The sequence below is a fragment of the Tiliqua scincoides genome, chromosome 7 (assembly GCF_035046505.1).
Source record: "Tiliqua scincoides isolate rTilSci1 chromosome 7, rTilSci1.hap2, whole genome shotgun sequence".
NCBI classification, from domain to species: domain Eukaryota; kingdom Metazoa; phylum Chordata; class Lepidosauria; order Squamata; family Scincidae; genus Tiliqua; species Tiliqua scincoides.
This window is the reverse complement of record NC_089827.1, coordinates 56,378,838-56,489,993: the sequence shown is the minus strand read 5'-3', so window position 1 is coordinate 56,489,993 and position 111,156 is coordinate 56,378,838. Positions and strand designations below refer to the sequence as shown.

The window sequence follows — 111,156 nt, the reverse complement described above, 5'->3', positions numbered from 1 at the left end:
AAGGAGCAGATGTCATTTGATGATCTGCTTAACAGCCCAAGCCTATGCATGTCTACTCAGAAGTAAGTCCCATTAGATTCAATGGGGCTTACTCCCAGGAAACTGTGGATAGGATTGGGCTTTTTAGGCAGCAAAATGCCACCGGTCAACAGATATTATGCATTACAGAAAGGAACATTGCCTCCGCAGTTTATTGTTGACTAGCAAGCGTTAGAGAGCATTAATTCAAAGAAATATCTGCAGTGCATTGGGAAATCTCTGGTTCTGCCACAACATCAGAAATACAGTATAACAAATCAGGCTCTGAAATGAATACTGACTGCTTGTTACTATGAAGGCTGGGTCTGATTCCTCTGCTTTTACCTCTCCAGTGTTGTGTCTTCACCATCCCAAATCCAAAAGTTGATTCAAGCCCTGTTGATACTACAGCACATGTTATTGGTTAGATCCGGGGTGTCAAACTCATTTCATATAGTGGGCTGAATGGCGTTCATGGCACCTGCTGGTGGCTGGAAGTGACATCATTAAGCAGGAAGTGACAGCATTAAGCAGATGATGGCCAGAAATAAGCACTTTGTCCTCAGATGGCTGACATAGCTCACATTAGCTGTAAATGACAGAATAGAAAATGCGCACATCTATTCATAGCTTCAAGATATGAGAGAGCCCAATTATCACACTGGGAAAGCCCAATTATAATGGAGGCTTGAGAAATTGCTTCCAGGACTTATGTTTGACACCCTTGGATTAAATGTGCATTAATGCACATGGGTGTTTTAGCCATAGTCAACTATTTTGATTGCTATGCCATCATCATCATAAGCAGGGCATCAGACATAGTACCACTCCATTCTTATTACTGATTTAGATGTTACATTTTTAAAGGGGTTAAACAATGGAAAAACTGACTAAAAAGTCAGTTAAATAAATAAAAAAACTAAATGCTATGCCACAGACTCTAGATATCCCTGATCAACATGGTTACACCATTTGAATAAATATTTGTAGCAAGAAGACATTTTATCAAAGGTCAACTAGACCCCTGCCCTGGTGCTGAATCACTAGAATTTGTGAAATAAACTTTTTATTTTATCAGCGGTGTACTTTAGATGTACTTTAGGAACATGCAAAGGCTACAAATGCCTTATCAGAAGAATTGGACTTTCTCCCAGCCAGTGTCATTCTGTTGATGCCAGGAGGATGATCAGCCAATTCAGACACAACATGGGATCACTATTGTTCAAAGAAGAAATGGAGCGAGAGAAGCAAATCTTTCTATCCCGTCCATGAGCTTCCCAGAGGCAGTCAGTGGGCCACTGTGGGAAACAGAATGCTGGATTAGGTGGATGTGGTGATCTGCATGTCCCCATGGTACCTCGTAAGCCTCACATTGCCTTGAAGTAATGAAGTAATGATAACATTCCACATGCATCCAGCCCAGGGTTAGGCTGTAACAGGTCAACTGCCAAAAGATGGAACAGGACACCGGGAGGTCTTTTCAAGGAGTACAAGTTTATTTAGCCGGCTAAATGGTCACAGTGGAATTGCTTCCAAAGAACTGCGACCCCAGTGCTTAACAGCCCTGGGGCTAATATACTTTTAGCTTTCTCATTGCGAAGCATTACAAAACATTTGGCAAACTCTGATTGGTGAGCATCAGGATTCAAACTTCCGATACAATAGCGATTGGCGGGCAGAAAACTTCAAGCCTTGGATACATATTTGATTTGCTGACAGCATTAAGGTGAGGGGCTTTCCAGTAAACACACATTTGTGGTGACACCTTATCTAGGGTATACATGCTCGGAGGAAACCACCTGTCTGGAAACCCACCTGGTTTACTGGAAATGGATCTCCCTCCCCTTGTTATCATTAACCATAGCAGCTAGCTTGCATAAGCATTAAACTGTATCTCTTGTACTATACGACCACCTGCCCATTTGCTTTCTAGCTCGCATTTCTGCTGTGGCAAGCAGGAAATTATACGTTTGCGGTCGAGCCAAAGTCTATGACACCTTTTCTTTTGTGTCTGCTTTCGATTCTGACAAGATCAGGGGTCCCTTTCTTGACACAACCAGGTCAGGGCATGTTTTCTGACTTTGGCCTAACATACTTATAAGCTTTCATTAGCCTGTTTTTTTAAGAACCTAACTGCAGCCATGATTAGAAGCAGAGGGTCATGGATATATACTGAGAGTCTGGGGGGTTCTACCCTCAAGGCGACAGCTGCTCATCAGCTGAAACGGGTGGTAACTGGGAGCCAGCATCAGCCCTAGCAAAGGGAGTTAGATGCAGCCAAACAAAGGTGGACAGAGAAGGGAACCAGCACAAGAAGACAGAGAAGGAGTGGAGCGATGAAGCTGACACAGCAACAGGGGAGAAAAAGCAGACTCTAAAGAGGAATGAAAGAAGGAACGGCTGGAGAGAGCTAGGGAGAATGCAGAGAAGAGCAGAGGAAGGCAGGGAAGGTGGGGCAGAGGCAAGATCCCACAGAAGATGAGGGTAGGGGCTGAAAGTCTGGCCACCTACAACACCCTGGGAGCCCTTAGGGGGAAGGAATTTACCCCCAAGTTACCTGGGATCCCAAAGACGGGACAGAATAAAACAACCCCTGTATTTTCTTATCTCCTGGCTGGGAGCCCATTCTGTAGATTGGAGACAGTAGACTGTGGTCTGCTTGCCTCGTGGCAATGTCCTACACCCAGGCACAAGACCTCCCCCCCCCTTGGGAAAAAGGGGAGGGTGGGGCACAATTTTCTTATGTTTTATGAGTGAAGACTTAATAAAGTCTTTATATACAATGGTCTAGCAAAAGGAGGCATTTGTTGTTTCTTTGAACACAAACTAAGCTAACCTAATTAAACACCAAGATAGCATTATTAATAAAGGTGCACAAAGAAGAGTTGGTTATTACACAGTATCAAAGGAAGGAGCTGAGCCACAGTTTTTGGGACAGACTTCAGCTCTATTCAACATGTGGGACTATTAAAATATTAGTAGGTCCATGGCATGATTAGGCAGATGATACAAGGGGATGTTTAATTGCCGAATTATTTCTAGAAGAAAAGTACATTTCCTATATGTTTACTGAAATTAGTAATTTTTCTCATAGAAAAAGACCTCCACATGCAACAGATTTGGGACTTGGAAATACGTATTTCCCTCTAAATCGGATTCAGGACAGAGGAGCTGGCCATATCTTGTTTTCAATCTCAGATGGCAACAACAATGTGTGTTTCAACCCTCTGGAGGCGTAACTAGGGTAGAGCTTGAGAGGGCAACTGCCTGGGGCGCTATGCCAATGGGGGCCCAAACCAGTCACTTCCATCTTCCAGGTTCTCCCTGAAGTAGGAGATGCTGGCATCTCAAAACTGGGTACTATTAAGTTCTGGAGAGACAGTTTGGGAGAGTTGCAGATGCATAACTAGAAGCCCTGGCAGAAGCGGTGATGTCACAGTGATGATGTCACAGGTAGAAGCAGTGATGTCACAGTGATGATGTCACAATATCACACCATGGCCTTGTGCATTCAGAACTGGTCACTGACAGTTCAGTTTGGGAGAGATGCAGAGGCATAACTAGAAGCCCAGGAGTGATGTCATGATGTGGCACTGTGACGTCACTGCTTCCACCTGTGACATCATCACTGTGACGTCACTGCTTCTGGTTATGCCTCTGCACCTCTCCCCAGCTGAATGCACACAAGACCATGATGACGTCACAGCAGCCACCTTTGCTGCGGCTTTGCAGAGCTGGGATGCAACTCCCGTCCTCGTCCCTGCACTGTTTGCCGCCCACCCCAAACTCCTCTTGCGGCTGCTCATCCCGTCAGGCACCTCCTTGGACACCTAAACCCGTGAAGCCCGCAGGCCCCCCTGCATGATCGACAGCACAGGAAGCCAATCCGCTGTTCTCCGCCCTTCGTGGCCGGCCCAATGGTGGAAGGGGGGCGGGACTTCCGGCGTCGGTTGCTAAGGCAAGCACGTTTCTCTCCCTAACAACCGGAGGGAGCTGGTGTTTGGAGTCGAGGTGACGCAGGTGAGCGCGCGCGAAGGGGCCCGCTGCGGTCCCTTCTCCAGCCCGCCAGGGGGGCGCCCGGTGCCTCGCTCGCCGGAGAGCCCGCGACCCGCACTTGGGCAGCCTGGCCCTCGGCAGCGAGCGGGGAGTCCCGTGCCGGCACTCCGCCCGGGAAGGGCCGCTCCTGCCGCCGGCAGCCCTGCGAGCTTCCCCTCCCGCTGGCCGCGTCTGTGCCGCACGCGGGACTGCGGCGTCTCCTGGGAGCCAGAGGGCTGCAGCAGCACTCCGTTCAGGGCTTGGTTGGGCTTACCTGCGAGTAAGCCCCGTTGACTAGAATGGGGTTTACTTCTGAGTAGACATGCAGAGGATGGGGCTCTGAGGCTGTAATCCTGTCCACACTTTCCTGGGAGGAAGTCCCATTGACTGTAATGGAACTTACTTCTGAGTAGACATGCAGAGGATGGGGCTCTGAGGCTGCAGTTCTAGCCACACTTTCCTGGGAGTAAGCACCTTTGACTATAATAGGACTTTCTTCTGAGTAGACATGCATAGGTTTGGGCTCTGAGACTGCAATCCTCTTCACACTTACCTGGGAGTAATCCCCATTGACTGTAATGGGATTTGTTTCTGAGTAGACATGCCTAGGATGGGGCTCTTTATCACCCTATTTTTGACACCATGGAATGGATGGTCCTCTGCCTCTTTTCAGGCTTGGGGTATGAATAACGGTGTGCCCCAGAGGCCCTCTCCCACACCATTAGCCTTGGAATGTGCTCCAAAGAACAGAGTGCCCTCGAACATGTGCAGAGTGCATTTTTCTCAAACCCTGAGTAGCCACAGCAAACTCTCTTGTGTCTGTTGCAGCTTGGAAACAGGCATCCAGGTCAGTGTTTCTCAACCAGCGGTACTCATACCTCCAGTGATACTTGAGCTGTGTACAGTGATATTCACAGACACCCCCCCCCCCATCTCTGCTGTCTGGCAGCAAGACCAGCAATGCAATTAACAGGCAGTGGTAGGAGGCTCAGCTTGGTAGGCAGAGCTGCAGAGTGCACTTTTTATGTGCTCCAAAAAGACCTCCTGTCTGCCCTGAGCCTCTTAACCAGTGTTTGTTGCATCATGTCTGGCCTCCCAGTCCTGAAGTAACTGGCGATGACATTTTCGCCAGTTACTTCCGGTGGTACTTCCAATAAGTGGACCGTGCAAAGTGGTACAGTGCAGGACAAACGTTGAGAAACACTGTAATAGGTTATGAGATGAAACTTCTTAGAAATAAAAAAAAAATCTGGGTATTAGTTCTTTTCTTGCTATTTTGGGTCTTTTCTTCTCTTGCTGATGGCTGGAGTGCTGCAAATGGGAGTCATCAAAAGTTTGTAATATTAGGAGATACTTCTGCGATAAGAGGGTAACCTGATGTCATGTAGTGGCTAAGAAACTGAGCAGTGAATTTGGGACTCCCTTGGTTTGCCATGAAGTCACTAGGTGGCAAGCCACTTCCTCCTAGCCCCAGCTACAATAGGGGGAATTATAATAATATAATACATCACCAGGCCTGAGGAACAATGTAATATTGGGGGTGTACTATCATCCTCCAGACCAGAAACCAGAAGGGGACCTTTAAATGAGGAAACAGGTGGCAAAGAGGGACAGGGTTGTAATCATGGGGGACTTCAATTATCCTCATATTGACTGGGTCAATTTGTGTTCTGGTCACGAAAAGAAGACCGGATTCCTTGACATGCTAAATGACTGTGGCTTAGAGCAGCTAGTCATGGAGCCCACCAGAGGACAGGTGACTCTGGATTTAATATTATGCAGTACCTGGTTAGAGATGTCAGTGTTACTGAGCCGTTGGGGAACAGTGATTATGCTGCGATCCGTTCCGACATGCATGTCGGGGGAAGAATACCGGGCAAATCTCTCACAAAAACCCTTGACTTCCGACAAGCGGACTTCCCTCAAATGAGGAGGCTGGTTAGAAGGAGGTTGAAAGGGAAGGTAAAAAGAGTCCAGTCTCTACAGAGAGCATGGAGGTTGCTCAAATCAACAGTAATAGAGGCCCAGCAGAAGTGTATACTGCAAAGGAAGAAGGGTTCCAGGAGGGTGCCCGCCTGGCTAACCAGCCAAGTAAAGGGCAAGGAAGCTTCCTTCTGTAAATAGAAGTCTTGCCCTAATGAGGAGAATAAAAAGGAACATAAACTGGCAAAAGAAATGTAAGAAAGTGATACGGAAGGCCAAGAGAGACTATGAGGAACACATGGCCAGCAGCATTAAGGGGAATAATAAAAGCTTCTTCAAATATGTTAGAAGCAGGAAACCGGCCAGAGAAGCGGTTGGCCCTCTGGATGGTGAGGGTGGGAAAGGGGAAATAAAAGGAGAGACGGCAGAGAAATTGAATGAGAAATTCTTCACGGTAGAAGACCTTGGGCAGATATCGCTGCCCAAACGGCCCCTCCTGACCAAGGAATTAAGTCAGATAGAGGTTAAAATAGAAGATATTTCAAACCTCATTGATAAATTAAAGATCAATAAGTCAGCGGGCCCTGATGGCATCCAACCAAGAGTTATTAAGGAATTGAAGAATGAAGTTGCTGATCTCTTGACTAAAATATGCAACTTGTCCCTCAAAACGGCCACAGTGACAGAGGATTGGAGGATAGCAAATGCCACGCCGATCTTTAAAAAGGGAAAGAGGGGGGACCCGGGAAACTATAGGCCGGTCAGCCTAACATCTTTACCGGGTAAGATGGTGGAATGCGTCATCAAAGATAGAATCTCAAAACACATAGACGAACAAGCCTTGCTGAGTGAGAATCAGCATGGCTTCTGTAAGGGTAAGTCTTGCCTCACAAACCTTTTAGAATTCTTTGAAAAGGTCAACAGGCATGTGGATGCAGGAGAACCCGTGGACATTATATATCTGGACTTTCAGAAGGCATTCAACACAGTACCTCACCAAAGGCTACTGAAAAAACTCCACAGTCAGGGAAATAGAGGGCAGGTTCTCTCCTGGATTGAGACCTGGTTGAAGACCAGGAAACAGAGAGTGGGTGTCAATGGGCAATTTTCACAATGGAGAGAGGTGAAAAGCGGTGTGCCCCAAGGATCTGCCCTGGGACCAGTGCTTTTCAACCTCTTCATAGATGACCTGGAGACAGGGGTGAGCAGTGAGGTGGCTAAGTTTGCAGACGACACCAAACTTTTCCAAGTGGTGAAGACCAGAAGTGATTGTGAGGAGTTCCAGAAGGATCTCTCCAAACTGGCAGAATGGGCAGCAAAATGGCAGATGCACTTCAATGTCAGTAAGTGTAAAGTCGTGCACATTGGAGCAAAAAAATCAAAACTTTAGATATAGGCTGATGGGTTCTGAGCTGTCTGTGACAGATCAGGATAGAGATCTTGGGGTGGTGGTGGACAACATAAGAACATAAGAAGTTGATGAAAGTGTCGACCTAGTGTGTGGCGGCAGTAAAGAAGGCCAATTCTATGCTTGGGATCATTAGAAAAGCTATTGAGAACAAAACAGCTAATATTATAATGCTGTTGTACAAATCTATGAAAGGCCACACCTGGAGTATTGTGTCCAGTTCTGGTCGCCACATCTCAAAAAGGATATAGTGGAAATGGAAAAGGTGCAAAAGAGGGCAACTAAGATGTTTGCTGGGCTGGGGCACCTTCCTTATGAGGAAAGGCTACGGCGTTTGGGCCTCTTCAGCCTAGAAAAGAGACGCCTGAGGGGGGACATGATTGAGGACAACTTCTGGAGGAAAAATCCATTATGGGTTACAAGCCATGATGTGTATGTGCAACCTCCTGATTTTAGAAATGGGCTATGTCCGAATGCCAATGCAAGGGAAGGCACCAGCATGCAGGCCTCTTGTTATCTGGTGTGCTCCCTGGGGGATTTGGTGGGGCCACTGTGAGATACAGGAAGCTGGACTAGATGGGCCTATGGCCTGATCCAGTGGGGCTGTTCTTATGTACTACTCACAGAGTTGTAAGAATATCAGAATAATGCATGTGGTGTGCTTTGCACACTTAGAAAGCGCTATACAAATGCTATTAATGACACTTTTGACATTGCTTTGACAGGATATGGATTGCACATTATGGGTAGATTCAGACCTGGAAGCTGTGGAGTAGACCAACTGAAAGCTTCCTGAGTGTGGTGTCCCTAATTGCATAGCGAGGGAATACCAGTTATGCAGTTAAGCCCAGCAGATTTTAGCTTGTCTGAATCCATCTTTTAGAATATCACGCATAAGAGTTGCAGTAGTCCCAGTTGTGGCCAGGAATCAACCACGCTTGTGTATGCTGATTATCTTTTCCTCTGCACAACTTTCTTGGTATTTCAGTTCCAAGGTAATAACTTTCCTTTGGCTTTGTTCAGATACTGCACAGTCATCTTGGCATAACTGCTTCCCATGGGAAGACATGTGTTGCTATGGTCAGTAGTTACCTTATTTTTTGCACTTTTTCATGTGATCAACTTAACATACAGTGTCTCAAGACTGGGAATAGTAACTGTTTCAGGGGAAACTTCTCAGCTAGGAAGTATGGATTACAAAAATAGAAACTTGTCATATTAGTAGAATTAGGGTGCAATCCTAACCCACTTTCCAGCACCGACACAAGGGCAATGCAGCTTGAAGTAAGGGAACAAACATTCCCTTACTTTGAGGAGGCCTCTGTGAGTGCCACCCAACTACAGGATACAGCACACGTCCCATTGCCACTGCTTTGCCAGTGCTGGAAAGTTGGTTAGGATCTGGGCCTTGTTGTATGATGAAAGATATTGGGTTCTTAAAAATGAAAACTAAAGATATATGCTAATATAAAATTGTAATATCAAAGTATATGCAGAAGTTGCATATTCAAAACAACAAGTTGGATTATTTAAAAGTTCAAAATGGTATATCCTCCATTATTGCCCTCAGCCTCATATTCTGAGGTCCTGTAAAATCACTAGCACTGTTAGTGCGAGACTAGTCCAGCTGCCAATAACAGTTGTAGTCCTAGAAACCATACCCAAATTAGACAGTATGATTTCTCTGTGTGGAATATTGTCCTGTTTCATTATCCAAACTGCCGTTGTTTGAAACACCTAATTATCTAGACTCAATATGTGGATTCCATGTTGTTCTCTTCTGTTGTAGCTCTGTATAAACAGCTGCACCAGTTACCTGGCTATTTAGATAAACAAAGTCACAATACAGATGTTTAGATTTGTGATACTGGGAGGTGGAGAATACTCCAGGTTGTTTGTTTTTTTTTTAATATGTAGGTTTGCACAGTGTAGGCATATTGTACTTTGGTATGCAGCACGGCTGTATCTCTTGATGTGTTATTACTGGAACAGTCATGGGGTGGGGGTTGCAATGTCCATTTTAATTTGGCAGTGACTATGTCAAGCCAACTAGGATCATTGCAGTTACCACAGCTCCAGCTTCCATTGTTGTGTTCTTCCATTGTTGTGTTTCATTGTCCATATTGTGTTGAGGTCATTGCAACAAAGACGTTAATCCAACCTGAAACGGATTCCTACAACTACAGCCATATATATGAGTTACTTGCACTGGGATTTACTTTCCAGTAAACTTGCACAACATTTTTACTGTACTGTAATTCTTTATTTTGTCGCTCTTAAAGGTCTTGGCTGTGTGATATCATCATTTTGTTCTACATAAACAATGTCTGTTAACTGGACAACTTGTGTTTTGTTTTCTTTTCTGTTTTTTTCTAAACAACAGAATATACTCCTTGTTCAAAAACCGTTTGACCTGAATTCTGAAAGTTCTGAGCCTGCAGTTGACTGGTTCCCTTCAAGCTGCCTCACACCTTCCCAGGTCACGGTGGATAGACAATGGCAGACACCGGGGAAGGGAAAAAAGAGGAGGCGGACTATAAAAGGCTTCATATGTTCCCACTGATCAGGGTAAGAATGGAAACAAAAGGGTATGACATGTTTTGGGGTCAGTAGGGATTAGAGTCCAGTGCCAGTGTATTCCATTGAATTTTACCCTAAATCCACATAGAAGTTATACGAACAGTGCCTACTAACCATAGTGGCTAAAGTGTCTGGGTTTATAAAAAGTATGACTGCTTACAGGACACAAAGCAGTCTTGTTCGAAAGGGAAATTCCTGTCTATTGCTCATTTCTCAGCTAGCACCATCTTCTTTCAAGGCTGCTTCATACCATTCCATGCATCTTGTAATGTGTACATGGAGAAACAGGAGTTTTTGCTTCCAGTATGCACATCAACTTGAGAGTTTTGGAACATTTGCCCCAAAAGATAGTAGTGCCCCCCATGTGCCCATTGCATAATCCTGTGGGGTTTTTTCAGACATGGTTCTACTCTCTATGTCAAAGATGAAAAATGAAGAAGTTCTCATCTTACCATGTAAGAACAGAGAAGGACCTGCAGCGTAAATTTGTGAGTTTATTTTAAAATGTTTCTTGCTAGTGCAAGTCAAGAGGCTTACAATAAGTCAATCTTTAAATAATTGCAGAAATAGACACAAAATATACCTAATCATACAAACAATATCACAACAATGAGCAGACCAAAGCACCAATAAATCCCACAAGCTTAAATCCAACTGAACCAAAAACCAGCATTTAAAACATGTTAAAGTCAAGTATTGTCAGCTGCCAGATCACTGTCACCAAACTGGGCGTGATATCAGCCACTTCCTCCTGGCCAGTTAGCAAGAGAACCATGTGCAGGATGAGAAAGGTACAACGAGGCCCCAGGACTTTCAGAGGGTATATACAGCCATGACAGATCATTCGATAGGGCCAAGGTAGGAAAGTAGTGTGGTGCTAACAAGGAGAAAGAACTATAAGTAGGTACTACAGGTAGCAAGAGAAACCGAAGCAATATTTGAGCCATGCAGGAAGGCCTCTTTGAGTTTGGAGCAGTACAGCAGGCCAAACCACCAGGAAGAAATCTATGGGAATAATAGGGATATACTGGAACATTTAATAGCATATAACAAAGACATTCAATGCTTAAGACATTTCATAACGTCCTTTACAAATGAATAATAAAAACACACAAAAATTAAAGTTGTAATTATAGCAGCACAATACAAAGCCATCACCAAATGTAACCAAAGGCTTTATGCAACAGATGGCCCTTGCATAAATGTCTGAAGCTTGTGAGAGAGGAACACAAGCATATCTCTTGAGGGAGATTGGTCTGTGATACTGTGGCATCTACCAGCATTCTCTCTAAGCTGCACAACTGTGCAGCTTGATTCAGAGTTCTGCATAGCTACCACCATGGCATTCCAGAGTTCAGTGATGACAGTGATGCAGACATCATTGCCGAGCACTCTCCCTCTGTGCAGCTCCATTGGGTCTCTGCTCAGTCCTTCTAAAAATTACAGGAAATATTGGCAACTGCTGTTCAAAAGATCTGCCATATGCAGCAAGGTGTTTGAACTTCCTGAAAGGAATCCAGCCTAAGTCCAGTCTTATGCTTCTGTCATCCACCCCACTCTGTTATCCTATTCAGGACCCCACTAATTGTCAGCATGTGCCTTCCCCCATTTCTCAGCCCTCAGGAGACAAGAATTCAAATCAATGTATCTCTAAGAAGTGTTACTGTTTAAAAAATTCAGATCCTTCAGTAGGTGTTATGTTGGTTACTTTAGCATAGGCACATCTGAATGCAGACAGTGGGGCTTTTAATCACTGGTGTTGCTGTTGCTGCCTGATATTCCTATCAGTGAAGATGAAATGGGGAGCATGGAGCAAGAATCCAGTGTACATCAGTTCTGTGTCTGACTTGGAGAGATTTATTGCTCCAGGGTTGTCTTCAGCACAAATTCTTAAGAATTCTTTTATTTAATTGTATAACATTCCAGTGTTCTTCTTACTGGGAGGTCCTTATAGGTCCAGCAGCCAATGTGTATAGACTATTTGGCCATGACAAATAGTCATGTTGGTCACGTTGCCGGGGTTGCACCACGAGGAAGCAAGTCTACACTACACCCCATTATTAAAAAATATTTATATAAAAATAGGCAGTACTCCCTTCTTCTTTCCATTATCTAAAAAACCTGCTTGGTGGCAGAGGAACTTGGTGGTGCAAAAACTCATTCACCTCATGGAGAGCCAGGCTGGTGTAGTGTCTCTGGTGTTGGACTTGGAAGGTCCATGTTCAAATCCCTGCTCAGCCATGAAGCTTCCTGGGTGACGTTGGGCCAGTCACTACCTCTTGGCTTAAACTGTGGTTGTAGTGAGGACAAAAGGAGGGAAGGAACCATCTACAGACCCCCCTGAGCTCCTTGGAGGAAGGGTAGTATAAAAATGTGAAAAATAAAATCACTCTCCTGAAGTTCTTCTAGATGCCTGCTGTCTCTTTCCTGTCCCCAGCCAAAGGGAACAGAAGAGGAGGTGGTAGTAACGTTTGGTCACCTGTTAGCAGATGGTGCTGAAAGAGTGGGTGGTTCTGCTGCCACAGTTGCCAATATCCTTTTTTTGTGTGTGTTTCCTTCCAGCATTCAGACATGCCAGAGGAAATGAGAGTAGAGGCCATGGAATTATGTGTCACTGCATGTGAGAAATATGCCACCAACAATGAGGTATCAGCCAGCCCTGAAAAGTGTATGCTTGATGACATCTTTTCATTTCTTTCACTTATGTCCCTCCTTTACTTACCATGGAACTGAAGGCAGAGTACCTGGTTCCCAGGTGGTCACCATCCATCCAGGCAGTAACCAGACCCCCAGTTTGAAGCTTCAGCAAGGTGACTGTATCATGTGCCCTCAGACCATGCCTTGGATCATACACCCAGTAACCTCCAGTTGTTTTTGACTGCATTTTCTAGGCAAAGGTAACTGCGTTCGTAAGGTGAATGATGTTCTTCCACGTGTTCCTATATGGTGTATGTTATTATAAACCATAGCCATTCTAGCTATGCTAGTGCCTTCTTTTCCCTTTACCTGCTACTGATATTGAATCTCATTCTGTAAAATGGTAGCAGTGGACATTGAGGCACTAAAACATCCTGTGTAAACAGAAGCAAGCAGTGCCTGCCACTTTTTCTTCTAAAATAATAGTGTGAATTATGGTCCCTAAATTGATGATAGGTAAGATCTGTGGCATTAAATTCTCACTTACTTTGTGAGAGAGACTGTTTCTGGGGAAGACAGTTTCCTCTTTTGTTCCAAGTGTCAAGGGAACAGCATGTGTATAACATGAGGACTAGGAAAATGGCTTGAGTTTATGGTTTATTAACACATTTTGCAAACAATACAATCAGCCTTTTGGCCAAATGGCTATTCTACAACAGGGGTCATGGTGTGTCCTGCACAGCTGGAGAAACCCTAGGCTTATTCTCTAGTCACTTCTATCACCTTCAGCAACTTTCTCTTATTCAGGTTTTGAGGTTTTGTTTTGAGAATGGTATGGAAATATCTTTCATTCACCCACTGAGGGAGAATGTTTCAGTGTAAAGGAGAGGGGAATCCCATTCTCTTGTCTTGCTCTTTTTCAGAATATGTCCATTAACTCCTTAAATTCAGGGGTCCTAAATTAAATCATTACAACTATGAGAAGAATTTAGGTATAGCTGTGATGCTTCATTTCTTTGTTGGACTTCCACATACAAGCAACTGAAATATTCATCATAGCTTGTTGTATCTTTCTGCCAGATTATTGATCTTTTTATAGATTCTGCTAAGAGTAGGAGCACATGAGATGCATGAATACATTTCTCTAGTTTTAACTTGCTGCTCCTTCCTTTTCCTTGTTTTCTCTCCCCCCTCCCCCCTTGTTGGATCTTCATTTATCCTTTCAGAGTGCTGCGAAGATGATCAAAGAGACAATGGACAAGAAATTTGGCTCCTCCTGGCATGTAGTGATTGGTGAAGGCTTTGGATTTGAGATCACCCATGAAGTGAAGAATCTACTCTACATGTTTTTTGGAGGCAGCCTAGCTGTCTGTGTTTGGAAGTGCTCCTGACAGAGTTTCTTTCTATCCAAGCTTACCATATGTGGAGACTTTTCAGACTTTTCCTTGGTTTTTTGTACAATTTTAAAGGGCAGCTTTATTTTTAATATTAAAATATTGGGCCTCTTTCTTATTTATACACCAATTTTATGGAAAATATTTAGAGTGTGTATGTGTGTAAATCTTTTGAGCTACCTAATCTAGCTCATAGCTTGTCTGACTGATTTTACAAGTGTGGGTTTTTTGCTTAGAGGTGGGATCGTGCACGAGGGAACAGGGTGGATGAGTTTAGGGAGCACAGTTTATGAAGCCATACATCACAGGTGATGGAAGAGTGGAGTTTTAGTCCAACCCCATTGCCACCTTCTCCTTGTTTTCCTCCAACCCTACCCGCTTTCTGGGAGAAGACCAGAAAAGGCAGCTGATTGCCCTCTGCCAGCTGCCTGGTTTTGAGAAGCATGTGTTCCTGCTTGAGAAACCTAACCCAGTGGACGGTTGCTAGGATAATTGCCCTTCCACCTCCTCACTACACCTACAGAGCACTAATATAACTTGTTAAGCATATGGCACACAAATAAGAGTATTTTACATAGCATGTGGGTGGGGTGGGAGTGTCATGATGCCAATATGGTGTATCTTGTTTAGAGATTGATAGTGGGAAGCAGCTCCTTCTGAACTGCTAATTTCTCAAGCTTTCAAGTACAATTGTTCTTCCATTTTGTAGAACCTAATAATGCTATTGCAAGGGGATTGATTACTGACATAAAATGATCCTAATTGTATTTTGTATATGGCTTAATTGAATTTGGAGTGTGAAAGGGACTTTTTACAATAAAAAACTTTTAAAATTCACCGGCATTGTCTGGAGGGTTTCACTTAGTTATCTTGTATACATATACATTAGAAAAGTATTAAGAGCCGCAGGCTTCTGATGCCATGATATGTTGTTAAAGATGTCTTGTGAATTTAGTTTTGATACATCAAGTTTAGGAAGTGGTTCTTTGTATGACCTCCTTGACCTTCAGGAACTGCCGTACAGTTGCTACAAACGTAAGTGTCCTCAATGGAACATTGCACTAGGTAAGCTCAATAAATTATGTTCAGGGTCTGACTGATTGTCATATTCAGGATCTGATAAAGAATTTCTGCCTAGGTCAGATAGTGAATGTGAAAAATGTGTGTTTTCTGCTTCTGCATTTTTTCAGTAAACTTAAGGTGATGTACATATGAGTCCCACTTCCAGGTTCATCTTCATCTTGGAGTCACATTGTTGCTTTTTGGTATAGTGCATCATTTACTTGAATAATTGGGAGATACTTGTAATATACTTGTGGCATGCAAGTAGTTTGCTGTGCTTTTGATTATGTATATTGAGCTTTGGTCCTTTCCAATGCTGCCTTCACCCTCATCTGACAAAATATCTGCATGATAAAGTCAGCGTACCGCACCAGACAGTGCCAAATTTGTACCACTGACAGATTCACACAATACTAAAACAGCAGTTTGTGCAACTGAGCCAACAACCACCAACACCCCTCTCTCTTTCAGATTGCAAATCAATATTCCCTGGATATGCTCTCTGGATGAAAAGAAGATCCAAACAACTAATGAATGAATGGATAGCATCACTGATGCAATGTTCAATACCACATCACTTAGAAGAGGTGTGTCAAAACACCCTTAAGGGAGCAATTCCTTGTCCATTTGCTGTGGAATTGTTGCACTAAAATAAATGAGACATCAGTGATTTATCCCTTGGGGAAGGGAAGGATAGTAATTATTTACACATCTTTCCTATTTGTTACTCCTGACCCTTTACCAAATTGCATATTGATATGAGAGAGATGTATCTGTGATTACAGGGCAAGGCATTGTGGAAGAAAGGTAAGAAATCCTCTAATGAATATGGAATTTGTTTCTATCAAATATACCTCTTGCATCTATTTTTGGAAACACCTCCATACATCCAGGGTCACACATTTTATGTTGCTCATTATTTCATGTGCAAGGGTCAGACTGACCCACAGAAATTAGGTTATCAAGGTTGGTACATAGCTCAGCAAACCATCTCATGTTTACTTCTCCCATCTCTTATCAGCATCCAGTAGTCATGTGGGATTCAGCAGGGACTCTGTGACCTGCATGAAATAGCCAAGGTCAGCCTAATATGGTCCACCCCCAGCTCTACAGTTCATACCATCCATTGGGAGATTTTTAAAAGCTTCATCCTTCAGCAAGTGAAGGGGAGCCAAAGTTGCCTTTGACTGTTTCATTTCCTTTGCAGTCCTCAAAGTGAGGAGTGCTCCTACGTGTGTGTTCCCTATAAATCCATCTCTGAAATGGACAGGTGGAGGTTTTTACCTGATCTTACCATGGTGTGTTTTTTTTTGTCTTCAGTTTTCCATAGAACAATGCCTCAGTCACAGATGGGGTGGTGGTCAGTCAAGGAATGAAATCTACTGACATCAAAGTACCGTGAACTCTCATGATTGTGAGGCCCTAGGGCCCTGGGATGCCATTTTAAGGTATGCACCATTCATCATTTGCTTTCCCAGTGTGAGGGCCATGAGATCATGATGTTTGTCACTGGGCTTTATATGTACCCCATGGTAGCAACAGAAAGATCTGCCTGAATGCAATGCCCTCCTTGTGGACTGTGAGTGTGACTGATACGTTGCTATCAAGGGATCAGGGGTTGGTATCTGAGTGTTGCACTGCAGTGATGTCATGGCAACCAAGTGCACTGCCTCATTGCCTGGTGTGAAGGACAGGCTTTGAAGCTTGCTCACTGTCTTGTCATTTTGCTGTAGGCTCAGGCCCAACTCCATGAAGAATCTTGCACTTAATAATTCATGCCAGCATTGAAGTGCTGCAGAGCCCCAGGGTTGCAAGATTGCAGCTTAGGTGCATTTTGGCTTCATGCCGTGGCACAACATCAGTCCTTCTCTACAGGGGGCAGGAAGACAATTTTGGTCAAGTATACTGCCACTTGAAGAAGGTATTGCACACACCACTTGTGGGTTCAGGATCAGTCCCTACCAATGTGATGATAAGATGAAGGAAGACAAGATTCCATTGCTGACAACCCTCTTTAGAGATCTAGCTGTACTATGCAGCAAGAGTGGCAGAAATAGCTACCTGTACATAGAAATGTCTCTCTCCTTAAGCACATTTTCACACATGAAGCTTAATATTGCTTTTGTGCTCAGATCAGTCTGCACTGCTTACCCCAGCTGGTGTATGTTCCATTTCTCTTCTATGGTCTGACTTGCATCAACAATATTCACATATGACACAAATATAACAGGAGTGGCTCAAAGGCACTTTTTAGTATCCCATGCGAAAGATGGATGCCTGCTACCCTTTCCCACAAAAGCCACCCTAAGCAGTTTGTTCCGATGAATCAAAGGAGTGGAAATGCAAGTGAGTTGCTTTTTCTCTTCCCTAAAACTGGATACATTCCGCAAACAAATCATAAATTATGTGGCTGAAAATGCAAAAGGCCTCCAACTTGCACTTTTAAGTCCAACAAATGTTTTTGTACATCACCTGACAGTGTCTTCTTCCAATGTGTTTGTGAGTGTTTCATCATCATTTACCTGGAAGCATCCTGTATGACATGGGTAGACTTACCATAATTGTTAGAGTTAAAACCAGGACCAGTTGGTGTATCACAGGGCACGATATAAATAAAAGGGGAGCTATTCCACCAAGGCTGCAATCCTATCCACATTTACATAAGAGTAAGCCCCATTGACTATAATGGGCTTACTTCTGAGTAGACATGCCTAGGATTGGGCTCCAAGTGTCCTATTTATTTAGCAGGCAGGGTAGAGAGATGGGGAAGACAACCCTGTTCCACCAAGGGAATAAGAGGGGCATAAGAAGGGGTTGTGACTTGGGGGTTGGCATATTTGGGAAGGAAGGGAGCCATCTGCTCCTAGGGCTGTGGTGTGTTTCTCTCAAATTTTGCTGGGAGTTTCTCACAGCCATTTCTACCCGCCCTCCACTTGTTGTCAAGTGTAAAGTGGATGCCAGGCCTAGACTGTCAGCAGGCAGCATGCAGGGAAAGGGAAGAAAGTGGCTGTGTTCCAGGGGTGGAAATGGTCACTCGGATGTGGCACCTGCCTTGCCTCTTGCCACTCAGAAGGGAGGTGCTTGGGTTCTGTGCCAAATGAGAGCAGGCCTGCCTTAGGCAATGCCAAGGTCCAAGCTGTGGTGCTTCCCCCCCCCCCGCACCCCCTGGCCCGCTGGGGGAAGAGACCAGGGTCAGTCAAAGAGGGACCCAAGCTGAAAGAGAGAGAGATGACTCTGGGGGGAGAGATGAACCTAAGGGAATGAGGAGCAGCTCCTGTGTGAGTGGGGGGGGGAAGCAAACAATCTTCTTTATAAAGTGGCACCATTCTCCCTCCTCATCTCCTTGGTGTTCACACTCACCTAACAATGTGTCCATTCCCTCCATTGTGGTTTTGGTGCCCCTTTTTAAACGGTGCCCAGGGCAAACTGGGACAGAGTTTCAAAGCAGGCGGGATGCTGGGACAGTGTTGCTAAACTGGGACCATCTTTGTCAAACCAGGACATATGGTGACCCTAGACACAGGTACTGTAGACTGTCTAGTTCACTAAAACTATACTGGGGTTGCTACAAAAGGTAACAACAGAGTATGATTTTATCAGCATGTCCATAGGTGAGAGCTAGGTAGTACATACTTTTGTTTGTTTTGTTTTGGTGAGAACCCCATGAAAACATATATTGGTAACTTGTCCAGGATTGCAGCCTGTATTGCTTCAGGGTAATGAATCAGATATGTTTTCAGTGTCCATGTGTCATGAGATGAATGTCTGGCCCCTTTGAGCAAGACTTGCCTCAGTTCTGAAATATGGGCAGCAATAATAAAGAATACCACTGAGCACATGCAGAGTGTTTCACCACAGCCATCCCCCTTGGATGTGGGAACAGCAATATGGGGTGCAGCTTTCAGGCAGAGTTTAGGCCCTGCCACCTCTTATTTAGGGAAAACAAGCAACTATTTTCCTTGAGAGAAAACCCACTCGAACCAGCATACACTTGCTTGAGCCATTTGGGCCTCATGGAGTCAGCACAGGTCCCTTAAAGAAAGTGTGTCCTTGCCAAAGCAGGGTTTGAGGCAGCCATCTTGACCAGAAAGCTCTTCTTGTGCCAAGCCTCGAATCCGAGTCCATTGCTTCAGCAGAGGCTCAAGGGAGGAATAGAATTTACTTGGTTTTCCCTGGTCGTGATACTACTGCAGTGCAAAGAAAAAAGAAATACAGTGTTGTCAGAATCTGGGGCGACTGAAAATGTTAGCTGGAGACAGTTACTAAGCAACAGTCACACCATGGGACATGAGCGAGCATAGAAGTCATCGTTCTCTCAGCAGTTCTCTCAGCAGCTCTGGGTGTTTGTATATGTGAGCGAGGAAGTGAATCTGTCACAGTGAATGTGTGGCTGTATGTCATGAATGGCATACAGGAGGTGAGAAAGTGACTTTCTTGCAAAGAATATGAGGCTGTGTGCCCATATGGGCCACATCCATCTCTCTCAGGCAGAGTAAGAATGGTCAATGCAAAGATGAAAAAGGGCTCCCTTTGGACTCAGCCATGAAGCTCAGTGGGCCATCTTGTGCAGGCAAAGTGCTACCTTACTGGGCTGTTGAGAAGCTAAAATGAGATAACTTCACCTAAGCTGCCCCAAGCTCCTTAGGGGAAGAGCCAGCTGCAAATGGAACCACCAACAAATATATGATTCTCAGAACATATCTGATGAAGCTGGTTATGATGGTATTAAATAACATTAAATAATGTGTCTGATCTATAGGAGGCTGAAGGGGGACATGAAAGCCACAAACTTAGGAGCTCCATCTATATCACAGTTCTCATATAACTGAGAGCCATAAAGCAGGCAGCCATCTCACTACATAAATCTGTCTTTCCCTTTATGCTATCCAGTCAAGGTGCAAGGAGAGAACAGCAGCTCTGCATTCCACAAATCTTGAATATTCTTCTACTGCTATTTAGTGGTCTGCCCATGAGTTACATATGCCATCCGGTAACCTGCAGAAGGGTCTAAAGCAGCGTTTCTCAAACTGTGGGTCGGGACCTACCAGTGGGTCACAAGCCAATGGGTCATGTAGCACCAGACTCAGCCACCATTAAAAATGCAGAGCAGAACATACGGGGTACAGAGCTGCTGGACAGGGTGGGCTCCCAGTAGGAGAGAGGCATGGTGCTTTGACCTGAATAGATGGGATGCTGAAAAGGGGAGAGGGCTGTGTGGTTGGAGAAAGAGCCAAGTCTTCATTGTGCTTTGACCTCCAAGCTGGAATGTCTGAATTCTGAGCTATGCAAGATAACAGCATGAGTGTGCTGTGTCATGGAACCTTTGGCTGATCGCAGCTTAGGTTTGAAACCCAAATTGATGATGTCACTTCCTGTCATGACATAGCTTCCAGGTCAATGACATCACTTCTGGTGGGTCCTGACAGACTGTCATTCTAAAAAGCGGCTAAAATGCTAAATGCCTGATCCTAAAAAGTTTGAGAACCATTAATCTAAAGTCTAAATTGGTTCTTAAATGAAGGAATGTAGATGTAATTACACAAATCTGTCTGTTGAGTGGATAGTGTGTGTATAAGTAAAGGGGGCAGTAGGTGTGCGGCCATGCTGGAATGGGAGGAGGTTCCAGGGTTTGTCATGAGAGAAGATCATTTGAAGAGACATTTAGCCTTGACCAATCTGCTATTTGATCTGGAGGCGGAACTGTTCATGTTAACCTTGGCACCATCTGCGCTTCCCTTATCAACACTAATAAATGTACCTTCAGTCTCCTTTCTTGCTTTTTCCCAGCTAAAGGCTTCTCCAGGCAAAAAACCCTTTTTACTGGAATGAGAATCACATGCAACTTTTTTTTAATTCTTTGCCATTATAAGAATGATTAAATGAACACTTGGAGAGGTTTTTTTTTTTAAATGACCATATATTTCATCTGAAAAACATGAATTTCTCCATATTTCCTTTGGATTCTAACACTGAACATCTAACTCCAGAATACTACTCTCCATCACTACATGGAGTAAGACAACTGTCTTTCCATCTTTTGTAGTGGGGATCAAGCTGCAGATCCGTTTTTGTACTCACACTGTATGATCTCACCACATTTTGTCTCACGGACATCCAGAACTCAAGGAGGATGGCACAACACCTGTCTTCTCTGCTCCAAAGGAAGTTTAAAGTCATCCTTTTCTTTGTCCTCCTCTTGGTTGCCTTGTTACACCTGGTGGACTTAATACTCCCTGCTGGGCATGACACTTGTGGCTACACCCCAAAAGTAATGGACCACATGGGCTTTCCATCACCCAACACTGTATTATCAGTCCAGAATAAGCCAAATCTGAGGATCCTTCAGGACTTTAGTGGTAGCAACAGCTCACTGGAGAAAGGATTTCACTTGCCAGAAGGCCTTCCACACGTAGGCAGCGAGAGCAATGTGGCTCTCAAAAGTCATAGCTTCAAACAGCAAGAAGCAGAAGAAAAACCAACAAGGACAGGCAAGTCCAAACTGCTCGCCCTTTTTGATCATCCTCTCTATAAGGTTCCAACACCAAAGATTACGAAGAAAGACAAGCTATTTGTTAAGGAACCCAAGGTGAAGCTCTATGTGAAAAGTAGTGGGCGTGATGAATGGTGAGATACCCTCTTTTTCTTTCAGGAAAGAACTTAGGAACTTTTGCTGGGTCCATCCCATTTGCCGTAGAATACTGAGTGACCCAACCCTATAATACTGTACTACTTCTAGGTGGTGAAACAGTAGTGAAAGCCATGACGGCCATGTTAGTCAGAGGAAAATACACATTTTCTATAGGGAAGTGTAACTTCATGGTAGGAAGCATACTTTGCAAGTGTGTGAAGTAGTTTAACGTTTGGTTCTCTGTGATCTTTTTTAGATTCAATCTGTGAGTTGGGTTTGAGGCTGTTTTGAACTAAAGGGGCCTTGAGGGCCAATTGAAATGAACATTTCTAAATACAGATATATGAAGTTCTAAGAACAGCCCCACTGGATCAGGCCATAGGCCCATCTAGTCCAGCTTCCTGTATCTCACAGCAGCCCACCAAATGCCCCAGGGAGCACACCAGATAACGAGAGACCTCATCCTGGTGCCCTCCCTTGCAGCTGGCATTCTGACATAGCCCATTTCTAAAATCAGGAGGTTGCACATACACATCATGGCTTGTAAAACATAATGGTTTTTCCTCCAGAAACTTGTCCAATCCCCTTTTAAAGGCATCCAGGCCAGATGCCGTCACCACATCCTGTGGCAAGGAGTTCCACAGACCGACCACACGCTGAGTAAAGAAATATTTTCTTTTGTCTGTTCTAACTCTCCCAACACTCAATTTTAGTGGATGTCCCCTGGTTCTGGTGTTATGTGAGAGTGTAAAGAGCATCTCTCTATCCACTCTGTCCATCCCCTGCATAATTTTGTATGTCTCAATCATGTCCCCCCTCAGGCGCCTCTTTTCTAGGCTGAAGAGGCCCAAACGCCGTAGCCTTTCCTCATAAGGAAGGTGCCCCAGCCCAGTAATCATCTTAGTCGCTCTCTTTTGCACCTTTTCCAGCATGGCAAGTATGGCAGCCAGGACTGGGGCACCAGCTGAAATAAGTACTGTACATAGGAAAAGTGTGTGTGTGGGGGGGAATTCATAGTGTTTCTTGCCCCCATGGTAAAAGTGAGGAAGTGAGTCTGGTCCACCTGACAATTTGCATGGCTCAGTGGTTGGGATGGGATGGGGAATATATTTGTATGACATCTCTTAAGTGCTCCTGTTGTGTGTGGTGGGTGTGTTGGGTCTGCAGGTTCCACGGCAGCAGCTCAGCTGATGACATCCCAGCTTTTGACAGGAACCCTGCTTGGCTCCAGTTTCACGCTGGCATCAATCGCTACGAATTGTATTCCCGCCATGACCCCACTCGTCACATTTTGATGAAGGATTTGGCCACACAGAAAATTGTGCAGTCAGGTGCTGTGTGCCACATTCTGATCCCCCCCCATTCCTCTTACGTTTCTCCTCCCTTCTTTCACTCTCTGTCCTCCCCCATTTAGTCCTCACTATTTCCTTGGCCTGTTAAACCATCCTAATAGGAAGGATAAGGGAGCTGTGGGAAGGGCAGGGGGGTGGGTTGTTTGAATTTTGTCCTCCTAATTCTGCTAATCAGTGGAAATTTTGCTAATGTTATAAATGCAAATGAAGATAGCCATGTGTCTTCCCCCTTCCTTCTAACTGGGAGAGGTAGTTACTCATCTTTCCTCATGAGTCCTGATTCTTGTGAATGTTGTTGCAGTCCAGAAGACTGGAGGGACACAACTGAAACTGATCATGACCTTCCCAAATCGTGGCCAGGCCCTCTTCAAACCCATGAAGTGAGTATGGTCAGCGCTTTTGTCATCGTTGTTCTAAATCCAAGCCCCTTCGTATGCTTTGCGACACCTTTTGAGGGACCCTACTTGGAAAACAGAGAATGCCTAGGACATCACACTCTTACGTGTTCATCTGTAGCCAAAGAGTCTTTATGGAGGGTGATGAGGTCAGCCACTTCATTTCTATCTCTTTCCAAAAAAGCAAACCTCTAGCTGTAGTTTGTACAGAGGCCAGTGCAGTAACTCTATCAGATAATCACATCACTGCGAATCATAACCATATCACCAGAGAATCACCTGCCACTTCAGGTGGTCCCTCATTGTGCAGTCCAGATACTGATAGATGAAAGAGGTGTTTTTCTGAGCCTTGCTCGGGTTATTCAGCTCCATCTCCAACCTCCTTCCCACTCCCAGCCTTCAATGACAAGGTAACATCTCTTCCTCCATATCATACAGCCCAAACTAACCTGAATCCCTGCACAGCGATGCAACAGTGCTAGCACAGCTTCCGCTGCATCCTGTGGGAGATTTTTGGTTGCTGGAGGTCTCCTCGGGGTAAACCCCAGCAGCAGGAACAGGTCGGCTTGAACCTGCACCAGCAATATTACTGGTTTAAGACCACATTAATCTGTGCAAGCGGATCAGGCCCAGGAAGGGGATTGGAATTCAGTGCATGCTGCTGCTGCTGAACCCACCCCTCTCCTGGTCCCAATCTGCCCACCCCATCTACTCCCTGTTCTGCCTTCCCCTACCTCGTTCAACACCCTTCCCACCTTCCCCTATCCTGGTCTTGTGCAGGCTTACCTCCTCTGATGGGTCTCCATCGATCCACTGGTGTGTGTAGGAAGGCTCTGGCCTTCCTGCTAACATGCCAGTTCGCTGCACAGCTACAAAGCACTTTATGACAGCAGCCAGTGCTGATGGAGCATGTGTTCCATTGGCATGTCTTTTAGTTAGGATTGGGCCATTAGGGTAGCATGTGATGGAGCCACTCATGTTTAGTATGATGGGAGACAGGTTTCTTCACTTGCTATCCTACCATAAAGGGTGGAATTCCCCAATCCTTCAATTCCTAATTTAAGAGCCTCATTAATTTACAGAAATGTGTGAGAAGCAACCCTGTTTGAAGGTTTGAGTTCTTCTAATCACTGGAAGATGGGATCAGAACATTTATACCCTTCCTGCAGTGACCTGCAGCTGTAGGTCTATAGCTGTCGCAGTGGTGGGGCCTGAAATTCCTGTCCACCATCACTTGCATCTCCATTCATGATCACCGTGAGGTAGATGAGAAACAGACCTTATTGATAAATTAAAGATCAGTAAGTCACCGGGCCAGATGGCATCCACCCAAGAGTTATTAAGGAATTGAAGAATGAAGTTGCTGATCTCTTGACTAAGATATGCAACTTGTCCCTCAAAACGGCCACAGTGACAGAGGATTGAAGGATAGCAAATGTCATACCAATCTTTAAAAAGGGAAAGAGGGGGGACCCGGGAAACTATAGGCCGGTCAGCCTAACATCTATACCAGGTAAGGTGGTGGAATGCCTCATCAAAGATAGAATCTCAGAACACATAGACGAACAAGCCTTGCTGAGGGAGAATCAGCATGGCTTTTGTAAGGGTAAGTCTTGCCTCACGAACCTTTTAGAATTCTTTGAAAAGGTCAACAGGCATGTGGATGCGGGAGAACCCATGGACATTATATATCTGGACTTTCAGAAGGCGTTTGACACGGTCCCTCACCAAAGGCTACTGAAAAAACTCCACAGTCAGGGAATTAGAGGGCAGGTCCTCTTATGGATTGAGAACTGGTTGAAGACCAGGAAACAGAGAGTGCGTGTCAATGGGCAATTTTCACAATGGAGAGAGGTGCAAAGCGGTGTGCCCCAAGGATCTGTCCTGGGACCGGTTCTTTTCAACCTCTTCATAAATGACCTGGAGACAGGGGTGAGCAGTGAGGTGGCTAAGTTTGCAGATGACACCAAACTTTTCCAAGTGGTGAAGACCAGACGTGATTGTGAGGAGCTCCAGAAGGATCTCTCCAAACTGGCAGAATGGGCAGCAAAATGGCAGATGCGTTTCAATGTCAGTAAGTGTAAAGTCGTGCACATTGGGGCAAAAAATCAAAACTTCACATATAGGCTAATGGGTTCTGAGCTGTCTGTGACAGATCAGGAGAGAGATCTTGGGGTGGTAGTGGACAAGTCGATGAAAGTGTTGACCCAGTGTGCGGCAGCAGTAAAGAAGGTCAATTCTATGCTTGGGATCATTAGAAAAGGTATTGAGAACAAAACAGCTAATATTATAATGCCGTTGTACAAATCGATGGCAAGGTCACACCTGGAGTATTGTGTCCAATTCTGGTTGCCGCATCTCAAAAAAGACATAGTGGAAATGGAAAAGGTGCAAAAGAGAGCAACTAAGATGATTACTGGGCTGGGGCACCTTCTTTATGAGGAAAGGCTATGGCGTTTGGGCCTCTTCAGTCTAGAAAAGAGATGCCTGAGGGGGGACATGATTGAGACATACAAAATTATGCATGGGAAGGATAAAGTAGATAGAGAGATGCTCTTTACACTCTCACATAACACCAGAACAAGGGGACATCCACTAAAATTGAGTGTTGGGAGGGTTAGGACAGACAAAAGAAAATATTTCTTTACTCAGTGTGTTGTCGGTCTGTGGAACTCCTGCCTTTAAAAGGGGATTGGACAAGTTTCTGGAGGAAAAATCCATTATGGGTTACAAGACATGATGTGTATGTGCAACCTCCTGATTTTAGAAATGGGCTATGTCAGAATGCCAGCTGCAAGGGAGGGCACCAGGATGAGGTCTCTTGTTATCTGGTGTGCTCCCTGGGGCATTTGATGGGCCGCTGTGAGATACAGGAAGCTGGACTAGGTGGGCCTATGGCCTGATCCAGTGGGGCTGTTCTTATGTTCTTAGAGAAGAGCAGAGTGCTACAGCAGGGAGATAAATTATACCCTCTTATCTGTACCCACATAGTGGGCAATCTCCATAGGGCTGTCATTTGTCCAGAAGAAAAAACAGCCTGACTTGCTTCTGAGCCGCTAAAAGTCAACAGATGACTGCTTTTCATGGCAGATGATCATCTGCTAATTGCCACAGATCAAAACTATCAGCAGAGGTACACAAAAGTTGGCAACCTTAAATTTCAGCCCTGCCATGGGGGTGTGGTAGCTGAACAACAAGGAAGGGTCTTGCAGGATTGGGGCCAGGTTGGAGGGGACCCCATTCCTCACTGGTCAGCATCACCACCATTGTTCCTGGAATAAATACAAAAATCTCTGTATTGGCCATTTAGTCGGGAGTCCCTGAAATTACTGTGGACTTTTCCATGCTACTTTCAGGCCATTTGAACACTGATCTAACATATCTTACAGATGTGACTGTGGTAAGGGCAGCAGTTACTATTGGTGTTTTAGAGTGGTGAGAGACTGCAGTAAATGGCGAAGAAGCAGCAGTCACCTACGTTTGTGGTTTTTGATGGAAAAGTGCGACCTCTGGTGGTAGAAGGTTTAAGCCATGTACAATGTACTGGCTTCATGGATCATTCCATTTAAAAACATTACTTGAGCCTGGACAGCTGAACTAGTCTGTGTGTCCAGTGTGCAGAGTAACCACCAGAGGCTGAATAGATCAGGGATTAAGCTCAGGATAGTTAATTGATAACCCCCTTTCCCCATGTTTTGCTTCCTAGGCAGACCCGAGACCAGGAAACTCCTGAGGATTTCTTTTACTTCTCAGACTTTGAACGACACAATGCAGAAATAGCAGCCTTTCACCTGGACAGGTGAGCCCGGCCAGCCCTCTCCTTCAAAAATGCATCATCTAATCATGCTTTGTTCATCTTCAGAAGGTTTACTGTGTACCCCAATCCACTCTAACAAAAGGGGAAGAAAGCGTTACAGGGTCTTCTCAGTTGCAACCCCCACACTTTGGAACTACTTATCCTGGGAGGACCATATGGCCCCTTCTTTATTTTCAATGCCTGGTTAAGACTTTTTATTTCCCCAGGCATCTGCCCTTGTTTTTGTATTGTTTTATTCCTATTTCTTTTAATTTGTTATTTATATTTTATGTGGGATTGTTGCCTTATCTTACTGTTCTGCAACCTTAGAGACCTTCTGCCAAACAGCATAGACAATACTGACCTAGATGGACCAATGTCCTGATACAGGATAGGTAGCCTAATGTGTCCTCAGATCCTGAGCTTCCCGTCTCAAGCCCCCGAGTGTGACCTAGATCTAATGGTGGCCAATGCAAGGATTAGGCAAAGCTGCATCAAAGCTGAAAAGACTGCATGGTGTAGGATTTCTTTTCAGTATTCCAGATTAAGATCTCTTCAGCTCTGAACATGATTTGTCTGAGTTTCCTGTTTGCTCTTCTTTTCTTGGAAGGATCTTGGATTTCCGAAGAATTCCCCCAGTTTCTGGCCGTTTGGTGAATATGACCAAGGAAATCCGTGACATTACAACTGACAAGAAACTGTTAAAGACCTTCTTCATCTCCCCAGGTGAACATTTTACCCCACCTGTTCACCCTTCACAAAAAGAGCATATTTGGACCATTGTGGGAACAGACTTACGTACTAAGCCTGTGCTGGTCTCATTGAGATCATAGTGATGACTGTGTAAAGTGATCCTGGCAGCTAATAGGTTGTTAGGTTCTATAAGAGAGGTGGTGGTGTTGGCTGAGTTGCTGGTATTGCAGTTTCTTGACCTTTCCTTCCTTTCATTTTGTCTGGGTCACCCCAGCTGGCAACATCTGCTTCTTTGGTGTGTGCTCCTACTACTGCTCCACTGAGCATGCTTTGTGTGGCAAACCTGACCAGCTTGAGGGCTCCATGGCGGCCCTCTTGCCTGACAAGGAGCAGGTTGAACGGCGCCAGTGGAGGAGTCCTTGGAGGCGTTCTTACTCCAAATACAAGAAAGCTGAGTGAGTACATTGGGTGACAGAAGAACAGCACTGCTGAAAAGAGCAGAAAGGGTTAAAAGGGAGTTCTGGATGGATGGGGTCATAGGAGACAATTGGAGAAGCAGGACTTCCTGAGGGCGGGGAGGAGATACATATGGGTAGCCCTAAACACTGAGAATCCTGTATTTGACACTAATGCATTCACCTGCCACCCATTACTAAGGTATCATCACCTTGCCTCACCTCATAACTACAGCACCCCTCTTACCTTGCTCTTTTCCATCATTTCCTACCGCCCAGGTACCCAAAATAGATGCGCCCCCCCAAAAAAAAGCAATAGTGATGAAGGGTGCAGACTAGCAGAGACTTCAGAGTTGCCTTCAGAGCTAGAGCAAATCCCCCATTTGCCCTATGAGTTGGCTATTTCTGTTGATGTACAAGGTAAACTGAGGTTCTACGGAGTGTAGTATGAGTGTCTTTCAGGGATAAAATATGTGCATAAGATTGCTTGAGAAAGTAGGGACATAAGCAGAAAGCACCCATTCCCAGTCTATGGTAATGCTATAGCCAACAGGGTGCTGTTGTGAATGTACTGTAGATCAGGCATGCTTGTATCATGAAGGTTCTTAAGGCTGAAAGTAGGGAAGCTTCTGTACAAGAAAAATTTAAAAGCAGCAGATAAAGCACTAATACATTCAAAGGCAATAGAACCAGCCAGCAAACCCAATTTTAACACAGCCGAAGCCATTAAAAGATACACAAGCTTTCCCTTGAATCTGAAAGATAAGAAGCTGCCAGGCCAGCATGTGTATGGAGGGAGTTCTATAACATCAGCACTTCAGCAGAAAAACATCCTTTCTCCAGTTGCTCCTTGCCTAGCTCTGAAGGTGAATATGCTCTACGTTTACGATAGCTTTTAATGAGACCATCTCTTCTCAGATGGGAGCTGAACCAAAATTACTGCACTCAAGTGCGGCAGACACCACCCTACGACAGTGTTTCCCGTCTCCTCAACCTCCTGGACATGACTGTGCTTGACTTCCTGATGGGTGAGCGGACTTGCAGGGCATGCTATGTATCTGGTGGTGTGTGTATCTGTAGTTTCTGACTGGTGCTTCCTTTTCCTTTGGGAGTCCAAATTCTTAACCTGTACCAAGGAGACATTGGCCGCAATCCTAACCAGCTTTCCAGCACTGACATAAGGGCAATGCAACTCCAAGGTAAGGGAACAAACATTGCTTTACCTTGAGGAGGCCTCCATGGCTGCCCCCCCCCAACTGCAGGATGCAGCATATGTCCCTCTGGCACAGCTATGCCAATGCTGGAAAATTGGTTAGGATTGCGCCCTTTGGCTCAGAACATTTTATTCTCGGAGCATATGATTCACTTGTATTGCGAGATCTTGAAATGCAGATTCACTTTTCCTGTGCATATCTGCCTGCCAGCCAGCCTGCCTGCCCTTCCTCTCCAGAACAGGCCTCTCAGGCAGTGTTTTTGTGCTAGCAGTGGACGTTAACAGAACCACTAATCAGATTGTGTTGTATTCCTGTTATCTTTTGTTCTCGCCCATCTTTCAATGTGGTTTATTCTCTGGTGTATTTCAGCCCATGAGGCCACATTCTTGCACTTTTCTTAGTCCATTTTAACAGAATAGGTGAAGCAGAATGTTCCGGATTGGATGTGCAGATATGAAACCACATCACAATTAAGGTTACTGCTAATACTGTTTTCTTTGTGTAGCTTTTGTAATTTTGGGTAAGGAAGCAAATGAAACATGGCAGATTCTGAGAGCTGTCTTGCCGATGTGAAAGTCGGTGTGGAAAAAACCTGAAGTGCTTGGAAGTCTGGCATGTCCTGAGGCATGGAGAGTGGGCCCGCCATTCTCACATGCAGTGATATCTGCAAAGCTCCATGAATCATCTGGGGCAGGAGTGATCTACAGTGTTCATCCCATCCTTTTAAAATGCTTGTAAATACATGTTGGGTCCTAAATCAAAGTAGGGCAATACCTTTATTAGGACCTACTGAAATATCACAAAATAATCAGCAAATGTTAGAGTTTGCTGACACTAAAGGCTGGATGTTAAGCAAAACCAAAGTGTGTGTGTTGGGGGGAGGAGAGAATGTTGGGAGACCCCAAAGGTCTTGAAACGGAGTCCAGAAGGTTTTTTGCAGACTTCATCTGATTAACCTCTGTTAGGCGAGAAAGAGAATTTGATTTGCACTGAGGGCTGCTGAGACAAAGAAACAAAAATGGTTAAGAACATAAAAACATAACATAAAAATGTAAAAGAGCCCCTCTGGATCAGGCCAAAGGCCCATCTAGTCGAGCTTCCTATATTTCACAGTGGCCCACCAGATGCCTTGTGGGGGAACACAAGAAAACAAGAGGCCTGCATCCTGATTCTCCCCCACTTTTCTTTTTTAAGCTAGAAGTTAGTTGGATCTTTCTCTAACCCTATAGTTTTAGTATGAGGTATCCTATATAAATTTCTTGGGAGTTATTAAAATTCCCTTAAGAGATGTGGCATTTTTGTTAAAAGTGTGACAAATTCCTCCTTTGGAAGCCATTTGGATTTGTGCAAAAACCTACCTGCATGTTCCACATACCGATGTGTGACTGACTGCTCTTCTTCTATGGAAAAGCATTTTCCAGAGGAGACAGTTTGGACTGAAGAAGCAGCCTTGGGTGGGGGAGAAACTGTGGGCAGGGAAAAGGCTAAGTGCACATTTGTGCACACATGGACATACATGTCCACTCCAAATCACATATTCCCTAAAATGCTTTTCCTGAGAAACACAGCAGTCTGGATTATGTGGCCCATGTTCACATCTAATGCGTAATTATGCTCTAAGGCTGCAATCCTATGCACTCTTGCCTAGAAGTAAATTCCACTGACTTCTGGAACTTACTTCTGAGTGAACATGCATAAGAATTGGGCTGTAAGAGTAGTTTTACACTGTATTGAGGTTTCCCTATTTCTGTAATATGTTAATGCTTTACATTTATCTCCTTTAAAGGAGTTTAGAAGTTGAATGATTTATAATGTTGTCAGTCTTTTGACACTTCTGTTTTGTGTGTTATAGCAGAGAGAGATATGACTCACGCATGCTTGTTTTCCCTGGTTTTGCTTAACATGAGAATCAGTTTTCACCTTTCACCAGTGGCGTTGCTTGGGGAGTACGGGGGATGCGAGGCACACCGAGTGATGCACTCGGGGGGGGGGGTGACACCACTACTAGCAAAGATTTTCTAAATCTTGATATTTTTGAATAATACCGTCATGTTAAATAACGTTTGGTGTGTAATTTCATGCAGAGAGTAATGAAAAAATCATGTTAGAATAGAGATATTGTATCAAAAGTTATAGCCAAAAAACCAGTGGGTGGGGGGCGATGGTGCATCACCACACTCACTGCCCAGGGTGTTGCCCCACCCACTGCATATGAGGAGGTCCACCATGGGGTTGATGTGCTGGCCTCCCACACTGGGTGATGCAAGCCCTAGTGATACCACTGCCTTTCATACATTATAAAGACACATATCTCTGACCCTTTCTTTGCTCCATCCCTGGAAGCATTTTCAGCATGTAAGTGGGAGACCCACAGGCAGCCAGGAGGTCTACCCAGAGGTAAGTAAAAAAAACACAACTTATCTCTGGTTGGCCTTCTGGTCACCCCCCCCCCACCATAGTATGCAGTGCACCCACCATTGGTGCAGCTGCCTGTTATTGCATGATGGGGGATAGGATTGTGCTGTAGGTCTACATCTATACAACTTTCAAACTGACTTGAAACTGGATTAACTGTCACAGTTTCCCTAAGGAGCTCTGGGGTTATAGTTTTGCAGGAACGCTATCAAAATTTCAATCTGGTCGAAGATTCACTTGAAAGAATTGCAGTTCCAGGGTTGTTTAGTGGAAACCATGCCGACTGAATCTGTAAACCCAATTCAGATTTGTAGTGTGGAAGTACACCACTCAGAGGAGCAGGAGAAAAATGCTCTTTTGATTAGACCCACAAAAGCTTTAAATCAAATTAGGGCCCATATGGCTTCTATCCCCCCACCTCCCCCGTGCCCACACTTTTTATATTCTGCTAAGGAACACATCATATTATTTTTCCATCCATGCTGTTTACAAGGCTGCTGTCATTCCTGCTTTCTCTCCTTCTTCAGTATGCCAGAAATTCATTGTACCTCTGTGCTATTCATAACATTGTCTTGGGGTTGGGATCTGAAATGATTTGCCTACCATTAGTTCTTTGGCCACAATTCAATTGCTTTAACTAGTTACATAAATTCTCTTCCCCTCATCCTTTTGTGATCAGTGCCAATCATTTTGGCTGGCTTGGTCTTTTCCCCCCTGCCTATGCAATTACTTCTGCCCCACTTAATCTTTCTCAGTTACTTCTGCTCCATCTAATAGCTTTCAGGTTGCTCCTGCTAACTGCATTACAAAAAGCTGGACAACTTCAGTCTCATCTCTGCTGAGGATAGTTCATTGTGTACCAGCCTCTCTGCCTGCAGTGCCATTACATCTGGACACAGCCAGCATAATATCTGGTTTGAGTCATTGCATTGGCAAGGGAAGTTTGTATCCTGCATTTTAAGCACTGACTTGCTGGCTAAGAGTGTCTTAGCATCCAGTCATTGGAAGTCTTGGCTTAACTTTTCTGTCCCATCTTTTCATAGACTCATTTTTTGCTACTGATCTGCCTTGCATTGGACTCAAGCTAAATCAAATCACTCATTGGACAATGAAGGCATGCTATTTAGAGACAACAATGCAGGCATGCATGTACTTCTTGAAATTTCACTTGATGAGCTCTTCTTTGTCTTGAATTTGTTTTCCTTGCCTCACTGCTTTTGTTGATTGCCCTAACTTTCTGGGACTTGTGGGGGAGCCTATGGGGATGGTAGACGATGGGTTAAACAGCCAACTCAGTCAGAAACCACCATCTCCTCTGTTTGTTAACCCCTTCACACAGTCCTTTTGACTCTCACAAGGAGAGTCAAAAACTGCACCTACCTTAATCACAAATAAAAGTGTTTCTTTTTAATGGGGAAAACGCCCTACAAAAATGTCCTCATTCTTCTCCACTAGCATCTCTGTTACTAATCATCCACTGCCACTGAATATTAAAAACTTTTCCCCTGATAGCCGTGGTATGGGGGGGCTTTGGATACAATTTGGATTGATAATCCTACTGTTACTGGCGATTTGATGATCCATTGAGGTTTTACTGTTTGTAAATTGCTGTTTTGCTTTTCCTGTTTGGTGTTTTAGCAGCTGTAAGCCACCTTGGGTGCCCTTGCCAGGAGAAAGGCAGGATAAAAATTCATTAATTTTGCCCGGCCCACAGGGGTACACATTTGGTCTCTGTTGTGTATATGCAATGTTGGGCAGAAATGACTTAAATAAATAAATTGGGTGTAAGGCCAGCCATCCCATGAGGTGGGGTGAAGAGGCTGCTTCAAGCAGGAGGATGAAGGAAGCAACAAACCTTGATCCCAAAACCTGATCACTCTGTGGCCACCACCTCCTTCTTGCACATCTGACTTTGTCACCCTCTTCTGTCATTTCCATCTCTAGGAAACATGGATCGCCACCACTATGAGACCTTTGAAAAGTTTGGTAATGACACCTTTTTCCTGCATCTGGACAATGGCCGAGGGTGAGAGCACAATATGTTTCCCGGCATGGGCAAGAGGACTGTGAAGAACTTGTAAGCCACATCTTAGTATAACTGGCGGCTTTGAAGAAAGGGCTGCGACATGAAGGGCCCAATCCTGTCCAACTTTCCAGCAGCAATGCAGCCATGAGGTTAGGGAACAAATGTCCCCTTACCTTGAGGAGGCCTCCTTGACTGCCCCCTCACCTCATGATGCAGCACATGCCCCACTGGCATGACTACATCAGTGCTGGAAAGTTAGATAGGCCTCAGCCCAAAGTCTCTGAACTTAACAGCAATAGTTTGAACATACCAGAATATGTGTGGAGGGTGTAAATCAGAGCTATGTGGCACCTTGCATGTACTTAAGAAAGGAATACAGTTCATTTTAAATCTGCAGCAGCGTCATCAAAGGCCCTGCCTTATAGAGCCATGAGTATTTTGCCTTTAGAGGCTTTCCTCCTAGTTGCTGTCTGTCGTACACTTGGGTCTCACTCCCAGGGTTTTGGGGTGCTCAGAGTTGTTGGTTCTGAACCCTAGAGCCCTCAAAGATCCCTGTTCGGTAGTACTGCCACCACCCTGTAAGAGCCAGTGCCCCAGTCCAGGGAAACTGAGACCCTCTAGGCTTAACTGTATCCCTTGTAGGCACTGAGCACTTTCTTTACTTAAAGTCTCAGTCCTCAAGTTTCTAGTCCACAATGAGGAATTTTGGTAGCTTGCTGAACGGCTAGGCAGGATTCTGAACCTTTGTCCCCAACAGACAATGAACCAACATGGTAAAAAGATTTTCTACTTTATTAAATACATAAGGTTACAAAAGGTTACAAAAGGTAGCAAATGCTAGAGGCATAAAAACTTCTAGGAAACAAATCAGCATAAAACAACAAAGCTAACTGGCTAACTCTATTAACCTCTGACTCTCACCTGGGTCAGCTTCTTTTGTAGATCCTCAGTTACCTAAGAGGCCACATGGTCCTGGTGGGGCAGGATGTGCACACACCACCTCTCTCACTCAGAGACAAGGAACTAAGACCCTGTCCTCCAGAAGTGGGGCTGGAAGTTGGACCTCTCAGCTCTTCCCTCCCCCTTGGAGATCTGCAGCTGCATTCCATCCTTGATGGGCATCTTTCTGGCTGCCTAGGTGCTACATAATCACCTTCCATTGAATTGTAAATTCTTAGCAGCTAGGACCAAAAGCCCCTTGCAAGCCCCTTCTGTGTTACTGGGTTACTTGGTTCAGGCCTTGCAATGCTACTAGGCCTGAACTGTACATATTCATGACACTGTCCATAGTTCTTCCCTTCTCCTAGTCAAGTGAATAATACCACTTCTTCTTTTTTACAACCCCCTGGGATTTACACAGCTACAACTTTGCTACAAATAGCAGAACATGGCATGAGACCCTCTGTGATACTGTCAGAAAGTATATTTTAAAGAAACAACTCTATACAACTTCTTTTTTTCCCAAAAAGTCCTCTTTACTTTTTGCTAATAAGTCAGTATTTTGAGGGGATACACCACGTGATGATTGTCTTTTCTCACTCCCCTGTTCTATATCCCTTCCTGAAATATAGATCTTGTATGTTTCCTTTATTCTTCTCAGGTTTGGAAGACACTCCCATGATGAAATGTCAATTCTGGCTCCTCTCCAGCAGTGCTGCATGTAAGAACTCTTTTTGCCCTCGACCTACTGGCCTACTTGAACCAGAATGGAACCAGATTGCTGGCGCATAACATTAAAAAGATGGCAGAGCAGCTTTTAAACTGATCCCTGGGGGAAGGCCGACAGGAGCCAAGGGGCATCCGGTTCGGGACTCCTCATCCCTATGGGATAAGGATGGGGAGGTTAGAGAACAACAAGACAAAGGCAGAGTAGGAGAAGAAATTGGGAAAGGTAGCGTGATGGGATGTGATAGACGGTTTGGCACAATGAGAGGATGCGGGGACAAAGGAGCGAATAAGCAGCCCATCCTGGGGCATTCCGTGTACAAATGCTTTTATGCGAATGCCCGAAGTCTATGAGCAAAGGTGGGAGAACTGGAATGTCTGGTGACAAGGGAAAACATTGACATAGTGGGCATAACGGAAACCTGGTGGAATGCGGAGAATCAGTGGGATACTGCAATCCCGGGCTGTAAACTCTACAGGAGGGACAGGCAGGGGCGTGTTGGAGGTGGGGTGGCCGTTTATGTTAAGGAAGGGATAGAATCCAGCAAAGTAGAGATTGAAGGTGGGTCCGACTCCACCATAGAATCTCTTTGGGTTAAATTACCAGGCTTGTGCAGCGATGTAATACTGGGGGCGTGCTATCGTCCTCCAGACCAGAAACCAGAAGGGGACCTTGAAATGAGGAAACAGATCAGGGAGGTAACAAGGAGGGACAGGGTTGTAATCATGGGGGACTTCAATTATCCTCATATTGACTGGGTCAATTTGTGTTCTGGTCACGATAAGGAAACCGGATTTCTTGACGTGCTAAATGACTGTGGCTTAGAGCAGCTAGTCACAGAGCCCACCAGAGGACAGGTGACTCTGGATTTAATATTGTGCGGTACGCAGGACCTGGTTAGAGATGTAAACATTACTGAGCCATTGGGGAACAGTGATCATGCTGCGATCTGTTTTGACATGCACGTTGGGGGCAGAATACCAGGCAAATCTCTAACAAAAACCCTTGACTTCCGATGGGCGGACTTCCCTCAAATGAGGAGGCTGGTTAGAAGGAGGTTGAAAGGGAAGGTAAAAAGAGTCCAATCTCTCCAGAGTGTATGGAGGCTGTTTAAAACAACAGTAATAGAGGCCCAGCAGAGGTGTATACCGCAAAGAAAGAAGGGTTCCACTAAATCCAGGAGGGTGCCCACATGGCTAACGAGCCAAGTTAGAGAGGCTGTGAAGGGCAAGGAAGCTTCCTTCCGTAAATGGAAGTCTTGCCCTAATGAGGAGAATAAAAAGGAACATAAACTGTGGCAAAAGAAATGTAAGAAGGTGATACGGGAGGCCAAGCGAGACTATGAGGAGCACATGGCCAGCAACATTAAGGGGAATAATAAAAGCTTCTTCAAATATGTTAGAAGCAGGAAACCCGCCAGAGAAGCGGTTGGCCCTCTGGATGGTGAGGGAGGGAAAGGGGAGATAAAAGGAGACTTAGAGATGGCAGAGAAATTAAATGAGTTCTTTGCATCTGTCTTCACGGCAGAAGACCTCAGGCAGATACCGCTGCCCGAACGGCCCCTCCTGACATAGGAGTTAAGTCAGATAGAGGTTAAAAGAGAAGATGTTTCAGACCTCATTGATAAATTAAAGATCAATAAGTCACCGGGCCCTGATGGCATCCTCCCAAGAGTTATTAAGGAATTGAAGAATGAAGTTGCAGATCTCTTGACTAAAATATGCAACTTGTCCCTCAAAAAGGCCACAGTGCCAGAGGATTAGAGGATAGCAAATGTCACGCCTATTTTTAAAAAGGGAAAGAGGGGGGACCCGGGAAACTATAGGCTGGTCAGCCTAACATCCATACCGGGTAAGATGGTGGAATGCTTCATCAAAGATAGGATCTCAAAACACATAGACGAACAGGCCTTGCTGAGGGAGAGTCAGCATGGCTTCTGTAAGGGTAAGTCTTGCCTCACGAACCTTATAGAATTATTTGAAAAGGTCAACAGGCATGTGGATGTGGGAGAACCCGTGGACATTATATATCTGGACTTTCAGAAGGCATTTGACACGGTCCCTCACCAAAGGCTACTGAAAAAACTCCACAGTCAGGGAATTAGAGGACAGGTCCTCTCGTGGATTGAGAACTGGTTGGAGGCCAGGAAGCAGAGAGTGGGTGTCAATGGGCAATTTTCACAATGGAGAGAGGTGAAAAGCGGTGTGCCCCAAGGATCTGTCCTGGGACTTGTGCTTTTCAACCTCTTCATAAATGACCTGGAGACAGGGTTGAGCAGTGAAGTCGCTAAGTTTGCAGACGACACCAAAGTTTTCCGAGTGGTGAAGACCAGAAGTGATTGTGAGGAGCTCCAGAAGGATCTCTCCAGACTGGCAGAATGGGCAGCAAAATGGCAGATGCGCTTCAATGTCAGTAAGTGTAAAGTCATGCACATTGGGGCAAAAAATCAAAACTTTAGATATAGGCTGATGGGTTCTGAGCTGTCTGTGACAGATCAGGAGAGAGATCTTGGGGTGGTGGTGGACAGGTCGATGAAAGTGTCGACCCAATGTGCGGCGGCAGTGAAGAAGGCCAATTCTATGCTTGGGATCATTAGGAAGGGTATTGAGAACAAAACGGCTAGTATTATAATGCCGTTGTACAAATCTATGGTAAGGCCACACCTGGAGTATTGTGTCCAGTTCTGGTCGCCGCATCTCAAAAAAGACATAGTGGAAATGGAAAAGGTGCAAAAGAGAGCGACTAAGATGATTTCGGGGCTGGGGCACCTTCCTTATGAGGAAAGGCTACGGCGTTTGGGCCTCTTCAGCCTAGAAAAGAGACGCCTGAGGGGGGGCATGATTGAGACATACAAAATTATGCAGGGGATGGACAGAGTGGATAGGGAGATGCTCTTTACACTCTCACATAATACCAGAACCAGGGGACATCCACTAAAATTGAGTGTTGGGAGGGTTAGGACAGACAAAAGAAAATATTTCTTTACTCAGCGTGTGGTCGGTCTGTGGAACTCCTTGCCACAGGATGTGGTGCTGGCGTCTGGCCTGGACGCCTTTAAAAGGGGATTGGGCAAGTTTCTGGAGGAAAATTCCATTATGGGATACAAGCCATGATGTGTATGCGCAACCTCCTGATTTTAGAAATGGGTTATGTCAGAATGCCAGATGCATGGGAGGGCACCAGGATGAGGTCTCTTGTTATCTGGTGTGCTCCCTGGGGCATTTAGTGGGCCGCTGTGAGATACAGGAAGCTGGACTAGATAGGCCTATGGCCTGATCCAGTGAGGCTGTTCTTATGTTCTTATGTTCTTATCTTGTTCTTGCTTTATTGTGGAAGGGGTAGGGGCATTATTAAGGAGCGGTTTGTCTTTTTCGATTAAGATCAGTCCACTTTGACCTGATTTCTACTGTAAAAAACTGAGATCCCAATCCTATCCAATTTTTCAGTGCCAGTGCAACTGTGCCAGTGGGATGTACACTGTATCCTGTGGTGGGGAGGCACTCACAAAGATCTCCTCAAAGTTTGGGAACATTTGTTCCCTTACCTTAGGGCTGCATTGCGGTTGCACCGGTGCTGGAAAGTTAAGAACATAAGAACAGCCCCACTGGATCAGGCCCATCTAGTCCAGCTTCCTGTATCTCACAGTGGCCCACCAAATGCCCCAAGGAGCACACCAGATAACAAGAGACCTGCATCCTAGTGCCCTCCCTTGCATCTGGCATTCTGACACAACTCATTTCTAAAATCAGGAGGTTGCGCATACACATCATGGCTTGTTCAGGGTCCTTGATTGCCAGCTACAATCAAGGTCTATCACAGGGGTGTCAGACATTAAGGCTTGAGGGCTATATGGAGCTCACTGAAGTTTTTTATTCGGCCCTTGGGCACTCCCAGCATTTCCATCAGTTGCTCTCAGCTGCTGAGTTGTGCTGAGGTGTCACTGCTTGAAAGGGCAACCCATGTAACATTTGGGTTATTTCCCATATCCTGAAAATATGATCAAGATTTGCATATTTTCTCTTCTGTCATATGAAGCTAATGAGTGAGAAAAAGGTGATTATTTCTATTTCATTAAACAACCTCTTTAATGACATCACTTCTGCCCTCAGCAGGCATCATGAAAGCTATTAGGCCCACTGTATGAAACAAGTTTGACACCCCTGGTCTATCTCATCCTTTAGGGATGAGAAGGAATTTTTCCCGAGTCAAAATGTTTAGTTACATGGGTGGTTTGGGAGGTTTCACCCCTTGTCTGCTCTGCAGAATCCCTGTGCATTGCGTTTTTTTACCTCTCTGCTCATGGCATAGTGGGCCATTGTGCTGACTAGTGTTGAGGACAAGCTGTTGGCCTTGGTGTCCTTTTGCTCCCTCCCAGCTCTGCAAGTTCATGAACTACCTCTCTTCCCTAATCATCTAAGCAGGCCCAGTTCCTATCCAGCTACCAGCTGACACACAGAGTGCAAATGAGCAGGCAGACTCATTTCTGCTAGAAGCCAAATGAGATTTACAATTCAGGTTAAGGAAGGCCCATACTCAGGTACTTTTCCTTCTCAAGCTGTAGAGTGACACACATGTGTGTGATCGGTATAGGGTCCCTGTTTTATCTAGAGCACTACGTTAGCTAAAGTTGGCTCGGATCAGTCAGGAAAACAGATTATCAGTGGTTTTTTCCCAAAAAAACTGCCATATTGTTCCCTCCTTTTGTAAACTACTCTGGGAGTCCTTCTTAGGAATAAAAAGCAGTATAGCATATATTCCAACTAAATAAATAATATTACGTTAAGCTTAACAACTACTTGTCAGTAGTCCATAATGCTTTGCTAGCGTTCTATACCTGTCAGTTGCTGTCTTCCCATACCACTGAATGTGAGATTTCTCAAGTCTTTAATCCATACTTACCTGGTTATTTTTCTTGATGGTTCCAGTATAAGAAAGTCAACTTTCTTACGGCTGCAACTGCTTGCCATGGATCCTTACCGCCTGAGTGATGTCATGCGTGAGTCACTGGCCTCCGATCCGCTTTCACCAGTCTTGTCAGAACTTCACTTGGAGGCGCTAGACCGACGGCTCCAGAAGGTGTTGGCCATGGTGGAGAACTGTATCCAGAAACAAAACAAAAAAGTACTGATAGATGATGAAAAAAGACAACAGTATATGGCCTCAAAGCAGAGAGAGAAGAGGTGAAGCTAAGTGAAGGGTCCAGACACACAACCCTTTAAACCACACCCCTTAATACTACCTCCACTCTTGTTGGTCGGAACTTTTGTGCAGTATGCACAGGTTGTACTGTGTCACATTTGCAAGCATAAATGGGAGCTTAGGGAGCAACCCCATAACATGCAAGTTTATCATTTGTTGGGAGGGAAACATGCCAAATAAACAACAGAATATCTCATAGTAACAAGATAGGGCATGGAGGCAAAGCTTGGACCAAATGTAGAAGGAAAAAATGTTTGCATTCCATTTTGGGATAGTCCTTTGCAAGGCCAGCCTATCTATGAGGACAACTGGTTTCCTCAGGTTGCAGATTGGCGAGGGGCACTCGTCCCTGCCTGCCTGCCTACTTGCCTTCACTACTCTCCTTCTTCTTCCAGTCCTTGGATTTAAAAAGGAATGGGGAACAGAGAGGAAGAGGAAATTTGGAGGGGAGAGGAGCTCTGACCTACAGTATGGGAGAGTGGGTAGAAGAGAAGCTGGCACACCATCAGACATGCCACCTCGGGCATCAGTCTTGGGCCAAGGCTCATCAGCATGGTGGGTAAGAAATAGTCTGTGTAGTCTGATAGGCTTGTAATTGTACTAACATGACAGGGGTAACTAGTGCCTGAAGCTGCTCTCTGCCTCTCATAGTCACACACACACACACTGTTTATCTTGGGTCATTCACGGATCCTCACATTTCTATATGGAACTGTAAACTGTGCCCATTACTGTGAAATAAACCTTGGAGATAGAGGAGGAAGCAGTCAAGGCAGTGTATGGTCTACTGCATATGCCAAAATTTTGTTATTCCAATTTTTACAATCTGATCCCTTTCAAATTGGTCTGCTGTTACTCTCATTATTTTCTCCAAATAACGATCAAAGCTCCTTAATGAGAGAAAGCACCCTTGGCAACTATCAGAGTTAACAATGAACCAGTCTGCTGTTGCTTATTCAAACTGTGCCGTTGAGTGCAGTTTTCTTGGAAAAGATGGCATTGTGCTGACTAATTGTCCCTCGGTGTGCATACAGGCCCCTCCTTTGCCACAATTTGTCATAACAGCAGATTTTAATGGAGCCCATAAAGAAATATGCTGAATTAGATGTAGTAATATGCTTGGCTTGTATTGCATTAAATTATCTCTGCCTTGGCTGTGAGTTTCCATCTTACCTATTAAAGCCAAAAGTTAAGCTTCAGCATACCTGATTCGGCCTATTTTTGTTCGTTTTTGCAAGATAATTAATTCAAATATAATATTCTGGGCCAGAATAAAAACAAAACGCATTGGTCAACTTTTCTTTCTTTCTCAAGCAGCCATTTTATGGTTAGAATACCTGTCCCCGTACCTTAAAAAACAACACATTTAAAGCTGCAATCATATACTCACTTACCTGAGAGTAAGCCCTGCTGCACACAGTGGGACTTACTTTTGAGTAAATGTGTACAGGATTGTGCTGAAAGAGTTTCATATAATCAAATGTGCTTTGTGTGTGGGTTTTGTGTCTGTTGTGTTCTTCTTTAAGACAAAGCAACACTTTGCAGGCAAATTAACCCCTGCCCACTATCTGCCCTGTACATGTCAGGTCTCAGCCCTTGGGCCAATCTGAAATGAAACTGGATTGGCTTCAAACCACACAAACTGTACCTAGATTAGGAAATCTGTCCTCTAAAGGGAGAACATTGTGAAAAGCAGCAATTTGGATGCCACATTTCTCGGATCCAGTGTGTGTATGTGGCAATTAAGACCACGAAGTCCACCTGCAAGGCCACAAAACACCAATTGCTATACCTCTGAATCATCACTGTAGTTTATCTCTTACATTTCAGCTTTGCATAAAAGTTGTCACAGACATCACCTCTTGCATTTTAGAGCCCTGTGTATACTTTCCCCACCCCACCCCCATCTGCATCCATGTATGTATATCCTGCCAACTGGGGACAACACTTCAAAGATCTGATGAAGTAGGCTGCTTTAAGGAACTGCTTAGTCTTTATACAACAAGATAGGACTGTGTTTTAATGTGTGTGATTTATACCTGATTTTATTATTTCCTCTGTTTTCCCTTAATAAACCTTTTCCTGTGCCTGGCATTTACATTTTGCTCTGTATTAGGCAAATCTTTGGGATAAATCCGCATAATAAGCTTTAGCATTGCTGGGGTAGTAGGGTCACTTCTCTTCCAAGAACTTCACATACAATATCTCAGCTCCTAAAAAGCCCTGTTAGACTGGCATTATTATCTCCACATTGCAGCTGAGTTGGTGGGAGAGGTAATATTTGAACTAGGGACTTCAGCTCACACTTGCAGCTAACCAGCTACATCATCAGTGTCTACCTACTTGATTCCTATACCATCTCAATAAAATCATTTGAGGCAGTGTATGGTGAGATTTTGGAAAGCTTCCTGTGTTAGAACTGAAAGGGGACACAGGCTTCATGATGTCCCTTCCAGGCAGCCCAGTGTTTGTATTGATGTGTTCCCACCTAGATCTAAATATGTGGTAAGCCCAAATAAACCATGAAATGTTTGCTAACACATTGCTCTCATTCATTGCAAGATAATGTTTTTCTGTTTTCTTCTTGCTGAAGTGAACAGTGCAGAATGCCCATAAATGAATAGGAATAATGTGGCACAGGGCATTCCCCTTCCCCCACAAACACCTCTTTTGGCACACAATTCCTAGGCCTGATTGGCTGAGATGGAGAATGTGTATGTGTGAGAAGCAAATAACCCATGCTAGTTGGATGTACAATCCAATTTGTGAGAAGTTATCAGCAGAGACTTGCATCTTAACACTTTCTGTTTGGATAGTTGTATTAATCTTGGGCACATTACTTCAAGTATTAATTTAGTAGCACCTTTTTGGACTAATGTTAATAGGGCATGCACATTTCTTCCTCTTCAGATACTAACAGTTGAATACTGGCAATAAGCTGATGCAAAGAACATGAGAGAGCAAGGGCTGCATGATCGTCTTTACAGTAGAAAATCAACCTATTGTCCCTGTTTAAGCTCTAATTTAAGCATCTCTCTCTCTCTCTCTCTCTCTCTCTGCATTTATTCTGTTTTGATAAGTGGATGAGCACCATCACAGCCCTCTCCCACCCCTGTAAATTGATCTTCATTGTATTAGTTAGCTCAGGATTATAGGACTTTGCACTAAGGATCGTTAAGCTTTTGATGGTGAGGAGAAAAATAGGGAGGCAGTTTATGTGCATTTCAAACACCATTCTGAGAGAAAACTCAGCATAGTTAAGCATCCTGTGCTGTGGGTGATTTCTCCTAGTGCTCTACAATGTCTCCCCAATAATATACTGAAAAAGACAATGCAAATTTGTAAACAGGATTATTTTATTGTCTCACAACTCAGCACATGAAATCTCTCCTAACTCCGCTAGAGGGAGCAGGATGCTAATCTCTAGCATTTGATGTCAAGAGTGTAGCTGGGGGAGGGTCAGCAAAGTTCTGTATGGCCTTGTTGCTGCTTCTATTATTAGCTTGTGTTGACCCCCAACACGTGCTTAGGTGCTCTCCCTCTTCAGGAATGGAAAGATGGTGACACTGCAGGATTAGAAGAACTAAATAAATCTGTCTTGCTCAATGGGGATTACTGGCTACAATTTAGAATTCTAAACAGGAAGGTGAAAGGAGGACTGAGGTTGGACAGGTGCAGGTCTGCCAGTCATAGCAGCAACAGACTGGAAAGAGGAGTTCTGGTCGTGGGTGCTCCAGCTGATGGAAATTGTATCTGGGCTCGGGAGACCTTGATGTAAGCAATGCCCCTTCCATGGACTCACTAGGCAGACAGTGGCTTTAGAAAAGCTACTGCATCTGAGTTTTTCACTTGTACACAGCAATAAGGGTTATTGTGTGGTTAGCACAACAATCCAAATGAATCCTCAGGATGCCCGACAGAGGAAGGGCCCAGCAGGAAAAGAACACGGTTGTCACCTACAGCTTCCATTTAGCTCTTAGTTCTCTTATACAGTACTGAGTCAGAAAATTGGTCCATCTAGCCTAGTTCTATTTATTTTGCCAGGCACTGACTTTGCACTGTCTCAGGCAACAGGATCTTTACCATTGTGCCACATATCTTTATGGCACTGTATCTTTTGGTTAGACTAAAGATGTCATGGAGCTGTTAAATCGATTTGAACTGCCATACCTGTTAGACCCATTTAGCTCTGGATTTAGTAGATTTGTTGTAGAAATTGTCTTACATGTGGTGAGACTAGTCTACAAAGGCTAAATGTGTGTGGTGTCAATGCCAAGCAGCTGCTTTAGGCACCCAGGGTGGGGATATGACTGATGGTCCTGGGCCCCGGGGAAGATTAGGGTTTTGTGCAGTGGCGTCACTAGGCTTTGCATCACCTGGCGCAGGAGGCCAGTGCATCACCCCTATGCTGAACCCCCTCCCATGCAGTGGCCAGGGCACTGCCTGGGTGGTGGGTGTGGTGATGTACCATCGCTGTGCCCCGATGGTTTTTTGCCTATAACTTTTGATAGAATATAGATATTTCAATGCAGTTTGTTTCATTGCATTCTGCATGAAATTATATATCGATTGATATATAACATGATGGTATTATTAAAAAAATACCAAGACTTAAAAAATTTTGGTGAGTAGTGGTGCCACCCCCTGTGCATGTCACCTGATGCATCCTGCGCACACACACCATTTCCCTAGCAGTGCCACTGGTTGTGTGTACCAGGATGCTGTTTGAGCTACAGAAAAGCTACCGTTCACAAGATGACATCTTTGTCTGATGACAGCATTTACTGAATTATTTTCACTGACTTGGGTGACACGCAAATGTCAGAACCCAAATAGGGCCTCAGCTTACTTAACCAGAGTTGTGTCATTTTGAGACTCTATATGCTCTTTCAAAAAGCACTCATCAGTTTTGGAATATCTGCCAATTAGTTTATCACGTATGGAGGGGAGGCAGTGGCGATTAGGCAAGCAAGGCCAGCATCTGCAGCCACAGAGTTTTGAGTTTCTGCAGCCAAGGACAGATAACAGGGAAACCAGAACAATAAAGTCAGCCAAGGCTTTCTATTCCAGCTGGTTGGTGCCAGTTGGAAGGTGACTCCTGGCCTGGCAGTCACACCCATCATGTCCACCGATCACCCCTACTAAATAAATATTGTGCCTTTACATAAAATGTTCCTCAAATGCCTCTATTATTTATTTTTAAAAAAATATTTTATTCCACTTTTCTCAATTCTCAAAGTGGTATACAATAATAAAACTACAGTACCACATAATTAATAAAAAAAAACATTAAGTAAAGCCAATTAAAATAATTTGGCATTGTTTTCCTTTTCCTTCTCAGTGAGGGCTAGGGCATTTAGAATATCCTCTGTAGTGCCTCCTAATATAGCGCATTTATTTATGTCTATTTATTTAATCTATTCATAAATTGCTTTTTAAAATAAATGTTCACAAAGCAGTGAACATAATTTCAAATGAGAAAGATCAACAAAATAAACAGCAGTAGATAAGCATTCCAGTAAGTATTGATAAAACAGTCATTGTAAAACCTTAACCCTATCCCTTTCCCCTGGGGGCTGGGGATAAGAATAGGCCCTCAGTTTGGCTGTCCTTGTGACTAAACAAGCCACTGGGTAGATGGGACTCATTAGCTTGGGAAGGCAGCTCATGTGAGAGAAGGAAAACTCTGATCCCAAACCTCCACTGCCTTGTGGCTACATCCAGTTATGGAAAAGGCTTCAGGAGTCAACCTCGAGGCAAAATCTGGAGCTGGAGTCCCTGAAGCAGTTCATGGCTGAACACAGTCATGTTCTGGCAACTCCTGTAACGCCGCTGGAACCAACCATATTGGCCTCTGCCTTTCCATTGGACCATTTCAGCGACGTGGAGAGGGGGGATTTGCTGCATGGGAAACAGTCTATATCTACTTTACCCAGGCTTCGCACACTGGAGAGGACACTCTGTTCCAGAACCACCATTCAGAGCGTGATACCATAGTCTTCTGAGACTGAAGGATGCCAAGAAGAAATCTGTTAAAAATAGAGAGGAACAGCAAAGTCTTCAGGGACCACCAGAAGCAGCTTACATGGGGGCTTCTTCTTGGCCCTGGACCATGGATGGCTTTAAAGGTGATCATCAGCATCTTGCGTGGGGCCTGGAAAGAAGTTTGCAAGTAGCATGAATGATAAAATCCTGCTCTGATACGCTCATAATGACTCACACCAGTCAGGAGCCCAGGGGTGCATAGCTGAAGTTTCTAGAGATCATCTTCACATTACAACAATCAAGCCTGGACATCACACTAGTGTAGGAATGGCTGAGGCTTGATCCAGGTTGCAGCTGGCAAAGGCTGATAACAGGCTCCTCAGAGTGGATGCCAACTTGTGATTTCAGAGCAAGCACAACAACTGTCAAGAACAGGCTATAAACTTCCAGCTGTCATTTCTAAACAGCAGCAGCTTTGTCTTCTCCAGATTAAGTTTCCTTAGCCCTCATCCAAGTCAGAATGCTTCTGCGTTTATATCCTGTCTGCCTTCCATCACAGAATTCAAAGTGGTGTATCCAGGATTCCCAAGCAGTCACCCATCCAGTCCCTGACCACACCTAGACTTACTTAGCTTCAGCAAGGGGGTTACATCCAGTGGTGGGATTCAAATAAATTAACAACAGGTTCTATGTCCTAATGAGAAATGAGCAACTCAACTTCAATTGTCTGCCACAAAGGAAGTTGAAAGACTACGACTACACTCCTATACTGTACAGTACACACTTTCTGGGAGTAAGTCCCAGTCTACTCGCCAGTTGGGGAGGGGAGGCGTGGGGCGGGCAGCTGGGCTGCTTCTCTCGCCCTCTTCAGCAGGCTGCATCTGTGGGCGCGCCGGCCATTCGCGCCCTTTCGCAGGAGCTCGCAAGGGCTGGTGAGCAGCAGCTGCGTCACGGGAGACTCCAATTGGCCGCGTCCGGCTCGCCCCTTCAGCCCCAGCAGCCTCGGCACCCGCTGGGAGCGACCCCCTTTCCCCCGGGACGGGTTGGCCCCACACGGCTGCTGCCCCCAGGAGGGTTAGCCCTGACGTTTCAAGGTGCAAGCTCCCTGGCCAACAAACGGTTCTTAGAACCAACAGCTGGATTAGGTAGGGGTTCTATAGAATAGGTGAGAACCTGCTGAATCCCACCACTGGTTACATCCCATTACCATCAGTCTCTGGGACCACACTGTCAGTTGGTTTGTTAGTCATCATTCTCATTCACTTGGTGTTATTGTAGATTGGTATCTAACTCAGAAACCATCTTGAACAAGGGTGTCAAACGTAAGGCCCCTGGGGGGGGCACCACCTCAAGTACCACCAGTGGTGTGAGTACCACTGGTTTTAAAGCACTAGAGCAGTGTTTCTCAAGGTTTGTCACACGGTCCACCTATGACATCATCGCCTACTTCTGGGTTGGGAGGCCAGATGCGATGCGACAAGCACCAGTAAGAGGCTCAGGGTGGATGGGAGGGTTTTTGGAGCATGTGAAAAGTGCACGCTGGAACTCTGGAGACTGCTGCTTGTGGCATTGCATTGCGGGTCTCACTGCCTGGTGGTGGGGATCTGGGGGTCTAGAGTGTACCACTGGAGGGCACCACCTAAGTACCACCAGTGGTATGAGGACCACTGGTTTGAAAATGCACAGGCTGGCACTGCGAGCTGTGGCATGAACCTTCCTGCTGCAACAGGGTCCCTCTGAAGCAAGCAATACCTTTCAGCCCAATCCTATCCACACTTTCCTGGGACTCTAATGGAGCTTCTCTGAGTAGGCATGCCTAGGCTTGGGCTGCCAGCCTCCTGCAGGCCCTCCAGCCACTCCATTCCCCCAGCAGCAGCCTCTACAGCGCTGGCTCCCGCCCTCCCTCCCGCTATGCACAGAGAACGGGGGGGCGGAGCCGAGCCCTGCTGCAGCTCCCCCCCTTACGCAACTGGACAGCTGACTCCCTCAAAGGAACAGGCGAGGTGGGCGGGGGAAGCCTGCTTTGTGTTCAAACCAGCCAATGGGCGCGGGCCGCCGAGGCGAGATTGACAGCGGGGAGGGGGTGCGGTGCGGCTCCTGGCCTGGGAGCTTTGACAGGCTCGCGCGCGGGAGCCCGGGCAGGGCTGTGAGCGCGCGCGCCGGTGCTGCTGCGCCTCCAAGGGGGTGGCGGCTCCTTCTGCGCCCTTGAGCTGCGGGTGCATCGCGAGAGGACCTTCCGTCCCGCGGGTGCCCCTTCTGGAGGAGCCCCTTGCGCGGCTTTGTGCGCACCGGGAGCTCTTGGCGGGGCTGCGCTCTGCTGGGTGCTGATCCCTCGCCGGCGCCCGGGACTTCTTGGCAGCGCTCAGAGATAAGGAGCAGCGAGGCAGAAGTTTGGGCGCTTCGGGATCCAGGCGCGGAGGACAGAGGGGGAGGAGAGCGAGGCTGCTGGCTGCTCGCCCTGCCGCCAGTCCTCCTGCCCTTGTGCGCTGCAAGGACCCCCAGCAGCATCCCAGCCAGGTGAGCCCTTCTTTCTCCCCGCAGGCCCTTCTTTGCCTCATCATCATCATCCTCTCTTCCCTTTCCCACCTCAGGAACAAAGCTTGACAAGATGTCAGGGCCTCAAGTTGCTACATTCGCCTTCCTTGCAACTGTTTCCACTTACGATGCCCTTTCTCCCCCCCCCCCCCGAAACCAGCCGCGATCCCACCGCGTGTGCTTTTGTTGTGATGGAGAGACAACAGGCAGAGGGTGGGAGGGAGTTTCTTCCTGCTAGGAAAGATCTGGGGCGGGGGGGGGCAAGGAGAGAGGGAGGGAGAGGGAGGCAAGAGAGGGAAGGAGACAAAGTGCAACCCGATCCCCTGCAGGAAGGGTTTACTCGGGTGTAGCGCCTACGGCAGTCGGTGGCACTTACTCCCAAGTAAGCATGCAGAGGATTGCGGGCGAAGGGCTGCGCGCGCGGCAGAGAGAGCACACTCGGAGCACAAGCCTAGGCGTGTCTACTCAGAAGCAAGCCCCATTGTAGTCGATGAAGCTTACTCCCGGGTAAGTGTGGATAGGATTGTAGCTGCAATCCTATGCACACTTACCTGGGAGTAAGCCCCCTTGATTATAATAGGATTTACTTCTGAGGAAGACAAGCATAGGATTGGGCTGTCAGGCTGGAATCCTATCCACACTTTTCCTGGGAGAAAGCCCTATTGACTACAATGGGGCTTACTTCTAAATAGACATGTATAGGATTGGGCTCTAATTGTTCTTCTCCAGCTTCGTAGTTTGGCATCTCTCTCTCTCTCTCTCTCTCTCTCTGAGTCCCCTCCTTCTTGCTCCCTCTTTCTTCTGATGTCCTTGGAAGTTGGCTTTATTGACACTGAGGTTCATGCATTGCAATGGAACAGTTATTGCCAGTGGGGGGGGGGGGGAGAGAGAGAGAGAGAGAGAGTGTGTGTGTTATGGGGGGCTGCCTGGAAGCCTCACACTGTCACCTAGAAACCTTCTGATCCCCGCAGACAGGGGGGTGCATCTGGGTAATGGCTGCTCAATATCTTACATCCTCCCCATTGCTAATTGTCCACCTCCAGGATAGGGGCTCAAGCAAGCCAAGCCCCCCCCTTCCCCTCTTTTCTGTTGACACTCAACCTACTGTGGTTCTTGAGAGCCACTGGCCAGGCTTCATTATATTATTGGGAAGGGGGATTTGGTTTCTTTACCTTTTATTTTAATTCACAAACGCATCTACTTCTGCATACCTAGGGAGTCCGCTGAGTATTCAGAAACCGCTAACCTTATTTTATCATGTTGCTTGCCATGTGATAGGTCCTTGGCCACCTGAGTACGTCCGCTGTTATTAATGCATTGATCGATAATAGATAACTTGGGCGGCAATTCTATGCACACTTGTCTAGGAGCAAGTTTCATTGAGCCCAGTGGGTAGACATGCATAGGATTGCACTGCTAATGATATTTAGCACTTTTAAGTGAGATTAAGGGTTAGACCCTCTGCTTGCGAGCTTACACTCGAAGTCGGGGATTCTTAGCTGGGGATCTCCATGCCCTTTCGGGGACCAAATGATGGAGGTATGGGGCTCAATCTCTGAACAACTGAGGGGAAAAAACTTGTAGTTAGATTATTTTCATCTTTATTAAAATGGATTGAAGTGTCCTGTTCCTAGCTATCCATACGTAAAGTAAAACCAAGCTACTAACATCTTTTGATGTCATATTGGTACCTATAAGACTCATTGGTACCTCATTGGTACCAAATAAGACTCATTGATACCTCGTAAGACTGATGAGGATGATGATCTTGACAGTCTGGCTAAGGAGGTATGGGGTCATATTGGGCAATCCATTGGGGAGATCTGTAATTGTACAAAAGGTTAAGAACTCCTGTTCTAAGTTGTTCAATAGTGATGGAAGTAGTAGTATTTATTTATTAGTTATACCAGCTGGTACCCCAGCTTTCTACCCCTAGCATGCTCAAAACAACTCAGAAATAATAAAAGCAAGAAATCTTAACATAATCTTCTATATTAATTAATCTTAATTAATTAATCTTCTATAATATTTTCAGAGGGTTCTAAACACTTTGCCTACAGTCTCTTGTCATCCTTATAACAATCCTGCAAGGTAGGCCAGTCTTATTAAACCCAGATGGGGTGAGGTAAAGAAGGGGTGGCTTGCCTAAGGCCCAACTTACTGAGCAGGTGGTAGAAGAGATGATATTTGAACAAGAGATTTCCTGATTCATAGCTCACTTGCTTAGCCATAACAGGACACCAGCTCTGTGACTTTTCCTTACAGGGATTAACACATGGGAAGAAAAAGAGAGAGAAAGGAGGAAAGAGATGGGGTTTGGAAGATGCACAGGAAATGATTTGACAGAGCCTCTTTTCATCCTGCTGCTTCTTTTCCTCCTTGTGTTCTGAAAGGAGGCCAGAACTGATCCCTGGAGTAGCATACTGTAGTTGATTTCAATTGAGTTCCCCCAGGGATAGATGCCATGTCCTAATAGCACTGAACAGATGCCTTTGTACTTTTCTTTTGCTCTTGGGGATTTGATGTTAATTCCTCCTTAGCTTCCTGGGTGTTTGGAGGGGGTGGAGTCTCTCAAGTCTTGATATAAAACCATGGGGCAGGGTTGTTGATCACAACATAAGCTCTGTTGGCGGTTGAGTGAGAGTCAGGTATGGAAATGGCCTGCTGAGCATGTTGCTGTGGATGGATTGTGGCATGACCTGGGGGAGGGAGAAGGAGACTGTTTTCCCACCAGGCGTGGTGTGTATGCAGCCATGTGAGCAGCCAAGAAAGAGAATCAGTGACTTTTCCCAGGAGAAATAGCTGTGTTGTAGGAGCAGAAACACCGAAAGTCCCCATGGCACCGGAGAGATTTGACAGCTTTGTTATTGTGCCACAAACTTTCATAAGCAGTTGCCTAGAGGCAGTGACTGTGCTTGCTTGCTGTGACTGGAGCAATGTGGAGGGGAGGGCGGGCAGACTCCGAACCCTATAAGGGGTGGAAGACAGAAGCAGTTCGGCTGAGTTTCTGCTGTTTGGGCTGTTTTGCATCTTGGCAGGCAAATTTGCAGGGTGACTGTTGATGTATAAATACAGTTGCTCCTGGGTGAGCGCTATTGTGGGCCTGACTTGAGACCAAGCTGGCCTAGCCTCGCTGGGACATGTGCTCTCATCTCCGTCGAAAGCTCTCCAGTTCCTTGCCAAACTTTAGACGCATTTGGCTCCTGATGCTCTAAAGGGAGTATGTAATTGGGCTGTCAGCTTGGTTAGGCAGACACTGAGCACGTGTGCTAATGCTCGACACAGACAGAGGCCCTAGAAATAGTTCTCGTAGCAAGAGGGATCAGATCACTATGCTCTCGGCTGGACTTGGAGAAATGCCTCCTGTTCTGCTTTTTCAGGCAGAATCAATAGACAAACACCCATTACCCTTACGTCGGGTTCATGCTGAGCTCAGTTCTCCCCCCGACCCCCCCCCTATTTTGGTATTTTGGGAACAGGGATGTTTACAAAATGGGATTAGGTAGCTGACTTACCTCACTTAACCTTAAGAAGGGCATCCCCTCATTGCTATTTTAAAGGGGTTTCTACACGGCTCGTTTCAATTGTTTTCGAAGTAGTTTACCTGCCCAAAGAACCCCGGAAACTGTACGTTTCTGAAAGTGCAACACGTGTTTGCGAAGCGGTTTCCTTATTCCTTTACAGAAGTGCAATTCCCAGCTTGTAACGATGCCAGTGAAAGTGGATCAGGACTGGTTTTAAGTGTGTAGTGTAGACATGTGCATGTTGTGCGAGAGGCAGGATTTAAACTGGAGCTGTTAGAGGGCAATGACTGGTAATCCTGTCATGCCTCTTGGCTTTCTTCATGGACAAAGCACCTTTGGCCTCGGTGGCTTTTAGTTTTGGGGTGAAGCAGAACTTGTTGATTTACCCTTTAATGTCCTAGTGACGGTGTTTGTGCTGCGCAAGGAAGCACGTGGGACTTATGAACCCTTGCAGGCCTTTCCTCTTTACACCTCCTGCAGCTAGTGTAACCAAGCCAGAAATGCTGCCGTGTCAGTCCCAGCTGTTGAATTCATGGTTCTCATGTTCCCTTCTCTTTGCTGCTTCCCCAGGTGACTTGAGAAGGGCTGGTGGCTTGGCTTCAACCATGTCCCGACGAAGCCAGCGCCTTGGGACTGGTCGGTACTACCAAAATGAAGACGATGGTAACAGCAGCGGTGGTGGGAGTTCTCTGCTGGATGGCCAGCAGACTCTGTTTAAAGATAGTTCTACTAGGTAAGTGGGTGCAAAGGAAGAGAGGACCCAGACATCCCACCCCTCCCCAAAAAGTCAATGGGGTGTTGGGTTTCTTTGCATCACAGGGTGAAGGATGAGCTTGTCTTTGCTCTTTTCCACATCCCTGGCTGGCATTTGGCAGCTTGTGGGATCAGTGGCATGGACTGGGATAGGAAGAAGCATCTTGTGTTCCTTGTGGTTTTGTATTGGAGAGGTGCTTATGGATATTTCTGAGCTGGTTGGCAACCTTCAGTCTCGAAAGACTATGGTATAAGCCTACAGCACCCGGTATTCCCAGGCGGTCTCCCATCCAAGTACTAACCAGGCCTGACCCTGTTTAGCTTCTGAGATCAGACGAGATTGGGCATGTGCAGGGCAACTAAAGATCATTTGAGCTGTAAAAATTGAGTTTACCCATTGAATCTAATTTGAGATTTAAAAAAAAAAAATCCAGGTTTTGTGGACTGAAAACCACATTTTGGCTTTCAACATTTGCACCTAGGAAATCTGATTTTGGACCTTGGAATCTGGATTTTCAAAATTATAAATCTTGGCTATAGCTATCATTAAATTTCAGTTCTGGAAGAATGCAATCCTGTACACACTTTCCTGGGAGTAAGCCCACATGAACACAATGGGACTTACTTCTGAGTAGACATACATCAGAGGGTGATGCAAATTTGTTAAACTTTTGACTCGGTTTAATACTGTCCATGCTGTGTTGCCAAGGTCTCTGCCTCTGCATGGGTTATTTGAAACTCTCACACCTGTGCTCTTCCCATTTTTTTTTTACCAGATTCTCCCAGGTCTGACATGTGATAACCTTTCCTGTTTTTCCACAGTCCTTTCTGATCACTCCCAAGTAGCAGCATGACCACACCCTGCCTGTTTGGCAGCATATTGTTGGAACTGGAGATTGAGGGATGGGTGGGAATATTGGAGAGGCAATTTCTCCTTTAGCATTCCTGGAGAGAAGGAAAAAATGAATAACAGCATGTTGGCAATAGTAGGGTGGTTTGCCCTCTGCTGATTGGAATTGCTGATTACAATCAAAATCTGATGCAGCCTAAAGTGTGCACTGTTTAGCCCAGAATAGAGGGAGATTCATCTTGAAGAGTGCACTGGAACATCTTTGGTCCCTGCTTTGCTGGATATAACCTCTCAGAGTTACAAGTGTTTATAAAAAGTGTCAAGGTGTTGAAGAAAACGAAGAGAAGCATTATGCTCATGCTAGCCCCTGAAAGTTGTAGTGCAGTAGCCAAGTAGCATCGCAGAACTGGTAGTGGTGTCACTGTGAAAGGAAAAACTCTTCCTTTAAAAAAAAAAATCAAACTGGGCAGGTCCAGTTTTGAAAGCCTTCCATTTCTATTATACATTTTACTGTTCTACTTCTTTGAAAAGTTATTGGTGACTGAGCATACAGTGACACAACAGGGGCACATAAGAACATAAGAACAGCCCCACTGGATCAGGCCACAGGCCCATCTAGTCCAGCTTCCTGTATCCCACAGCGGCCCACCAAATGCCCCAGGGAGCAAACCAGATAACAAGAGACCTCATCTTGGTGCCCTCCCTTGCATCTGGCATTCTGACATAGCCCATTTCTAAAATCAGGAGGTTGCACATACACATCATGGCTTGTAACCCATAATGGATTTTTCCTCCAGAAACTTGTCCAATCCCCTTTTAAAGGTATCCAGGCCAGATGCCATCACCACATCCTGTGGCAAGGAGTTCCACAGACCAACCACACGCTGAGTAAAGAAATATTTTCTTTTGTCTGCCCTAACCCTCCCAGCACTCAATTTTAGTGGATGTCCCCTGGTTCTGGTGTAATGTGAGAGTGTAAAGAGCATCTCTCTATACACTTTATCCTCCCCCTTCATAATTTTGTATGTCTCAATCATGTCCCCCCTCTGGCGTCTCTTTTCTAGGCTGAAGAGGTTCAAACGCCATAGCCTTTCCTTGTAAGGAAGGTGGCCCAGCCCAGTAATCATCTTAGTTGCTCTCTTTTGCACCTTTTCCATTTCCACTATGTCTTTTTTGAGATGCGGTGACCAGAACTGGACACAATACTCCAGGTGTGGCCTTACCATTGATTTGTACAACGGCATTATAATATTAGCTGTTTTGTTCTCAATACCTTTTCTAATGATCCCAAGCATAGAATTGGCCTTCTTCACTGCCGCCGCACACTGGGTTGACACTTTCATCGACTTGTCCAGCACCACCCCAAGATCTCTCTCCTGATCTGTCACAGACAGCTCAGAACCCATCAGCCTATATCTAAAGTTTTGATTTTTTGCCCCAATGTGCATGACTTTACACTTACTGACATTGAAGCGCATCTGCCATTTTGCTGCCCATTCTGCCAATTTGGAGAGATACTTCTGGAGCTCCTCACAATCACTTCTGGTCTTCACCACTCACTTGGTGTCATCCACAAACTTTGCCCAACACACACAGCACACAACTGAAAAAAAAAATCCATCCCTTCAAAATGACAAGAGAATGGCCCTGGGCATGACCGCAAGAGGGTTGTGTCTGTGGTCATTGATGGTGTCCCAGGACTTAGGGCCCAATCCTATCCAATTTTCCAGTGTTGGTGCAGTTGCACCAGTGGGGTGTGCTCTGCATCCTTTGGCAGAGGGGAAGCCACTGGGGCTTTCTCAAGGTATGGGAACATGTATTCCCTTACCACGGAACTGCATTGTGGCTACACTGGAGCAGGAAAGTTGGATGAAATTGGGCCCTTAGTCAATACATACTGATTACAATGACATAACTGCATACAATTCAGCACTTCAGATAGCAATGGGTACAGTAGCAGAGTGGGGTGGAGAAAAACATGTTCTTAGCAACATGATAGTGCATGTCATTGGGAAAAGGACACAGTTTTCCTGCAACAGACGTCCTTCATTAAGGGAAGTCATTTGGATTTCCTGTGCCCATTTAGTAACATGTAAGCAAGGAAAAAGCATCTTGTTTTCATTGCTTTTCATTTTGTCGCCAGATCTTGAAATCCAAAAGCTTTGTTCCCTGGCAAGGCCCTCAGAAAGAATCTTACAGATTCAAGGGTAGAGCCCAGCACGTGTCTTGAGGCGGAGCCCAATGGCCATATGTGGGTCTGGGGTGACACCTGGTACAAAAGGTGCCTATTTGCCCAAGATGGGCAATTTATTTATTTTGCAACTAGCCTGAAAATCCATAAAACCCAGCCACGATATTTTTTCTGGTCACCTGGCAACTTTGCCTGCAAAATTGGGGCTTCTGATAGAGCCCTTCTCATGCTGCTTTGTGGTGCCATCATTGGAGTTAGGGAACTGCACCACCGGTTTTGGGTCACGGCGCCCTTGAAGGTACAACATGGTTGCCTACTAAGGGTAGCTATTGCCCAATACTTTTGGGGGAAAAAATCTTTCTTCTGACTCCACCGTGAGCAGCTACTAAACACAGACCACATCCAGGAAAACCACAGTTGCTGCAGAGGAAATGGGCAGGAAGCAGAGGTGGGGCTCAGAGCGTTCTCATTGTGCATCTCCTCTGCCAGCCTGATGATCTGTAGGCTGCTGAAAGAGTCACTGCCACCTGCCTGTGCTTTTTTATCCTTCCTTTCAGTTTTGTAGGCCAGGCAGAAATAGCTGCTTGTGCTATTTAAAACACGCTGCCTGTTTTTGAGCTTGACTCTCCTCTCAGTGGCTTTGTCTCTGTTATTCCCCGAATGTCTCCTTCTTATGCATGAAAACTGATTCTGTTTGTGTCCCAGTTTCATTTCGAGGTGGAAGTGCCCTGACTTTCCTGGGCATCTGTAAGAGATCAAGAAGTGCAGGGGTGGGACAGGAAGTCATTACTACCACAGCAAATGTGAGCGACTGTGGTGGTGGTGCACTCTTTCTCTAACTCAGGGGTGTACAAACTTTTGGGCAGGAGGGCCACATCTTGTGACACTGTGCCAGGGGGAAAAAGAGTTAATTTACATTTCAAATTTGAATAAATTTACATAAATGAATATATTAGAGATGGAACTTATACGAATGAATGAAGGTCTTGCAATAGCTCATGGCCTATAAAAGGCCTTGAACAAAGGGGTTTGGGCACCCCTGCTCTAACTGGTTAGACATGGGCCTGCTTGGGAACACACTTCACCCCCTCCCCAGGCCGCCCATCTTCCCTAAGCAAGTATAACCCATCTGTTTGATGGGAAAACTCGTGTGCAGGCAGCAATGTGCATACCGGGAAAGGAACTGAAGAAAACTGTCCAAAGGAAACCTCTTTAGAACAATACAGTTAATTAACTTACCACAATCTTCCTAGCTTTGCTGTGCCATATGCCTACTATATGTTAACGCTTTACACAGGCTTGTCACAGACTGTACATCTTTCCTTTCATGCCATTGGCATCACTGTTTACATCTCTCACTCACACTCTCTCATACACACACACACAGCCAAGATGGTATAATGGTTCTGGTGTTGGATTTAGACCTGGAAGATCCAGGTTCAAATCCTTGCTTGGCTCTGAAGCTTTCTGGGTGACCTTGGGCCAGTCATTGTTTCTCAGCCTAACCTAACTCACAGGATTGTGTTGTGAGGGCAGAAGGAGGGAAGGAGCTATGTATACATGGGACATGATTGCAGCATACAAAATTATGCACAGGAAGGATAGAGTGAATAGCGAAATGCTCTTTTCCCTCTCACACAGTACCAGAACCAGGGGACAACCACTAAAATGGAGTGTTGGGAGAGGACAGACAAAAGAAAATATTTCTTTACTCAGCGTGAGGCCGGTCTGTGGAACTCCTTGCTATAGGATGTGGTGATGGCATCGGGCCTGGGTGCCTTTAAAAAGGGATTGGACAAATTTTTGGAGGAAAAATCCATTACGGGTTACAAGCCTTGATGTGTATGTGCAACCTCCTGATTTTAGAAATGGATACGTCAGAATGCCAGATGCAAGGGAGGGCACCAGGATGCAGGTCTCTTGTTATCTGGTGTGCTCCCTGGGGCATTTGGTGAGCCACTGTGAGATACAGGAAGTTGGACTAGATGGGCCTATGGCCTCATCCAGTGGGGCTGTTCTTATGTTCTTTTACCATCCTGAGCTCCTTAGAGGAAGGGTAGTATAAATATGTACAAAATAAAGAAGTTGCCAAACGAGACTTTGTGCGTCTCATAGAAGTGGGCTCTGCTTCTTGAAGGCTTATGCTCCAATATACTAGCTTTTCTTTAAAGTGCCACAAGGCTCTTCCTCCACACACTGTCACAGCTACTCTTCCTGACGTAGGACAAAGCTACATTTCTTCCAGGGAGTGGAGAAAAAGAATTGACCCACCACAGGATCTTTTCCCCTCCTTGAACTTCAAGCACAGCCTGCCCCATCATTTGAGCATCCTTGAGCAAGTATTGAGTTGGACCACAGAGATCTAGCTTTCAGAGACCTGCTCAGTCACAAAGCACCCTGGCAACCCTTGGACTTAAAATGCTCTCTCTGCTTAGCTTGTATTGGTAATTGAGGATAAAATAGGTTATAATAAGTCATGTATACTGAGTTTCTACAAAGGTAATAAAGAGTAACTGGTGATTTGTTTAGTTTATATCCCACCCTTTCTCCAACAGGGTGGAGTTGTACATGGTTCCCATTATACCCTCACAACAACCCTTTGAGGTAGGTTGGGTAGGCTATAGCTCAGTGGAGGAGCAGATGCACGCAAAAGTTCCCAGGTTCAATCCCTGTCATCTCCAGGACAGGGAAAGAGCCCACGATTGAAATGCTGGATAGCCACTGCCAGCCAGTCTATGTAGACTGCACTAAATATTAAAACAAATGAACCAATGGTAGCATCATATAGTCAGGTTATGCTAAGAGAGAACCAAAAACCAATCAAGGAGCTGCTTGGCTGAGGAGGGTTTGAAGCTGGATCTCCCTGGTTGGTCCAAGATTCTGACCAGGACATCATAGTCACCCTCAAGGGGGGTGACTAATGATGTAGTGGTCAGAATCTTGGCCAGTTCTGCCCGTGTGGACGTGGTGTCACTAATGCCAGTTCATAATAACCTTAGAGATGCATCACTTCCTCCTCCTCTCTCTTCCATTCAGTTCAGCACTTGGATGTGTGGAAACAGCTGCTCAGTGGTAAGAGCCTCAGTTGATGGTTATCAAGTAGCACCAACTTGTGTGTATGTATGGTCTTCCTCTCCCTTCCCTGTTTTTCTTTCCTCTCCCATGTGCATTATCTTACCAGTATGTTAATTCATTCCTGTTTCTACCCTGCAGTCGGAGCCTGAGACGAAAGTCCAGCAGTGTGAAGCGTCCCTCTCCGGCCCCTAGCCTGGGAAGCAATCCCACCACCCACACCACCTACTTCAGCGAGTCTGTGATCAGCGAATCCTACCTGAATGATGGCAGGGGGTTTTCTGCCAGGGGCAGCAGTGTCTTGGATGATCCCTTAGACAACAATTCCTACTGGAGTGAGTATAAATCTCTCTTCTGGATATACTAGAGTTGGACACGGGATCTGCACACTCCGCAGAGCTTCCTGGCTGCATTTGACTTGATCCTTGAATTTTTATGTTCTGCAGGGTACATGAAAACAATTTTTTTTTTCTGTTTGAATATCGTAATATGAGTCATTTATTATTAGGTCCATTGGGGGATGTTAGCTCTCCACCAGCAGTATAGTGTGCCTTGTCAAGTATCGAAAAGCTGATGGGATGCCTTGACAATTTTAGCACCTTGTCAAAGTGTTCTGAGATGGAAAAAGTTGAAAATCGCTGCCTTAAGATGTCTTCAGCTCACTGCCACTGACACAATCTGTCTTTTGAAACAAACAGTGTTTGGGCTGAAAGGCCGCAGTCAGATCAAGCTGTTCTCACTAACATTTTGCCTATTACTTTGGTAGGCATTCTCGAAGGATGAAGCTACAGCGAGTAATTCTTCAAACTATCCATTATATACTATCCATTATAACATCAGATGTAACTGATGTTCTGCTCTTAAAGTCCTGTGCCTATTGTTCTACCTCAGTGTTTAAGCAAACACAGGCATAGTCCACTGCCAGTCATTTTTGCACTTGATGAAAAGGAGAGAGCAGACATGGACATTGAGTGTAAATGACTCTTGGTTACCAGCGCTCAAAAATACAAGTATCCGGGACTTTAAGAACTGAGGTAGAACAATAGGTATGTGCGACTTTAAGATCAGAACATCAGTTACATCCGTTATACTGGATAGTTTGAAGTCATGACTTGCTGCAGCTTCGTCCTTTGAAAATGCCTACCAAAGTAGTAGGCACAGCTTTCACAGGTGAGAACAGCTTTATCCAACCATGACCTTTCAGCCCCAACATTGTTAATTTCAATGACACAAATACCAGCCGTGAAAGCCTTAGTATTTATATCAGTGTCTTCTGTTGTTTTTCCACACGCCCACACATAGCCTTTGCATTAGCGCCCTCTTCATGGCAGATGGTTGGGATGTGTTGCAGTCCCTGAACTCCCTATTCCAGTGGTTCTCAAACTTTTAGCACTGGGACCCACTTTTTAGAATGAGAATCTGTCAGGACCCACCAGAAATGATATCAGGACCGGAAGTGACACCATCAAGCAGGAAAATTTTTAACAATCCTAGGCTGCAATTCTACCCACATGTACCCAGGAGTAAGCCCCATTGGACTTGACTGCCATTGTTAAAGCATATACAAAGTAGCCTGTTAAAAGTACAGTTCTGTAACATTTCCCCAAATGCAGTCCCATATCATAGTAGCATAAAGTCTGATATATTAAAAATAAAATATTGAAATGAATGGGGATCTGCCTGAAATTGGTTTGTGACCCACCTACTGGGTCCCAACCCACAGTTTGAGAAACACTGCCCGATTCCAAATAGAGATATCCCACTTCCCAGAGACTTTCACTTAATAATTAGCCCTCCTTTTTAGATACATCAGCTGGTCATTAAGAGACAACATTTTTTGGTCACATCTCAAACCCTGGTTAGGCATAGCTTCAAGGCAATCCTGTAAAAATACAGGTGTATGCCACTTAAGGATGGACCACATATGGTCAAAGCACAACAAAGGGGTCCTTAATGAGGCAATCAGGTCTCCCATAGCCTGCAGCAGAGTGTCTGTTTACACAACAAAGAGGCTCTTAATGCAAAGAAGAGGCAGTCTGTCTCCTGTAGCAGTGCGCAGCCAGCTAGTGTCTGGCAGGGAGTGTCTGTTTACACATCAAAGGCATTAGATTGGATGGAATGTTCACTCAACAACCTAATTGCATAACAACAGGGATAGGTTAAGTGGTGCACACCTGTATATAGAGATGACATGAAGAAGATGAGGGAGAACCGGTTGGGCTGTGTGTTGAAAATCAATCCATATGCCTTCAGTGATTTGGCTACAGAAGGAATGCCAGCCAGTGTGGTTCTCAAAGACATATACTTATATAAAATATGTGGGTTTTATTGAGGATCGATAAACATTTCAATTTTATTAATTGTTTTCTATCAGGGCTGTGGTGGAAAAAAATTAGTTACAAACCTAAAAAGAGAGGAGCCAAGGTGTGCCCAGCTTCTAAAATGCTTTATACATTTTTGCAACATGATGTCTGAACTGGTCTGAACTACAACTGGTCTGAACAAGTCTAAAACTTTTGGAAGCCAGGTGTACATACCCTGTGGAGAAAGAGATGGACAAGAATCTCACTCTGACGACTGCTGTCAGAGTTTCTTGTCTTCTCTAACAAGAATCTCTATTGGGCTGCGGTGTCACCAGTATGTGTGTTCCGCTGACACACTGCACTTTGTGGCCATCACAAAAGGTGACATGCCAGACTGGCCACTTCTGCAAGCGCTGAGTGGTTGCACCCACATGATGGCAGCCATTGTGAGAGCCTCTGTGCCAATAAGGTAGCACGAGTGTGGGTGAGCAGTGGGCGGGGATGGGAAGAATGACGAAGGGACAGGGAGGAACAGACTACAGGTCAGGGCAGGGGGGTGTTGAGACCAGGAAAGGGGAGGTATCAGTGGCAGCCGTGTCACCAATATCCTACCTCCTTCTTGAACTTGATCACCGGACCTGGGTTCCCTTGAACTTGCGCCAGCAAAGTGGACCCATTCGGACCGTAGAGGCTTGCTCCAGGGCAAGGGACAAATGTTCCCTTACCTCAAGGATCTGAAATTCCCCCGTGTTATGCAGCATGAGCCCCATTGTCTCGGCTGCATTGGCACCAGTGCAATTAGGTAGGATTCGGCTGCGAGTGTCTTTTCTAAAGAGGGTTTGTGCTTCCTGGATAGGCAATGAGCTCTCAACGAGAAGAAGAAGAATCATTGGAGGTACAGAGTCCAGTAAAATCAACGGACTGACCGAGAGAAAGACGTATGACACCTATGCTTCTTCGTCTGGTTACTCCTCCGAGGATGACTGTGCAGGTACAAAAGTGGTCCTTGTCTGAAGACAGCAGCAATGACACACCTCCCAGCAGAGAAGTATGATGCATTTGACCTGTTTCTTGCCAAGAGGGTTTTGTTTATGACTTGGATAAGAGCAATGTTCCTGCTAAGCTCACAGCCGCACAACTCTCAGCTGAACTCCATGCACCTTGAAGCACGGTTGAACTGGAAGTCAATGATAAATGCCAGGAAGATGCTGCTACACAGCTATGGGTCCACTCTGTGCAATGACACAATGTTTAGGGGGAACCCTGGATGGGAGGAAAATGTGCTTAGGATATCTTCATATCTTGCTTTGTCTGCAACCCAGTATATCTTTGGTCTCTTAGGGGGAGGGCAGGCATAGCATTTAGCAGCGGTTCAAGCAGGTCCTTCACCTACAGTGTGATCCTAGCCGTGCAACTTGGCTTCCATGCATGCACACCAGCAAGACAACCTATGATTCAGCTACCCCTCTTGCCCCTCTCCTCATGTTTCAGGCAGCCTGTTCACCTTGCTTTAAAAATATTTTAAAGCAGCATGTATATGTGTTCAGCTTACCAACAAAAAATGTAACTTCAGTTGCAACACTGACCTGGGGACTGTGCGTCACACGTGCTTGCCGTCACAGGCACTAGCCAGTAAATGCCCATCCCTGTACCGCCATTGACTTTTCCCTGACTTAGAATGAACCATCCTCACAACAAGCAAGCTATTTTTTCAGCTCTTGCCCCAGGCCAGAAAAAGCTGTGTTTCTGTACTGAACACAATGAGGCCATGTCTAAACCAGCCTTACTGCTCTTCAGTTGTTAGTAGATTTGGCTCTATGATCCAGGAGAAAATAATGAATCTAGAAAAGGGATTAATAAATATGTCCACAGAGCCTCCTAAGTCAAGTTAGGCACAACGCTATATAACTTTGCAGCTCTGGTGCAACCACACCAATGGGGTGTAAGCTGCGTCTTGCATTTGGGGGGGGCAGTCGTGGAGGCCTCCTCAAGGTCATGGAATGTTTATTTACTTTCCTTGGGGCTCCATTGTGTCTGCATCAACTCTGGGAAGTTGCAAAGGATTCGGCCCTAAAGCTCTCTAAATCAGCAGTTCTCAAACTTTCTGGTCTTTGGAGCCCTTTACACCAAAATGGAACCTTGGAGAGCCCCACTGGTGCATGCATGGAGTCTCAGGAAGCCGAGATGGCAGCCACTTATGGTGTGCTCATGGTACCCCTGAAGAGATCTTGGGGAGTCCCAGGGCTTCACTTTGAGAAACGCTGCTTTGAAGGTTACCAGGCCAAAAAAATAAAGGAAAGAAAATCAGCACTGTTGGTAATGCTGACTTTGATCAATGGTCTGGATAAAGACAGAGCACAATTGTAGCCAGATTATGGCCATAAAGACTGACTGGTTGCTCCATGTTTCACCAGGAAAGCAAAGAGGGTATGGGGAAGCAATGGGCAATTGCAATGTTAGTCAGTTGAACTAGCTCGAAAGAAAATAAATACCACCTTGAACATCCTTTTCCTCCTCCTGAATAGACACAAGACCTGAATTGAGAAAGAGTCAGGATTGGACAGATCATGACCACTTTGAGCACCAAGGAAACAGATTCATGATTGATTCAAAGCCAGTGAGCAAGAGAGAGAGAGAGAGAGAGAGAGAGGAGAGAAGGAAACTATGTTTGCTAGCTAACCATGCTCTTCTTTCTTGTAGGTCATACTTCTTTGGACCAGAATGCTAATGATTCTGGGTTCAGGAATGCCCTCTCCAAAGTCCATTCTTTTTTGTGGCTGGTACTTACATCACCAGGTAAGTGGAAGAGTCATAACTGTTTTAGTCAAAGGATTGGTCTTGGAATATACAAGATAGGGAAGGAAATTAAGCATATCTAGACTACAAACCTAGATCTATTCCATGCTAGTTTCAATCATATGGCTTCCTTTAGCCTGGAAACCTGGGGGGGATGAAAAGAATTCTGCTTAGAGAGCTATCCTAGCCCTTCTCACAGAACTACAATTCCTGTAGTGATTGTTAAGCCAATTAGCCTATAGTGTAGTTGCGTGCCCGAAGAATTAAAGGCTAAGAATGAAGGCACGGGGAGGGTGAAAGGGGTGTTTTGGGATGAGTTGCCCCAAGGAAGGGTGGAATCTCGGTGGCTTGCCATTTTCAGATCTGCGATTAGATGCAAAGATTCCAGCTGCCCTACTTCCAAGTCAATGCAATTGGGATGAAAGTGAAAGCCAACTGTACAGGCTGCTGTGAGTGGTAAAGAAGTCCAAAAGCTTGTAAGTAAGGGTGAGATGTAAGCAGAGCTCTTTTAATGCTCCTGGGGGGTGCATTTACAGGTCGATTCTTTGGACTGCTATACTGGTGGCTTGGGACCACGTGGTACCGCTTCACGACAGCAGCATCTCTCCTGGACGTCTTTGTCTTAACAAGGTCAGTGTGGAAGGAGTCCAGCATGCACAGCAGTGGGTGGGCTGTGATTCCTCAGCTGAGAAGTAGCCATCAAGCAGGAGGTGAATCATCAAATACTTCTCGGATTGGATGCACTCAGGCTTCCTGTGTTCCCGCAAGATCCTGCAGACAGCAGCAGGCCATGAGCAGTGCTTGCTGTGTATTGCCTCCTCCAACCAGTGGTGTGAGGTTGGGGAGTGATGGGGCAGAAGGCCCATCGCATGTTCCGTTGCAGTAGGTGAAATGGGGAAGGGAGAGAATAGAGACACAGAGTGGCGTTCGCTCCATGTCTCTTCTTACGTTTGGTTCCTCCCTTGAGGAATTTCACCTCTCCTTTTGTTCCATGTCATGCTGCCCCCACCAAATTGTCAAAATAGCCTCCTTCATCTTTGCTGCCTATGAATAGGGCAGTGCCATTTTTGCCTAGAACTATGGAGATCTGCGAAGCGGACCAATCAGTAGACTTTTATCTGGTGCTTATTTTTTCATCCCTGTGTTCTGTACCCAGGAGTTATCCAAACCTGAAGAAGTTGCTTCTGTGGTTGCTCTTGCTTCTGCTCCTGACTGCTGTCGGCTACGGTGAGTTTCTTATTTGTCCTTCGCTGTCCTCCTGCTGCACAGCCTTTTTTTTCTGTGGCTCCCTGTAAAGAACAGGGCAAAGCCAGTCAGAGGTCTGCAGTCCTATGAACCGTGGTGGCCAAACTGTGGCTCGTGAGCTACATGTGGCTCTTTGACATCTAGGGTGCAGCTTGTGGAACTATGTTGGCTGAGCTCCCTTTTGCATTCCAATTGATATAAAAAATAAATAAGAAATTTTCAAGCTTTATGATTATTTACTGAGTATAAACTGGATTAAATGCAAGCTTAACATCCACCGGATTAAAATGTCAGTTTAATGTTCTTAGTGAGTAAGCGTATTTCAGAATTGAAATACTTCTTAAATATTGTGACTCTCAAGCATCTGAATTTTATTGTATGTGAACTACTCCTGTTGAAAGCGGTATGTAAATATTCTTAATAATGTCACTCTTACGTTAAGCAAATTTGGCCACCTTTTATATTAAAAAATTGCCTGGGATTAAAATCCATTTCCTGTCTCCTGCAGTAGTCTCTCCCTCCAAACCTCCAAAAGCAGCTCCATTTTACTTTATTTTAGGCATCATAAAAAGACTTGATGAAACATACCTCCCATATTCTTCTGCTGATTTCCTGGGAGGAGGGGAAAAATAATGTAATAAGCAAAAAAGGCTTTGCAGGATCCAGCAGAGACCAGTTAGACGCCTCTGGAACATCCCAAGCAAGGCATACGCATGATGGATATCCAGCCCCAGCAGCTAGTATTCAGAGATGTACTGCTCCGGAGGTTGTATTTTGCCAACATGGCTGGTGGCTTTGGCTAGCAAGGAAGTGAGGAAGGAGAGCAATGAGCAAGGGAGGTGGGAGGGATGGATGAGCAAACTAGGTGGAGGGCAAATGATGGTCACTGATGGTGTATTTGTGGAGCCCCGAAGCGGTCTTGGGGAGCCCCAGGGCTCCTACGAGCATATTTTGAGAAATGCTGGCCTGCGCAAGCTGTCTTCACCACAACTTCTGGTGAATTCTGTATTTATTATGCAGTATATGAATTACTTCCTTTCAGAAGTAAATCTACTGTAGATTCGACTTCTTTGGGCAGCCTTTGGAACTGACATTTAAAATCTACCTGGATACTTATTTGGACCTCTTCTATACTTCCAAGTTTTCTTGAGTCAGACAATCTGTTTCTTCTGTTGATGTCAGGTGCTTGGTATTTTTACCCCTTTGGTCTCCATCCTTCTATGTTTTCTTGGGGAGCTCTGAAGTCGTCTCCTCCTGTTGCCAGGAAAGGCTATGAAGCAGGAGACTCTGCTCTGCTCTCAGAGGTGAGTACTGAACAAATCTCGGGAGTCAGCTTGGGGAGTTGGCTACAGCATTCCCTTCACCTTGGTTCATTTCACCAGACTATCTGGGAATGCAGAGCAGAACAGAAGAGTTCTTTTTTTTCCCTTGGCAGGGTGTAATTACGTACAATAATTCCATCATTATACAAAATTTAGGGTGCAATCCAGAGCACCCCTTCGGCCAGTGCAGGTCCCTTGAGCCAGCTGAAGAATGTTGTGAAAATGCTGTAAAGCACTTTCAAGTTACTCTTGGGGGAGAGAGGCCTGCACACATCTGTGCACTGGCCTCTCCATGCCGATGCAAGCCCTGGGGCCTAGTAAGTTTGCACTGGCTGAGTTTGGCTGGCACAGGGGTCTGGAGAAGGTGTGGGGAGGGCAGGGAGGAGGTATTTTGGAGCGGGGGAGGGTGGGCAGCGGGCGTTCCTGGGTGCGCGTGAGCAGGGAGCGGAAGGTGGGGGTCAGGATCTGGCATTTATGCCGGATCCTAGCCCTATTCTTGAGCAGCCTGGAACAGCTCCAGGCTGCTCAAATTTGCGCCACTGATTTAGGTGATGCAGATCCGAGTAGCCCCATTGGGGCTGCTGCAGCTCTCCCTGGGAAAAGGAAAAAAATTTCCTGTTGCCTTGGGCTGAGCCTCAGACAGCCCCATTTTATAATTTTGGATTGGTTCCTGAGCCCCCCAAAATTCACTCCCAACTAGAATACAGAATGATAATTATGAAAACAATGCAATTCCTATTCAACTATTTATGTAATTACCTTAAAGTAACATAAGTCCAGTCCTGTGCACGCTGCCTGGAAGCGATGGAAATGTGGATAATAATAAGCTCACGTATTTCTCTCTTTCTCTTCTGCCGCTTCTGGGTGAAAAGGCACAGCAGCAGATTCTGTCCCAGCTTCAGGCCCTGGAGAGACGTTTTGAGTCCCTGGAGGCTGCGGTGACAGTGCTGGAACTGCAGAGAGGGAAGACACCTGATGGGGCCGCTCTGTCACAGGATGATACCCTGGTCCTGCTGGACAGACTGGTGAGGCAACGAGAGGCCGCCTTGAAAGAGGAGCTCCACCAAGAGGGAAATCGGCACCTCCAGGTAGGGCAGCTGCAGCAGAACAGGGCATGGCGGGAGCAAGGAGAGTTTTATTTCTATTTATAGTTTTTTTCAAATAAAGACCTAGTGTTTAATAAGCACTGACTATAGGTGCTGTGCATTGGTTAAACAATGATGCAGAAAGACATGGCACAAAAGAAAACAGGGCTGGGGAGGGGAGGGGAAAAAAGCGAATTCAGGTACCAAAAACAGGAGAGGTCTTATGTGTGGCCATCAGGGATACATTGGATTCCCAAGTCACTGGAGTTTTCCTGCTCTAGCTGGCTGCAGTGTCCCTTCCTGCCACTGTCTGGTGAAACTGACATAGCTGAGATCAGCCAACCCCTCTCCTTATAAAGTTTCCCTGTAGCACAAGAAATAAAATGCCTGGGTTCCCCTGTCATGCCCCCTCATTTGATTCTGCTGGCTGCCAAGCAGTGGACTGTGGAGGCTTGTTCTGTAAACCATGCTCCAGTTTCTTCTGTGCTCGTTTCCTTGCAGAGTGATCTGAACGCTTTCCGATTCCGGCTGCAGAAGGACTTTGACAGTCTCCTACAGAAAGTCTCCGAAGCTTCTCAGGTAAAACACAACTTCACCTTTTGTAAAGGTGCAAGATGCTGCAATTTGTACACACTGAAACATCTTGCAACATACATGACCATGACCCAGCTAAGTTAAACAATTCTCCGGTTGATGTCACTGAGGGCCCAATCCTATCCAACTTTCCAGCACTGATGCAGCTGCAGTGCAGCCTGAGGTAAGGGAACAAACATTTCCTTACCTTGAGGAGGCCTCTATGACTGCCCCCCCCACATCAGGATGTAGCATATGCCGTATTGGAACAGCTGCATCAGTGCTGGAATGTTGGATAGGATGGGGATTTAAGAGACAGATTTAAGCAGATGCTTAACTCTCTTATCACCCACCCTGTTATAGCATGCAACCATGCCAAGAGAGGTAAGTGATGCCAGGAGGTAAGTAAAAATATCTGTAAGCTGCCCAATCACCTGTGGGTCTCCCCGAACCTATACCAGCCATTTTACTGGCTTAAGTCTGAGGCGAGCCAGAGGGCATTCCACAGAAGGATTTTAGAGATAGAATTTGGGCACAAGTCACTGCCCCTGGATCCCTCCCTCCCTCTTGAACACCCCTCCCAGTTCCTCCCCATCACACCCATTATCTCCTCCTCCCTCCGCCAGCCCCTACTGTCAATTTACCAGTGCCAAGGGAGGCCTCCAGAAGTGCCCTATGGTGGCCCAGCTTTCTACCATAAAGAATGGCAGTAGGATTGGGGCCTTGGTCATTGAAATGAAAAATATTTGGAACCTGACACTGTGTATGTTTTGCTCAGAAGCAAGTCTCACAGCAGGGCTGATCATGCATGAAAGCGTCTCTAGGTACACCTGCATACCTTGGTAGAACCATTGTTAATCTGTACTGGTTACAGTTAGTCACATGTTCCATTCAGTCCAAGTACAATCTGTGTACAGCACACGTGGTTTGTTGGTCTGTAGTCTGTGACCAGGTACGGTCATTCATATAGAAATGTATCCCTGGCACTTGGTTGCAGACATTCTACTACACCTGGGTGCAGTATAGTCATTGACGTAGTAGTACATTTTGAAAGGCAGGTGTCTGTCGTGACGTCACCCCAGCTGTGCTGCACTAAGATACTGTGACCTCCCCGCCTTAAAAAAAAAAAATCAGTGGTGCTCATCTTCAGTAGAGTGACTTCTTCTGCCACTTGTTTCTACTTAGAAATGTATTCGACCTCATTGGAAGATCTAGCTCACATCATCCAGAATGCTTGGAATGGTTGCAGTGGTTTAAAATAAATGTATAAAATTTAAAAAAAAGAATCCCAGATAAATATAAAAGGTGTAATAGAGTGCTAGCCTCTGCATGCTTAGTGAAAACTAAGTCCCATTCAGTAGGACTTACTCTCAGATAAATCTGTATAGGATTGCAGCCTCAGTGTAATATGAACTAAGTATTGTCCTTTGGGAAAGAGGATGGCCTAGACATGAACATATGCTCCTAGGTACATTTCTCCCATTTGGCATCCTGCTGAGTCTGATACTTTGCTGATAAGGTCCTTTGGGGGGGGGGGAACGTTTTAAAAGCATCACCTGAACGCTGCTGCTGATGACATCATTGCTCCAGAGGTAGGAGAGGTAGCTGGCAGGAAGGGAGTGAGTTCCAGAATGCATCTTCCCACATCTTGTTGATCTTTTATTGCTGATCTATTTCCTTCATATTTTGTATGTTCAAGCCCCCCCCCCCATCTGCAGGGGATATGTTTCCAGGCTCCCACCCCAGATACCAAAACCGCAGATAAAAGGGATGCTATACTTACTTACTGTGTCACCAAACACTCCTGTCTCTTCCTTTGCAGCTTGTTATAGAATCTTCCTGCTCCCTGTAAGTGTTCTCTTAGTCTCCCTGCTCTGGAAACTGCTTCTTGCATTCCTCTTCTAGCATTCTGTAACAGGCTTCAGAGGAAGAGTGATTGGCACCACAGAAAAGGAGAATAGATAAGGAGCATGCAGGGGCTGGAGAATTCCAAATAAGTGATTCTGTGGATATTGGATCTGCAGATATGGGGGGACACCTGTATTTCTCAAGCAGGAGGTTTCATACATAAGATTCTACTTCATTCTCATCTGATTTTACACAGTCTTTTGTGTATCAGGGAAAAAAAGTGGATTAAAATACAGATTGTGGTACTTCTGTAATTAAAACTATTCTTACCCTGTCCTCAGTGGATATGACAAACAGCTGTGCTCCCTAGGCTTTCTGACATCCTTTAAATACTCACAGAGTTTCAGCAACTTTGCCAGATATTTTTGTTAACCCATTTCTGCCCAGCCCACCGGTGTACACATTTGATCCCTGTTGGGTATATGCAATGTTGGGCAGAAATGGCTTAAACTACCATCACTTTTGTCTGAACAATTGCCCTGAAACCACTCCACTGCTCTAGCTACTTTTTACGGCTAGTTTACATAGTGTTTTCAAGATGCGAACGTGTTTTGTCTTCCTCAGCTCATTCATTGTCACAACATTGCATGATGCTTATCAATATTATTCCCATTTTACAGGTCAAGGTTGAGATTGGGAAAGTTACAGTGCAATCCTAGGCATCTTTACCCAGAAGCGTATTCCATAATATTCAACAAAATGTGCATAGAATTGCAGCCTTACAGATCCTGTGTGGGCCTTGTGCTGCTGGAACTCCTATTCTTGTAGCACAAAGCCCTTTACAGCAGCGCAAAAGCTAGGCCACGGTAGCGTGCTTCTGGGCTACTGTTGCAAACGGGCAGCTCTGACCCACAAAGTGTTTCATCTGATTTAAAAAATGGGATGGTCCAAAAAAAAGCTTGTATCTTAAGACCTGTCCATCTATTGCTGTGGCTTCATACGCAGTTCCAGGTAGACACACTGTGGTGCCCATTCTGGTGTGGACTCCTGTGCAGCTGGCTTCATCTTACCCTACTGTTTCCTTGCCTTGACCAGTGCTGTTCCTCCCGCAGGAGACAGAGACCCGGATGCTCCAAATGACTTCGCAATGGCAAAGGTAATTTCAGCACCCTCAGCAAGCAGTTGTGTAATATGGCCATTGCGATCTTATGAAAACAGAAGAGTGGGAATCTGTGTGACCCGGAGGGATTGTCATTTTAAACAAAGCATGGTTGTTCTATGCAAGTGACGTTATACCTCTCTTGAAGAAGAGGGTGTACAAATCAATGTATCCTGCCTCCTTGGTGTCTGCACTGCTTGCATAATTTTACAGCTTTAACCGAATGTCAGAGGCATCTCAAAAAATGTTTATGTTTGTTTTTGAAGCTCTGCACAGGAAGCCATGATGGGTAATTTCCAAAATGGGATGGCCACACTGGAGGCACAGCTGGCAGACCTGAAGAAGGAATTTATGATATTGACCTCTGACCAGAAGGCATTGTCAAAACACGTGGAGTCTATTCCAGGACAGATCAAGGGAGTGCGGGAAGATGTGAGTTTCTGTCTCACCTTCATTGCACTTAGGAGGCCTTGAGTATTATCCCTCTTGTAGTACAGCCAGATACTTCTGTTAGGAGCTTGATGGAGGCTCTACTGTTTTTCCACACTTCTTTTTCTGGTATTTTGTCAACCTCCTTCAGAATTTTTGTAAACTACCATGTGTATAGTCTTCCTCATCTGTCTTCTTGCACATGCATGTGTACACACACAGAGAGAAACCTCTGATTTTATCAGAATCTTCCTATATTTCTGCATTTTCTAAGAATCTTCCTAGATTGCTAAGCATCATGTCCAGGTCCACACAGAGTGGCATTGTTGGAATATCGCTATACTGTCCTTGTCAACATCTAAAAACCAGCACTTTGCCTGTATCTGTTGGTGGCGATAAAGTCTGCACTGCAACCACAGTAGTCCTTCCATTACCAGATCATGTGGAGGGCCTGGTTTACTTTTTCACTCAGTACACTTTAGGCATTCAGGTACAGACTTGGAGCATAAGGTCCGTCAAAAAGTAAGACCAAGCGCCATCTCCGTCAATGGGTTGGTGCAATCCCTTCAGTCCCCAAATCCAGCACGCTTTCAAAATTGAAAGAAAAAGGAATTGTATCATAAAACATAAAGTGTGCGAAGAAAGTACTCTTGCTGTACAACAATCTCTAGTTCATAGCACTGATAGATCGGATTGGTGCGTGTAAGGTACAGAAAAAGTGTATTTCAGTGTAGAAGATCAAAGCCCAGATCGGGCAGCCAGTCTTTTTCTGTACACTTTTTCTGTCCCTTGATCTGCAGATGCCCTGCTATTCCACATATTGAGAGTATCTGCACCTTGCCTGAGAATCCATCTTGCCTCATAGAATAGTTGGTGAATTTGCTAAAGTGGATATAGCATTTCCCCATCCTCCTTACCTGCATTCTCTCATGAAAGGCCTTCATTTATCCATGCTTCCTTTGCCTGTTTTAGCTGGAAGCTCAGTTTCCCACATGGCTCAGCCTTTTCCTGTCCCAGCCTCGGGAGGATGGATCAGGCAGTCGGTTCCTCCAGCATGAAGAGCTAGAGGAACGGCTCCTCAAGCTGGAGCGCAAGATCCTTGCCAAGATTTCTGAGGACCAGAAGTTGTCCACGCGGGATGTCGGGATAGCACTCCAAAGGGAAGGAGTCACGGGAGTCACAGAGGAGGTGAGAACACAGTCTGTTGGTTCAAGCAGTCTCCCTTGGGGCATTCTTGGGGGTTATGCTGGGGTCAGTGTTCATGTGAAGCATGCCCTTTTGTCCATGAATCTGGGCCGTTGGATCTGTACTTTGTGCCCATTGCTGCCTATCCACTTGTGCAGTAGTGGAACTGACTTCTGTCCTGAGTGGCAGGCAGCCATCTTGCCTTGAAACATCATTCCAGGACAGGGCAGCTTCCTTAGGTCCCCATATAAATCACAGTGAACCCTGAAAAAGAGATGGAGCGAGCTGTTCTCTTCTCTGCTTTGTCTTCACAAAGCTGCAAGAGTTTCTCCCTACTTACTACCACAGACCCATAGAGTGATATGGCTTACTTCAGGCATTCCTCAGATCTCTGATCCGGGGCAAAGTGGGAAGGGAAGAGCACTACGTCCCTTCTTCTGCCCTGGTGTAGCATGGTCACTACACAGCAAACATCTCATCTAGCCTCTCTGAGGTTCTTGTCCTTGCATTCAGTCTTGTTGTGTTGTTTCAGCAAGTGCACCTCATTGTGAACCAAGCCCTGAAACGCTACAGTGAGGATCGCATTGGAATGGTCGACTATGCCCTTGAATCGGGAGGTATGCAAACCAAGGAGCAGATAGTCTTTCTATCCTGATCACTCCTGAAGCATAGAAACAAAAAAAAGCCAATGACAGAAAAGTGGGAAGGTCATAGTGCTGCAGGATGGGTTGGAGTGGGATAACCAAGAATCCATTTTGCTTTTTCGAAAAGGCAAGTTTTAGCCCTCGTGTTGGCCAAGAATAAACCTAAGACCTTGTGGTCAGTTTCAGCAATAAGTTTAAAAACTAGAGAGGGCTGGTTAAAAACCAGAGAAGACACACACCTGTCATTTCTGAATAGTCAGCAAGCCTTGTTTCCGTCTGTAAACCTTTATTGGCATTAAAACCTTGTTTCTTCACTCCATGCCACAAGCTTCAACTTGTGCAGAAGGACCCTGTCCACCCACCCCACAGTGGTCCAACCAGAACAAAGCATGCAGTTTTGTGTGAAATGGTCCTAGTTGCACAATCTGGACTTTCTAGTTGTAGTACTGAGGATTTTCTGTTGCCGATTTCTGTTCCTTCAGTGAGTAGATGGCTTGTTCATCAGCTTTCTTGATCAGAGGGCTCAATGCTTCACTTCTCTTCACCCATGTCTTTTAATTACAGGGGCTAGTGTGATCAGCACCCGGTGCTCAGAAACCTATGAGACCAAGACTGCGCTGCTGAGTCTCTTTGGGATCCCCTTGTGGTACCACTCTCAGTCTCCCCGGGTCATTCTGCAGGTAGGGGTCACCAATTAAAAGTGCAAAGGTTTTGTTCTGCTTTTGCCTTCCAGTCATCATTCTGTTCTTTCCAAAGTATGAGGCTTAACTTGCTTATATCTTACCCTGGGACATTTTTAACTGAGCCTTCTTCCAAGGAGCTCAGGGCAGCATAAATGGGCATTATCCAACTTGATGCTTGCAACAACTCTGTGAGGAATGGGGGGGGGGGCAGAGAAAGAGAGAGACTGGCTCAGGGAACTTGATACACAAGCAGATGTCACAATGTTAACCAGAAATGGTTGTAGTGGTTGGAGGGCTTCTTCTCAAAGCTTTGTGTATAATGTGCATGATCCAGAATTTGAAATTGAGCACAGAATTAGTCTCCCTCTGCCTTTGCCTGGTCTTAGGTCAACTGTCCTGATTGTAAAAAGCAGTTTCAGGAAAAGTTGGGAACTAAGGAGATCTTGGGTGAGGCTTTTAGTGTTCACAATCTGGGATGCCTCTGTAGATTTGGACCCCCACGGAACTAAGAAGCTTACTGCATGGTGTCGAACAGGTCCCTGGATAATATACCTGATAGGCTGAGGGTTTCCACTTTGCATCATTGGCTAAGGTGATAGAGATGGGGAAACACTCAATGTAGCAGTGCACCTGGATCCTCCCTCTCTGACCAGCGAGGAGGGGGGGGGGGTTTCAGGAATGCACAGTGAAGCAGCAGGCACTCAATTGCTAGCTCTGTGTGTGTGTGTGTGTGTGTGTGTGTGTGTGTGAGAGAGAGAGAGAGAGAGAGAGAGAGAGATGACATGAAAGTATGTGGGAATAGGCACACCACATGGTGCTCCATTCACATTGACTTGCATTTACAGCAGCAGTAAATTGCCACTCCCATTTGCACTCAAAGTACTCTCTGAGCAGACCCATTGCATGTGTTTTGCCCTCTAATGGCCATGGACTGCAAGTGCAGAGAAGGCATTAAGGCTGAGGATCAAAACTTGCTGTATATGCAGGGGGATGTCCATAATGTTACCCAGGCACCGATCTCAATCTCATGGATCAGTGCCTTGGAGACAGTATTACAGGCATGTTAGTAATAATGGCAGGGGAGGCATTTCCAGTAACATCCCCACATCAGTTGCAATGTGGATTTACACCCTTATCTGCTCGACAGTTGAAGACAAAAGTACTTTCTCCCATATGTTTTCAGATGTAGAGAATCTACCTTTTCAATATGTAAATGAGTGCTCTTATCCATGAACTCGGCATCTGCAGGTGCCAAGCCAGCAACTGGAGGGCCTTAGAAGACCTCCACAGGCCTCAGAAGGCCTCCCGGCTTCCCCCGCCATTATACCGTGGTTAATGAAATCCCCTGCTTCTCTGGGCCCCAGAAGTTCTCTTGGATGCAACCAGAAGGCGCTTCCAGGAAGTCCTCTGAGGCCTTCCGGACACAGATTTAATTACCTATGGAATTCAGTATCCATGGGATCCTGGAATGGATCCTCCCCAGGTACTTAGGGTCCACTGTATTTATGTGCGATATCAATTACACATTTATGGTGGATTAAAAGTCTCTCAATCTGTTTCTGTGAAATGTTTTAAATCTTTGAAGTATTACCAGATGTTTGCCTGGTGAAGGTTACATTTTCCTCTTGACTGATGAATGGTCCTTGAGTATCTGAGAGTCAGGTAGGACCAAGTCTAATAGGGACACACTTGTTTCTGTTGTCTTAAAACCATGTGTGTGTGTTTAATTCATTATCTCCCTGCACTGCAGCCAGATGTCTACCCTGGGAACTGCTGGGCATTCCAAGGCTCCCAAGGCTTTGCTGTCATCCGTCTGTCAAGCAACATCCGACCCACTGCGGTGACGCTGGAGCACATCTCCAAATCTCTCTCGCCCAAAGGAACCATTCCCAGTGCACCCAAGGACTTTCAAGTCTTCGTAAGTCTTCTTTGCATGGAGATGGGGAATGCAGCAGGGCAGGGTAGAACAAGGTGCACAGCGGGCCATGAGTCAGAGAAGGAGGACTTCCTATGATGGGTAACTCCTTCCACTCCCTGGAGGCAGGCCTTCTAGAGGCTTTTAATGCTTTTGCTTCCTCCCAGCTTTTTGCCAGCCTGGAACAAAATAATTTGACCATCTCTGTCTTGATCACAACAGAGTTTGTTTTGGGCCTCCACAGCTGTTCCCAAGAGTTTGCAAGAACACTGCAGTTCTCTCAACTGCAGCCTTCTAATTCTCGCCCTGAAGTTGTTACTGGCCAATCCTAAGCCATCAATTCTTCATTCGAAAGCAGGAGATGATATATCAGAATTGGCCTAAAGAAAAGCCTTGCTGGAACACATCAAAGATCCATCTAGTCCAGTATCCTGTTTCTCAGTGGTCAACCAGAGGCTTCCAGGTCTACCAGTTGCTGGGGAACAACAGTGAAGAACTTACCTTCCACAAGCGAAGGTTGAAGGCAACAGTTCTCTCCCAGTGTTGTTCCCCAGCAGCTGATATTCAGAGGTACATCACTGTAAGAGCTAATAATCGTTGCCGTAGAACACACGTCTTTCACACATGTGTCTCTTTTTAAAGCTGTCTGACCTTGTGGTGATGGCTATATCTTGAGGCAGTGAATTTCACAAATTAAGTAATTTTTGATACGAAGAAACATTTTCTTTTCTCTGGCCCGAACCATCTGCTTTTTAAACCAGAGCAACCTCTGCTTTGTGGAAGGGACATGGTTCTTTGTCAGGAAAAGTGGCTTTCCGAGCATCCTACTGTTGGCATATAAATCTGCAGGCCTCAAACATAATTAACAAGGGAAAGGCAGGGGGTGGGACAAACAAGAGCCAACACTGGGTATATTTACAATACAAAATTTTATCTGCATTATGGCATTTTAACTGTCTTGGCGTCCCACCAAAGAATTCTGGGAATTTTTAGCAAGGTGAAGGTGCTAAAGTCTCTGTCAGATCTTTAGCCCTCTCACAAAACTATGATTCCAGGGTTTCCCAAGGAGAGGAAAATACTACTAAGATGGTTTAAGTCTTAGCGTAAATATGCTCCTGAAAGATTCCCAAATTAGATCTGCCTTTGGGAAAATGAGGAAGGAAATCTGAGTGTTCATAACTATCAGCCTCTTCTCCCCCGATGCTCCTATGTGTCCCTTCACCCCCCCCCCACTTGCCCTGTGTGTATTTCATTTTGGCATGCAGGAGTGGCATTTAATTGCACTTGTGTCCCTCCCCCTCTCTGCCCCTGTGATTGCTCTGTTCACTCCCGGGCTCTCCCCTCCTCTTCCTTTTCCCCCACACCCTCCCCCTCCCCAACCACTGTTTGTATTCCCAGGGCTTAGATGAAGAAGGCCAGCAGGAAGGCATCCTCCTTGGGCAATTCACATACGACCAGAATGGAGATCCCATCCAAACATTCCACTTCGAGGTAGGAAAGAGGACAAAGAAATGAAGTGGGGGGAGGTATCAAGTGCTGTCAAGGAGCAGGTCCCAGAGGGAGAGACTGACCCAGCAAGCTGAGCTCCCCTGCCTTTAAACTATAATCAGCTGACCTGGCCTGTGACATTTTGGTGGCTGTGGCAAAATATTCACACACATACACACTTTGAGCAAAAAATGTTTCTGTGTTGACAAAACCAAACCAGAGCTACGAGTGGCATGTTTAGCCTCACATCTAGTCTGACCCTTAGCACAAGTTTCTCCCTGCTTCAGCGGGGCAGGAATGTTGCAGCATTGTCCTTTTCCAGCCACTAGATGGCAGATTTTGAAGGAAATCAGACCAAGCTGGAATGAGAGAGGAGCAAGACCTTCTGTTCCTTTTCCCTGTTTCCCCCCCCCCCCCCAAAACAGGCTAATGTTCCTTTGGGTCCCAGCAGCCAGGAATATATTTCACCTCCCCTTTCTATCTGTTTTCAGGACGAAGACAGGAACGCAGTCTTCCAGCTGGTCGAGCTCCGCATTCTCAGCAACTGGGGCCATCCAGAGTACACTTGCATCTATCGCTTCCGTGTGCACGGCGAGCCCATCTCGTAACCCCTCTCGGCACCACAGTCTCGCTCGCTGGCTACCTCAAATTCTGCGGTAGGGAGATGGTGGTGGCAGAAAGGAAAGCCGCCTGGCTGGGGCAACACTTCGTTTTGCTCTGTTGCTCATAGGAGCCTGGGGAAGGACCCCGGCGGTCACAACCTGTTCACTCCCAAAACCTTTTCAGCCTGTAGAGGGGGAAAGAAGGCTGCTGCTCGATTTGATATTTTGTATCCAGTTGCTTTTTAAATGATTTTTTAAATACAGTTCATATCTTCCCCATCTCTGCCCCCCCCCCACAATGAAAATGGGTTTCCAGGTGTTCCTTTTGAGAGCCATGTCAGGCTCCACATCTAGTTTTTGCAGCGTGCCTGTAATTATCATATGGGGGTGGGGTGAAGGACTGTATTTATGAGATCTGCCTGACAGCAGGGCAGTAAGCAACTTTTGTGCTGTTGCTCTTTCCTTTCCTGGAGTGGGGTTGGGAACAGTGTTGTTACATAAATGTATAAGCTGACAGTATTGACTGTAAGGGGTGCCCACATAGCTGCATCGTGGGAACAGGCCACGCTGTAGAGGAAATCAGGCACTTTGCTTACAAGAGACAGGAAAACATTTGAAAACTGGAGGCTGCAGTCCTGAAGGGCAGAGAAGTGTCTGGGTCTCCCCCCCCCCCCGGCGGCAAAGACTGGAATAGTAAACTTGTGCAGTATCCAGATCTCTTTGGCTATGTTACTTCTTATTAATCTCTTAAAACCTTCAGATCGGAAATGTCTGAAGTCAGAACCATCCCCAGTTCTCCTAGCCAAATGGAGAACTGCTAGGCTGCTTAAGGCCCAGGTGGCAGCTGCTTCCTGTAGATGCTTGCCAAAGGGGGTGTCCAAGTAACCATCTATTGAACTGTGCCTATGTACCAAATGCCTGCCAAGTGTCAAGGATAACCTTTCCACAAATCTGCATGCAACCATAAGGCGAGAACTGGGGAAGCAGAAAAGACTGTACAGGATGCAGGGAGGGGAATTGGTTTTGAACATTCCCCTATGTTTATTAAAATAAAAAATAATAATAAACCTCCTCGCACATAGAAAAACAGCTGAGTAGGGTAGATTAGAAAATTTAGCTTGCAGGAGGTTTCTTGTAGTGGGGGAGGAAAGCATTCAAAATAGACAGCCCCTTCCTTGAGCCTGCACTGGTACGCATCTACTCTGCCACCACATTCTGTTGCAAGCACAGACCAGCTCCACCTAGAGAAAGTTCTGGTACAATTCTCAATAGAGCTGGGTAAGATACTATAGCTGACCAGCTTACAAGGGGTTATATTTATACTGAACCAGTCACCTGTATTCATTCTCTCTTCCCCCCCCCACCCCACAGCTGCATTCAAAAGGAAGATCCTTTCTGCTACAGCCCCCTAATGCTATAATTGAAAGCAAGGTGAAGCACTGGTGTTGCTAGAGGAGGGGGCAAAACCCTAAGTTTTTTGTGCCTCCTGACTACTGGTGTAAAGCAGCCTCTCCCCCTCATCTTCAGTGCTAGTCACTCATCTTCAGTGCTAGATGCTTCAGTGCAGCATCTTCAGTGCTGCAAAAGCAAGGAGGAGGAGCTGCTTTACACCAGCGGCCAGGGGTCTGAAGATACAGTATCCTGCAACACCAGTGGGGTGAAGACAGTGAGATTGATCTTGATAGCAGCCTGCTGTGGTTCTACTCACCCCTTTCCCAACTAAATAGCATCTAGGCCTCCGTTTTCAAGAGGGGACTGAGCGGAATGCGACTTGACTAGCCTTTGTGGCAGTCATGAGGTCACTGCCCCCAGCAAGGGTATAGGTGTTCTAGCACACATACAGAGGATTGATTTTTTTTTTTAAGTACTGAAATCCTGGGAGAAGCAGAATTCACATAAACCTGCACCCACCCTTGGAGCAGAAGTTTTCATCCTAAGTTCAGAGATGAAGCTGGGCTGCTGCTGCTACTGCTGTCTTCAGCTCCCAGTTCCTCTGTTTTGTTTTAATATCATCCCCTTCTAAAATTGCCCACTTAAACCTACCCATGTAAACACAAGGCATTGCTACATATCCATCAGGAATGACAAGAGGGTAAAATCTATTATTCATTTCACATACTACAAAGGGGAAGGGACAGGGCAGACTCAAGGTTACACACGGGAACTCAAAGAAACTGGCCCTAGGATCAACAGGAAAGTGACAGGACTGTGTGGACCTTGCCACTTCAATGTGAGAAGGCCATGAGGGTTAATGGCTCTGACCCAGATGATGAAATGCAAATACTCTTAAAAGCCTAAGCAATGCTTAGTTAATAGATAACTATGTGATGAAAACTCCACTCCCCTTTACCCATTTTCCATCATATTTTCAGAAGCATGCATAGGCTTAGTTCATAGTACTAATATCTGTAAACTTAGGTATAATAGATAGCCATGGATGTTTACTGTTAGAACCATCCAAGAGTAAGCTCATGTAACTGGCATTGGGGCATCAAAGTACAAGTGCTTATGGAGGCACACCAAACCATAAGTTTTTCCATTCTTGTGTGGCTACCATTTTAAACAATGGAAAGCTAGATGGTCCAATCACCAGGCAAGAGAATATGCAGTTAATGTCTGTTTCCCACCTCTCCAACCTTTGTCAGGATTAGAACACAGCATCTCAAGCAAGCTCCGATAATGCCGAGCAGCCTTTTGATGGACCTGCCTTGACACAGCACCAGAGGCCAATTCCAATATTAGACATTTCTATGATGCAAAGAGGGGGTGCAATGGTAGAATGCCACTTCTTTGACATGGCGCAAGGGCAGAACTGCAACATTGTGGGTGGTTCAGGCTTGGATTTAGCTTACAACATTAAATAAATCAGTCGTAGTTTTTTCCAACCCTTCTCTTTCATTTTAAAGTCAAAAGATAGGAAATAATGAATCCCCCTAAGATTGCACCAGTGTTGAGATCAGCATCTCTATGATGACCACAGGCCTGTAGCAGCCCACTGCTTTTATCATTGAACAGGCTGCACTGTAACAATCGCTTTATGGGTTTAGATCAGCTGGGGGGATGAGGATTTAAAAAAGCAAAGCCACATATCAAAGAAAAAGCTAAGAAATGTTTTAATCTATACTTTAGTCCTTATCTTTGTACTCTCCCAAAGGTGTGTAAGGGGTGGTGGTTAAGCACTGATTTTTAACGTTTTCTGCTCATTTTCTACCCCTTGTATGCAATATCTGATTGCCCTGAGGAGAAAGTTAAGAGAAGTTTGTAAGGGTATATACACAAGATGAAACGTTTAAAATTTCTACTCCGCTGTAACTCCCTAACCATAATGCCGTATCCACAATCTCATTAGGGATGTCTGGACCATTACATGTGTTGAAAACAAGATAAAGTGATGCTACAGCTTAAATCAGACTGAGTGCCTGCAGAAAGGATGAAGGATAGTGTTACTCTTTTGGTCGGTCTTCATGCCTACAGCCCTATCAGCATGCAGTTGGAGGGAGCAACTGATAATTCATGCATCCATTGACTTCATGGTATGAATTTCTTATCTGCATCAACTCCCTGACTGTGCAGGCACTTTCATGCAGGCTTAACCTGTTTGTTTTTTTTTACATTACCACAAGGCATACAGACAGACAACCTGTTCCCTAGATAGAACGATAGCATCTCTGTCTCCAAAAGATTAACAAGTGTAATGTCCTTACAAATCAGTGTGCTTGGCAGGGTAGGAGCAAGTACGAAACACCTTCCCAGCATGACTTCTCTTTTCTTCCTTTTGGCCTCGTGTTACGCTTCTTCTTAGGAAAAACAGCTTATCTATAACGCAGGCGACTTTGATTCCTACTGAACTCTGCAGCCTGTTGCAAATGCTGCACTGTTTTGATTTGTAGCAACAGATTGTAATTTATGCCTATGCAACAGAAACCCAAGACAATAAATTATTTTTTAAAAAATGGTTTGAGAGACTGTTGGTGGCGAGGGGGCTCTTAGGAAGGGGGGTTAAGGATATCAAAACCAATTCTTCTGCAAGAAAACAATTGTGCACTGGACCCTCTTTTACAGTCAGTGCCCCCTTCCTCTCTCATGACATACTAGAGTGACTTCTTCCCTACCCTCTCCCAAGAACATTTCATATTATATGCAGCAACAGCCTAGATGTGAAGATCTAGGCTTGTAAGAGGACCAAAATTCTAACCTTGTTGCATGCAGGGGAAGCATGTTCCACATTCCCATCAAAAGGCAATCTTGTAGAAGAAAAAAAAATGGCATCTATCAGTGTGGCCAATTCATGAGGTTCAGTTTTCAGGGGAAGGAACAATGTACTCCTCACGGGTAAAGCCATCAGGCCAACATCTCATCTTAAAATGCCCATTCCCATTAAAACAATGCGTAGAAACACCACCCACACGTGAATATTGTTTTTTTGCCCTGTGTTACCCCTATTGGGATGTGAAGGAGAGTCAGCCCAGCCCTTGAACACCTTGGCTTTTCTCAGGACTCATTCCACATGAACGGTTCTGCACCCTTTTACAAGCAAACAGTGCCAAGCGATACCTTTGCCCAGTTGGAAGAACTTAAAGCAACAAGCCATTTCTGTTTAAACTTTGAACAAACTTTTTTTTTTAATTTTTTTACATCATGCCAGCCTCAGTTGTTTATTTTTAATGCTGGTCACAAAATAGAACACAGCACTGTGTGACTTTGGGGGGGGGGGAGGAATCTTCAGCACTGCACAGCCCTCTTTCAGAACTAAGGAATGAAGGGTGGGAAGAAGAGACACCACACAGGCCTCTGATGAGATGGATGTGAGAGTTGATACCACAGCAGGGCCAAAGGCACCGAGCATTGCAGGCCTCCATCCTGCACTAGCTGTAGTCCACACCCTGCTCCTCCTTTGAGGGTGTTCTTAATACTGTAGCTATGTAGAACAGAGTTCAAGCCAATGAAAAAGAAGAAACAGATGTACTGCTCTCCATGTTCACTCTTAACTTCCAAGGAACTCGGTCACCAAAAAACCGGTTAGTGTGGAAAAAACTGGGCCACAACATGAAGATAAAGATAAGTCACAAACCAGTGAACTATGAACCTTTTTTTTTTTTAGTGAAACCATGATGCTGGTGATTTTTGTTTGTTTTAAAGTTCAGAATGACTGTCTTGAAGCTGAAAATGTTTTCTATCAAAGATTAAAAAATCCAACCACGTGTCCAAATCTGAAAGCACAGCTCAAAGCTGGTTCCAGTTAGCCCCTGCCTGTTTTGGCAAAGACAGTCCCAAGTCCCCATTACTGCCATGGCACAGTTAAGGTTCAGAGAAAAGGTTGAAACAAGGGTGGGGGGGGGAGGTAAACAGAGAACCTCCAGCCCAATTCCAGCCAACTTTCCAGCACTGATGCAGCTGTGCCAATAAGGTGTGTGCTGCAGCCTGCTGCGAGGGGACAGTCCTGGAGGCCTCTTCAAGGTAAGGGAATGTTTGTCCCCTTACCTCAGGGCTGCACTACAGCTGCGTTGGTGCTGGAAAGCTGATTAGCATTGGGCCCCTGGTTTCTAATATTAAAGGGCAATTCTTCAGTTAGAAGTCACAACACCCATTTCTCTAATGTGAGAAGAGAAGCATGTTCTTCCACTGCAAAAGTACAGGGGAAGCAGCTGCCATAGATAGTGTCTGATCTTGCTCTAATCACAAAAAGGGGAGGGAAATGGGGCCTTTAAAGAGCATCTAGAAACCAGGGGGGGATAACACAGGTAAGTAACCTAAAAACCAGCTTATACCATCTCCCCACTTCAATCTGAATGCACATATAGCTGTTTTGACAAGGGCAGATACAGCACACACTCAGAACATGGGGGTATCCATGATCATTAGAACATCATCAATTTAGAACACAAGACCTAAGAAGGATTGTATGAAGTCAACTCTTGTCTGCCTTGAACTGACTTGCCTTGAGGAAGGAGAGTGCTTCTGCAGCCATCACCACTGCAAGCTTTAAAAGCAAGCTTATAAAGAACGTACTCATCTGATCTAATTTTAATCCCCTTTGGGATACTGCTGGTTTGGGGTGTTTCCTTCATGCTAATCACCAATTGCAATCACTGCTACATTACAAGAGCAAAAACCCAACACTTGCTTGGCACTGTTGCTGCCAAAGGGTAAAAATAGCTGCCTCTTCACCACCCTGAAGGACATTTGTACTCTTAAAGGCCTGGCATTTGAGGAGTTCTTGATCACAGAACACAACACAGGGTGGGTTAGTTAAAAAAATTATGGGGTGGGGAGAAGAGAAGAGGAGGCAGGTACCTGATTCTCTATACCTGGATTCCCCTGATTCTTCATGCACACGCACACACAGACATCCACTGTAATAAAAATCATGACTAAGAGCTTACAACGTACAAAATGTTTGTGGGAAGAGGGAGAAGGTGGCAGTCGGTCAGTCCCATGTGTGCTTTTGTCACCTTCACTAGCTTAAGTTGCAAACCCCCCTATCCCCATTTGCTTCCCTCTAGGAGAAGAAGAAGGTTCCACAGCAGCAGATCAGCTGGGATGGATTTTGGTTATGCTGCTCTGGGTTTTTGGATTTAAGAGACAGAGGTGGGTGCGGACAGTGGATTCCTCGGTGAATAAAAAGATGATCAGCAGCCACCAGCAGGAGTCAGAATAGCCCCTTGAGACTTCACTTTATGGCGTTGGCCTCCACGTCGTCGGCCACCTCCTCCAGCCTGCAGGGGAAAAAAGATAAACCAGATAAGGGAAGAGAAGTCAAGACAGCATCTGAATCGCACTGCCCCAAAGTGAACAAGAAGAGGCGGCATAATCAGAAACAACTAACCATAAGGCCATGGGTGGGAGAAGGAAATTGCTAGGTACATTGTGGTCAATTCGTTGCAACAGTGTCTGAGTAGGCAGAAAAAATTAGCAGGCCTATATCCTTTTCCAGGCCTATCTGCACCTTTGAAATTGCTCAAGAAGCCAACAGACATTCAAAAGGACGTTCAGCTGTGCAAAGATAACTGAGGCTATTCCTAACAACCTTACTAGGGAGTAAACCTCACTGAACACAGTGGGATTTGCGTGTAAGCAAGCATGCACAAGACTGTACTCCAAGACTAGGTGTGAGGGGAAGGAAAGTGTCTCCCTATTGTGGCCTGTGTTCCCCAAGGCAGATAAGGGGAAAGCAGCAGAGAATGCAGAAATACCTTATTGCCCTCACGGTTGTGGGGCTCTTCATCCAGTGCAGGCTGAAGGCAAGCAGCAGGAAAAGAGAAGCACAAGTGATCAGAACACAGAAGAGCGGGCACGCAAGATGCTAGACGAAGACAGGCAGGCAAGCAAAGGGATAGTGCCATAACATTGCCAATAGCAGAGGGAGGCACAGTTGAGAATAAAGACAAGACTAAGTGCCAGAGTCACACTCAAGAGGCTAAAAACCTGGAAGCGAGTTTCATGGCGTCAGAAGGGAGAGAGCAAGACAGGCAAAAGGAGGAGGGCCAAGTAGAAGAGCATTCTGCTAAATTTCATTATGAAATGGGGGATACTTCAAAGTGGTCGGGTATATCTGTTAGAAATGAGACAGAAACACGGCAAAAGCCTTTCTGCATACCTGTGGTTGTTGAGCACTAGAAGGGGCTGCAGGGGCTGCTCCCACGGAAACGGCATCATCCGCCACTGCAGGGCTTACTGTGACCATGCCGGCCTGGGCTCCCCCCTCCTCTCGCTTTGTCAGGGGGCCTTTTTTTGTGGACTGCATCTTGATCTGCTGGGGTTTGGAGTTCATTGGAGAGTTGTTTGTGGTCTGGAGTAACTGTCCAACAGAGAAGAAGGCAGAGAAACAGAATGGTTAGTTGAGCAACACCAACACCACCAGCCAGAACCGATTACACAAACATTCCTTTTGACATTAACAGGGCATCGGAAAAAAGTACTCATGCACAGCTCTCCCTTCTCCCACATCACCTGCTGCAAGCAAAGGAGGGAGACAGAAGCACATGGTTGGCTCCCTCCCTTGCACATGCATCTCCCTTTTTATCCCTCTTATTCCCAGTAGGATGGGAGACCAAGAGGGAGATGGAGGAAAGAGCATTCTTCTCCCGCTAAGGGAGACATGAGCTTCCACCAGCCTCGGCAACTTTTCCATCCTCCATACGACAGCCTGCCTCTTGCTTTGGGAACCCACCTCCGATCATATCACAAAAGGTTTGTTTACCTTGGTGATGGTACCCACAGCTTTCGTACGTCCCTCCCGGAAGACCAGACGCTGGTCTATGTGCAAATACTCTGGGGTCTTGATGAAGCGGAAGTGGACAGTGGCCTTGTCCCCAGTGCGTAGACAGTCTTTGTCCATGCTGAGGATCGTAGCTGTCTGGCGGATGCTGCCACAGTGCACTGCAAACAGCAAGATTCTCACAGGCTCTCAAAATAACCACACACACTTTGGCAGCACAGATGTTTTCAAGTGATTACTGCTGTGCTACATGCAGTGATTTATCTAATTCATCAGCACTAGACATTTCAGTCATTGGGAGCATTAATGTTGCAGAAGAGGAGTAGATTACTAACTAGAGAAAAGTATATTGCCCTCTCATTCGGATCTACCCATGAAAATATGAGTGGAGAGGAGTAGTTTTAGCCTAGACCCTGGTGAAAGGAGCAATCAAAAGAGCATTCAATATCCTAACATCTCTGGGTGCTGACAAGTATGAATGGTGCCAGAAGAAAAGTGGCCAAGAAAGTAACTACACACATACACACACACCCATTGCCTGATAGCGTGGACTGATGGTGGTTGGATGATGCAGCACCAGAATTTCTGCTTCGAATTCCCAAGATGCTTGAGGATTTAGCCGTGGAGACACCATCACCATGCCCTTCCGGATAGACGAGCGCTTGATCTGGAAGTTGGAAACAAAGGGAAACCAATTCATTCCTCTAGATTCTTTTAAGTCAACAAATGTCCATGGTATGTCAAAAATGGAAGATAGCACGAGCCTTCTGAAATGCAGTCTCCTCTGGGACAGAATGTGATGCTCATTCTCCAGAACCCAATAGTGCCAAGCAGGCGATGGAAGACACAATGAGAAGGAACTTCAATGGGGTCAGTACAAAATTACTATTCTCAAGGCAGTGTCAGGCATGATAAGCATGATTGGGATACTGGGCCACCTTACAAGTCACCCTTTGCTCACCCTGCAGATGTGGACGAAGTGCATTCTCCAACACACCTGTGTTGCCTGCATGGCCCAATCAAAATGCTAGACTTCAACTGGGAAAGGGGAAAAATAGATTTCTAGACTTCATGCTAAGCAATAGTGAAAAATCTCCACTTCTCGCTGCCAAACGAGGAGGTCACGAATGCCTTTATCCTTAAAAAGCAGTTTCCACCACTGTAGGATGCATTTACTTCTACCATGTCTTTGCAATGCTGAATACAAAATTGGCTATCCCAGCTTCAAGCAATGCGCATCTCAGTTACTGAACCAGCAGAAAGGCAATAAGATACCCACTTTTGGTATTAAAACCCTGAAAAGGAAATGTAGAGGTTTTAAAATAAATATATCACTAAGGTTCATACGCACCTTTTTCAAAGCAAAGGAGGCAGTCTGGCCTCCCCGCACCTCTTTCACTGGCATGCGTTTCCTGTGGATTGACTTCACAGCAATAGGCAAGAAGTTCCCCAGAGGATCTGGGCCCAGAAGCAAGGTATCATTTAACTTGATCAGGCCTCTCAGGGTTGTCCCAGACACCACTGTCCCAACACCCTATACCAGGAAGAAGAGAAACGGAGTCAATCACATTGGGAGAGGAATGGCAACATCGAGTCATCAACCTCACCCCTTTGGTAGCCCTGGAAATATCACAGATGTGACTTCCCAGGATCACCCCTTCCTTACTGGAACAGAGTAGGTGTCATCTATCTGGAACTCTGCAGGTTCCTCTTCCCTGTAACTGGTCCGTGGAGATAGGAGATTGAGGAACATCTTAAGCAATTCCAGATTCTCACCAGTCACGTTAGAAATCTGGAATATTGGGCACATTCTAAAAGGAAGAAAGAATAGAGGAAGGTTATTATTACTCTTCTACTAGTGAGAGTTTAATTGTTTAGCGCTGCGGATTTCAAACTCTCCTGGAGTTTGAAACCCGCAGTAAGTCCTTGAGAAGGCAGGGGGAGGCAACAGGGACGGGGGGAAGGCAGGGACACGATCCCCAGGATCGTGCTGCTCAGGGGGGCTGCAGGGACTGGGGTGCACTCACTGATCCTTGCAGCAGCGTCCTGGGGGTGTGGGGAGCCCTGCACAAGCCTCTGCAGGGCTCCCCAGGTCTGTAGCAGTGAAAGTGAGCAATTGTGCTCTGCCTCTGCAAAACTGGAAGTGGTGCACCCCAGTCCCTGCACCCCCGTCAGAAGTGAAAGTGGAGCTATCACGCTCCACTTCCAGTTTAGTGGAGGTGGGGCACGATCGCCCCACTTTCACTTTGGAAGCTTCGGGGGAGCCCCGCAGATGCTCTCTCAGGGCTCCCTGCATCCCTAGGAGGCTGCAGGAGGCTCTGATAAGTGCAGCTGAACCCCTGCAGCCCCCTGAGTGGCACAATCCTGGGGATCACGCCACTGCCTCCTCCCTGCCTCCTGGCTGCCCCCGCCTCTTAAGGGCAAAGAGGCCAGGGCCCTCAGGCTGGGGCATCGTGATGCTCCAGTCTGAAAACCTCTGGTTTAGAGACACCTCACATGCTGAGTTTGGAAAGGCTAGCACTGGAAGGCAACTACCTTCAGGAATCCCTAGTTAGAGCACCCCTAGTCTTCAAACAGTCACCTAATGACATTCAATTCAGGAACCTCCTGTTCCTGAACTAAGAACTCTCTTCTTTACTTTCTTTTTCTGAGAATACCAGAACAAGTAACCAGTCCATCAGACTGGTTAGCTTCCTTTTAGATTGCATCCTGTTTTTACATCAGATGTATCTGAGCTCCTTCATTCTTGCTCTCTTTCCCCTCCTCCCATCAGCAGAGGTCATCAGAACATTAAGGGAATGCTCCAGTTGGCACGCTGAGTGTCATCACAAGCTGTGCAGGATATTCTGAGAGGGGCCAGGCCCCTTACACTCAAAATGGCACATGCTATCAACTTCATACAACTGCTTCCTTCCAGAGGGTTGTCCTCAATCAGCATGGCTGATCTTCCAATTTATACATGCAGCATCCAAATCTTTTGTCCAGTGCAAGAGTTCAGCAGCAGACCCAAGACCTAGTAAGAATTCTTGCCTACACCATTCACCATAGCTCATTCCCTCCACACGCAAAGCTCCCATTCTTTCCGTGCTTCTGACCACTGAACACACCACCTTCTGCTCATACTGTCTGAATTCGTTCTTCCATTCATTGTGGATGCCAAAGAGGAATTCGGAGCAATAGATAATGTTATGAACACATAAAGCTGCATCCCGACAAGTCAGCTTCTCTACAGTCCGACCCCAGTACTTTCCACTCACTAGCAAGAAAATCAAACTATATGTAACAAAACAGATTTGGGGGAACAACACACTCCTCCAGACCTGCCCATTTGTCCAGTCCATTCTCTTCTTCCCTGCCCTATCCAAACAACTGTACAGGCATCTTTTGTCAATTCACAAATTCCATTCAAGGATAATAGATCTATCACTGCCTATTGGTCAATGACTAGACGAGACCTCCAGGGCAGCACACCTCTGAATATCAGTCATCAGAGAAGCAAAAGCAAAAGACTCTTGGCCTACATGCTTGTTGGTTTTCCAGAGGCATCTAGTTAACCATTGCAGGAAGCAGGATGCTGAATAAAATGAATCTGAGTAAGAACCAGCAGGACTCTTCTTACATACCAGACTTGGGTTCTAAATAAACTGCCTTTAATGTCTGGCACCAGTACTACAAAACTGAAGCCACAATTTTCAGCCACCCAGGATCTGTCCCACCTAACCTGTAAATGTAATTCATTTCTATTGCACACCCTTTTTACATCACAGCTAGCAACATTCTCTATACCAGTGCTTCCCAAACTGGTGGGTCACAACCCACCAGCCAGGGAAGCACTGGCCTATGTCCCTTTAAGGGGCGGGGGGGGGGAGGCAGCAATGCAATCGCCAGATCCTGCTGCTGCCAGCACTGGTGTCCTGGGAGGTCTGGGGAGCCCTCCGTAGGGCTCCCCAAGCCTCTGTAAGTCTGTAAACAAGAAAAAGGGCACTTCCTGTTCTGTCACAAAAACCAGAAGTTCCCTTTTTTCTTTTTTACAGACTTACAGAGGCTTGTAAAAGCCTCCTCCCGGACCTCCCAGGATTCCTGTGCTGGCTGGAGATAAGTGAAAATCTCCTTCATGTCCCCAGCAGCAGCGCGATCCTGGGGCTCGCGTTGCTGCAATCCCCCCAACCCCACAAATACTTACGTGGCTCCCTTCAGTAAGGAGGACTTTGGGAACCACTCCTCTATACAGGATTTATGGCCAAATCCAAGCATCGTCCATCCAGATGAGCCCTTCCATTCAAATTCTTCAACCCAGTTCCAAATTTCTGAGTAGGGTGTTTTGTTTGTTTTCATTACTGTTACCTTTCTGAGCTGAAGTTGGAGGCGGTAACAATGACATCATCCTTGCTCTGGACTAGGACAGGGATCTTCCTGCATCCTGGGGACTTCAGAAGTCTCTGTAATAGCTTCAGGGTTTCTTGGGGAATAAAACAAACAAAAGAACTGTATCAGCTACTGCTTACAATCTATTCAAGAAGTTATAAATGAAACCTGAAGTTTCAGGAAGTGAAGATCTGTGCCAACATTCACACTGCCCTTGCTATATACAGATGCACTGAATGCACAAGTTTTTGCCTTGCATTTATAAGGAGATGGGTTTCCTGTAAAATGCCTCAAGAGAGAATGTGGCAGAGAAAAAGTAGGAAGAATCTAGAGTGACACGCTTAGGCAACAAAAGGTTAACCAAGGAATGCGTAGGTATCACATGGGGCTTCTGCACCTTGTAACTCTGTGCCAGCTTGTTGACCAAGTTGTACACACATCCTCCACAATCCACACTTCACACCTTGTATTACTTGATTTTTGTTAATAACTGAATGTTTTACAAGGTGTGAACTGTGGAGGATATGGGTACAACATGGGCAGTAAGCTGCCAGCGAGAGTGACAAGGCAGCTATCACACCCAGTAGATTTTCAGTCTGCATAGCTACTCTGGTTGCAGACCTGGGTACTTTTTCAAAAGAGGTTTGTCATGACTAAACCCTATTGAAATGAATGGAACTTATACTAATCCAGTCAATTTAAATTCCGGCGAGTTCAATATGACTTGTAGAGTAATCCTATGCACATGAATGAATTGTTCAATGGGACTTACAGTCCAATCCTATGGTTCCTGGCACCTGGAGGAACAATGGCACCAAAATGATGACCGCTGTATCCCACAGGCACTGGGAACAGTGGTGCCAAAATGGTGACTGCTGTATCCCATGGATGCTGGGTGCAGTCGGAGGTCTCCTCAAGAGAAAGGGTCTTTTGTTCCCGAGGAAAGACCCAAGCCCCGCAATGGGGCTTCTCATGTCTGCACTGGCTATTTTGCCAGAACAGGCAAGAGAATCTCCATGTTAGGTTTAGCAGTCCAACACACAGATCTGACAGAGGAAGCCTCTGCTGGTTCCACCTCCCCTCCCAGGCCAGTTCTTCCCCCTACCCCAAAAGGCTGCACCACTGTCTTTCTTACATCTGGTGGTCACGTGGCATCCTCCTCCTGGTGCAGGGCCCAGTGCCAATGCACGCTGGCCCGGCACTGGTGCTTCCTACTCTGAGGATGTGTAAACATGCTTTACAGCACGTTTACATCACCCAGCGCCAGCACTAGGGCTGAATAGGATTGGGCCTAACTCCCCAGTAAGTGCATATAGAATTGCAGACAGGAGCCTAAGTTATGTCTAATTTTCTTTGTATACAACCCATTGTCTCGCACATAAAGAGGCAGATTCCCAAACCCTATGATAACTTCAATAGGTGTAGAAATATAGTACGGGTAGCCTGGCTTGGTTTGAATGCTGTTGCTAAGAATAGTTAGTCCAAAACAAAACTAACAAAACCTAAGTATTTTATTGTTAGAACTAGTTGCTTATAACACTGATATTGTTGGTATTAGATATTGTTAATTGTCCCACTGGTATGTTTTATGCCAATTTTTGCCAATATGCTTTACATTAATGGTTACTGAATTGTGACACTATATATTCTAATATTTTTATATCATCTATGACTGTATTGAGGTTGACGATTGCCATTTTATTTTCTGTGAACCAGTCTGAGCACAAATCCACTGTGGAAAACACAAGTAAACTGACTATGACAACTGAAACTGCTATCCAGATTTGAGGGGACTCTTGGCAAGGTGACCCCCTCCCTTTTACTATGGGGGTGAACATGGATTTCTTCAATTCTTCACAAATCAGCAGCAGCACCCTAGCCAACAGCTGCCCCCATGGTGTTTTTCTCCACAATGTCCCTACAATAAAGACTGTGTGCTTTTTATCATTTTATTGTACATTTAAATTTATGTGATCCACCTTTGGGGCCATCCTTGGAGATCAAAAGGTGGAATGAAAATCTATACAATTAGTTATAAAGAATGGAAGAGTCCACCCTACCAGATATTTGATGCTGGGAGCTTAAATTCTCCCCAGAAACCAGGGCACATAAGAGTAGTAAGCTCCCAAAGTAAAGGGGAATAGCTGCCCAAGGTGTTACCACCAGTCCTGTTACTACAGAATCCAGGTGTTTACACAGACGCAGCACTTAAGATATCACTGCATCACTTCCAAGGTGGGCAGCAAATTCCAAAATTCTATTATTTAATTTTTTAAAATAAAAAATCCCAATACAGGATATAAAAATATAAAAAATCCAGCTGCAAGATTGGAAGGATACAGTTTTTGTAGGAGAGAACATAAGAACATAAGAACAGCCCCACTGGATCAGGCCATAGGCCCATCTAGTCCAGCTTCCTGTATCTCACAGCGGCCCACCAAATGCCCCAGGGAGCACACCAGATAACAAGAGACCTCATCCTGGTGCTCTCCCCTACATCTGGCATTCTGACTTAACCCATTCCTAAAATCAGGAGGTTGCGCATACACATCATGGCTTGTACCCCATAATGGATTTTTCCTCCAGAAACTCGTCCAATCCCCTTTTAAAGGCGTCTAGGCTAGACGCCAGCACCACATCCTGTGGCAAGGAGTTCCACAGACCAACCATGCGCTGAGTAAAGAAATATTTTCTTTTGTCTGTCCTAACCCGCCCAACACTCAATTTTAGTGGATGTCCCCTGGTTCTGGTATTATGTGAGTGTAAAGAGCATCTCCCTATCCACTCTGTCCATCCCCTGCATAATTTTGTATGTCTCAATCATGTCCCCCCTCAAGCGTCTCTTTTCTAGGCTGAAGAGGCCCAAACGCCATAGCCTTTCCTCATAAGGAAGGTGCCCCAGCCCCGTAATCATCTTAGTCGCTCTCTTTTGCACCTTTTCCATTTCCACTATGTCTTTTTTGAGATGCGGCGACCAGAACTGGACACAATACTCCAGGTGTGGCCTTACCATCGATTTGTACAACGGCATTATAATACTAACCGTTTTGTTCTCAATACCCTTCCTAATGATCCCAAGCATAGAATTGGCCTTCTTCACTGCCACCGCACATTGGGTCGACACTTTCATCGACCTGTCCACCACCACCCCAAGATCTCTCTCCTGATCTGTCACAGACAGCTCAGAACCCATCAGCCTATATCTAAAGTTTTGATTTTTTGCCCCAATGTGCATGACTTACTGACATTGAAGCGCATCTGCCATTTTGCTGCCCATTCTTCCAGTCTGGAGAGATCCTTCTGGAGCTCCTCACAATCACTTCTGGTCTTTACCACTCGGAAAAGTTTGGTGTCGTCTGCAAACTTAGCCACTTCACTGCTCAACCCTGTCTCCAGGTCATTTATGAAGAGGTTGAAAAGCACCGGTCCCAGGACAAATCCTTGGGGCACACCGCTTTTCACCTCTCTCCATTGTGAAAATTGCCCATTGACACCCACTCTCTGCTTCCTGGCCTCCAACCAGTTCTCAATCCACGAGAGGACCTGTCCTCTAATTCCCTCATAAGAAGATATGTCCTTTGCTCCAGAACAGGAGCTTCATTGTTCTGCCTAAAAGCTAGCAAGGTGATCACAGCTTTGAACAGAGATGACCAATTCTAGTCAGCCTCTTGCTTCATTGGTGCCCTGCAGCACTGAATTTCATATTCTAATTCCAAGTTGGGCCACATGTTCCTTAAGACAACAAGAGCTTTCCTAGAACAACCCAGTTGCTTTTTCTGTTAATGCTAATTACCATGAGTAATTAGGATGGAGTAAGCTGGAGAGAAGCTCACAAGAGACGGGTTGCCAAGAACAGATATTGACACGTTTCTGCTCCAGTTAGATTTGAAGAACAACAAGCTTTCTGTTTCCTGTCCAGTTTTCAGTTTATCATGTCCACACTGGGTGTACTTTGCGAATAATCCTTTGTCTTCATAGGCAGCTAGTCCCAACAAGGCCAATACTTGCTGTGTCAGACCAAGTGTTTCTTGAACAGGTGCCAACACACTTTGGTTGGGTGTGATAACCAACCACTGCATGGTTTCTAATAACCAGTAAGGCCTGGCTTTCTGCTTCCAGTTCCATTCAGGCCAAAATCAAGTGCACCTCTTGTTATCTACTGCCCACCCTGGGGATTCACAGGAGGGGAGTGGGGGCAGCTTTTGAAATCTGTAATTCTTGTGGTAAAGTATATAAGAGGCTTGTATGGTTGTGGCCACAACCAGTCTGATGGGGGTGACAAGACGCAAACTGAAAATAGAGACATCTTTGGAATCGACCTCTGCAGCCCTTATTAAAAAGGTTGAAGAAAGCTCTAAACCTCAACTAATGCAGAATAGCTGTGTTCTTTTTCTCTTGGGGAGGGGAGAAAGTCAACCAAGACACTGTTTTTGAACAGTTTGCTGTACCAAAATAATAGTTATCAAAACAGTAGATATAACAGGTTTGGGAAGCTGCCTTCAGAGAAAAAACCTGACCAAATGAGACAGAAATCCTGTTTGTTTAGACAGAAACCAAACGATACATTCTGTTTTTAATCACTACAAGAGAACACACAAACAGAACAGGAATTGGGGTGATATTTTAAAATGGCTATTCAGGTTATTGAAAGGCACACTGACAAGTCAGGAGAGCACACACTAACAGCTGTGAGAAGTTTTTTGTCAACATCCATTTACCTTGGAGAATATTGGCAGGACACATATCAATCTTGGTCACTACAACAAAGACTGGGACGTTGAGTGCCAATGCCAGGCCTAGATGCTCCTTGGTCATCCCAACAATTCCAGCATTACTGCCAACCTGCATTAGAGCAAACCGTGAGGAAGAGAAAAAACTATAGACAAGTAAACCATTGCTAAGATTTGGGCTAGAAATCAGATCGTGCTAAGAAGGAGGCTTTAGGTAGGCATGTTTCCTACCCACCAAAAGGGGATGGGAGCTTTCACATGTTACAGGCAGGATCGGGGGCTAAGGGGTTTGAGCTAAGATGCAATAAGGGCCAAGGCAGATTTTTAACACATGTCACATTTAGGATAACTTCCCTAAAGTGTTTGACAGAGTGCCTACAAAGCGAGAACAGATTATTCACACATTTCCCAAGGCAATTTCAAAAGCAGGATCTAAGAGGAATCCAGAATCCTATTAACAGAATCATCCCAAGAAAAGTTATATTGAAGTTGGTTAGTAATGAAACCAGGTGTACTCAGAAGTAAGTCCTATTTTGTACAATGGGGCTTACTCCCAGGAAAGTGTGGTTAGGATTGCAGCCATTGTGTCGCAATCAACTTTTCTAAAGGGGAAAACCGTTTCTTCTCACACCCCAAGATCTTTGCATATTTGTCCAGGGACAGCTAGTTCAACCTGTATCTGGTCCTTGAAGGAATCATAATCAGTGACTCTACTTTGAGATTTTTGATATAGGGAAAGATGTTTTGTGCAGTGCACTATCTGCTATCCCACAACGTACAGCTTTATATTGCAAGGCAACTGCCTTCCACAAACTTACACTCGAGACCATTCATGGGTAAGTCCCCAGCGTTTGGGCTGTGTGCCCACAAATAATTCCTAGGGCTCTCTTCGCTTATGTGGATTAAACATATATCAAAATCAGTACAGAAATGTACCAGGAAATGGAAGGATAGCTTGTTCCTCCTTGAAGAGGAAACAAATGCACTGACACAGACATAGACTGTGTCAATCCATATTAAGCAGGCTCATCTTAATGGTGAATCAGTTTTATTTTGGGGGTAGGGAGAGATGATGGCTAAGATAACTGTCAAATTAATGCCTAAAAATCAGAACCAGAGTTTTATAGTGGGAGTTGTAGCATGTAATGTTTTCATTGGTTCTTTAACTTTGCAACATGAAACATGCTGGGAAAGTGCTGATGATGCCAACCGCTCTCTCCTGCTACAGCTTACCATTAGCATGCAAAAATCAGGAAGGTGCCCAGTCATGCCAAAAACTGTCGTCTTCAGGTACTTCTCATGTCCTGCCAGGTCAATGAAAGTTATGACTTTTGTGGATTTCTCACAGATCTTAGTCCATTCCAGGCTTCCACCGTGGCTGTCAGGCTTGTTCACCACATTCCCTTCACTGTCAAAGCCCAAGATGTCATTGCCCACACTGCTGGTACGGCCCGACTCAATCTCATGCTTATGACGGAAGAGCTTTTGCCGTGCAAAACCACGCCCATTGTCCAGCTCTCCATGGGTGAGGACACCCAGCAGAGTGCTCTTCCCAGCATCCACATTGCCAACCACTGCTACCCTATAGGAAAGCAAAAGCATACTGTCAGAATATTTGGCTTCAATTCGAGCCTTAGATCAGCTTCCCTTTGTCACTGAGCAATACTTTCTATAATGATCAAATATAGATGGTGTAAGTTATTGAAATATCATACTGCTGACTATCATACTGAACAAAGATTCAGTCAGGATATATGTGATGGTAGGTATAATAGGAGATTTGCTCCCCAAACTTCCTAACCACCACAAGTCTAATTCTGGAGAATGGGCCAGCCTTAAGATTTCCATCTCTGTAGTGTTAATCCTCAGAGACAGAGCCAGCATCAAAAAACAAACGTTCTTTGTAGGTGCATCATGAGACCCAGGATACAACTAAGGGCCATTGCATAGCCCCCCTATTATGCAAACTTTGTAGGCAGTGGAACCCAAGACTCGCCCATCATGGGTACACATGCCCCTATAAGTACAAGTACAAACAAGTACCGTAGATACTCATGTATAGTATGTAAAATTTTTGCCAAGTAATCAAGCTCCAATTATCACTTCGCCTTATCTCCAGGTCAATCAGAGGGCAGAGCCTTTCAACTCTGAACAGTCTGTTTCTCAGCTGAGCTCTTGCTCAGCTCAGGCAGGCACCTCTTTAGTTGCAATAGTTACTTTCCAGGGACATTCTAGCCAAAGTTACCCTTTTATTCTCCTTCCTTCTGCTGCAGCCTGGTTTTGCTTTGCAAATGCTTTGCAAAGCAGGTCTGTTTTTTGAAACACCAGGATGGGACCCTCCTTCCCAGGCTACAATTCAGTGCACCATTACTTAAGAATAACATCCATGGAAAGCAGTGGGTCTACTTCTGAGTAAAAAGGGTTGCAAATATCTCATCTCTCTGCTGTGAATTGAATTGCACGCTCTCAGTTATGTGTTATGGGTTGTGGGTTGTATGTAGAGCTTCTGGCTTAAAACACCAGACACCTTAAAGGTGTCTTTGATTCATGGTTCTTCTCATGTCCACCTTAAAGGCAGATTTGATTCATGGATCTCCTGCAGTGGTTCCCAACCTTTTTCACTTGCATATCCCTTGGTAATAGTAAATTGTACCCTCCATATCAGCAAAATGTTTGTAATAATACAAGCCTTCATCTCTTCTCTATGAAAACCCAGACTTCATGTATGCATCACAGTGTTTTCTCTTTTTATCTTTTTGAAGAAGACTCTGCCTTTGCACTGTTTTGCACCAGAAGTGTGCTGAGAAATTCTGGGTGACTGATCACTTTCCATATTATGTTTCAGCTTTTTTACTGTGCTGGTTTTCAATCACTGGTTCATAGATGAATTGATGATCAAAAACTAGCTATTGGTGGGGCTTTCACAGCCAACTAGCTACCTCCCTTCCTGCCTTGCTGGTCCTTGCAAGGCAGGAATGCCTTGCAAGGCATTCTGGAGCATGGCCTGCTTTTTCTGCCATTCTTTTCAAGTACCCCTAAAGGTCCTGTTGAGTGTCCCTGGGAGTACGTGAATACCAGGTTGGGAACCACTGTTTTACGGTATGTAGTTTACAGTGCACTTACTCTGATAGTGTTTACAAAAAGGTGCTGAAGACCAGAATTTTAAAAAGAATAAAAATGTATCTTATGATCTTTGACTATATTTTTTAATAAATTAGAGACTACAGTTCTTAGGTAACATTTAGTGGTAGGTTATTTTTCAGGATCTGGTCTCAGGTAAAAATCAGACAAAATTATAGTCAGACACCCCCTTAAGTTTAACCCCCAACTTATCCGAGGCTCAAAACCTGCCCTCGACTTATCTGTGGGGTTGACTTATAGGAGAGTGCCTGCAGTGAGTGTGTGTGTGTGTGCACCTACTCAACCCATCCATACTGGGTTTCGAGTTTTTTTTAATAGCACAAACATCATGCAGACACATTGATCACATAACATTCTCCATGAAAAGGAGGGACAATGCATAAGCCAATGTTAAATCTACACACTAGGACAGGGGTGCCCAAACCCCGGCCCTCGGGCCACTTGCGGCCCTCAAGGCCTCTCAATGCAGCCCTCAGGGAGCCCCCAGTCTCCAATGAGCCTCTGGCCCTCTGGAGCTTTGTTGAAGCCCGCAGTGGCCCAACGCAACTTCTCTCAGCGTGAGGGCGACTGTTTGACCTCTCGTGTGAGCTGTGGGATGAGAGCTCCCTCCACTGCTTGCTCTTTCACATCTGTGATGCAGCAGCAGCAGCAAAGGAAAGGTCAGCCTTGCTTTGTGCAAGTCCTTTTATAGGCATTGAGCTATTGCAAGACCTTCATTCGTTCATATAAGTTCATCTTTAATATATTCATTTATGTAAACTTATGTAAATTTATTCAAATTTTAAATGTAAATTAATTCTTTTTTCCCCTGGCCCCTGACACAGTGTCAGAAAGCTGATGTGGCCCTCCTGCAAAAAACTTTGGATACCCCTGCACTAGGAGACTATTCACCAGCCATGAACTGAAGAAAATGTTTAAGGCAGATCTATATTATCTTTGCTTAGAATCAATGGTGTACGTAGGGGGGATCCACAGGTGCAAGTGCTCCTGAGCAGCATGGCTTGAGTGGGGGGGAATAGCACTGGATGCCTCCCTGCCTGGAGGTTTTCTGAGGGCCAGCCCTCTGAAAGCCTTCTAAGGCCTCTGGAAGGCTTTAAAACATTACTTCCTGTTTCTTGGGGAAAGGCCTCCAGATGCCTCAGAAGGCCTCCAGATGCAACCGGTGGAGGGGGGCAGCATTTTTCTCTGTGAGAAGGCAGCATTTTGCAGTCTTGGCCCCAGGCAGCACGGGGCCAGGATCGACTCTGAATTGTAGAAGTATGGAAAATATTTCCAGTTCTTAAGTGCCAGAATCAAAATTTCAGGAGCTAGGATTTAAAAAAAACACACAAAGAATAAAAGCTTGTGTACCAGATCTTGAGTAGGAATAAGAAAAAAGTAGGAATTGTTGGCACCAGCACCATATTTTTAGTCTGAAAAATTGAGTTACCTAGCAAGTTTCCAATTCTGGATAAAAAGGTACAAAAACGTAGGTACAAAAACGATTAAACACCTATTGGGAGAATGTTACCAAAAATGCTAAATTAACCTTCTATCCCAGACACCAAATGCCATGTTCATGAGACAATTTAATCCAGATATCCAACATCCAGACCTCAACAAGAACTTACTATAGAGTACGAGGAGGCAGTGATGAAATTTCCACTGACTGCAGAATACAAAGGACACTATCTGCAGCACTACAAACCCACAAATACTAAAGTAGGAAGCTTTCCACTTGAGCACCAGTTGATGATCCCAGGATGCACTCAAGATCTTAAGCTCCAGATACAAGATACAGAAGAAAGAAAAAATTTAATTAGCAAGGAGGCACAAGGTCACTCCCAAAGAGAAACCAGCGTTACCAGCTCCCCATCACTACCCAAACACAGGAGTGGATGTCCTGCTGACTAAGACTGCCTCCACCTATCTTCTTACCTGACCTCCAAGAAATCATTGTCACCCACACGCTTCCGGACTAGATAGTCACGAACTTTGCCTCCTGCCTCCTGGTGCTCCCGTAAGAGAATCACATCTGCTTCTATTTGCTCTGCCATGCTCTTCACAGTAGCATAGGAAGCTTCCATGTCGGCATCACTGAGTCCATATTCAGTTCCATCTGATGGGGGATTGAAGGGGGGGAGGAAAAAAAAAAGAAGAGGATCAGATGCTTACAGTGGGACAAAAAAGGAGATACCTGTACTAATTAATACAACCCCCTCCTTAACACTGAAGGGGGACTTCACACTTTAAAAATGCCAATATAGGAAAAACAGATTTTAACATGCACCCAGTAAGGCACACAAACAAAGCCATGGAAAGTCCAACAGAGACTGCTGTTTTATTCCACATGCTAACATTTAGCTGTTCATTCAACCGTTTTCCCAGGTTTGAAAATATAGATCTTGTACCACAAGGAGGGGGAAACTCTGAAAGAAGGAGAAGAATTTACTGCAGTTCAATGCTCTCCCAATTCCTACTCTCAGCTACCTCTCCCCAACACCATTTTTTGACGATGAAACAGCAAGTGCAATGACAGCTTCTTCTCTAGTCATTTCTTCTTACCCATTAAATTTTGGTGCTAGTATTTATGCTGGAACAATGGGCAGAATTATAGATTTGGTCAGATGTCCTTCTGATACACATGCACAGATTAGGAACCAGAACAGTCTCACTAGCATATCAGATGTTCATATGTCAAGAGACATGTGTACTCCCACTGTAGCTGAAACACCAAAGGTTTTATTCAGTTGCTTTTTCTTCATTTCTTTGAATTTTGAAGCTATTGACATCAAGGAAGCCAACAGAACCAAAATGAAAACCTTCATTCACTTAAAAGGGCAAGTTTTTTTTTCTTTCACATTCCAGTGGGAGAAGAAAAGTATACCTGTTCCACTGCAAGGAATTATACATGGAAATTGTGAACATTTTTAACCTGATCATCTACGAAACTCCAAGCAATTACATAGGCCATTTTACAGATGAAGGAAACAAAGGCACAAGACCTCCACAGTATAGTAGTGTTTCTCAACCAGTGGTATGGGAACCACCAATGGTACTTGAGGTGGTGTTTGATTCTACTCATGAGACTACTGGACACCTGTAACCCAGCAGCGAGGTCAGGAACATGTCACAACAAAGAGCAGTAAGAGGCTCGGCTTGGCAGACAGAGCTCCTGCTTGAAAAAGCCCTCCCGTCTACCCCGAGCCTCTTACTGGTGTTTGTCACGTGGCATCTGGCCTCCCAACCCAGAAGTAACTGGCAATGATGTTATTGCCATTCCAGTGGTATTCTGAATAGATGAACCATGTGAAGGTTCACCTATTCAAAAGTTGAGAAACCCTGGTACACAAGGGACACATAGCCTTGACCACTAGCTCAATTATATTAAGACCATATAAGCACTCCTACTCATTCAAAACAAAGGCTGAAATTGTTTATTGAAAATATCAGTGATTATGAGATAGTTATTGGCTAATATGCTTCAAAACATTAGTTGCACACGGAGAGAGTTAAATGAATTTGGGCACAATCCTAACCAACTTTCCAGCACTGACATAGCTGTGCCAATGTGGCATGCACTGTATCCTGCAGTGGGGAGGCAGTCAAGGGGTCCTCCTCAAGGTAAAGGCATGTTTGTTACCTCACCTTGGGGTTGCATTGCAGCTAGGCCAGTGCTGGAAAGTTGGTTAGGATTGCACCCTTTGTTGTACTAAGCTTTTTAAACCAGACATCAAGTATGAACAACTCCACTCCTAAACACCTATTTCAAGCAATAGCCACTTTGGTTGAATCAACTTCTGAAATTTCTGCTGTAATACAAAAAGAAAGCTCTGCTCACCGGATCCTTGTCCAATGACATAGATGGTCTCCCCACAGCCTTCATCCATCCTCTCCCACATCTGCTGGAGTAAGCTATCATACTGTTCTGATGTTGGACTCACCATTACTAGCTGAACAGAGATCAGAACAGATAGTCATGTTAAACTTGTTGACGAGGGGGGATGGGACGGGACAGACCAACAGCACAATCCTATGCATGTCTTATCAGAATTAAGTCCCATTGTGTTCCATGGAGCTTACTTCCAGGAAAGTGTACACAGGATTGCAGCCCAAATCACCTGCATTAGATAAGGATTTCTGAAAAATAATCAATTATCTCAACTTCCTTCTGAACTTTTTCCCTGTCAGCTAGGTCATCAAAAAGTTGCTTGACTCCACTCCAAAAGAGGTTAAGTTTAGACTGCTTCTCAGTTACTGATGAAAGAAACAGTTGGCAATGTAATTGCAATCAGAGGCCACAGCATTTAAAACCAATTTCAAAAAAGAAAGGGCTTAGCAACAGAGCTGCTGAATGGCAGCAAAAGAATAGCACACAAAAAAGTTCATTTAAAAAAATCTTTAAATAATTGAGCAGCAACTGCTGCTTTGTATGACTTGCTATGCAAAATATAAACAAAGAGCACAAAACATTATGTTACATTATATGCAAAGCATGTATTCCAGTGTTTTATGTATTCCAGTGTGGTTCCTGTTTGTCCCGAACTGCAGGGATCACAATAATACAATGCCAGAAAGGGGGCATGAGACACTCGACCTGTCATCAGTTCTCATTGATTCCTTTCTCTCAGATTCTGCCTGTTTGAAGTCTCACATCACACGCACCACCCAGCAGGTGGATAGGTATTCAGAGCTCAGGTACTGCCACCAGTATTTTCTTTGAATCATCATGCTCCGGATTCCACAGTAGGGCAGGCAATCGGTGGAACACAATGGCTCTCCTTTTTCACAACACCTCAGCCCCAAGAGAACGACAACTCATGTCCCACAAAATCAAAAGCATGATGGGAAGAGGAACAAGAATTCTGAATGGATGCCAGTCAGTGAAGGAAGAATGCTTCATGCATCCAATAAAGCAGGCTACAGTCCACGATGGTCTGTAGGATTGCCACAAGAAGTACTAAGCCTCTAGGGCAGTGTTCTTCAACTTTGGGGTTGAGACCCCAGTGGGGTCACAAAGCCTCAGTTGTGGGGTCGCAGCAACTTGTGCGAATGAAAAAAAGTTGAAGACCTCTGGACCAGAGCACCACCAGGTAAAGGGGGAGGCATCTTCAGGTATCAGGAGACTGTGTCCCAGTCCTGCTTAGGTTCTTAACAACTGTGCTAAAATAACTGTCACTAATGCCAGGCTTCATGGTGACTTTTTCTACTCTCTCTAATACGAATATTTGGTTCCAGTAAACAGTGCTGGGAGTGCATTATGGGGATGGAGATTGGGCAGCAATGGCAGTGGGGGAGGGTGGAGAGAGTCCAGGGAGGGGTCCAGGATCAATGGTGCAGCCCCAGTCTCATTATTTATATATTGGGTAGTGGCACAAAAAGGCTGAAGACCCACTGCTTGAAGGTGCCCTGAGCTTCTGCTACTCTTGAGGTGGCAGACTGTTAGCCCAATCCTATGCATGCCTACTCAGAAATAAGCCCCATTATAGTTCATGAGTTTACACCTTAGTATAGTCCTTAGTTTACACCTAAGGAAGTCTGTGGATGGGACTGCAAGCCTTAGAGCCCAAGCTCTATATATACACACACTTTCCTGAAAAGTATGTCCCATTGAACACAATGCGACTTATGGCTGTGTAGACACACATAGGAAGATTGTGTTGTTAACTGGCATAAGACCATAAGAAGAGCCCTGCCGGATCAGGCCAAAGTCCCATCTAGTTCAGCTTCCTGAATCTCACAGTGACCCAACAGGTGCCTCAAGGAGCAGACAAGAGACCTGCATCCTAGTGCCCTCCCTTGCGCCTGGCCTTCTGAGGTGGCCTCCATCTGAGATCAGGGAGTTGCACATACTTGGTAGCGTAGTTGTACGGGGGGCAGTGCACCTGGGCTGGTAGGGGGAGGCAACTGGCCCCTCCCTTCGGAGCCATTCCCTGCAGGGGGGGGAGCAAAATGGAGTGGCTCCGTTTTGCTCCCCTGCCAGGAATGGCTTTGAAGGGAGGGGCCAGTTGCCCCCCCTCCAGCTACGCCACCACACACACTCATCATGGCTTCTAACCCCATGATGGGCTTTTCCTCCAGAAGTCCACCCAGTCCCCTTTTAAAGGCGTCCAGGCCAGAAGCCATCACCACATCCTGTGGCAGGGAGTTCCACAGATCAGTTACACAAACGATTTCATGAGCTCGCTAGCCATCCGCTGCCACGTACACCAGGGCTCGCGGCACAGGGGCGGAGATCAGCACAAGCACATCTGACTGGGGACTCCGCAAACCCACACACACAGCTCCCACGGGTAGAAACTGGCACCCGTCTTCTTGTCCCTTCTAAACGTGTGAACAAGGCAAAGACACGTGTCGTGGCAAAGTGTGGAGTCTCTCTGGGACGTCCCGCTCCACTGGAACAAATAGCAGGCAAACAACGCCATCAGACTCGCTCCGGGGCAGTAGCCCCCAAAGGCGCCCGCCGCAAACATAACCAATACCGCAGCGCCCCCCCCCCAGACCCATAGCCGGGCCTACCTTGCTGGTGAGGTCGAGCTCGGGCTCACCGTTCAGCGCCTCGCCGTCCTCACTGCAGTCCGAGTCGGCGGCAGTCCTACCGGACGCCGCCGCTGTCCCGGGCTCCGGCGCGAACATCGAGGCCGGCACCGGCGATCCCCCCATCGGGGAGCGACTCCGCTCCGACGCCATCTTGACAGCCCCGGCCTCCTTCCTCGGCCTCATTAGCATAGACCCCGCCCACCAGCGCGGAAACTGTACCGGCAGAACCCCGACTGACAGCCCCCCGGCAGGCTGCTTAATAATTCATGAGCGCGTCCGCCAATGGCCTGACCGCTCCGTGAATAATCACGGTGTTGCTATCACAACCGCGGCAGAGCTTATGAATATTCATAAGCCACGCCCACTTCTCAGACTCGTTCCGGTGCCTGAAGGCGAAAGCATAGCGACGCTTGCTGGCTCCCTCTTAATACAGTCTGAAGTCGGGGCCCGCTTACATCACTACTTTTCGACCAATGGCAGAGAAGAAGCGATGACAAACAAAGCTCGTCGCCAATCGTGATGAAGATTTAAAGAAGAGGCGGTGGCAGACGCTGCCCCAATCACTTAGCCGGTGACGACAGAAGATGGCGGGTGTAAGAAAGAAGGCTGGCCTGTTTTCCTGAGGGCCAATAAGAAATTAGATATACTTGACATACGCATTTCAGAGCCAATCGGACGCTAAGATTTTTAATCTGATTGGATGGGGATTTCCTCTGTTTACTTTCCGCTCTTCGAGACAAACTGTCTGGGTCTGGGGAAATCCCTGGAATGCTGATGACACAGGCTGGAAACAGATCGCTGTCCAGGGTGATCGCCTGATGCAACTGAGCTTCGTCCCATGACTTTTCAGCTGCACCAGCAGGGCACGACATTGACTTTGCTGGGGCTGAGTCAGGCCATTTGGACGTGCCAGGACAGCTCACCAACAGCCCAACCCTATGCATGTCTACTCAGGAGGAAGTCCAATTGAGTTCAGTGGGGCTTACTCCCAGGAAAGTGTGCATAGGATTGCAGCCTAAGGGCCCAATCCTATCCAATTTTCCAGCGCTGGTCCAGCCACAATGCAGCCCCAAAGTAAGGGAACAAATGTTCCCATACCTTAAGGGGGCCTCTGTGACTGCTGCCCTACCACAAGATGCAGTGCATGACCTATTGGCACAGCTACACCGGCACTGGAAAATTGGGTAGGATTGGGCCCTCAGTTGCATGAAGTTATCTGTGTGTGTGTGTGTGTGTGCGTGCATACACATAAGAACATAAGAACAGCCCCACTGGATCAGGCCATAGGCCCATCTAGTCCAGCTTCTTGTATCTCACATCGGCCCACCAAATGCCCCAGGGAGCACACCAGATAACAAGAGACCTGCATCCTGGTGCCCCCCCTTGCATCTGGCCTTCTGACATAGCCCATTTCTAAAATCAGGAGGTTGCGCATACACATCATGGCTTGTAACACGTAATGGATTTTTCCTCCAGAAATGTGTCCAATCCCTTTTTAAAGGTGTCCAGGCCAGATGTCGTCACCACATCCTGTGGCAAGGAGTTCCACAGACCAACCACACACTGTGTAAAAAAATATTTTCTCTTGTCTGTTCTAACTCTCCCAACACTCAATTTTAGTGGATGTCCCCTGGTTCTGGTGTTATGTGAGAGTGTAAAGAGCATCTCCCTATCCACTCTGTCCATCCCCTGCATAATTTTGTATGTCTCAATCATGTCCCCCCTCAGGCGTCTCTTTTCTAGGCTGAAGAGGCCCAAAAGCCGTAGCCTTTCCTTGTAAGGAAGGTGCCCCAGCTCCGTAATCATCTTAGTCGCTCTCTTTTGCACCTTTTCCATTTCCACTATGTCTTTTTTGAGATGCGGCGACCAGAATTGGACACAATACTACAGGTGTGGCCTTACCATCGATTTGTACAACGGCATTATAATATTAGCCGTTTTGTTCTCAATACCTTTCCTAATGATCCCAAGCATAGAATTGGCCTTCTTCACTGCCGCCGCACATTGGGTCGACACTTTCATCGACCTGTCCACCACCACCCCAAGATCTCTCTCCTGATCTGTCACAGACAGCTCAGAACCCATCAGCTTATATCTAAAGTTTTGATTTTTTGCCCCAATGTGCATGACTTTACACTTACTGACATTGAAGCGCATCTGCCATTTTGTTGCCCATTCTTCCAGTCTGGAGAGATCCTTCTGGAGCTCCTCACAATCACTTCTGGTCTTCACCACTCAGAAAAGTTTGGTGTCATCTGCAAACTTTGCAACCTCACTGCTCACCCCTGTCTCCAGGTCATTTATGAAGAGGTTGAAAAGCACCGGTCCCAGGACAGATCCTTGAGGCACGCCGCTTTTCACCTCTCTCCATTGTGAAAATTGCCCATTGACACCCACTCTCTGCTTCCTGGCCTCCAACCAGTTCTCAATGCATGAGAAGACCTGTCCTCTAATTCCCTGACTGTGGAGTTTTTTCAGTAGCCTTTGGTGAGGGACCATGTTGAACGCCTTCTGAACGTATATACACACGCGCGTATATACTCTCTCGCTGTATATATATAGAGAGAGAAAGAGAGAGAGAATTATATATGTGTGTATACACACACATGCTTTGCTTTGTTTGCAAAATGAAGCTAAAAGGCCGAAAGATGCAAGAAATAATTGCACAGTGTCACAATACTATTGAGAGCATTCTTTAATATAGAATCAGTTGAGACGCAGTCAAGTGTGGGTGTGATCCATTCTTTAGTGGCTGCTTGTGCTGAATAGGCATCTTATATAACACATGCAAGGTCCAGGTTAGAGGGAGAATGCACATAATGGGGAGAGAGTTACACAAAGAACTTGGAACAGAGCCACTAATCTGAGTGCATCCCAAATCCCATAAAATATTCAAAGCATGGAAGGTCTTAATCCTGGTGATCTGGATTAAATTTGTAATGGCTGGTTTATCAACACATTTCCTCCATCCACACTCTTGTCTTCCTTATTATATGAATCATTAAAATATAATAAATTAGACACTGGAATAATTATTGAGCATTCTGCAAGATCTATGAATAATGAGGCCAGCCAGCAATTTCAGCAGGGGATTAGGGAGGAAATATTTGCCATGCAAATGCAACCATGGAACACACACTCCAGATGTTAGGTTTGCTGTCCAGAGATCAAATCTAACATACACATGTTCCCAAAATCTAGCAAATATATGTAATTAAGCAGTGCTTTATGATTTGTCAACACAAAATTAGTTGCACTGATGGGAAACAGGGCTGGCCTGAAGCTGGATTGGTGCCTGAAGTTGGGTCCAGATCTCACTGCTATTTGTATTTTTGCATGTGTGCACTCAGGGGGATGAGAGGGGGCATGGAGGGCAGAGTACATCTCACCAATTTACCACCTCCCCCACCCTGCCACCTAAGGGCCCAATCCTAACCAATTTTCCAGTGCTGGTGCAGCTGTGCCAATGAGGCATGCACATCCTGCGGTGTACCAATGCACATCCTGCAGCTGTGCCAATGAGGCATCCTGCAGTGGGGAGGCAGTCACTGAGGCCTCCTCAAGGTATGGGAACATTTGTTCCCTTACCTCTGGGCTGCACTGTGGCTACACCAGCACTGAAAAGTTGGATAGGATTGGGCCCTAAGAGGTCATTTCAGTTGGCCTCATGGATGAACCACCCTGGGCAGAAACAACAACAAAACTTGTGGCACATTAGAGACAATTATGCAGCTGGTAAGCAGCCACCTCCACTTGACATTCTGATTCTACTTACCTGCACTTATCCCCCCACACTGCTTCATAGCCTTTGGTCTGAAGTGCTGCCAAAATGACATTCACATCATGAACAAAATAGGACTTACTTCTGAGTAGACCGGGTTAGGATTGTGCCCTTCAACGGGCGCAATCCTAATCCCTTATGTCAGTACTTTCCAGCACTAGCATAGCGGTGCCAATGGGACATGTGCTGCATCCTGCAGTTGGGTGGCACTCACAGAGGCCTCCTCAAAGTAAGGGAATGTTTCTTCCCTTACCTCAGAGCTGCATTGCCCTTATGTCAGTGCTGGAAAGCATGTGCCACATCTTTGTATGTGCCACATCTTTGTATACTGTTGTGCCACATCTTTGTATACTAATATTGACCAAAATGTTACTGACCACAGCTTTCATACTTCCAGACACATTTATTTGTCCATTGTGGAATATATCAAAGAGAGGAGCGCAATGTAAAACAAAAACAAAAAACAGTCACAAGACCTCAGGTGGATTTGCAGGGAAATGCTGTGTGAGGAAAAGGCTAGATCAGCGTTTCTCAACTGTACCACTTTGCATGGTCCACCTACTGGAAGTACTACTGGAAGTAACTGGCAATGATTTGATCGCCAGTTTATTCTGGATGGAGAGGCCATTATAAACACCATTAAGAGGCTCAGGGCAAGACAGGAGGCCTTTTTTGAGTAGTGAAAAACACATGCTGGAGCTCTACCCCACAAGCTGAGCCTCCTACTGTTGCTTGTCATATTACATAGCTGGTCTTACTGCCAGGCAGTGGAGGTCCCAGGAGTACCTCTGGACACCACCTCAAGTACCACAGGTCATACAAGTACCATTGGCTGAGAAACACTGGACTAGATTCTTGCATGTTCAATGATTTTTATACTGCCCTGTTAATATTTTGGTATTGTTATTTTAGTTTGATGACTTCCCATCTTAGAACTTTTTACTATATGGTATTACTGCTGGATTATAAAAGAAAAGCAGGGTATAAATCGTTACAAATATATAAATATTGGGAAAGAAAAAGTATTTGTAAACAACAAGAGCCTTATATGTGCAATGATGAAGCCACATGTTCAGCTTTAGGGAAGAAGCATTTGCAGCTGTAGGGCGAATTTGTTCTAATGTCAACCACAAAAATAGAGCATGCATTCAGATGCACGCACATGAAAAGGGTGACATAAGGGTGGGGCTATGTCTGTCATTAGTGTCAGTGCATTCAAGACTCAGACCCCACAGCCCAACCCTATGCATATCTACTCAGAAGTCCCCTTATAGTCAGTGGGGCTTACTCCCAGGTAAGTATAGAGGGGATAGCAGCCT

The 111,156-nt window shown here is 45.6% G+C and overlaps 4 protein-coding genes across 7 annotated transcripts; 3 read left to right on the top strand and 1 right to left on the bottom strand.

Moving 5' to 3' along the window:
- The first annotated feature begins 3,948 nt into the window (after nucleotides 1-3,948).
- On the top strand, nucleotides 3,949-14,832 carry DNAL4 (dynein axonemal light chain 4). 2 transcript variants are annotated; one of them, XM_066634191.1, is made up of 5 exons: nucleotides 4,017-4,038; nucleotides 8,408-8,464; nucleotides 9,768-9,952; nucleotides 12,527-12,610; nucleotides 13,828-14,832. In XM_066634191.1, exons 3-5 carry the CDS (start codon nucleotides 9,881-9,883, stop codon nucleotides 13,990-13,992), a joined length of 321 nt encoding a protein of 106 aa, XP_066490288.1. In that variant the 5' UTR covers nucleotides 4,017-4,038; nucleotides 8,408-8,464; nucleotides 9,768-9,880; the 3' UTR covers nucleotides 13,993-14,832. The 2 variants fall into 2 exon arrangements, with proteins under 2 accessions (XP_066490286.1, XP_066490288.1); XM_066634189.1 differs by lacking the exon at nucleotides 8,408-8,464 and having other exon boundaries at nucleotides 3,949-4,038.
- A 6,355-nt stretch (nucleotides 14,833-21,187) lies between these two features.
- On the top strand, nucleotides 21,188-40,881 carry LOC136657356 (extracellular serine/threonine protein kinase FAM20C-like). The gene is made up of 10 exons (XM_066634166.1): nucleotides 21,188-21,681; nucleotides 22,853-23,016; nucleotides 23,339-23,417; nucleotides 27,139-27,231; nucleotides 27,839-27,954; nucleotides 28,196-28,376; nucleotides 29,295-29,404; nucleotides 33,950-34,031; nucleotides 35,632-35,691; nucleotides 40,623-40,881. Exons 1-10 carry the CDS (start codon nucleotides 21,188-21,190, stop codon nucleotides 40,879-40,881), a joined length of 1,638 nt encoding a protein of 545 aa, XP_066490263.1.
- Nucleotides 40,882-48,959: 8,078 nt separating this feature from the next.
- On the top strand, nucleotides 48,960-83,039 carry SUN2 (Sad1 and UNC84 domain containing 2). 2 transcript variants are annotated; one of them, XM_066633314.1, is made up of 18 exons: nucleotides 48,964-49,398; nucleotides 53,511-53,673; nucleotides 59,948-60,141; nucleotides 62,966-63,100; nucleotides 64,810-64,905; nucleotides 65,442-65,535; nucleotides 66,062-66,132; nucleotides 67,333-67,454; nucleotides 68,345-68,560; nucleotides 69,059-69,136; nucleotides 72,091-72,134; nucleotides 72,404-72,569; nucleotides 73,539-73,754; nucleotides 74,284-74,368; nucleotides 74,960-75,075; nucleotides 76,829-76,996; nucleotides 78,392-78,484; nucleotides 78,973-83,039. In XM_066633314.1, the coding sequence occupies exons 2-18, from the start codon at nucleotides 53,546-53,548 to the stop codon at nucleotides 79,087-79,089; spliced, it is 2,139 nt and encodes a 712-aa protein (XP_066489411.1). In that variant the 5' UTR covers nucleotides 48,964-49,398; nucleotides 53,511-53,545; the 3' UTR covers nucleotides 79,090-83,039. The 2 variants fall into 2 exon arrangements, with proteins under 2 accessions (XP_066489412.1, XP_066489411.1); XM_066633315.1 differs by lacking the exon at nucleotides 78,392-78,484 and having other exon boundaries at nucleotides 48,960-49,398.
- Nucleotides 83,040-83,673: 634 nt separating this feature from the next.
- Nucleotides 83,674-106,319, bottom strand: GTPBP1 (GTP binding protein 1). Of its 2 annotated transcripts, XM_066633940.1 has the most exons (13): nucleotides 106,036-106,228; nucleotides 103,358-103,469; nucleotides 101,455-101,635; nucleotides 97,630-97,978; nucleotides 96,385-96,508; nucleotides 91,646-91,760; nucleotides 88,968-89,112; nucleotides 88,653-88,835; nucleotides 87,833-87,968; nucleotides 87,284-87,462; nucleotides 86,681-86,881; nucleotides 86,277-86,318; nucleotides 83,674-85,799 (listed from the first exon to the last, which is right to left on the bottom strand). In XM_066633940.1, the coding sequence occupies exons 1-13, from the start codon at nucleotides 106,204-106,206 to the stop codon at nucleotides 85,713-85,715; spliced, it is 2,025 nt and encodes a 674-aa protein (XP_066490037.1). In that variant the 5' UTR covers nucleotides 106,207-106,228; the 3' UTR covers nucleotides 83,674-85,712. The 2 variants fall into 2 exon arrangements, with proteins under 2 accessions (XP_066490037.1, XP_066490036.1); XM_066633939.1 differs by lacking the exon at nucleotides 86,277-86,318 and having other exon boundaries at nucleotides 106,036-106,319.
- Between the last annotated feature and the right edge of the window lie 4,837 nt (nucleotides 106,320-111,156).

Coding starts and splice junctions, on each gene's coding strand:
- DNAL4 (XM_066634189.1), top strand. CDS start 9,881: ATGGCAGACACCGGGGAAGGGAAAAAAGAGGAGGCGGACTATAAAAGG. Junction 9,953..12,526: donor ATATGTTCCCACTGATCAGG/GTAAGAATGGAA, acceptor GTTTCCTTCCAG/CATTCAGACATGCCAGAGGA. Junction 12,611..13,827: donor AATATGCCACCAACAATGAG/GTATCAGCCAGC, acceptor TTATCCTTTCAG/AGTGCTGCGAAGATGATCAA.
- LOC136657356 (XM_066634166.1), top strand. CDS start 21,188: ATGGCACAACACCTGTCTTCTCTGCTCCAAAGGAAGTTTAAAGTCATC. Junction 23,017..23,338: donor ACAGAAAATTGTGCAGTCAG/GTGCTGTGTGCC, acceptor ATGTTGTTGCAG/TCCAGAAGACTGGAGGGACA. Junction 34,032..35,631: donor CATCTGGACAATGGCCGAGG/GTGAGAGCACAA, acceptor TATTCTTCTCAG/GTTTGGAAGACACTCCCATG.
- SUN2 (XM_066633314.1), top strand. CDS start 53,546: ATGTCCCGACGAAGCCAGCGCCTTGGGACTGGTCGGTACTACCAAAAT. Junction 60,142..62,965: donor AGACAACAATTCCTACTGGA/GTGAGTATAAAT, acceptor CTTCCTGGATAG/GCAATGAGCTCTCAACGAGA. Junction 64,906..65,441: donor GCTGGTACTTACATCACCAG/GTAAGTGGAAGA, acceptor GTGCATTTACAG/GTCGATTCTTTGGACTGCTA.
- GTPBP1 (XM_066633940.1), bottom strand. CDS start 106,206: ATGGCGTCGGAGCGGAGTCGCTCCCCGATGGGGGGATCGCCGGTGCCG. Junction 101,636..103,357: donor TGTCATTGGACAAGGATCCG/GTGAGCAGAGCT, acceptor ATCCCCCATCAG/ATGGAACTGAATATGGACTC. Junction 91,761..96,384: donor TCCTGCCAATATTCTCCAAG/GTAAATGGATGT, acceptor TTATTCCCCAAG/AAACCCTGAAGCTATTACAG.